The 144,179-nt window shown below is 44.4% G+C and overlaps 1 protein-coding gene across 7 annotated transcripts; it reads right to left on the minus strand.

Annotated features, from left to right (window-relative positions):
- Nucleotides 1-25,895: 25,895 nt before the first annotated feature.
- Nucleotides 25,896-55,889, minus strand: DUSP5 (dual specificity phosphatase 5). Of its 7 annotated transcripts, none has more exons than XM_034776476.1 (6): nucleotides 55,765-55,889; nucleotides 45,621-45,714; nucleotides 40,849-42,092; nucleotides 35,665-35,807; nucleotides 31,565-31,784; nucleotides 25,896-27,538 (listed from the first exon to the last, which is right to left on the minus strand). In XM_034776476.1, the coding sequence occupies exons 3-6, from the start codon at nucleotides 41,240-41,242 to the stop codon at nucleotides 27,138-27,140; spliced, it is 1,158 nt and encodes a 385-aa protein (XP_034632367.1). In that variant the 5' UTR covers nucleotides 41,243-42,092; nucleotides 45,621-45,714; nucleotides 55,765-55,889; the 3' UTR covers nucleotides 25,896-27,137. The 7 variants fall into 7 exon arrangements, with proteins under 7 accessions (XP_034632367.1, XP_034632365.1, XP_034632362.1 ...); XM_034776474.1 differs by having other exon boundaries at nucleotides 40,849-43,296; XM_034776471.1 differs by having other exon boundaries at nucleotides 40,849-43,425.
- Nucleotides 55,890-144,179: the final 88,290 nt, after the last annotated feature.

Below are 144,179 nucleotides of genomic sequence, written 5' to 3' on the forward strand. Positions count from 1 at the left end.
ATAGGGGACACTGTGGGGTGGGGGAGTGGCAGGGGAATGGCTGTATGGGAGGGCTCTCACAGGGAGCACTAAGGGGTGGCAGTGGCAATAATAAACAGGCAGTAGCACTCCTGGGTATTCTATCCTGTTAGAAGTAAACTGAACGTTTGACAAAAATGGGGCACATTAAAGGCACTTGGTGGCACCTTAAAGACTAACAGATTTATTTGGGCATAAGCTTTCGTGAGTAAAAACCTCACTTCTTCGGATGCATAGAGTGAAAGTCTACATGTCTGTTAGTCTTTAAGGTGCCACCAGACTCCTTGTTGTTTTTGTAGATACAGACTAACACGGCTACCCCCTGATAATTAAAGGCACTTGACTGCCTCAGTTACTACCAAAACCCAGTAGTGAACTGAAGAATGTGACTAGAGTGTTAAGATTGGTTCCTGTGAGCAAATGGTATGGGTTGGTAAAAGTTTGTCATGTCTATGAAGCTTCAATGAAGTTTCACTGAATGGAAAAAACAAACAACATTTATGCTGAAACTCATTTTTTGTTTATCTAAGGATTGCATACTGCTGCCCAGGTCTCTGGTATCTGAGCACCATCCATGTAAATTCAGTAGCAATAGCCAAGTCCATAGCGAACATCAGGGAGTTTCTGCCACTTCTCCTTTGCTATGTAAACTTTGCACGCAGCTGCAGTAAAATGTATTAAAAAAATTGATTACCCACTGTTGAAAACTACGCTTGTTTCATTACAGTGGGTACAAAATGAGCCCAAGTGGCACATGTGGCTGTAGAAGGACAGAGGCAACTCACATTTGATACGGTGGAAGAGTAAGTACTAGGTGTGCTTGGATTGAACAGAAGTCTGCAAATACACACTGTAAAGTGTCTATAACTTGTCTAGGGAACAGGATGCAAGATAGCTTAAAGAATGTTGCTGAGGTGTTCAGTGGAATATTTACAAGCCACTGTACCTCCACCAGGTTCATAGGAACCTTCCAGTCAGTGGTGGCAGGTTTGTATAATTTTTGGTGGTGCCCAGAATGGGTCCAAGCCCCATGCCTCCACCCCCCACCTTGTAAGCGGATATATTTTTTAAAATAATGTAAAAAATGGACTGGAAACAGTAAGTATTTAACAGTTTCCCTATATTGCGCAATATCACTATTGTAAGAAAAATTTATTTGACTAAGAATATCAACTTTATTAATACTCTTTTGAATATGGAAACAACCAAGCACTCTTGGATCAATAACCCTCAAAAGCAAAAAGCTCTGATTAATTCTCTGTTGTACTCTAACCACGTAAATTGTAATAGCCAAGACTGATGAAAACTCCTTTTCTTATCTTTTAGATTTTCCGCATCTTTCTTTTGTATAGTTTCAGGTTGCAAGCTGGGTGTCGAACTCAGACTGTCACCTAATGAATTATGCTTTTGTTCTTTTTCTCTGGGTAACTTTATTAAGAATTTATCCATTGTTGATTATTATTACATAAAATTAATGGGGTGGGGCTGAGGGGTTTGGAATGTGGGAAGAGGCTCAGGGTAGGGCAGAGGGTTGGGGGGGCGGGGGTGAGGGCTGCAGGGTGGGGCCAGGGATGAGGGATTCACGGTGCAGGAGGGGGATTAGGACTGGGACAGAGGGTTGGGGTGCAGAGGGGTGAGAGCTCTGGCTGGGGGTGTGGGCGGGGATGAGGGGTAAGACATTTCTTTCCTCTCCCAGGCTGGAGAGCAGGCAGAACTGGATTATTGACATGGCTGTGCAGAGCATTACTATTGGGGATGTACACTGTTGTTGTTTTAACTATTAAACAAATATTTCAGCCTAGTAACCAAGATGAAAGGAATCTAAGAGGGTAAATCTTCATTAATGTGCACAGACAGGTAAATGCGAAACTCTATTATTGGGGACATGGCTAGCCTGAAAGCCATATATTGTAAACAAGTATTTCTGTACCTATTTATGACTCTCTCACAGTCTGTGCATCTTTTATCTTGGAAATGAAAATCAGTTACGGTGCTTCCAAGTTCTCAGTGCTGTAACGTTTGGGTTGCGAATACTTGATGGAAATTTGTCCTTGCTGTAAAACCAGTGTTTTCAATGGAATTTAAAAGAATAACGGGGGGGCACATTTTTCTGTGGGTCTTAAGGGTTTTTTTACATAACTAATTTTTAGATAAAGTGGAGTTGTCGCCTTACTAAGGGCTTGTCCACAGTGGGGTTTCACACTGAGAAACTGTGCCAGCACAAGTCATGGTTAACTGGGCATGGATTGTCTACACTAGGGGCTTGCACAAATGCAGCTATGTTGGTGTAAAATAACACATTGCAGACAAGGCCTACAAGTCAGACAGTCTAGCACCAACAGCAATACACCCCTCAGAACCACTTATAAAGAACAAAGGAAAGAAATGCCAACTCCTAAGCAAAGAATGGGGCAGGGGATGAGGAGTTCACTGTGCAGGAGGGGGCTCAGGGCTGGGGCAGTGGGTTGGGGTGTGGGGGCAAGGGCTTTGGGGTGAGGGCTGGGGGATAAGGGGTTCACAGTGCAGGAGGGGGCTCAGGGCTGGGGCAGAAGGTTGGGTTGAGGGCTCTGGCTGGGGATGCAGGCTTTGGGGTGGGGCTGGGCCAGGGATGAGGAGTTCAAACTTTGGGGTGCAGCAGGCAAGCTGCCCCGGGGCTGGGGCCAGAGAGGAGGACTCCCCCCAGCCCTCTCCCCGCTGGCAGCAGCGAGCTCCAGGGGAGAGACACCCCCCCCTTCCTGTCCCTCCCCCAGGCATGACACTCACCCAAGCCCCAGGCTGCTGCTCAGGAGGTCCAGACAAGATAAGCCCCCTTGGAGTTGCCTGCCACGCCACCTTGCCTCCTCCCTCCACAAGCGCAGCAGTCAGCCTGCCACCGGCACCACTCCCTTAGCTGGCAGCAGCCAGCAAGTGAGTACAGCACACAGCTGCAGGGGGCAGCCATCCAGGGCACAGGTGAGGCAGGGCTGCTAGGGGGAGGCACATGGGAGCAGCAGGCGGGAGCAGGGGACACTCCCGGGGAGGCGTGCGGGGACAGCAGGTGGAAGACCCAGCCCCGAACAGGTGGAGTCGGAGCCCTGAATTTGCTGGAGCACGGGCATCATGGGCCCATACAACTCGCCACCTCAGCTTCCAGTCCTTTATAACATTCAGTTTCTGGGGTTAAGGCTCCAACCTATCCTGTCTGATTTAATGTCTCTTGAAAGTGATGCAACACCTCACAAACTGACATTTGTTTCCTGCAAGTTTAAACACTTTAAAAGGCTTTAGAATCCTTTCCACTCCTACTAGATGTTCCTCCTGTGTTTTATGGAAATAAATGAATACATAAGTTCATGAGGATGTCTTCATTTCTCTGAACTTGGGCTAGACCATTTACTACCCTCTGAAACATCCCTGGTGCATTCATGCGTCTGAAAAGCTCAGTACTGTGTTGTCTTCTCCTCCGTCCTCTCATTCACAGAGACCAATAGCTCAAAGTCTGTCAAGTACTAGAGATTCCAGTCTCATCTGTAGGACCAGTAAATATCTTCTTAGGCAAAAGTGCTTTTGCCTTCTTGAAGATGTTGCCACCCACTGTAATACTTACAGAAATCAAAACATTTATTGGGACACTAAGTAAGAACGCCAGCAGATGCAGGCACGACTGAACTTCCTCCTAGGCCCCCTCAAGCAAGACATCATCAATGTCACAGTTTAATAGGCATTGTTATTAGGCAGCAGGTTTAAAACAAACTTAAGGAAGTACTTCACACAACACATTGTCAACCTGTAGAACTCATTGCCATGGGATGTTGAAGGCCAAAAGTATAACTGGGTTCAAAAAAGAATTAGATAAGTTCATGGGTGCTAGGTCCTTCAATGGCTATTAGCCAAGATAGTCAGGGACACAACTCCATGCTCTGTGTGTCCCTAAGCCTCCGATTGCCAGAAGCTGGGACTGGATGACAGGTGATGGATCACTTGATAATTGCCCTGTTCTTGTTCATTCCATCTGGCACCAACCAATATTGGAAGACAAGATATTGGGCTACATGGACCATTGGTCTGACCCAGTATGGCCATCCTTACGTTTAATAGGCAACTGCACCTGTATTCCTCCTCCTTGCTCCACCAGGGAACTCACTTAAAGGTTTACGGCTCCCAGCCATCACGTTTCTTCAGCAGAGACTCCCTCCAACCATTGTTTTTCCAGGCTGCATAGTTCCCTGCCTACACTGTGATATTCCCAGCAAGCCTGACTGCCTAAACAAGCCAGCATCTGCACTTTGCTTTCTCTCCAAAGGCTATGCACCATAACTATCCCCAGTTACAAGTTATACACAGCTCTTCCTAAGCAAGCACATAGATTCATAAGATGAAAGCATTATAGGGAAAACATTAAAAGAACCTACATGCATGCTACAACGCTTACCGGGGTTACCCCAGTTTCAGCCTTGGGCTCTGGTAGGTGTCCTTCAAAACCCATAGCTGAGTTTTCCCCATGGTTCCAAGTTCATTACTAGCTCAGATTCAGAACCAGAACAACCAGCTGGGCAGTTCATCCATTTCTTTATACAACTCAAGCCTTTGATCTCCAGTCTCTAGGAACAAGTACTCCCCAGGAAATCCATTTACCATGTATTATTCCAGAAGTCTATTATTGATGGTCACATTTTCAATATTTTAACCATGTTTTCAGACCCGAAGGAGAGCTGTGTGGCTCAAAAGCAGCTCGCTCTCTCACTGCAGAAGTTGGTCCAATAAAATGTCACACATTTTCAATATAGACCTTTGAACTTCCAGGCCTTCCTTGAACTTCCTGGCCCACAATAATACATAAACTTTGCCTTTAATACAATGTACCCCCAAAGATATTTAAACTTGATTCAATAAGGTTTTTCAAGGATATTGCAGGGAATTGCCATCTGGGTCACAATCATGATATCTAAACAGTAAGAGAAAGTTACAGCACCACCTACTGGTGGAGCTGCTATCTGCACTGATTACAATAATATATCACATTGACAGAGCTGTCATTGTTCCACCGAAGTTGTATGCCTCCAAGACCCAAGCCTAATCTTGCATACTTTATTTGTGCACCCAGATAGCTCTGAACTGAATGGAAATTTTGAGATCCTGATGGAAATTTTTACCTTTACTCTGTCACTATTGGCTTACGTGCTACTAAACACAAAATATTTTGTACCAGTATAACTGTGTTGGCGAGAAGCATGTTTTTTATCAAAATAATTATATGATTAAAACCCTTAGTGTGTATAGATGCCTTACAGCCGTATAGCATATTGCCACACAGAAATAAGCTGCTCCAGCATAACTGAATCCACACTAAGGCAGATGTACCACTTCAACCACTCAAGTAGCGTATAGTGTTTAGACAAGACTTTAGTATCGTAGGAAGCTATGAGGCCTGTACAGTGTATTCACATTTATTTTATACAAGGTAAGAATATGAGGAAAATATGACTGACTCCTTTTCCATCTCCTACAAAGGGTTCAGAATCATTTAGTGAAGAATTCTGAACACAGAAGAAAGTGGTAGATCTGTAAGTATCCTTCTTTGTTCCTATACTCTCTGTGCAGCTAGTTGGAAAATACTGTACAATTTTACACCAATAGCATAAAATACATTGAATTTATATAGAAGCTTTCATCCAAGGATCTCAAAGCATTTATTAAACACACACACACTCTCATTTACTCATCAGGCCTCTAACATCCCTGAAAGATAATTATCATCTCCATATTTCTATTGGAGAAACAGAGGCACAGGCGTTAAATGACTCACATTCATACAGTGTATCATTAACAGACTCAGGACTAGAACACAGGAGAACTGCATATATGTTGCTCTGACCATTAGTAACTACTGCTTATCTGAATTTCAGACCCTAATACAGTTGAAACTGGATATTACACTGAGAATTTCTAACAGCAGTACCTATAAAGAATGAGAAAAATCTATTAGAATTTTTTGAGTATCAACAAATGTGGACAGGAGTGATCCAATGGATAAAGTATAGTTGTATTTTCAAAAAGCCTTTAACAAGATCCCTCACCAAAGGCTCTTTAGCAAAATAAGCACTCAGGGGATAAAGGGGAAGGTCCTCTCATGGATTGGTAAATGGTTAAAAGGTAGGAAACAAAGGATAGGAACAAATGGTCAGTTTTCACAGTGGAGACAGGTAAATGGTGGGGTCCTGCAAGGATCTGTACTGGGACAAAAACATATTCATAAATGACGTGAAAAAGGGGGTAACCAGTAAGATGGCAAGATTTGCAGATGATACAAAATTACTCAAAATAGTTAAGTCCAAAGCAGACTACGAAGAGTTACAAAGGGATCTTACAAAATGGGATGACTGGGCAACAAAATGGCAGATGAAATTCAGTGTCGATAAGTGCATATTGGAAAATATAATGCCAACTATATATACAAAATGACGGGGTCTAAATGAGCTGTTACCACTCAAGAAAGAGAACTTGGCATCATCGTGCTTAGTTCTCTGAAAACATCAACTCAATGTGCATCAGCAATCAAAAAAAAGCTAACGAATTGTTAGAACCATTAGGAAAGGGATGGATAATAAGAGAAAATATAACGCCACTTTATAAATCTATAATATGCCCACACCTGGACTACTGTGTGCAGTTCTGGGCACCACATCTCAAAAAAAGATATATTAGAACTGGAAAAGGTTGAGACAAGTGCAACAAAACTGATTAGAGGTATGGAGCAGCTTCCAGGTATGGAGAAATTAAAAAGATTGGGACTGTTCATCTTGGAAGAGAGTTGACTGAAGGGGAATATGATAAAGATCCTTAATATAATGAAAAGATATGGAACAAACGACTAAGGACGTGTTATTTACTTCTCGTAACACAAGAGCCAGGAGTCACTCAATGAAATTAAAAGCAGTTTAAAACAAACACAAGAAAGTATTTCTTCACATAACACACAGGCAACCTGTGGAACTCATTGCCAGGCGACGTTGTGAAAGCCAAAAGCATAACTGGGTTCAACAAAGAATTAGATAAATTCATGGTGGAAAGGTCCATCAATGGCTATTAGCCAAGATAGTCAGGGATGCACATGCCAAATGTTCTGAGTTCCCCTATACCTCTGACTGCTAGAAGCTGGGACTGGACAACACAGGATGGATCACCCGACAAATTGCCCTATTCTGTTCATTCCCTCTGAAGCATGTGGCAACGGCCACCAGCATAAGACAGGAGGATACTGGGCTAGATGGACCATTTGTCTGACCTAGTATGACCATTCTTAAGTTCTTAAATGCTTGTAGTTGTAAGCAGTTTCCCTTCTAAAATAGGAATACAGTAATCATACGTTTTCAGAGACTAGTGTGTTAAATTTAGAAGTTTTGCAACTTCTGATTTGAGAATACTAGCACTAACTCCAAGAAATCGGACTATCTGGGCTAATTTGATCTTTGTAACAGCATTAACTATTCTGGGATTGTATCTACTTACCCCAAGTCTTAAGTGCGATACTCAAGTTGTTCCAATGCCATGGTGACAGAAGCAGGATAAGATCCTCTTTAAAACAGTCCTTTTGGCTTGTTTGGGTTCTTAAAACCAGAAGTCCCTTTTTAATGCAATAAGTTTAAAAATATTTACTACAGCAAGGCTAGGATCTGAATGGCTAAAGAGAAAGTCTAGAGGAGGCCCACCATAAGCAGATCAGATCTTTCCCAGAACTTTCTGATGTATTAGGATTCTTGTTAAACCAAATACAAAACAAAGTCTGACTGTAACCATAGTCACTTCATGCAGCTCAACAGGCTGTATATTCCAACAAACAATATAAAACCAGACAACACATACCACCAGCTGTTAGCTCTCCACAGCTCCTTTTCGAAACCTCCAGGCCAACAAATCCCCAATTTCCCCCATCAAAAACAATCCAGCTCCACCCTCACCTTCCACTGCCTTAAAGGGTTGAGTCCCAAGTTGTCACAGCTGCACGTGATTGATTCAGCTCAAGAAAGTACTCCCAGCTGAGACACTGAACAGCTCTTCCTGAATAACTCCATGTGTGGGCACTCTTATTCCAGAATAAGACTGTCCTGCTCTGCTCAATCTACATGTGTTAAATTGTAAATGTATGGAGATATCTTATCTCCTAGAACTGGAAGGGACCTTGAAAGCTCATTGAGTCCAGCCCCTGCCTTCACTAGCAGGACCAAGTACTGATTTTGCCCCAGATCCCTAAGTGCACCCCCAAGGATTGACCTTACAACCCTGGGTTTAGCAGGCCAATGCGCAAACTACTGAGCTATTCCTCCCCCCACATTTAAGTGAAACAGGAACGAGGCATTTTTATTCCAGAATAAGGGTGTCCACATGGAATTATTCAGGAAGAGCTGTTCCTGAACAGCTCCAAGTGTAGACAAGCCCTTAGCCCCCTGCTGTGATTTACCCTCCCACACAGCCCCCCAAAATTAAAACATGCTGCTGTCTGGATCAGTGAGATTTTCTGCTAGGAGCACTACTGGTGTGGGGACGAACAGGACTGGAACCTCCTCCCCAGAGCACTAACAATCCATATACCCATAGTGACACAATGGCTGCAGCTGTACTAGCAAGTTTCAGAACAGTAATCCAACAGCAGGTGTGTACGTGTAAAGATATTGTAAAACTAACCTTTGCATTGCCTTGATCCTGGGCAACTGCATGTCGGATCAGCACCCTTGACATAAATTAGAATAGTATAATCTATGCACGCTGCTAACACAACCCTAGAGGAACCGATACAGCAACTAAGCGCTGCTGGGGAGAGGGAAGCCCTGGCCATGCCCCCTTTCCTTCAGCCACACACATTATAGTACTTAAGCATCCCAGGAAGAGTTGGCTTAGGATCTGCTGCACCATCTCTATCCACCAGAGGATCCCCTACACAGGAGTGATCATCCATTAGCCGGTTAGGCTAGCTCTACATTCGTGGTCCTCCAGTTGTGCACTGAGAAGCAATGGAGAATATGATCTGGTAACTCCTAGGTGTTTTGAAAGACAGTCCAAGTGCACATTCTTAGAAAAGGATTTTTAATGTGTTGGGGGTTAAGACACTCAGAGCTGGAAGCAGTGACCTTCAATAGTTTGGATAACCAGATTGGTTGACTGAAGATGTTCAAGCATATTTGCTTTTGCTGGTGTTCTGAAATTGAAGCTCTGCATGTGAAGAGCATGCTTGGCTTTGCTGCAGCATTTGCTATTAATCCATCTTTGTTCAAGGCAATAACAGGAATGATGAGCATATTCTTGAGAAAAGCAGACCAGACAAGACTAGCCTGAGTCTATATCCACTCATTTATCTCCCAAAGAGCAGATGATCTACTCAACAAAGTGTTGTCAAATGCACAAAGTAAACAAACCGAAGAAAGAGAAAAAATAATTTTCTTCTCCACTTTTTCAATTACAGTAATTTTAGACATTATTTATAACAATAGTGGGGGGAGGGGGGATTTTCAGAAGGAAATGTCATTTTCAACTTGACAGTGCCCCTTCAAAACTTATAACTGTTATCAAAATTAAAGTATAGCAGAATCCCTATTGCTATCCTCTTTCTCATTAATAAAAATTTGTTCAAAACATAATTGGCTGGTTCCTGCCTCTCCTCGAATAATAGTCTGGTAAATTACTTCCTCTGATCAATGTCAACATCCCCAGTGCACCTAGCCATTTTAACTTCCCCTTAATAAAGTGTTCGTTAATGAATATCCATCAGAAGTACATTTTACCTATTCCTTTAAAAGAAATTGTCTATTGCAGTTTCTGCAGAAAATAGAACACATTGCACAATAAACAAAGAACGAACAATTACAGAAAGAGATGTTAGAAAACGACATACTCAGCACCTCTGCACTGCATGCTGCTAACACACTCAGATTACTACTAAAATCAATGACACTAAGAAGCAAAAATTAACTTTGCACAAGTTGCACTTGCGGAAGCACCTTTCATTTTCGGATTTCAAAGGGCTTTATGTACATTATCGAATTCAAATAGTCTCACAGCACCTCTCTGAGGTATGTGCTACAATAGTTTTTAATCCTCATTTTACAGAAGTGTGAACTGAACTACAGAGAGGTTAAGGGATTTTGCCTGAGGTCAGTGCCAGAGTCTTGGATCCCAACCCTCCCCCCCCCCCCCCCCCCCCCCCCGATCAACCCAATAGATCATACATAGAGCTGGTTGGGAGGTGACAAAGGTTGCAGACAATACAAAATTACTCAAGATAGTTAAGTCCAAAGCAGACTAGTGAAGAATTACAATGGGTTCTTACAAAACTGGGTGATGGCAGATGGCAGAAAACAAAATGGCAGATGAATTCAATGTTGATAAGTGCAAAGTAATGCACATTAGAAAACATAATCCCAACTATACATATAAAATGATGGGGTCTAAATTACCTGTTACCACTCAAGAAAGAGAACTTGGAGTCATGGTGAATCGTTCTCTGAAAACATCTGCTCAGTGTGGATCAGCAATCTAAAAAGCTAACTGTTAGGAAGCATTAGGAATGGGGTAGCTAATAAGACAGAAAATATCATAGTGCTGTTATATAAATCCATGGTATGCCCACACTTCTGGTCACCCCATCTCAAAACAAGATATATTAGAACTGGAAAAAGTAGAGAGAAGGGCAGCAAAATTGATTAGAGGCATGGAGCAGCTTCCATATATGGAGAGATTAAAAAAAACTGGGACTGTTCAAGTTGGAAAAGAGAAAACTGAGGGGGAATATGAGAGGTCCTTAAAATCATGAACGACATGGAGAAAGTGAATAGGGGAGTGTTATTTACCCCTTTACATAACACAAGAACCAGTGGGTCACCAGATGAAATTAATAGGCAGTGGATTTAAAACAACCATAAGGAAATACTTTGTCACACAATGCACTGTCAACCTGTGGAATTTATTGCCAGGGGCTGTTGTGAAGGCCAAAAACTGGGTTAAAAAAAAAAGAATTCGATAAGTTCATGGAGGATAGGTCCATGAATGGCTATTAGCCAAGATGGTCAAAGACAAAATCCCATGCTATAAAATTACCCTATTTGTAAAAGAGCGTGATGAGTGATAACTGAAGTAAGGGAGTGGTGAGTGTTTCAAACACCTGGGGAATATAATTTTTCTGCTCAGTGCATGGAGCTTTAGCTACACACCTCCCATTAAGATGAACTGGAGGTTTGTGACTACATTTTGTTTACAGAGCATGCTGGAAATATCCCCCCTCCCCATTGAAGTGTGATGTGTCACTTCTTTATTCTGTCGTGCCGCTGTTGCTGTAGGAGTACAGCAAAATGGCAGCTCATAATACACCACACTTTAATAAGTACCTACAAGCATATAATCAGCGCTTACTACATGTGGAGTTCACATCAATGCAGCTCTTTCAATATGTGCTGCAGTGCATACATCTTTTTTCATAACCCTATTTTCTAAGTGGCGGTTTTCTATAAATATATTAGAACTAACCATTAGCATTAGAAAGGGGACAAGAAGTAAGCATGGTGATTTAATTCATTCGGATTCCACAAGTGAAAAGCATACACTAGTTATCCCTTTGACCAATGAAGTTCAGTGCAAAGGAATATAATAGGATTTCTCTTTTCCTGTGTTTATTCTCTTCCCAGTTCTGGTTTTTATTGTCAAATTTTTGAGACACAGTAAATATCTTATAAAAACAGTGGATTTTGTGTGTGCGCGTATTTAGATAAAAAGTCATCAAAATTTAGTATTCATACATTTTAAACTACCTAAGATATTAAACTGTTATTTTAAAACATTGATTTTAAAAGTCAGAACTTAATAGTGTCACTGAACAATATAAAGGGTTAAGGCTACATTATTCAACTTTGTTAAAGCCGATCATATTTTTAAGGGAGTCTTTAGTCAATCTTGCTTTCTCTTTGTTCGTTAACAACAGATTAGTTTTAGAAATTCATCACCCCATGTAGGTACTTGATACAGAAAGAGTTAAGATTCTCAGTGCGCAATCCACCAACTCTGGCCAGCAAAGATCTGCAGTTCAACACTATTCAGAGAAAACTTAGCAAAATACATGCAAAATTTTAAGAGCACAATATTAGTCTCATTAAAATGATCAAATAGAAATATTCAATTTCCATAATTATAGAAAAGTCTCCCTTTTGAAGAGTGTTAACTATCTGAATACATTACCATAGTGAAGCTTTATTGACAGCACTGTTATGGGGCATCATTGCTGACCATTTATCATGCACGATGGGAAAAAAAGGTCAAAAAGTTTCCTCCAGGAGCTGCTGCTTCTAAAATGACAAACAGACCACTGAAGCACATTTTGCTGAAGCATACTTACAAAAATTGCCCTTAAGGTTGCTCTTAAACAATAGTCTGATATTCTCCCCAACCATGTTAAAAACCTGGTATACAAAGGTGTCTTCTCATTCTAACTGCTTCTTAATATCCATAGTGGGAATCGTACTTTCTGTTAATTTTTCATAGTATATAGTATACCATTATTCCTTTTTGTCCAGAGCATTTTGCCAAAATTTGGGGTGCTGGGGGTTGTTTTGGTTTGGAGGAGAAATTGATGGTGGAGACAGATATCTTTGATGCACTCCTGTTTATTTACAATAAATATGTTCATAGTCTTGTTTCCCTTAAGACAGGAGGAATCAAACAAGAGACAGTTTCTTTGCTCACAGTTCCAAGCCTCTTTTAGCCAGAACTTAGCCCAAAAAGTTCTCTCTCCGCTTTTCTTAGGGCCATGCTCCCACTGCTTGTTCAGGTTGTGTCTTTGGCTTTCTACTCCTTCTTTTTCGCTGTCTCTATGGTGTTTCTCAGGGTTTCTGTCTCTCATACACACCTCTATTAACACTACCCAGTAAAACCCCCTCCGCCCAGGTGTGTGCCTTGATTGTATCTTTGTTTTGGGTAGAGGCTCCTATTTGTTTCAGCTATCTGGTTCCATAAAGGAGCTTAACCGTTTCTTACATTGATCCTACATGAAAGGTGGTTGTTGCACCCCCTCCCCACCCCCAGTTTCAATGAGGTTTAGCCCAACCCATCACAGCATTTTTCTTCAGCTGACTGTTTAATGGCAGGGTACGTCTTCACATTTCTTTCCTGTGGCAGCCTCCCTTAGTAAAAAACTCAGAAAATGGTCTCACACAGCAATTTGTTTAGTGCTTTCCAGCACAGAAGCTCATGTGCCTATGAAAACTAGTGATAATGCTACTATTTTGCTCTCTTCCCTGCTGGGTGCATACATATGAGCTCATGTGTGTAGTTAAGTTAGTGCCCTAGACATCAGGAAGTCAAGTATATTTTGAAAAAAATGGAGATTATTGCGATGCAGACTTAAAACCACCATCCAGAAGTGGCAATAGGTCACACAACAGACAGGGTTGGTACTAATTTGAACATCCTCATGTGGTTTGCTGAGTTGCTACAAGTGCGAGCAATGCCTTCCCAGTTATTCCCCCTGGTTCGGGATTACCTGGGTTCCAATTCTGCTTACACCAGTATTTACTTCTAATGCTTTTTAAACAACATTTGTAATAGCATTTAGTATACTTTGGGAGGGGGCTGAAATAATAATAATTAATTACATATTAGGGAAATAGTTACTTTAAAAAATGATACATTGTATTGTCAATGTCCAAATGTTTTGAATGTTTATTATGGGGAAAGCAATTTTTCTGCTCATTGCCTTTCAACACAACCTCTTTATAAATAAAATATGGCTTGTGGGTGAATTAAAGGATTCCATGTGTCCCTAATTTTATGAGGCAAACCGTACACCAATAAGAAATTAAATACAGAGCTCAGGGATAATTCTGAACACATGGAATGGATTTCTACCAGCAGGTGGCGCAGGTGCGCTCTCACAGCATATTTCCCACACAACGTTGATGTTTAAATGACATTAGAAGGCCTGATGTTAGCTGGCAAAAACCAGAGGGGTTTCTGTAATTTTTCTAGACTTGTAAATTAAACACGGACAAAATGTTTGCAACTTTTGTGAAGGAGAAGCTATTGCTCCAAGTTTTGACCCAGAGAAATTTTTTTCCATGTAGAACTCTATAAAACAAACAAACAAAAGTGAAGGGCCTGATCCTGCTATGTTCTGACTAACCTCCCCTCCCTGCTCCCCGCCCCCCACTTTCCCCGACATAAGAGTTAGGGTGACCAGATGTCCCGATTTTATAGGGACAGTCCTGATTTTTGGGTCTTTTTCTTATATAGCCTCCTATTACCCTCTATCCCCGTGCCGATTTTTCACATTTGCTGTCTGGTCACCCTAATAAGAGTGCATTGAGTATACACAAGATCTTCAGCACCTCACTGGATCGGATCCAAATAGTATTAGCCCCTACACAGTGGTTCTCAACCTTTTCGGTCATCTCTAGCAGATGATCGGACTGAGGATTTATCTTCACTGCAAAGATGTTGAAATTATGCACCTTTTGCCTGGATCATAAGTCTGAAAATTTGGCCATCTTAAATTTCTCTGGCTTGTCCACCTAGGGGGGGAGGATAGCTCAGTGGTTTTAGCATTGGCCTACTAAACCCAGGGTTGTGACTTCAATCCTTGAGGGGGGCCATTTAGAGATTAGGGCAAAAATCTGTCTGGGGATTGGTCCTGCTTTGAGCAGAGGGTTGGAGTAGATGACCTCCTGAGGTCCCTTCCAAACCCTGACATTCTATGATTCCAAGATAACTTGCGTTCTAACTGAGAGGCTGCCCCTAACTTGAGGCTCACCCACACCTAAAACCTCTTAGCTCAAGTGCGATGGTGCTTTTTACTCAAGTTGCCTGGCCCAAGAAGGTTATAGGCTAAAACCTGAGTGGGCACCACTCATCAGCATCTGACATAACCATTCAGTATAGATACACTACTCTAATACCTTACCACAATTCCTCTTGTGTGCTAGACCAGAGAAACAAGCTTTCTCACAGTTCCCTGGGAAAGAATTCATAAAACAGCTCAGCTAAGTGCCCATGTGTTTTGTGTCACAGTCAGTGTGGACCCAGCAGCTCTACTGTTATTTCACAGCATGGCCAAGTGAACGCTGCTGTGGAGACATGCCCTCGGACTGCATCGGCACTAGCTATTTCCTTCCCTCCTCCCATTCATTGTGCCTACCGATGACAGAGCCTGAGCTGCGCCAACCCCCTCTTCTGCCATTTGCGAGACTTATGGCTCATGGGAGAGGCAGTGCGGTCCAGTGGCTAGGGAACAGGACTGGCACTCGGAAGACCTGGGTTGTATTCTCAGCTTGGCTGTGAGACCTGGGGCACGTCACCTCACTGATCTGTGCCTCTACAACAGATGGGTAACTGATGGGAGGCATGCAGCAGTGCATTGAGCTCTGCCCGGGGGCCTATTATTAAGAGAGACAGGAGGAGCCTAGAGCAACGTGCACAAAAGACTGATGTATCTATGCATTCACCAGTGAGCGGGAACCACTGCTCTAGCTCGCTTTCCTACACAGGCACCCCTGCCCCTGGCTACCGCATGGAACTTTCTGGGTATCCCAGTCATTGAGGCACATTGTGATCATGGAGTCTACAAGAAAAAAAAGTCCCTCGGGTGCATCCACTTTGGTGATTGCTGAGGGCAATGCAAGGCATTCCATGCTACTCCCATTTCCAGGGTGAAGTGCATCCTGGGACCCAGTTTAAGGGCCTGTCTATATTGGGGATATTTGTTCTAGGGTAGCTACATCAGTGCAAACCCCCATGCGGATGTGGTATAAAATTGGGCTAGCAAGGGCAGGGGCTAATCCTGGTTTCAAACCAGAGTGTGCTACAGTGGTATAAGCACTTTGTTGCACTGGTGCAGAGCCTCTGCCCGGGAGGGGGTTGTGCTTGTTTAACAGGAGTCTACCTGCATCAAAGCAAATACCTGCATTACTGACAGGTCCTAAATTTCTGGAGATTGGAGCTGTACATCTGCCATTAACTTGAGTGTACTCAGGGAGTGCCCCGGGAGTGGGAATGGGGATGAGCTGTTCCTTGTCAGAATAATAATGATGATACAGGAGCCTTATTTACTTACAGTTAAAACAACTGATTGGCTACTGTTTCTAAGATATTTAAGTTTTTACATTTTATGTCTATTTATACTGTGTAGATAGTAGAGTTTTAATCATAAATTGTAAACCTAGGTCTTTTCATGTGTTTATGGTTGCTTTACATGATACTATGTCACCTGTCCTGTTTATGTAATACTTTAAAAATCAGCAAAAGGGTTATATACATAAAATCGATTATGAAACAAAAGGCAAAAAACTATTATGTACATCGTTTAGTCCTATTCAGTGTCTACTCAGCGCTTCTTGGCTTGTCTCTTGTATTCATTAAATGGAGCATCTCTTGTCACTGTCCAGCAATAGTCTGCAAGCATTGATGGGCTCCATTTGCCCTGATAGCGTTTCTCCAATGTTGCAATGTCCTGGTGAAATCGCTCGCCGTGCTCGTCGCTCACTGCTCCGCAGTTCGGTGGAAAAAAATCTAGACGAGAGTGCAAAAAATGTATCTTTAGTGACATGTTGCAACCAAGGCTTTTGTATGCCTTGAGGAGGTTTTCCACCAACAACCTGTAGTTGTCTGCCTTGTTGTTTCCGAGAAAATTTATTGCCACTAACTGGAAGGCTTTCCATGCCGTCTTTTCCTTGCCACACAGTGCATGGTCAAATGCATCATCTCAAAGACGTTCACGAATCTGAGGACCAACAAAGACACCTTCCTTTATCTTAGCTTCACTTAACCTTGGAAATTTTCCACGGAGGTACTTGAAAGCAGCTTGTGTTTTGTCAATGGCCTTGACAAAGTTCTTCATTAGACCCAGCTTGATGTGTAAGGGTGGTAACAAAATCTTCCTTGATTCAACAAGTGGTGGATGCTGAACACTTTTCCTCCCAGGCTCCAATGACTGTCGGAGTGGACAATCTTTCTTGATGTAGTGTGAATCTCTTGCACGACTATCCTATTCACAGAGAAAACAGCAGTATTTTGTGTATCCAGTCTGCAGACCAAGCAAGAGAGCAACAACCTTCAAATCGCCACAAAGCTGCCACTGATGTTGGTCATAGTTTAGGCACCTCAAAAGTTGTTTCATGTTGTCATAGATTTCCTTCAAATGGACTGCATGACCAACTGGAATTGATGGCAAAACATTGCTATTATGCAGTAAAACAGCTTTAAGACTCGTCTTCGATGAATCAATGAACAGTCTCCACTCATCTGGATCGTGAATGATGTTGAGGGCTGCCATCACACCATCGATGTTGTTGCAGGCTACAAGATCACCTTCCATGAAGAAGAATGGGACAAGATCCTTTTGATGGTCACGGAACATGGAAACCTTTACATCACCTGCCAGGAGATTCCACTGCTGTAGTCTGGAGCCCAACAGCTCTGCCTTACTCTTGGGTAGTTCCAAATCCCTGACAAGGTCATTCAGTTTCACCTTGTGTTATGAGGTGTGGTTCAGAGGAGGAGGATGGGAGAAAATGTGGGTCCTGTGACATTGATGGTTCAGGACCAGAAGTTTCATCCTCTTCCTCTTCCTCGTCTGACTCAAGTGAGAATGATTCTGGTGCATCAGGAACCGGCAGTCCTTCTCCGTGGGGTACTGGGCGTATAGCTGATGGAATGTTTGGATAATGCACAGTCCACTTTTTCTTCTTTGACACACCTTTACCAACTGGAGGCACCATGCAGAAGTAACAATTGCTGGTATGATCTGTTGGCTCTCTCCAAATCATTGGCACTGCAAAAGGCATAGATTTCCTTTTCCTGTTCAACCACTGGCGAAGATTTGTTGCACAAGTGTTGCAGCATATGTGTGGAGCCCACCTTTTGTCCTGATCTCCAATTTTGCAGCCAAAATAACGGTGATAGGCTTTCTTAACCATAGTGGTTATACTGCGCTTTTGTGATGCAAAAGTCACTTCACCACAAACATAGCAGAAGTTATCTGCACTGTTCACACAAGTACGAGGCATCACTGCTCACTTTGGCTAAACAGAAATGTGTCCCTTTGCAAAATCAAACACTGACAAATAAGAGAGCACGACACTGTATGATTTCTAGAGCTGATATAGGGCAATTTGTTCAGCAGAGTGATGTAAGCTTCGTTATGATTGCATCATCCATGACTTCTAGGAATAACATGATGCGATTCATATCATGTATGACGCAATACCAGCTTCAGATTGCATCATTCATTGTTTTGCCTAAAAAGCAAGAACTGTCCAAACCCAGTCATAGATTTATTCATAGAGCCAGTCAAAGATGTATCTTAGTCATTTCTGGTTTAAATTGAGATCCCTTCCCTTTATAACTCACTTATCCTCCGCCATTCCCAAGTCAAGGGTCATATATACTGACCCAATAGCATATCTTGAAAACTAGAGCCAATCAACAATTTTAAGCATCATTTTCGTTCTCAGTGACCCAGAATTAGTAAAGTTTGACTCCATTTATTTCAGAAGCATTTTGGCTGCAGAGCAGTGTTACAAGTCTTCCCAATATAAAGGAGAGAACTGGTGAACATGAATGAAAATTTTACAGCTGCATGATCACCGCTTGCACTGAAACCGTGTCTGGGAAAAGACTCGTTTTCAGACACTGTGGAATGGTGGGTGAAGGCCTGTGGGAAATCCAGTAACTATCTGAGGGAAGGACAGGCACATTTCCAGGTACTGTAGGTGTCTCTTCTGGGCTGATGTCAGCTGCAAATCCACCAGCCAGTGGGCTGCTTAACCGAAGAGATATTTTGAAACCCCATCCCCCGTTCCTGGCTGCGCAGGGATATGCTCTAACAATGGGCTGTGGTGACACCTCAGCCTGTAAGGAAACCAGCATGCTGCCACAGAGAAGTGTCCGAAAATCCCTAGGAGAGTCATGTGTGGTACGCTGAGCTGTGGGATGAGGAGGAGGAGGAAAGTTTATGTGCATGAGCTCAACCAGTGCCATATAATTAAAGGGCAGAGTTTTGATTGTTTGTTTGTCTTCAGATGCCAGCTCATTTCTTACTGATTCAGCTAACAGGGCATTTGACTTCCACAGGAAGCTAAGAAACACAGAAAAGTCCCTTTTCCCATCCCAGTGCCCACTCATTGGCCCCTTGAAAGGAAGACTTTTGTATTAAGGTTAAATCTGAGGTCCCTCACCAGAAGCTCTTAAGCAAATAGCACTCAGGGATAAGAGGGAAGGTCCTCTCATGGATCAGTAACTGGTTAAAAGATAGGAAACCAAGGGTAGGAATAACTGGTCAGTTTTCACAGTGGAGAGAGGAAAATAGTGGGGTTCATCAAGGAGCTGCACTGGGTGGGACCACATATTCATAAATGATCTGGAAAAAGGGGGTAAACAGTGAGATTGCAAAATTTGCAGACGATACAAAATTATTCAAGCTGGTTAAGTCCAAAGCAGATTGCGAAGAGTTACAAAGGGATCTCACGAAACAGGGTAACTGGGCAAAGTAATGCAGATTGGAAAACATAATCTCAACTATCAGAGGGGTAGCCGTGTTAGTCTGAATCTGTAAAAAGCAACAGAGGGTCCTGTGGCACCTTTAAGACTAACAGAAGTATTGGGAGCATAAGCTTTCGTGGGTAAGAACCTCACTTATTCAGATGCAAGTGACTTGCATCTGAAGAAGTGATAATCTCAACTATACATATAAACCGATGGGGTCTAAATGAGCTGTTACCACTCAAGAAACAAATCCTGGAGTCATCCTGGATAGTCCTCCGAAAACATCTGCTCAATGTGCAGCAATGCCAAAAAAGTTAGCAGAAAGAGGCCAAGATGGGGAAAATATCTGAAGTGGAAGACTTGGCACCTTTCTACTAATGTCTGTAGACAGCTCTCACTTGGCCTGGTGACCCTTCCCCACACACCAGCAAGTCAGACGTTCAGGCAATGCAATGCAAGGTTACTCAAAAGCATTCAATTTCTCTCTTCCTTGCAGGTTTCCTGACACCTCCTCCTTCCCCCCCCCTCCTCGCCCCCCTGCCCCACACGCACACTTTCTCTCTCACGTGCATTTTTTTGAAGCACATCCTCACCAGCCGTCATGCTAAACGCCAGAAAAGCAAGTACTCTTCACAGCTGGGTTTAGTCATCAGAACTGTGAGAAGCCACTTCAAGCTCAACAGCACGCAGACTAATACGCTCTCCCATTTGAATTCCCCCCCTACAAGTGGCCCCCTGATCAATGCTCTGAAGCATATCCGCCTGCGTATGTCACGCTGGCAGCCAGAAAACCAGCTGCTGTTCACAGCTGGATTTAGGAAGCTGAACCATGTCCAGGCATTAGCACTCTGTAGCCCACAGACTTTTTACCACCCACCCAGGGCTTTGCATTGTCGACTTACTGGTAGAGTGGCTGGCATGCCCTGTAGTTTAGTAAACTGTTTTATAAAGTGCTGCCTGATGGTTTTGATTTGAAGTAAAACATATACTGGATACAAAATCAGTTGAACATTAACAATCTTATCTCTTATTGAACATATGGGTTCAGGGAGGACAGAACTTAATAAATACTAGCACTTTACACTTCTATAGAACCTTCTGTCTCAAAGTGCTTCGCAAACATTGATGTTTTTCTAAAAGATAGGCTCTTGTTCAAACAAGAATTAATTCAGGGAAGTCCTGTGGCCTGTGCTAGACAGAAGGTCAGACTAGATTATCACAGTGTTTCCTTCTGGCTTTATAATCTATGAATAAAGCTTCAAAGCTCTGCTCCGAAATAGGTGAGTGTCACTATTATGAGACGAGACACAGCGTCTGAATGAGATCCCCAAGCTTGGCCAGGGAATCAGTGGCAGAACCCGGAACTGCTCCCAGCTCACCTGACTCCTAGCCCTGTACATTAACCACAGAAACATCCTCCCTCTTCGTCAGTTGTTTGAGGGCACTGTGAACATTGCACAAGAGACCACAGGGCTTAGGATTCAAAGCGTCCCTAAAAGTAACAAGCACAAGTTTACTCCATGTTTGTTAGAAATCTACCACGCTTAAGCAACCATTTTTTAATTAAATCACTTCTTCAAGTAGTCACCTCCAGGCTCGCCTAGGCTACAGCTTTGGGTTATATTTTAAATCCAATGGATTGATTTCCAATTAGCTTGACTTAACTAACATGATTGCAAGTGCTAATGTAGACACTCAAAAAACATTGGGTCTTGGGTGTGGCTCTCTCTAGTCAGAGTTCTATAAAAATAAATAAATAGAAATACAGCACAACTCGGAATTCCAGTTACAGTCACCCACTTTTAAAGTAAAGCTATTCGGGGGATGGGGTGAGATTCTTTCGCCATATGCCTTACCCAGAGCCCAGTTAAATCAATGGAAAGATTCCCACTGCCCACAATGGGTTTTGGGTTAGGCCCTATCAGTGGAATCCAGTGTAGTCCAGTTTAAGGATTATTGCTGACTCGTTATCCAATCCCGTCAGCCTTGCACAGAAAGCTCAGAAACTGAGTGTCACTCGATGACAGACATAAACCACAAGTCATTCGTTTAACAAAAAGAATAGGTACACGGGGAAAAAACTACAATCCAGCTTTGCTTTGGGGACACGGAGCCCAGATCTGTAAACACCCACCCACGTGAGTAGCTTTTCTAATACGAGTAGCCCAGGGACGTCAAGGTTGGGAATGATGACCACGTAAAGTACTTTGCTGAAAAGTTCATTGAGGCAAATGGAAAGAGAAGTATATTTTAAGGGTGGGATTTTCACCTGCTCGGCATTAGCCTAACTCTTCTCCGACTCCCACTGAAGCCACTGGAAGAACTAATGATGTTCTGTCCAACTGGTATATTGAGACCACTGCCTATCATGCAATATTGTCTCATTGTTTCCATCTGCGCCTTCCTTTGTTGGTCTGTATCCACCTATTGTTTCTTGTCTTATACTTAGATTGAAAGCTCTTTGGGGCAGGGACCGTCTTTTTGTTCTGTTTATGCAGAATTTAGCACAATGGGATCCTGGTCCATGTTTCACTCTATGCATCCGAAGAAGTGAGGTTTTTACTCACGAAAGCTTATGCCCATATAAATCTGTTAGTCTTTAAGGTGCCACCAGACTCCTTGTTGTTTTTGTAGATACAGACTAACACGGCTACCCCCTGATACTTGGTCCATGATTAGAGCTCTTAATACAAATAATGAATAATAAAAAAAAACCTCCCACTGATTTCATTATGAGCTGTTAGGCCACTCCTGAGTGCTTCTGAAAACCCCACCTTAAAGGGATATTTTCCTGACACAAACCCTCATGAGAACAAAGTTAAACAAGAGCTGAACATTTAGGACATGAGCATAGAGGCTGTTTTGTTCTGTAGCCTTTATATTCGTTGCATGTACCTGTACACTTCGTGCATTAAGTATGCAGCCAGGGCAGAGAAATGCATCATAACTGGTAATGGAAAACTGAATTTATCTCATAATCCTTAATGCCTCATGAATGGCTGAGTACTTACACTTTTTAAGTTGAGATGGAATCGGAGTGAAATGGCCCCATCATTTATAATATGAATATGAAATAAAGTGGGACTTTACAACTGAAACTCAAGTACCAGCACTTCATTTGATTTACTTCGATGACTCAACCTATCTCATGATCTATTTTTCATATTCCTTATTTAGAGGACTTACTCATGTCTCAAAGACAGCCTGCAATGTGATAAAGCAAATGTCAGGGAAGTGTAATGTGTGGTGGTGGTGTAACACCTCCCCTGCCAAAAATCTTACTTCCACATTTATGAGGCTCTATAAATTCATTCTTACTTTCCCGCCCCCAAAGAATGAAAAGACTTTGTCTTTCCCTTCTCATTAGCACAGCCCCATGAAAAGCGGGTCAGACTCCTCCTGGGTGGCACTCCATTGCCTTTCACTGAGTTATGCCTAGTGTGAATTTGGTCCTTTGAATTTTTGGTGCCCTCAGTGTTATTTTTAACACACAAATTACAATATTGGCAGAGAACCACGTTCATTCAGTTTTTGTCTCCTGAAAATTGTCTCCAAGGGAAAGCAAGGAATTAAAAAATAAACAACTAAAGTAGGTCACTCTCAAGCTACAGCTTCACTGCAAAAAGAGTGGAATTATAATTAATTTGATGTAAAATTCCAGTGGAAACCAAGTGCAGGTCATTTTTAACCTTGATGTAGCTAGTCTAGTTTAACTCTAGACCCCTAATCTGGGGTTTACCTCAATGTAGCTAGTCAAGGTAAAAACTACATTGCCCTATCGCCATTAGATAACTCATTGTAAAAATACACCTGTTTTTTCAGTGAAAACAGCCTCAGTGGAGTAGCTTCTGCAATGAGAAGGCCCATAATCATATAAATAGGGGCGGTGGGGGAGAAATCTATTGCCGCTATCACCACAGAACAATATAGACCTTCCTTAAAACCAATTAATGAACATCAATGCGAGAGGTGCATGAACTTTCACCAACCTCTCTCCATAGTCAGACTTCTAACCCTTTTAAAAGGCCAGGGAGCTGCTAGAGTGTGACACGTGATAGCAAAACAAAACAAAAAAAAAAAAAAACCAACCTTATTGGCAAGTCGAACAACAGTTCTCAAATGCTTTTCAACACAGCTTGCAAGGTTCAAAGACCAGACTCAATGGGGGTGGGGGTAAGCATAGTGTTGCACTTGCTTACGCCAGGACTTGATTTGACTCACTGTTAACAGGGGCTAAATCCGGGCTTCTCAGAGGGATTAACACGTATACCTCCTGAGCTGTGACTGTTGGTTACTGGTACCACGTCACACTGGAAGTGAGGATTAATGGCTCTAGAAGATAACAGCTTATGTTTATAAAGGATCCTTCTCCCACCAGGCCACAAAATGCCTCATGCAACCCCTGCTGTGCCAAAGAGGAAAAGGAAGTCTGATAGTGCCATTTGGAGAGAGGCTGTGACTCAGAAGGGGTGAAAAGCTCCAGACAGATGGGACAGCATCTGTGAAATAGGGTAGTAGCTTTTGGCTGCGGAGAGTCAAGAGGATCAGCCTAGGCCTGAGGTTGCTGAGTGTGGGTGAACGGGGCGTGAATAGGATTTGGAGATGGATAGGAAGCCGGTGAAAGTGTCGGATGGTGGGCTAGAGGCAGGGAGTGAGGCAGTTGTCTGGGATCTCTGGGGGTTAGAAAGCTGTGTCTACAGCAGTGCAGCAGCTGTGGAAGAGTCAACCAGGGAATAGTATGGAAACCCACCGATTGATTATGGGGAGGGAGAGGAGTGGCAAACAGAGGAAGACAACAGCTGTGCTGTAGTTCTTGCATCTGCTGTAGAACAATACCGGACAGAACAATTTCTTGGCTTAGCTTTTTTCTGACAGCTTGTAGATGCATTTGCCATTAGTAGCTCAGATTGGACATCACGCTTTCACTGGGGGACATAAAATCATCTTTATGTGAGTCACTGGGGAGGAGGAGGTGAGGGAGGGGAAAGTGGCCTTTAGCAAAGTGCCTAATGCACAAAATACGTACTAGAGCCATACGTTGTTTTGACATAGGAGAAATACAAATGATGGATAATACTGCAGAGCTTGCGAGGGAGGCAGCCTGGCATATGGGAACCACGGGAATGGGAGGCGGGAGGCAAGGGCTCTATTCCCAGCTTTATCACGGACGCACACAGCGACCTCCAACCAATTTAACACTCTGGGCCTCGGTTTCCTCAACTCAAGGGAACAGTTCTGGCCCCTCTCTTGTAAAGCATTCAGACTGCCTCTGAGGAAAGCTGCCATAAAGCTTATGCTCAAATAAATGTGTTAGTCTCTAAGGTGCCACAAGTACTCCTGTTCTTTTTATAAAGGCAAAGAGTTATTACTAGTACTTACATTAAGGCCAGAGTCAGAGACACCAGCCAGTCAGGACAGAAGCAGCCAAAGGAGGGGAATGTGGCTATGAAGGGCCCCAAGTGGGGTCACCCCTTTCTCCAGCATCCCACTGGATCCTGAGACCTCCCCCACTCTCAGACCACTAGGACCCAGGTGGTGGCTCCCCACTACCCCCTGGAGCCAGCCAGAGACTCCAGCTAGAAGGAGCAGAAACAGCCAATGCAGGGATCTCTGGACATTCAGAGCTTTGACTTGACTTTTTCTGCCCTGAGCTGATTGGCTGTTTGTTCCAATCCTCCCCATCTCTTCACCTTAGCTTCTCGCCACACCCGCCTCGCCTACCCTCTTCTTCCCCTGCCCCTCACCCCCTTTCCTTTTAGTTTAGCCTCTCTTACAGAACCTCCAAACGCTGTGTGATGGCTCATCCATCTGTAGAGGAGCCACAAGGTTTCATCCAGATAACTTGGAGAGAACAGGGTGTAGTGCTGAGCCAGGAACATCACAAGGGCGACTTCATGGCAACTGCCACTTGCAGCTGGTTCCTGGACAAGAAATGGCTCAGACACTTTGACATGTCACATGAATTTCCAGGTTCCAAACATCACCCTCCCCCATAGTTTGTGGTGTATTACATGTCCCTTCCCCCACCCCTTTGTGCTCCATTCACAGAACTTACAGCTCCCAGGTAGAGGACCTGGGTCATTCAGTTCAAGATGTAAAAGGCTCATGGTTTTACTTTGGGAATCCCCAGGTCAGTCCCTGCTCACAAACAAAATGGCAGCTGTCACATAGAAGCACCCCCACAAACCACCTAGAAATAAGCCACCGGGTTTCCTGTGGTTCAGTCTTCTTAAAATAAATCAATCCTTCTGGGCTATCTGCAGAACGCCCCAATCGCTTTTACTCTCTCCTCTTTCAATATACCTGCCTTGGACTGCTTTCACTTCTCTCCATGGCACAAGCTTTTCATGAGCCTAATGGACTTGTTGCAAACAAAGCAAGCAGAATTTTTCAACAGTTTTTCTTTTATTTTACACTCCATGAAAACATTTCAGTTTTTCTTTCACATTCACAAGATCTTCAGGGAATTATTGCTATTTCCCATATAAAAAAACCAACAATAAAAAAAAAGTCAACGGACAAAGCAGCAGCACATACCGAACTCCCTGCAGACACAGAAACTCCACACAAAAGACAGTCAGTCCCCTCGTGAGAGACAATTTTACCAGAAGAAACATTAGGTGGGAGTGACGATACATATGACAGCAAGCCATGTAACACTGAACAAGACCACTTTTCTCCACATAGTACAAACCAGTAACACTTTGAAGGGGTCAGAGGATGAGGCTCAGACTTTTAGTCTAAATGCCACCAATTGCAGTTTCAATGGATGGAAGAGTAACTTTGAGGAGGGTTAGATAGATGTTCAAGTATTACAGGGCAGTTCTTAAATAACAGATGAGATCTAATAGCTCAGCAGGATAGCCTGATCACTTCATTTAAAGTCCCTGGTTCTCTGCGTTAGGTAAAAGCACATACAGTACAAAGGCAAATGCAGAAACACAGGAAACGCCACACCTAAATAGATCAATGGTCCATGTAATCAAATATCTTGTCACAGAAAGTGGCCAATGCCTGATGCTTCTGAGAAAGGTGAAAACCCCCTCTAATGCCCCTGATTCTGCAATAATAAAACCACAAAGGGAAGTTTCTTCCTAACCCCAGCTTCAGATCAGCTTAATCCCTGACGCATGAAACAAACAGCAAGGAAACAGGCAAAACGAATATTAGAGTGCTTGCCCTCCCTGTCATTTCAAGGATTGTGCTTTTCATTTGACTTGCTCTTTCCGGATACTGTTGTTTATTGCTTACACTTTAAACAAAGCTGTTCCTATCTCTTTGAAAAAGTGTAATTGAGAGACAGTTGTATGGGTCTGACCCTTTTACGTGGAAGGGGTTCCATTGTTCCATAGGGATCTGGAAGTACAGTAGTGGTTGCACTGATTAAAAACTTAGAAAAGCAGTGTTGTTTTGTTTGTTTTTAAAGAGGACATTAAATCTCTAGAAAGCCAGCCCCGCGTACATCACATTTGTTTGTAGTCAGTGTCCATATACACAAGTTACCACCAACTATGACTATTCTGTTTTGGAATAAATCAGTGAGGCCTTCTGTATTGCACGTTCATGAAATGTTCTTATTGGAATCACAGTTGGTAACAAAGGAACATATTTCTCATTTCCAATAGGGTTTAGCATGATGAAGATGCAGTAATAGGACTAAGTTTTAGCTGATGGACAGGAGAACGAATGGGCACAGAACTCAAGACTGAGGTAGGAAATGTGTAACATGAGCCTTCAAAGTTTTTGCTTAAAGTCAGTTCTTCTGCAAAAAAAGACACAGCCTCCCTTTTGCATGAGGCAACAGGGGGGCTAGGAGTGGAAGACAGGATCTCTGACTCATACTGTAGTAATTGGCCCATGAAACCAAAATTTGGTGAGATCAGACTCCTACGTTGTTTGATGTAATCAAATGCCTCCTCCAGGCGGAACTTTTTCGTTTTCATGAGATAAGCCATGCAGATAGTGGGGGAGCGTGAAATTCCGGCTTCACAGTGCACCAGGATTTTGCCTCCAGCTCGCCTCACGCAGTCTGGAAAGAAATAATTCATCACAGATATTAGTTCTCATTACGGACAGGAAGCAGGCTGCAGTAGACATTTCAAGTGACACTGAAAACAAAATGCATCATCTAGAAGAAGCCACATGTCCAGTCATCCAGGAGGAGGGCGAGTCCCCCTCTTCTTTGATATACAAACAATTCATAATCAAGCAGAGATGGATCTGAGTCAACATACAGATTGGGGTCTGCTTAAGAGTTGTCCCTTTGGTGCCAACTCTAATTTTAAGAAGTCGTTTTCCCTTCTCTTCTGCAAAAAAATTAAAACAAATTCTCTTTTCCTACAAAGAAAAGGTGGGAAGTATCAGCAATTCCACAGTAAGCAGAATGTTGTATTTGTTCAGCTTTGTGGGACAGAATTTGGTACCCAACAGGCATTTGTACAATGCTGCCCTTCCAGCTAGCTTAACATTTTCTTTGTTAGTGCTCAAAGTCATCACTGCATGGACCCAGTTCTGCTGTCCTAACCTGGACAAAGCTGCCATCATAGTCAGTAGGAGTTTCACTTGGGACAGGGCTGCAGAATTGAGTTTGATTGGGTAAGGTCACTTGGGCAACTAGTGTTTTTGGAAATGATGAACCTGAACCTCACTTTGGTTTTGAGAGACAACATTACATCTATCTGCCCTCATTTGACAGTTGTGTTGCAGAAATACCCCCAAAACACCAACCTACAAACCCTCTTAAATGGTCCCAAACTGGAAGATAGACAGTTATTGGGTTTTTCACTGGGCAAGTATCTCAACCCATCTTTGAAAGTCTCCTAGTGAGCTGTCGAGCACAGTGGGTGAAGATACATAATTGAGGGTTCATCTACATAGCAAAAATGACTGTTATAACACAAAACTAGAGGAGAAATACAGCACCGTAACAGAGCATGCACCTGTTTGCTGGCAGGGCAGAACTGCTGTAGAACATGGCTGGGTCACTGCTATGTAATAGCAAGTCTCTCACCACTGCCAAGATAGGCTCTTAGCCAGCATGAAATACCATCTCTGTGCTCTGCCCTGGATCTTTCTAGTACGCCCCCCCCCCCCCCCCCCCCCCCCCCCACACACACACTTACAGTTGTGTGGGGATCCCAAGCTTGATTCCTGTGGCTTCCACCACAACGTGCACAATAAATAGTATAAAGTCTCTAATTATAGCCCAGTTAAAGGATACTTGGACTTAAGTCAGGATATAAATGGCTTATGCAAACTACCATTTTCTACATCAGGAGGCACTGAGGTTACTCACACAACACAATTATTGTTGTGAGATTAAAGAAAAATATTTAAAATAAGCTCCTTCCATAAAAATCGAGTTTGAAAATAGAAATTCTCTGGTGAGGCTGGCTTGAGAAATATGTTCCCGAGTTTACTGAGGAATGGAACACGAGTGTGTGCTCTATACGTGGCCCTGAAACAACACAGAAACCTGAACACGTTATAGTTTTCCTTTCCCCTTTTGTTGTCTGGCAAAGGCCCAAATCCACAGCAGTTGGTTAAATTTAGTTGTGGTACAAAATAATCTATGTGCTTGAAGTGCCACAGGCATCTACAGCGCCCACCATGTTCGAAATAAAAGGGAAAACCAAAAGTTGAGCCATCCTCAAAGTGTTTGGAGAGTTCTAAGTGACTCAACTTCTACCAGAAGAGGGGGGAAAAAAAATAATTAAAAACTCCCTACTGATTGTGGTGCACTGGAGTTTCCCCTTAAAACATGTAAAAAAAACCCCATAAGTCATCAGAACCAGAAAGCAATTACAGGCTAGAAATGTATTTTACACCCTGCAATCTACCCCTGGCTTTCTAAGCGTCAGCTGAATCTGAATGACCGAACTAAACTACCAGCAACAGAGGCAGAAAGAAGAGACTTCATAATGAACGTCTGATTCCTCCCGGTTTTCCTTTCAAATGTTATTGATAGCCACCCTTTTATGATGATCAATAGCTCAAGTCTCCACCCAGGGTTACACCCATCTACTCTGGGTTTTACATTGTGCTTTCCTTTTGTAGTGCTCCACAGTTAATTGCCATGCCATTAACCCTATCTAGGTCTAGCCAGTATCCTGGTGCTGAGAGGGGAGGTCTGGATCTTTCAGAAGGCCTCCCAATTTTATGCAAGATAGAGTTACTCAAAAGCAAAAGTTAAGGGTGTGTCTACAGAGGGATAAAAAACCCTTAGCTGGCCTTGGGCAGCTGACTTGGGCTCTCAGTCAATGCTGAAAAAATGTGGCGTAGATGCTCCTCCCTCCCAGAGTCCCAGAGCTCAGGTCCCAGCCCAAGCCCAGAAGTCAACACAGCAATTTTTCCCCATGCAGTCCATGCCCGGTGAGCCCAAGTCAGCTGACCCAGGCCAACCGCAGGTGGCACATGGGTCTTTTATCCCTGTGTAAACATACCCTAAGTTACTAAGCACTTGTCTACATGTAAAATGCTACAGTGGCACAAGTGCACCAATGCAGCTGTAGCACGTCCGTGTAGACACTGCCTATGCCCTCCCATCAGCCTAGATAATTCCACCTCCCTGAAAGGCAGTAGCTAGGTCAATGGAAGAATTCTTCTGTCGACCTAGCGTTATCTGCACCAGGACTTAGGTCGACTTAATGCTGCCTCTCAGCATGTGGATTTCTCACCCCGCCCCCACTGAGATAGTTGATAGACCTAATTGTCTCATGTAGACTAGGCTTTAGTAATCAAAATGACTTAAAGGAGAAGCAAGGCCAAAATGGCTCTGCAATAATGGGGACATGCTGTGTTTGTACAGCGCCTGCCACAATGGGGTTCTGGTCCATGATTGTACTGCAGTAGTGCCTAGGAGTCCCAAACAAATAAATAAATACTGAGCTAACCCTGTATTCACTAGGAATCATGGGCCTTCTCCATAGGCCAAGAAAGCCAGTGGGAGTCTTTCCATTAACTTCAGTAGGCTTTGGACAAGGCCTAGGGTGACCAGACAGCAAGTGTAAAAAAACGGGACAGGGAGTGGGGGGTAATAGGAGGCTATATAAGAAAGAGATCCAAAAATCGGGACTGTCCGTATAAAATCAGGACATCTGGTCACCCTAACAAGGCCTGATGTGCAAAGGACACCCCCATACGAAAGCTAGAAGGAAGACTGTCGTCTTTGGAAACATTCCTTTATTGTGCTGAAATTACATGCGTGTTTGCTGCAGTCTTCCAGACACCTAAAGAAACCTCATTTAATTATCTCCAGCACCGTTCCATTGCCCCTGCCCTACGCATGCCTGTAGTCTGTGCAACTTGATCCCACTGAGTTGCCTTGTTGGGTCTTCTCCCGACAAACCTGAATGCAAGTCATATTTGTCCTCAAATTCTGCTCTCTACACAAATCTAGAAAAGAGACCCAGGGAGAAACTATGCTCCCAGTCCACATTTTCCTTATTTGCCTGCTTTAAATTCCGTCTAATTTTATACATGATTACAGTAAGCTTGGCCAATTGCAATGACATCTGGGTATCTGTGAAAATAATTTGTGCTTTCCCTTTCCTGGGAATGTGTGTAAATTAGTTGCTAGATTTAGCTAGAAGAGATCTTTTTTAAATGAATCTCATTTATAAGAAAAAATGGTTAAATGCAGTTTTCCCTTTCAAAAGTTAATTTGTATGCCAATTCCATATGGATTTTGTACATAGATCTAGATTTAGTATTTAAACAGCGATTTTCATATTCAGACAGATGTAGATCTAGTTTTTGGGTCTGTTGTCTAGTAGTTAGGACAAGAGAAGGTGATCAGATTGCTGGGTTTTATTCCTAACTTTACCACTGACTTATCAGGAAACCTTAAACAAAAGCCATAACTGCTCCATATGTCAATTTGCCCTTATGTGAAATCAGTATAACACTTGACCGCATCATGGGCCTCTCATGATTTGAGAAGCGCTTTGAGTTCCTTGGCTGAAAGATGCTATAGAAGTACAGAGTCTTCCAGATTTTTTAAAATTCAGTGACTCTTAAATATTTTTTAAAATTACAGTAGAATAGCTATACCTACCAATGAAATCTATGGCTTCCTGGAAGTGAGAGCTGATGTCTGCCATGTGACTGTCCTCCACTGGGATCCATTTATAACAATACTGCTCTTTAAAGGACTCTGAACTTTTCCGGGAGACATTGAGCAAGGCTGTGATGTGCAGGTTGGCTAGGAACTCACACTTGGAAGCATGGTAGGCACTGCCAAGGTAAAGGAAAGGCAGGATTTCAACTGGACCACCCTGGAAGATAAAGATAAAAATAAATGTTATTTTGATTTTTCCCTCCCCATCAAAGTGAGCTTTGTCTTAAGTGATGGCAGAATCATTGAACAGAGAAATTCAACAGAGCCTGTCTGGTGGTTTTAGATCCTGGCCAGTGAATCATTGTTAACAGCAGAGCCCACACAGAAAAAGGCTTTCATTTTCTTCTCTCCACATCTGTAAGGTCCGAAACCAGTTCCAGCCCACTCGCGCGCATGATGTTTCCTGCTCTCTTTAAAGTGCTTCCCCTTAGAACCCACCCAAAGTGCTTTCACACATGAAGCTAATTTCCCTGGAGATTGTGCGGAGACAAAAAGGTGCCATTTCAAAGCAGTGCACAAAAGGTGTGCCCAGAAAGCCAGCTAGTGCTTTGAATGCAGGGCTTGGAACCCACGCACACAAAGTATGTTAACAAAAAACCTCACGGAACCTAATTTGTAACCAAGAAAAACAAACACACACACACACACTAAACAAATCCCCCCCACGCAGACTTCCGAATGCCTAGATATGTGTGTGTGTTAATTGTATGGCTGCTTTGAAAGCAAATCTGAAAACATAAATGGATTGAAGAGTAAAGCACCTTTTTCACCCACACCTAAGAAAGACTTGCACAGTGACAGCTGGTGTCTGTTTGCAGAGCCTCCTCCGACCTTGGTGACAAAGCTTAGCTTAGCTGCCTCCATTTCCTGCCCGCCTAACAGCAGTAACATGGAGGCACAGAAGTCTGCCACGTCATATGCACCAAACACTCACTCCTGCTGCTCTGGGCCACCCACAGCTCTCTGCCACCAGAGATGTAATCTCTGTTCCTTCTTCCACGAAAGGAAGTAAAGACTAGATGTGGGGGAGGAGGGGGAGAAGGGGAACAAAACCCAAAACACAGCCTGACAGAGAAGCATTTCAAAGTGACTGAATTTGGCAGGTAACTTTCCCATGGCGCGCTCACTGCACAGCAACCAGGCTGAACGGCACAGCCTTCATTTGCACGATGCTGAATACCTGCCTTAGTCTGGCTACTAATGCGGTTATTCAGCACATGCTGGGAAAGCGGCTGGAATCCGAGTGCTTTCCCCTTTACAAGTCACCTAGAGACCCCCTCCAAAAGGGTGCCCTTTTAGTAAATGTTTTGTTCAGCAGGAAAAAGGAATGAACATTCTCAGCCTGCTCCGGACAAAACCGGCCTCCAGGTTCCAGAAACAGAACCCTACTGAACGCAATCATCTTGACCCCAGACTGAGAGCTGTAAACAGGAGTGTTCCCCTGGGTGTGTTTGTGGTTATGAGGATTTCCCCAGTGGAAATCCCACAAAGAGGAAGTACCTATCCTGCATGGCCTCATCACAGAGAAATTGATCTTCTAAACAATATACTATTCACAGAACCTAGTCCTCCCACTCTCACTCATAAGAGCACAAGAACGGCCATACTGGGTCAGACCAAAGGTCCATCTAGCCCAGTGTCCTGTCTTCCGACAGTGGCCAATGCCAGGTGCCCCAGAACAGGTAATCATCAAGCGATCCATCCCCTGTCACCCATTCCCAGCTTCTAGCACAGGGGTAAGCAACCTATGGCACGCATGCCAAAGGCTGCATGCGAGCTGATTTTCAGTGGCACTCACACTGCCCGGGTCCTGGCCAGCGGTCCGGGGGTCGGAGAGGCTCTGCATTTTAATTATAGATTTATAGAGAGAGACCTTCGAAAAATGTTAAAATGTATGACTGGCACATGAAACCTTAAATTAGCGTGAATAATGAAGACTCGGCACACCACTTCTGAAAGGTTGCCAACCCCTGTTCTAGCATATGAATAGCCCCAGTAATTTCAACTGGGCTACTTGGGGGCCTGATCCAACAAGATGCACGGCACCCACAGGACTCTTTGGTGGCTTGTTCCTGTTAAAATGAGTATGCATCTGTTGTAGATTGCAGGAGTGGTTCCTTGCATGTCATACAGGGCAGGAGCTCTCAACCTTTTCAGGCTACTGTACCCCTTTCAGGAGTCTGATTTGTCTTGCATACCCCCAAATTTCACCTCACTTAAAAACTGCTTGCTTACAAAATCAGACATAAAAATACAAAGAAGAAGTGTCACAGTACACTATTACTGAAACATTGCTTACTTTCTCATTTTTACCACAGAATTACAAAATAAATCAACTGGAACATAAATATTGTACTTATATTTCAGTTTATAGTATATAGGTCATAAACAAGTCATCGTCTGTATGAAATTTTAGTTTGTACTGACTTCACTAGTGCTTTTTATGTAGCCTGTTGTAAAACTAGGCAAATATCTAGATGAATTGAGGTACCCCCTGAAAGCCCTCTGTGTACCCGCAGGGGTACATGTACCCCTGGTCGAGAACCACTGATACAGGGAGGGCCGGCTCCAGGGTTTTTGCCGCCCCAAACGGCCACCGCCCCCCCCCCAAAAAACCAAACAAAAAAGCCGCGATCGCGATCTGCGGCACTTCGGCAGGAGGTCCTTTGCTCCGAGCTGGAGTGAGGGACCCACTGCCGAATTGCCGCCGAAGAGCCGGACGTGCCGCCCCTCTCTGGTGTGGCTGCCCCAAGCACCTGCTTGGTAAGCTGGTGCCTAGAGCCAGCCCTGGATACAGAGGAGTGAAAGGTGTTGGAGATCAAAGAAAGGTAGATAGATGCACAAGTCCTTAATGGCTGATAATACATGTGGCAGTTCTTTTCCTGCCCCTGCTTTAAGATTTAAGTCCCCTAAAGTGACATTTGCTGCTTAAGGATTTTGAAAAGGAAAGTGTCCTTTTGCTGACTGATGTACCTGCCAGTGTAATGAGAAAGTCAACAAAATAGAATATTTGTGCTAGTTATGTTGGTTTGTGGTTTTCCTTGTTTTGAAAACACTAGTACAAGGTACTACTGAGCAGTATTTGGAAGGGCTCTTTATTTGACATGTGGATTGCGATTCACACTACAATGGCTTTTTTACTAGTACCCAGGTCTGTTTGCATAGTAGTGGTATGCAGATAAGTCAGATCGATAGCAGATGCAGCTATCATTTGTGATCTACTTAGGGGCTTTAATTCAAGAGGCATCATGATTTCTTTGGCTGGCAGTACCTCCAGAAGAGTGGCCGCAGTTTCTCAGATCAAGATTTGGTTATTTCTCAATGGGGGGGGGGGGGGAGAAATCCGATTCATACAAATATTATTGTCCCAAGATACCACAAAGACTATCGTCTACATCTGTAATTATGGATTTTTTAAAAATAAGACAGATGGTATTTTGATTTTTTTTTCGTATTGCTTGGGATAAGTGAAAGCTCTTTCTGTGGGCTCAGTCCTGTACCAGGGAAGTTAATGGGAGCAGAAGCAGGCTGCTGTGAAATTATTATGTAACACACACTTTATATATATATTTTATATCATAAGTAGTTAGATTCTAAGGTAACTAGATTATAAATTTTTTTGGACTTTTTTTTGCATGCGATGAAGGCAACACGTTGCAAAGAGAACAGAGGATTCCCCTAGTGCCGTTCCCTTTAAGCCCCTAACAAATAACCTACAACTGATCTGAACCTCAGAAGTGCAGCAAATGCTATGTTCTCCTTACCCCCAGTTTCCCTTCCCCTACAGCATTTGTCAGATCATTTTGAATGTGTTTGCTCTGTTAAGTGGTATTTGTTGGCTCCAATCCTAGTCTCAAGCCTTCAGCACTTAAGACCCCAGGAAAACAGGAAAAACCACAGACCCATTCTTTGACAGCTTAATTGAAGCACCAGATGAAAATAACAGAGTGAATTGTCAATTATAACAGGAAGCCCTGGAAAATGTCTATGTGGGGGAGGGGACAGGGAGAATTATTCACAACTTCCCCTAAACACACCTGATCATAAGCCGGTTTGTGGTTGGTGCTCTGCTTCTCACAGTGGCTGTTGAGGTTTCTCTCCATTTCATTTCTCTCTGGGGAAATGGGTTTTACATCGACACAGCACTCAGGATATTGAGAGTAAAAGGTTTCATATCCCCCTAGGAAAAAACAGAGAGAGAAATATGAATTTTCAAGTTTCTGAAAATTTAGTTACATTAAGCTGGCTCAGAAGTTAAGCTTCCAATAAATCAGAATGCTGCGGAATAAATGACCAGTCCCATGCGGTGTTCAGTAACAAAGAAAGCTCCATTCAGTCAAAGTGTTTGTTTAAAAAGGCTTTGTGCTTTCAAAGAAAAACTGCGCTATAGCTAACAATTATTAACTTGCTAATAAGCTGATGGATGCAGATTAAAACCATTTGTGAATGTAAATCTGTTGGATCTGGCAAATATTAACTTCACGAGGACTCAACATTTAATGTGTTTTATAAATGATCAGAATTTCTAGCACTTGAGACAGAAAAGGAGATTGCTATATATAGTTTTCATCCTCTTTATGAGAATTATTACCTATGCATTGGAACAACATAAACAGTCTTGCATCTGAAGAAGTGAGGTTCTTACCCACGAAAGCTTATGCTCCCAATACTTCTGTTAGTCTCAAAGGTGCCACAGGACCCTCTGTTGCTTTTTACAGATTCAGACTAACACGGCTACCCCTCTGATACTAAACAACATAAATGAATTCCATATATTTGCATTTTTATAGGAGTATAAGCATATAGGAGGTATTTGCACTGTGATGATTAATTACACAATCATCAGGGATTGCGACTTAATGAAGACGTTTTGAATGAAATCGATCCATTAAATAACAGCCATAAAACTTAATGAAATCCTGTGATAGCCTTTGACAACTGGATAGCCCCACATGAGCTTTTCTGCACCATTTAGGTATAGTGTTATAGTCACTGCATTGCTAATGAAAAGGAATTAATCCTATTATTACATTGTAACTCAAAGTTTGTCATTAGCTAAACTGACATCTATTTCACCACCATGAATATTCTGCACATCACTTTCAAGTGTGAATGTGAACAACAGCTGGAACAGAAACCATTTAAAAGCCATTTTTGTACTTTATTAATTGCACCTTTTAGTGAGTTTCCAGTAAAAGAAAAAAGGAAGAATAAGTCTTAACAGTAAATTTAATAATCCTTAGGAGGGTGGCCCTTGAGTAAATAAGGCCCCTAGACCAAATACACTGCTACCCCGATATTACTGCTACCCCGGGTCGCGTTATATTGGGGTAGAGGTGTAAATGCAAGATATGCTTAGCTGAGTTGTAACTGTTTAATACTACTATGTGTGGAAGATATACTATGTCAGTGCAGGGTACCATATTAATGGAATTCCTCAAGAACAACGGAAGTGCTAAGGTTTTGAATGACTGCATAAGAAAGCTGGATGTATTCGCTACCCAAATAAAGATTTTAACCTGTGTCTCTAAGGTGCCACAAGTACTCCTGTTCTTTTTGCGGATACAGACTAACACGGCTGCTACTCTGAAATGTGTCTCAGACTTTATACTATGCAGTGTTTGAGAGGACATATGCTGAATGAAATTCATGCTGCTCTTAACACGGGTGCTGGAGTTGCAATATTTTTTCTATTTTCTTCAATGGGCTTTAGATCAGGCCCTAGAAGGATAGTAATTCCATCCATTCATAATTCAGAAGTATACCTTTCCACCTACTGCAAGACAGTGCAGCCCTTTGCCAGTGAGTATGCAGTGAAAGTCACTAGGTCAGGAGGCAAATAAATAAATAAAATACAGGGCTTTCAAGGGACTAATAAAACAATATCCAGGGCAAATAGTGTTGGCTCTTTAGGTAAGTATTAAAAGCCCTCAAACTCACCCACAACCATGCTTTGAAATTGCCTCTCAAACCCCCTGCCTCTCAAAAACACCAAAAACTCTGTCAAGGTTTTGATCAGTTTTCCTTGTCTTCCTGCTGGCCTTGCATAGGAAGAATCTATGTTATTTATAGATTTTAACCATTATATCTATTTATGACCCATATTGTTGTTTTCACTCTTGAATAAGCATAGAAATCCGCCCAAGAGAAATCTAGATCTGTTTTCAACAGACACAGATTTCTCATGGGCAGACTGTGTGTGCAGCAGGCAAATGGTTAATTGCAAGCCTTGGGGATCAAGATATTTGCAGACCATTCTTAAAATGAGTCATCTTCTCATCTGGTCCTCCATCTCTCTCTCCCCCCCCCCTTCCCCTCCCCACCCAACCTAACTTCCTTGAGGTCATTTCTGCAAATACTAGATTGCTCATCACATTGAAGCACAGTACAGATCTCTATTTTCATCAATAATTAGTGTAATTCTTGTTATATGAAGCTAGTACCACTACCCAGCAGTAAGTGGTTTATTGAAAACTTGAGTCCACCACACAGGAAGGTAAAAACGTTGTACCCTTCAATGACACACACACACCCCCCACACACACACAAACTGCACCTCCACACATGGAAGATCTGACACATTGAACACCTAGAGCTAACAAGTTAAGGGAAGCTTACAAAAAAAAAACAAAAAAAAAAAACACCCAAACAGGCAAGATGTACTCAGTACTAAAAGCAATTCTTTATAGAATCGTACAGGGCACTGATTAGCTGACAAGAGTTCTGACTCATCCCTCTATCTCACCATAACTCCCTGGGTCAGATCCCAATTAGCCACACTTTCCCTCTGTAGCCAGTGTCCCCTCTCTTCACACCACCCCCTTAAATGGTAAACAAGGATGACAGGGAGAAATGGTCTCTCCTATTGCTCTTCGTGTTTATGTCCTCACTCCACAGTCAGATGATTTTTTAACACAATTCGACCAAAGCCAGCAACAGCTTCCAGGAAAAAAAACCTTTCAACAAACAGGATGATCCATTTCCCGTACCTGGGATTAGGCAGCAATGTTAATGTTACAGAAAACAAAAATCAAACCATTCTGATGAATGATCTGAGAGTTTCAAAAGTGATTCTTATTTCCCTCTGGCATTTCAGAAGAGGGCATCTCCCGGAAACACAGTGACTTCTAGGGGTCTGTCTCCTTACTGAATCAGCCTAGCTGCCCACTGAGTCAGCCTGGCTTGTTTCAAACCACACCATTTCCTAAATGCTGCTCCATGTTTTACGTTCCTGTGTGGTGGACTCAAGCTTCCAGTGTGTTTACTGTAAATGAAACGGGGTGGGGGGGGGGGGGAAAAAGGGAAGAGAGTCTGTAGTTTTACTAATTAAGGGGAAAGTACTGCTACACGGAGTGGATATAAAACATTTTGCAATAAAACCCCTGCATTTCACTCTTCCTCAGATATATTACATATCCCACAAACAACTTCGAGGTGAGGGGCAGTGCATTACAAGGGAAAAGATAGTCTCATGGTTAAAACACAGGACTGAGAATCAGCAGATCTTGCTCTTTTTCCCAGCTTTCCCTGAGTGACCTTGGACAAGTCACTTAACACCCCTGTGAGGTAGAGGTTGAAAAGCTTAACTCGGCATTTGGAAAATGCTTTGAGCTCATCCAAGGGAAGAGGATATAATAGTGCTACGTATTCCCATCTCGGGTGATGGGGGGCCTTTCTTCAGCCTTGTACCATGGAATATATGCCCGCATCTCACGCAACTACACTCCCCTCTGTTGTGTTGTTCCTTATATGACGCACAAATTGCACTGAGACTATGTGAACAGAAGAACTTATCAAATTACCCTGTGGTCACTAAAAGATTACGCTTCATGCTTATCAATGGACATATTCTCAAGTTTGTAATTCACACCAATCACCTATGATTTACAACTTCTCTCCTCACTTACAAATGCTCTAGTTTCCCAGCATTGCTGCAGTCATTTGTTTGTTTATTGGGAGGGATGGAAGCCTTTTTCTTGGTTTTAAATTTCCACTTTATATTTTAAAATCCTTTCAGGAATAAAACCTTCTGTTATTTTCTGGAATAGAAAATTGCAGCTTGAGAGCTGCAAGACCACACGATAAAGTGTTACTGAAAACGTATGGGACAGGGCTTCTGTTTCTTTACATGGATTTCCCTCCTACATACTCCCCTTTACTAACAGCAATTGAGAAGAGCACAGGCAGACAGGATTTTAAAAAAAGGGAATGAAAAAGCAAGGCTAGAAGGACAAAAGAGTTACAAGGAGAAACGAAGGAGAAAGGTGAGCAGGGCGGACAGAAGAAAGGGCTGATTGCTCATTTTTATCGTTTTATGACCCATGCGTTACACAAAAGAAAAACAAAAGCCAGCAATGAAAATGCTATAAATAGTCATTGGGAGTACTGTATTGGTGACATCAGCCATTGGATTCTCACGCTGGTGAATTACTGCGGCCCCAGAGAACCCAGAGATGTCTTTATAGCACTGTTTTTCACAGATTACTTAGGTGTTCTCTGCTCCGCTGCACACGGGAACAGATTACTTGGATTTTCAATTACACGCAGGAGTTATGACAGGTCTGATTGAGAATTTCCACCATTTTAGAGGATTTCAGACACTCAGCAACACTGCCAAGCGAAATAATCCATTATTCCCTTATAGGTAATTTAAATCGTGCACACACTGCCCAGGTAACAGCAATGTTCAGGTTAGCAGCAGCCCAGCATACCTGTGTGACTCATTAACCCTGCAGATGGCTCTAATTCACATCCATGTTGAAGCCACCTGGTTCCATGGTCATGAACCACACACACACAGGCGCGCACTTTAGCTCTCATTCCTTAAAGGTGGGGTCAGCCACCCTAACATCCACCCCTTAACTCACGTCTAGTGGCCAAGGGACAGACAGGCCCGGGTCTACCAGGGGGTGATTTGCAGGGTGGGGAAAACAAATGAAATGAAACTTCGGCGTGTGTAAAATATGGCTCATGTCCCCAGCCCAGGGGCGTATGTTGCTCTGCGGGGACCGACGCTGTTACTTGGCTCCACTGGCTGGAGGCTTTTATCTGATTTTTGTCGATAGAGAAATAACTGAGTTGGGCTCCCGCTCCACTGCGCTCTCCTCCCTCCACTCCACTCCCTTGTTTTCTAGTCTACCCACCTCTCACTACCTTTCTAAGCCCCGATTTCTCCCCCCCCCCCCAAGTTTCCCGGCGCCCCTTCCCATCGCCCCCCTGACCTTTCAGGAAGCAGACCCTGGCTCCGGTCTCGGGCAGGCTGGACAGCAGCGCGTTGAGGACGATCTGCGCCGTGCTCTCCTTCTTCAGCTTCTGCCAGTGCCCGGTGCCTTGATCCAGGACGATCACCGCCGCCAGGCGCGCCGCGGCCGCCCCTTCCCCCGGCAGCAGCAGCCGGGTCCGGGCCGCCTCGTCCGGCACCACGAAGTTGAGGGGCACGGGGCCGCCGCGGGCCCGGCGCATCACGACCGAATTGAGGTTGACATTGAGCGCGCCCCGGAGGCGGGAGGCCGAGTAGGACAGGTAGGGTCTGCAGTCCAGCACCAGGCTGCGGGAAGGCTCCTTCCGCAGGAGCTTCCGGAGCTGGCGGCAGTCGAGGGCCGTCACCTTCTTCATCGCAGTCTCCGGCCGCAGCTCCTCTCCTCGAGCGTCGCCAGCGGCGGATCAGGCTGCACTGAACGGGGGTCTCGCTTTTGCGTGGCTTAAATTGAGGATGGGAAGGAAGCGGGGGGGGGTCCCCTCTGCTGTAGGGGCCGGGGGCTTAAACGGGCGAGCTTGAGCGGTTACAGCGGGTCCCCTAATCCCCCCGCCTGCCGCTGCGGCGCGCCCCGCTCCGCCGTTGCATTTCCACCGAAGCAGCAGGGGATTCCGTTCGCCGGGGAGGAAATTTATCTGAATGGAACGCCGGCTCCTGACGGCACTGCCCATATAAGGAGCGTGACGTCACCAGCGTTCTAAATATGGGCAACCCCCGCCCCCTCCGCGCTGGGGCCGCGGCCACTAAGGTGGGGTGAGGGAGGGAAGCGAGCCCCTCCCCACACACACACCCACGTGAGCAGCGCCTGGGGGGAGGAAGAGGGGAAGGCAGAGGCGCTGTTTGGTAAAGAGTTAGTCAGACCCGAACAGAGGAAGTTGAAGAACGCCTCAAAAATTCTCCAGTCATCAGCCTTCTTCAGCTCACTCACTCACTCATCACCGCGGGCCCCGTTGCCTTAGTAATGAAAGCAAGGAAGCGTGATGGGGGAGGAGGAAGAGGAAGGCCAGAGGTTGCTCACCTTTCTTAGAATCTGGCCCACAGGGAAGGCGGAGGCTTCAAAGGGCTGCAGCTACCTCATGGGGTTGGTTTTCAAACCTTAGCTCGTCTTCTGATTCAAGAGGCAAACAGGGATGTCAATCGACAGGAAACACAGGCAAGGCCATGTCCACAGTGCGGACGGGCCCTGGTTACAGCCATCAGTGCAGAGCCCTAAAGCAGAGGCAAAACTGCTAGAATTTGCACTTGCACTTTACCCCAAGTTCTAGTACATTACCCCAGTGAGAAGAGCAGATTTGTCTGCCTGCCTTGCTTTTAGCCAGATCCCCAGTGTAGACAAGGCCTAAAATACAGCACAGTCTGGCAAAACACAGGGTAACAGTCAAGGAGAATTAGGAGAGGTTTGCAATGGTAATTGGTTTTAAAGAGGGAGGAGATGGTGTGGGGGTGGGTACAACATGTGGGAATATGTCCTGAAATACATTAACCTCACCCCTCTTTTGCTTGTTACTCTTACTTATAGCTTATATCGCATCTAAATTCTAGATTATAAACTCTTCAAGGCAGGGGACCTATTTTACGCTCTGCAAATTACTTAGTATGCTTGTGGACGCTGTAAGAATCATTATGTACTTAGATCATACCCTCTGAGAGAGTATGGGTGTGGGGAGTATCTAGCACGGTGGTTCTCAACCTATTTAGGCCCACAATGTGTTATGTGGGCCGCATTCAATGCTACTTGTACGGCCCCGAGGATGTCGCATGGGCCGCAGCTGGGGGCTGACTGGGCCGCAGGTTGAGAACCACTGACTAGCACCTAATTGGGACCTCTAGACACTACCCCAATACAAATAATAAATACCACTTAGGGCATCTGGTGTGACATTTTTTTCATTGTACATATGTTTTGTAAGATGACCAAATGGACACTGGCAATACCTGAAAGGTAGGCACAACCGATACACGAAAACATCAGCTCAGAGCCAAACTACAGCAGCCACTAAAGATCCTACTGACACTAATTCAAAACATTATGTATATATGTCATTATTTAGCTGATGCCTCAAAAGTGTTCCAGGCAGCTCCCAGAACATACTGAAGATGCTGTCCCTAACCCAAATTGCTTACAATTTAAATAGATAATAAATGATAATCTACCTTAATTTTTTCAAATACTACAAATATACCAAAGTACATGATTCATCCTAACACACCAAATAAGTAAAGAGGATTATGATAAAGGGACAGGAGGGGAAGCGATATATCTATCTCCAGGGGGTCTGTATTAGTCATATACCTCTGAAAAGTCAGCCGAAATGGATTTGAATTTTTCAGGCATCCCCCTTCTGCGGAATGCCAGTTGTTTGTTAGCTGTGAGGTCAGCCACATCACCAAGCCGCATATCAATCGTTCAAAGCTGCACATTGAAACAACACTGTCTTGTTACCAGGTAGCCTCCAGGTATCAGGAATGTATTCAGAATGAAGCTTAAGGGGGAAGGCTCCAATATTCAATTGGTCCTTTGACCTACGTCATACCAGAAGTTCTTGATATGTAGAGAAGATAGATTTTACAAAGTAGACAGACAACGTGCAAAGAAAATGTTTGAGGTGGCATTAGGTACATGCTATTATTATTTTTTATAGTACCCCTTTCCCCTGCCTCTTGTAATCTCTCCACATGCCCCAGATTTCTCCATCCACCCCGACATCCCCCCAAACAGCCAGTCTCATAATGAGACAAAACAGCCAATCAGATGGTACCAATGATGATGAAAGTCTCTGATGGGTGGGTAGAGCCTATATGCCCCTGCTACCTCTAGCAGCTTGAATGTAGGCATGCTTTGTATTCCCATAGCACCTTCTACCCTGCAGTCTCAAAGAACAGCCTCACCCCCACCCCTGAGGGGTAGGTAACTAGTATCACCATTTTGCAAGTGGGGAATCTAACAGAGAGGTGAAGTCTCAGGCACAGGAAGTCTAAGACTCAGCGTGATCAGAACCCACATTTCCTGCCTCCCAGGCCTGGGCTTTAGCCATGGATCACTCTTCCTCCCCCTCAGGGAATCTCAGCTGTAGAGAGTGGATCTTGGAAAGACTTCCCCTTTAACATTTACTCCCCCTGATTGAACCAGTCAGTGGGTGTGAAGCTGGGAAATTTCGGAGACCAGGCAAGAGAACTCACCCTCTCCAACTAATCCTTCCTTATTCACCTCCACAGAACACAATGGAAGAGGAAAAGAAGGACTTCCCCTGCCCAAGAAGGGGGGAAACCAGTCACAGGACATCTTCTCTACTTTCAGGATGGAACCACAAGAGAAAAGTGAGGGGGACAGGAGGGAGCATGACTGCCCCATTCCCCAGCCCATCCCATCCCAGCCATCTGACAAAGCCCATGGTTACAGTGTTAAATGACTGAGACTCTTTCCTATAACACCCCTCTCACATTTAGGAATATGTCAGCAATACAGGACCTGATCCTGTAACTTATTGCGTGCATGGGGTTAGTCACGTAAGGGCTGCAGAACTGGACCCCGGCTGTTTTCAGTTTGGTTTGAGGCATTGGTGTGGTTCCTTTATTTTGCGATTAGCAGGTGCTCAAAGTGAGAAGAGAGAAGCGGGTTGGATTCTTGTAAAGGGAAGTGGTTGAGCAAGCCAAAAACCACCCTGGTTTAGGTAGGAAACTCCCCTCCCCCATTCTGCCTCCCTCTTGTACCTTCCATCATTACCTCCTGCTGCTGTATTGTCTCTCCCCTCCTCCCCCTTGTTAATCTCTCTGGCTATTTCTTCCATTGTTCTGGGCTTTTTTATCAGCCCTCTCAGAGCAACTGGTCTCTTTCCTTTTATTTTGGACTATTTCCTTTAAATTATTTTATTCTTTCCCCCACAATCCAAGACTCTTTGTTTCTGCTTGTTCTTGGGAAACAATGAGAAACTTTTCCTTTGTATGTCAGACGCGCTGGCACTTGGCTCCTGCTAGAGAAAAGGGTCAGAACAAAGCTTAACTGTAAATACAGGTAAGAGCTCCCACATGTGCAGTATCCAGGGTACACTATTCAAGAATAAAATGCTGCCTCTTAAAAGACCCAGCGTGCCTTTATTAAGAATATAATTAAAAAACCGCTTTAAAAAGGCTTAGTCAAATAAATAAACATTGCTCCTTTGAGCGCTACCTATTTTAAAGGGAAGAGATACGTGCTCAGCCAGGTTTCCATGACCACCTGTTGTGTTTATTAGTATAATCATAGCGCATAAAGGCCCTATTGTGTTAGGTGCTGTACGTGCCCCTTGAAAGAGAATCTTTGCCTCAAAGAGCTTACAGTCTACATAGATGATACTGACAAAGGATGAGAGAAAGGAAGTGCTGTTAGCTGCATTTGAGAGATGGGGAACTGAAGCACAGAGAGTTTAAGTGACTCGTCTGTGGTTACACATGGAAATCTATGAGAGCTGGGTGCTGGACCAGTGCATTAACCGCAAAATAATCCTTCCCAAAGCAAAGTCCTTAAGCTGGCCCCAGTTCGTGAAGCTAAATTTCAAATGTGAGAGAGACTCAAAATGAGGGACAAAACCACCGAGCAGATAGCTTGACATTTCTTTAAAGGCATATGAAGTTTTCCATAATCTTCCTTTCTAAATTCAAAATTGCTGATGTCAAACACAGAGCAGCAAGCAGTGAGATAGCAGGTTTGTGTCAGTGATGCTGGTAAACTGAGGTCTAGAAATGAAGGTAAATACATACCTGGGATTGAGGGATGGTTGGAAGACAACAAAAACAAGATTGGAGAGTTAAGGACCCAGAGATTTGACAACTCTAATTCTCAGTGTTCATAATCCTAATAAAACAGCAAATAATGAATTAATAATCCCTGCATTATAATCTATCTCAGTCTGAATATAGTAACATTGTCAAGATCTGATTTTTTTTTATTGCTATATGCAATCAAAGATATATGCTCTGCATTCCATTACAATCTCTCACCTTGCTTAATGGCACCACCAGTGTGATTCATTGTTGAATCTGACCCTCTTTTCAGAAAGGTGTTGCTAATTTGAAGACTAGTAATTGCAAATGCATTTCTGATAAACTGAGTTAGTTGATCTTTGAGTGCCACATATGTAGATTCCAGCAAATCCGCTACCGTAAAAGGAATTATGCAAAACTGGATCCCACAAATTGTAAAATTAGGCCCAACTAGTTGACGGAATTGGGGTTTTATTGAAGAATGAGTGTACCAGACTAACACGGCTGCTACTCTGAAACCTGTACCAGACTTGGAATCTATTCCCAGCTCTGCCATTGACGTGCTTGTTGACCTTGAGCAAGTCATAACCATTCTGTGCCTCAGTTTCCCCACCCATTAATGGAGATAACACTCACTTTTCACAATCTGAGGATTGAAAATCTGAGATCTGAGGATTGAAAATGTTTCTGATAACACAGATAGGGCTTGATTTTTCAGAGGTGGTGAGCACCTGCAGCTTCCACTGAGTCTAGTTTGATGAGCCAGTGGTTTTATGCACCATAGGCCTGATTGTCATCTTACTTTTACTCACATAACTCCATTGAGAGCTGTGGAGTAACTCCTGATTTACACCCGTAGGAATGGAGAATCAGGCCACCTGCTCTTCTCTCTATTACACCTGCTGGTAATTACTTCCACCTTTAAAGTGGCTTTAAATTGAGAACAAATTTTATAATCAATCATTCCAAATATATTTAACAGTCAGACTAACTCCTGGGCCAGGGGCTCTCATACTTCACAGAGCATGAACCCTCATCATTCATGTTAATGGAGTATCTTCTGAACATCTCCCCTGCCAATCATGAGTGCATATCTCACCTGTCTTCCTATTTCTGATCCCATAACATCCCCGGTGCAACTACAGCAATTGCGTAGGTGGAGAAGTATTTGTATATTTTAGCTGTCTTCATTGTGGTATAAAACCCTTTTGTTTTTTTCATTGACTTTTCAAATCCTATCTATTCTTTTCCTCTCTCTGCCCCTACTCCACAGCACATGTTTCTCTGCCACTTGTTCCCAATCCCTTCCCTTTCTCCTGGCTGTATTTCCCAGTAGCTTAGTCCTCCTCTTCCCCCAGCTCCCCGTCTCCCTTACTCACCCGCCTGGTCTGCTTTATTCATACTTCCCTGGACATACAGCCTGGCCATCTCTTTTTAGTCTTCCATGAACATTTGTCCACAGTCCCCGTGAGTAGTCTTTGCTTCCTCTCTATAGTATAGGGAGTTGGCATATGACATTATTATAGTTTTACATGTTCTGTTTGACTGACCCCATAGGCAATTAGATCTTGGAGAAATGATAGTATGGTGCAAGTTAGTGGGGGATTGGGTTTTTTTTTGTTGTGCTTTCTTTTAAGCAGAAATTAAGCAGACACTAAAGCTGCTTCTCTGTGCCTTGGTCTCTGACTCAATTGCTTCATCAGTGCCAAGCTGTTGTCTACAGAATATAATCATGCAAGTGTAAAAGCATTTCGTTCCAAATAATCTCAAACACACATTTCTCATGAAGGGAAAGAAACTTATAACAGAGTAGAAAATAATTTACATTCCTTAGCTTTCCTCATTTCTCCAAGGCTCCCACCTACTTAACCCCAGGTAAACTTTGTATCAGCTTATGACATCCGGTGAAAGTACACTACAGCTTATTAAAATGTAAAGCCATTGCTCCCAGGGAAAACACTGAAAGCTATTTTATGGATTAGCCAGTGGGCAGGATGAGGCTTGTACTTCGTATCTTTTTAATAATATAGCCTGTTAGAACATCTTTATAGAATAAAAGTCATCCCCCCTGTGCAGTTATATTTTTGCACTTTGTGCTCTAACTGCTGTGTGGTGCTAAGAAGTTTTGCATTCCACTCCAGAAGTGGCTACATTTCATTGATGGGTGAGTAATCAGAGTTTATGTAAAGCACTTAGAGATCCTTTAGACGAATGTGAATGTGCAAAGATAATAAAAGTAACTTACAATTTAAAAGAGGATGAAGGGTAATTTAAAATTTGAAGGGTAACTTCTTAGGCATGTGTTTCGTTCACATATGTACTGTGGGAATAGAGGCCACGACTAAGGGCTTGTCTATACAGAAATGTTTGACCAGTTATACTGGTGTAGTTAAATCAATATAGTTATACTAGAATAACTCCCCATGTGAACACTCTGACTCCAGCATAAAACTAACTTTTTTTCAGTTTAGGTTACACACCTTTCCCAAGCAACATAAGTGAATTAAAAAAAATAAATAAATAGGCACTCCTATACCAGAATAAGAGTCTCCATGGCTAGGTCTACACTACCCGCCTGAATCGGCGGGTAGAAATCGACCTCTTGGGGAATCGATTTATCGTGTCCCGTCGGGACGCGACAATCGATCCCCGAATCGACGCTCTTACTCCACCAGCGGAGGTGGTAGTAAGCGCCGTCGACAGAAAGCCGCAGAAGTCGATTTTGCCGCCGTTCTCACAGCGGGGTAAGTTGGCTGCGATACGTCGAATTCAGCTACGCTATTCACGTAGCTGAATTTGCGTATCTTAAATCGACTCCCCCCTGTAGTGTAGATGTACCTCATGAGCGGAGTTATACTGGTATAACTATACTGGTTTAAGTTCACACTATCTGCAGCATGTATTGGTATAACTCTTCTCCGGTAGACAAACCCTTAAAAACCCACTTCTCTATTTCCCTAACTTCAAGTATGTCGTATGCAACTTCTCTGCCTATAATTGAGGGTTTGGGAGGGGAAGGGAAATAAGGTGTTCCAAACTTAACAGGGATTTCCAGATTTATTAAGAAATTTGCAGTCATAAAAAAAACCCGCTTGAGTTTCTCAAATTCCATCTGGGAAATACCCCAGCCTATGTAACAATGCTGAAGTGCAACCACAAGTTCTACAGAAAAGGAATAGTGTGTAGCCCTGGGCAAATATTCATAATGAACAATTAATTTAGCTTTTGCTTTCTGGTTCCATGTTATCTGCAAACACATGAAATTCCTATAAATCTGGCATCTTATATAGCAGCAGTGTCTAGAGAAGGCAGCTAGACTTGCTCCTCCTCCTCATTCTAAACTGCTTTCATCACAGGCCTTGAGGTCCTGTAGAACCAGAAACATATTTTACACAAATATTTCAGCCTAGGGATTGTTTGCAAATTATGGGCATCTACTGTCACTATTATTCATCGTTTGTGAGCGGGGAGGGAAATCACATGGTATCGTTTCTGCTCCCCGATTGGATGTCTGAAGGTTATAAGCGTGTCTGGGGACGAAAGCTTCTGGCACAAATAGCAAGTGCTGGTGTCAATGCACCAGTCCCATCAGTGGCCTGAGAATATGGGCACTAGGCTGTTGGGATACTAAGACCACTGCCTGTCATGCTGACAAGTATTGTCTCGTTTCCTTTGCGCGTGCACGCACACACACACACACACACTCACCCCCCTCAGGGTCTGTCCATCTCCATCTGCTGTCTCTTGTCTTATACTTTGATCATAATCTCTTTGGGGCAGGGACTATCTTTTTGTTCCGTGTTTGTACAGCATCTAGCACAATGGGATCCTGGCACAGGACTGGGACTTCTAAATGCTACGCTAATACCAATAATATTCGTGCAATGAATGGCCATTCTCCCAACGTTTGTTGGAACAAAAATCTATTCACAAGGAAAAGGGAACCAAAAAGGCAGTGGGAACACAGCTTAACCAGGAAGCGATTCAGCATTTGCCAAAATGTTTATTAAAGATTTCCCCTATTAGTCCCTCTTCTCTAACACTGCCTCACTTGAATATATCATCCTCCAAGCACAGCAAGTTGGTATTGTAGTTAACATGCTACATAGCTTGTAAATCACAGCTGATTTTAGATGTTCAGTTTGCACTTCACACAAGGGCATTTGTATGCTCTTTGCACCACAGGCATTTCCAAATGATATGCTCTATCTGACCCTGCCTTAGAGCCGGATGCAGGGTGGGAGCTAGAAACACAGTCTGGGATGTGGGGGTGAAGAGATACTCTGTAGTCCACCATTCCCAAGGCGCTACTCAGAAGTGTGTGTCACAAATGTGCCTATTTCCTTTCCTGCAGCCCACGGGATTCTCGCAGAAGCCACCATAAGAACCACAGCCCTAACAGAGACCAGTACCAGGAATATTTTAAAGGAGCAGCAACCTTGATAGGCTCAACCTAACAGCCTCCTTTCAGAACAGCCTTACCTTCTTTTGAAGATCACACAAAGTCTGCCCCCCGCCACACACACACCACTTCTTCACCACTTGGGTCTTCAGCAATGCTGTGTGTGGATTACTAAACAACCAACTGATGTTCCCCCACACACACACTGAAGTTTCTGAAATCCTTACAGTACATCCACTGGCAAGAAAAAAAAAAATGTCCTTTTGAACTGATCTGGACACGCCAACTGGAACCTCAGAAACTGTAGATGTCAAAAAGTGGCTTTGGCTTTTGAAAACATCAGCTGAGGAAGGTCTATGCGCGAGAACTTTGGCATTGCACAACCCCACACAGCTTGTGTCCACAAATCACAGTTGTTGTGAGCTGATTTTCACATTTATTTTATTTATTAACAAAATCAAACTGGCTACCTACACACTGCACAAAGCCTGCCTATCAAAAATATACCTGTAATACTGTTCTAGCCCATTCTCCCTTCCCCTTGCTGTGTTTAGTATTGCACTTAGCTTGTAAATGTTTGGACAAGGGATTGTCTCCTCTATATGTTTACAATACCTACACACTATCGCTCTCGCCTGTCTGGGGCTTCTAGGTGCTATCGTAACACAAATACATAATTATAGCTGCTAGAGTGGTGCACTGGTAGCCACCGAGCATTACCAGTAGATCACAGATTTCTCACCATGAAACAACTTTACTTAGCGTAACTCATCTGAAAACAAGTTTCCTTTGAAGGCAGTGAGTAGTGTACAGCAAATGGAGTTTTCTGTCATTTCCCTCTTTCCATTTCCTTCTTTTAGTGGAAGAAGGGGATGAAAAGATCCAATGCAAAAACACACTGATAACGGACAGTGACCCATAGAATTATGGCTAGACATGCAGAATAATCATAAATGTTACATGATTTATTGACCACTCCTCCTTGTCATAAGCTAGGCACAAAGCTTTTGTATTTGCATTTCCCCCCCGCATTTACTGATTCTATATATGAAGAGGAGAGAAACACACATCTTGCAGGGATACTGCATAGGAAATACCTGTATATTTTAGGATCTAAAGAAACTGACATTGTCCCAGAGCAGTTCCCAAATTTGGGTTCAGTATTTGCTTCAATCCTTACCGATTGGCAAACTGTATTTAGGCAGAGTAAATCTGAAGTGGTTAAAAACAGGTCTGGTAAACATGGTTCTGTAGTCACCCACAGCTGGAGCCAGGTGAGCTAAATCTTCCCCCATAACCAGGCCTTAAATTCAACCAGAGCTTTCCAGCACGGAGACCTGGCAGGCCCGGTGGGGCTGAAACCCTGAGCCCTGAATGGGGGTGTGGGGATAAATGGGGGACTCCAGGAAATACTGTGAGAATTAAAGCCTTGGCCATAACAGATTATACACCAGGTTTTGCTCAGGGCATAGCGACAATATCTTTGGGATAGGAAAGAAACTCCAGTCCAAGATTTCACTCTGATTGACATTAGGTTATCCTAATGGATTATGCAAAGGGAAGAGACTGAGGAAGTGCTACATCTGTCTGATGATAAAGCAGACTCACTTAGCTTACATCCTACCTAGACAAATCAGCCTATTATTATCCCCCAGGGCAAATGCTTCTTGAAGCAAACAGTTGGGGTTCCCAAGCAAGAGCTAGAGAGTTCTGCAGACACTTGGTGCTTAAAGTGGTCTCGGCAGCCTGCAGCCCATCTGCACTCGCTTTCTCAACATTGCTAACACCTAGGGCTTGTCTAATCGAGGACAATAGGTGCATTTAAAAGGGCAGAGAGAGCAAGATGTATTTTAACATGTTAGTTGGTTATCTGGTAGCCTAAGCTCCCCACTAGGGTTCACCTTGACCAGTTCACATGTTAAAATGCAATTTACTCTGTCTACACTGAAGTGTTAAACGATGGTAGTTAAAACATATTAGCTGCTGTGTTTTAAGAATACACTTTTTACCCTAATCTAGACAGTGCCCAAGCTCTGATACTAGGAAAGTGCTCAGCATCCCATCCCATCTCCTAGAACTGGAAGGGACCTTGAAAGGTCATTGAGTCCAGCCCCCTGCCTTCACTAGCAGGACCAAGTACTGATTTTACCCCAGATCCCCAAGTGGCCCCCTCAAGGATTGAACTCACAACCCTGGGTTTAGCAGGCCAATGCTCAAACCACTGAGCTATCCCTCCCCCCTATGCACCTGGCAGGATTGGTTCTTAACAATACAGCATGGTACTTCCCAACAGAAAGCCCAGTCACATGATACAGGGTCAGACAAAGAAACCAACTTTACCTTCTGAAAAGGGTAGGAAAATCAAGAAGAGGCCTCAGGCAAGTAGACCCTACTCCCGCATGCTGGTGCCCTACGGAGTTCAGTGCAATCAGGCTGTTTTAAAGGAGTATATTAGCTGCAAATGTGTCTTTCTGGCTCCATCAGGATGGAAGTGCCTTGGGACAGGGTGAAATGGGAGGTCTATCGACCTCTGCTCTGGCCCTCTTGGTTCCCTTTAATCAGCACTATCACAACTCTGGCCGTGCCAAACAAACGAAGTGAGCTAGAGAGAGACACATTTTATATTGATTTGACATTTAAATGAAAACCATCGTGCTTTTCAAATGGACCCCATACTAAACAACAGTGAAGGTGAAGTCAGACATCTTTAAAAGCTATCTGTGGCTTCCCGCTTTTGAAACTGGAAATCTACTATATCTGCTCTCAAGCCTCGTCTCAAGAAATCTCCAGGCCCATCAGACTTCATAAACTAACACCTGGTATCCAGCCTCCCAATTCCTGAGCAAGGTAATGAAGAAAGTGGGCAAACACCTATGCAAAGAAGTGCCCTATAGAGGCAGAGAAGGATGCCCATAACTGTACACATGGACCTGTCTGCAGCATTCAATAGTACTGATCAGAGCATGGTGCTATCCTCTCAGACGTGTTACTGGATCAATGAAAAACACTGAACTGGTGCCAGTGGATGGATGGATGGATGGCCCTAGAGAGTGCTGATGGGCAATTTGTTCTTCCACCTCCAGACATCAGCACCTGGCTGGAGCTAAACCAGAGCAAAAGCAGAGGTGAGTGGGAAGCGGGAAAATGGTTAGCTACTACCATCATCTCTTCCATTAAAGATTGTGAGGCGCTAAGATATTACTGTGATGGAGACCATGTAAGTATCTTCGATAGAGTCTCAAAATAGCTACAGCTGTGAAAAATACCTTCCTCCAACTATGACTGGCTAGAAAACTGCCTCATCCTATCAGGCTGATCCATGCATTAGCAACCATACTACAATGCACTATATCAAGGCATGAGCACAAAGACCTCCAGAACAGCTTAAATTAGACCGGAATGCATCAGTCATAATTTTTCCACAACAGGCAACTTTATCCATTTATTCAGCTTCCGTTCTTTGCCTGAGTCTTGGGCTAGAAATTCACTGCCTGAATAGAAGACAGTTATCCAGTCCAGTGACTATCGATAGCATGTTTAGAATACATGCTTATTGCCTTGTGCTTTAGCTGTCAGTATATATCAAATCAGTTTGGACACACTATGAGAAGCTGTGCTACAGTACACAGAGCCCTGTCACGCTGAATGCCATGTGGAGACCTATCAAGGGAGGCAGGATGCAGTCTGACATGCTGAGCCCAACGCAGAAAGAAGTGGATGCACATCCAGAAATAAATCCTTATTCTAGTGGACACTAGTTTACTAAAGGCAAGTACCTTACTGCAAATAATTCATTCACTCACTCACTGATGGATGGGCGGCGTGTGCATCCATTCAGCATTTATTTGGGCACGATGAAAGTGGTTATCATGAGATTTGAATCAGACCCATGGGATTATGAGATGCATTTTATTGCAGTGGCACATAATTCTATCCTGTTAATTCTTTACCTGAGCACAGTTCAATGGGAAACAAAGCCCATTAGCAAACAGAGATTAGGTGTTGATATTTGCTTGCTGTTCAATGGAATGGCTCCAGCAGCATGCAAAGAAGCAGCCACAGCGACATCTGCATAGGGGCGGTCTCCTGTTTCTCAGGTTAGGCATCACCATAGCTACAGTGCTTAGGGTGTGAAAAATTCACACCCCTGAGTGCCAGAGTTAAACCAACCTAACTCCTGCTGTAGATGCATCTCGGTCGACAAAAGAATTCTTCCTTCGACCTAGCTTCCACCGCTTCGGGAGGTGATGGAAAAGCCCCTTCCTTCGTTGTAGGAAGTATCTACATTACGCTATTACAACGGCATAGCTGCAGTGTTGTTGCTGTGCTGGAGCAGAGCCCATAGTGTAGACATGCCCTCAGCCTTGTTTCTTCTCTTCCATGCAGGGTATAGCAGAGTTCAAGTAAAGCAGAAGGATGCTAGTTTTGTTTCCAGTTACAGTAATCTTCTAACTCCATGATGATTAATTGCAAAACTGTTTTACCGGAACCCAAACATAACAAGGCATCTGTACAAGGTATTGGGCTTAATACAGGAATAAGAGGACAAAATTATACCCTAGGTGTCTATTAACATGATTTTAAAACACTGATGCAACATGGCTTGGTCATATCCACATATGTCCGCCAAGCCATGCTGTAAACTAGCTCTGTTTGAATTGGGAATAAACGGTGTTTAAAACACTAACAAATGGTCTTTTGACCATTGTGAACCAGACAAGAACAAGACAGGGCTTGTCCCCACCAGAGCAATGTACATTCTAGTGTGCACTAGCGTGTTGCGTACGAACTGGCCCATATGGACACTGCTGAGTGCACTAAAAGTTCCCTAGTGTGAGTTAATATAGTACTGTTTGAAATGGGACTACATTTGTATGCACTAGGGAACTTTTAGTGCATGCCAATAAGGTCCATGTGCACTACTTGTATAACGTGCTAGTGCACAATGGAATTTCACACTTCTAATGTTCACTAACACACTGTGCAGACAAGCCCTAAGCAGCATATCCTTGGACCTGCGAGCTGAGGTGTTCTCAGGGGGAAGTCGTTCTTTTTAACAGCTCAAGCTGTATAACAGTGCACCAGGGCTATTGCCACCCCAGAGTTCCAATCACAAGCGAATGCTGTATTTTTAAGACAAAAATCACACCATTCAAATAACTGAGCATGTGATAGACGTGCAATAAAGAGTGTTGCAGTAATTGGCTTTTACATTGCAGCCATAGATCTCAACGTTCTTTACAAAGAAAGGCTGGGACCATATGTCCCCATTTTTCAGATGGGGAAACTGAGCCCCAGAAAATGGAAGTGCCTTGCCCAAGGTTACCCATCATGTCCAATGGCTGAGCTGGGATCTCCCCCGCCCCTGATTCCCAGGCCAGTGCCCTAATCTAAACCTAATCCTGTGCAGCTGTTTAAGGTACTCGCTTTTTTCTGTCAGACAGCTGGGCTTTCTTGTCTTTATATCAAAATTGACATGTGTTAGCAGCAGTGCAAGTAGGGTGGTCCAGGCCGGTATGCCGTACCAGCAAGATATTTATAGCTGGTACAGTGTACCGGAAAGACACAGGACAGGAGAAGCAGAATGTAGGGCCACTGGGCGGCCCCATGCTGGCAGCTCCTCCAGCGCAGCTGGAGCGCCCCCAATCCCACCCTACAGCCCAGTCCTCCAGCGGGGCTGCTGCTGTACAGAGGGAAGACACTCTATGTGAAAGGGCTGAGGGCAGACCCACGACTTACCTGTGCCAGGCGGTAACTGTGTTCCCTTCAGTCTGTTGTATTTGTACATACACAGGCCCTTAGAATCTCAGCACTAGACCACCAGTCACAGGTGCTGCACGGGCAGGAGGACCCAGGCTTAGTAGAGAGCTGCGTGGGGAAGCATACAAGGTACTTACTTACGTCATGCCTAGCTGTAGTTATTTAACAGCTGGCTAGTCTTAAAAACAACACCTAGAAGTACAGTTTAACACCTGTGGTTCCAAGAGACTCTAGGATGCTGAAAGCATCCCCATTCTTCCGGCTTTCAGACTGCCTTGACCGTGCAATTTCTTAAACCTCGTCTTATCTCCCTTGAATCTGATGTAAAGGCTTTGTAGAGAGTGAGCCACAAGAAGCCATTTTCTGTCTAACGGCAGAGATAAAATCTGGGCCAAGGAGGAAGTTTGCTGTTTTGTTCTGTAGAGAGACTCAGGGATTCTTCAAATATGGGGAGGGATAGCACAGTGGTTAGAGCATTGGCCTGCTAAACCCAGGGTTGTGAGTTCAAGTAAAAATCTGTCTGGGGATTAGTCCTCCCTTGAGCAGCAGGTTGGACTAGATGACCTCCTGAGGTCCCTTCCAACCCTGATATTCTATGAATTAAACCGTTTTTCATCAAAAAACGTCAATCCATTGAAACCAAAACTTTTCACAGGAACACATCAGGGGAAGGTTTCTCATGTCCAGGGGAGGAATTTTGGGTCAAAGAGTGTGCACACCCCAGAACAAGTTATATGGTTCAGGCCCACCCTATGATGTGGGAGAGCCAGTCTTAAGTCCAGAGGCAGGCAGACAGAACAGGGATTTGAGAGCCCGGGTTATTCAGGGTGTCTTGTTCTCTCTCTTGTTTTCCACAAAAGGTTTCTAGTTCATCTGATGAAGAACGGGAGAATTTCTGAAATGGTTGGAAGTTTTCATGGGATGGGAAAACTGTTTCACACCTGGCTCTATTGTAAATGTTTTAGAGGATCTAGTTCTTGTGAAAGGCCCTGGGTTGACAGCCCTGGAGTGAAATCCTCTCTACATGGAACACGTACAGCATAAGCAGCAATAGCTCACAGTTTCCAGTCTAAACAAGAGAGAACACTGCTAGAGCTAAGAAGTTAGTTCCGTCTTCAGGTTTATTCTGCCCTTTGCCTCTCTGTTGAGACTGCCAATAAGGTTGTTCATTATAGTAACATTTTTTGTAACATGAAGATCGGCCCATTGGGATCTGGACTAAGACCCACCAAACTCATTTCACATGGGCCACCAAGAAGCCACCAGGCCGTGATTTTCAATCACTATCAACCTGAGCTGGATCCATCTTCCATTTCCAGTCCAGCTCCCTTTGCTAGTTTATATTGGTGTCCGTGTCAGGGTCTGAGTTAAAATTATTCAGCAATCCTTTCCTTACTGGTGAGAAACCCTTAGACCATTCTTATATCAAAAGCAAAACCAATCACTGTGTGAAGCCAATCATATATGGGGAAAAGAATTTTATGCTTACATTTCAGATGGATACTTTCCGCCTTTAAATGACTACATTTCCGTGGTCAGGCATACATTGACATACTGGACTAATTTGCCTTGATTAACACCCTCTGCAAAAGACTCAAAGTTACTAGGGCTAAATTAAGGCAGACTTCAGCACACTATGTGGGTAAATCACAGAGATCTTTTGGGATGAAAAAAAGATTGTTCCTGTTTATAGACTTTAAAATCTGGTGAAGAGCTTGGCTGGGTTATATTGCAAGTCACCTTGCGATCTAGACTGATGGGAAAAGCACTACCCACATTGAACCGGTCATCAACGAAAGTACACAACACCAGCACAACGCCCATTGCACTATGTGCAGCGCGTACAAACACAGCAACTAATTGGCTTCTCCAATCAGAAGCCAACCTTTGACTTCTCCCAGCCATGCGCCAATGTGAGGGAAACTCAGTTCTGAGACACAACAATGTGTGGTCTCCTCATGCCAGGGGCTTTGATCAGATTTCCTTATTTAGCAAAACTATGACTGATGCTTTGAATTCACGTAGGCAAATACAAGAAGAATTTGAATGATGGGATTGCAGCCATAGTGGCCAGCCAGGTCTTAATACCGAGAACGTCTCATGAATGACCCCCGCTCCCATTCCCATTTGCACAGAGCAGCTCCCCCACCGTTTGCAATCACATCACATCCCTGTAACAGCTACAGCAACTGCTTAGAATGTAAAAATTATTAGGAAAATACTCCCTGTATTTTAGCACCTTTTACTGCAATTTAATTGCTGGAAACAAGGGAGAGTCATCCCCATGAGCCCAGTCAACTTCCCATGGATCCCACCACACACAAGGTAGGGTCCATGCACCATGCTTTGAGAACCACAGAACCAGAATATTTCAAATGGCAAGAGAGTAATGCCCCAACAAAATAAGAAAAATGTAGCACGATCATGAACCTGATCGTCCATTCCTTGCCCAGTAAAAATTCCCATTGCCTTCCGTGGAAGGTTTGGGCAGGCAAGATCAGGCCCACAGCAGGCGATGGTATCAATTTTTCATGGCCACGGGCTTGGGAAGAGGTGCATAATTGAGGCAGAGTGTCGTCCCTCCCCCCCCGACTGTATTCCGTACCACCACATAGTGCCACAAGGCCTCCTCGTTCTTTTTGCTGATACAGACTAACACAGCTACCACTCGGAAAATAGTCTAGATGGTTACCGTTCGCTATTAGTCCCAAGTAGGGCTGAAATCCTGCCAGCAAATTCTTGGTGAAGGGTCCCTGGCTTTGGATTTCCTTTTGCCATCCTGCAGGAACCATGTTTTGTGACTTTCAAACCAAGCTGCAAGGCTCATCTATACTACGTTCCCATTATTTGGGCAGTAAGCTGGGGGTGTGGGAAAGGGAAATTAGTCAGCACGGAGGATTAATCGGGCTCGGTGCCAGCCACCAGCAGCGCTTTTGTCATTTTTAATTGCGTGATGCACCCACATGTCAAACTGCTGGTGCCGTGATTTCATTATATACACATACGCGCGTATACCACATAGATATCTTGGCCCTGATTTGCAGAGGTGCTGAGTGCCTGCAGCAGAGCTGACTTAGGCTGGAACTGAAAGTGATCAGCATCTTAAACTATACCTGTTCTTATCATACAGATCTATACGTAGGCAGCGCTACAGTCATTAGGTCACTTTCTTACCCCAAGATTCTATTTTTGTTACAAATAGAACCTTTAGATTAAGTGGTTAATGACAGTGGTGTTTGATGTACACAAATACACTGATAGAAGACACACAGGGACACAGCAAGAAACAAATCCTGCTCCCTTAATCACATTCGTAGTCACACTGAAATCAGTGGGACTGTTTAGACAAACAGTCTTTGGCTCTGTGTCTGTGTATATTTATAATGCCCACATTCCTACACACACAGTAATATGCCATACATCATTAGTTTAGTTTTCAGTGAGTAGGCCTTTAACCCCCTTCATCTTCATTCTTCAACAGGAAATGCAGGACTGCTTTCACAGCCTGGATTTTGCTCCTGTTTCCAGCAATGAAAGCTATGGTAACCAAGTCTGTGCTGAGCTAGACAAGACATTCTCAGGTGACCAGTCTAATCCATGTGACATCATGAAGGTGTAGTAGGAGGAAGCTCTGCATGTTGTTTACCTACTTGGTTCTCAGTCATAGTGCAAACTGCTCTAGAGCAAACAAGTGTTTTAAACATTTGCCTCTCAACATCAAAGACATGAAGGAAGAAAATAACTTGATTGGATTTCCCTACAGTCAACAGGAACCCTTACCTCTCAGCTGCCTCCCTTTATATGTTAATCCAGCCCTCATTTTCTATCCCAGTCACCCTGCAGCCTCTTGGATCAGATAAAAGCCACACCATTTGCTGCAGTAATTAATTATCCATAGCCCCAAGAAACTAAAAATACAAAGGAGCCCCATTTTCCTTTTCAGCCATCATTTCTGCATGGAGAGTCAAGTCCAGGGTAATCCTTCACTTTGGTCTTTCTCCCATATCTGTGTTTCCATTAATGTCAATTTCCCCCCGCCCCCCACTTATCTTTGATAAATTTAGACAGACAATTATAAGTGACAGATTGCTTTTAAGACTGGTTGTGTGGAACACCTTTGCAATCCCATCATGGACTCTCTAAGCTCTGCAATCTGAGGAGGTTCTTTATTGGGGTGGGGTGGGGTGACCCCATAGTCTAGCATTCTATGGCAGGTGCAGAGAACCCTCCAATGAGGGGCTGAGTCAGACTGGCTGCCCAGGCAGATTATCAGATGGCATTTGGGTTCAAAGGAATGACTTTGGGGCAATGCAGTAGTGAGGTCGGGCTGGTGCTTCCCCTTAGCTGACCAGCAGTCTATCAGCCAGGTAATTTAAAGCAACACTCTGGCTCCAGTGTAGTATTTTTGCTGGAGGGGGACAGGCTCCAAGCTATGTCTTAAGGCCGTAGAGCAGTAGGAACGCCCAGAGACAGTACTGGTCCATCAGGGATGGAACAAGGTGGAAATGGCATGGATCAGAGAAGGGAGTTGTAGAGCATAGCAGATGTTGCTCTCCTCCCCACAGTTATATACAGAGCTGGGGGTTTTTTTGGCCCCATCTCAGCTAGGTGAAATTTCTCAAGAGCACGTCTGTCTGCCATCTACAGAACCAGCTACCTGCTGCTGGATTGGGTCACTCTGTGTATGTGTTTTAAAGCTACCCACCCTAACACAGAACAAAGAACAAGTATTCAGTTCATTAGGAGGTGTGAATAAGGTCTGACCCAGCACCTTACCGATAGAGCAGAATGCAGAGGAACCAAGTCCAGGTTGTGATCTTGAGCTCTCATTCCCAGGCAAAAGAGGTGTGGGAGGGAGAGATCTCAGGCGCTTGCATTGCTCTCTGCAATATTTGGTTTGGCAGAGCAAGAGGCATTCTTGACTGCCCCCTTCAGAATCTATGTCCTTGGCCTGAAGGACAGTTGGCCAGATATGGGGTTAGGAGCAATGGAAAAACAAATCCTTGGAACTTGCGGAACTCGGTATGTAAACAAAAGTTTGGAATAAGAGTGAAACTACTGGCTGCCTTTCAAACTCTGCATCTAAAGTGAATAACAAAACAAGCCAACAAGCTACTGTGAATACTTGGTTTCTAGGCAGTTGTGTGTACAAACTAATAGAGTATTGAGAGCCACTCCAGGAGAGATTGATGCTAATTTAGGTCAGGGCTGTGGAAACTCCGCAGGGTTCAGTTAATGAAAGGCTTTGTGGTTTGAACCCTACAGTTCGCTTTGCAGCAAGTGGAAGTGAATTAACACTTGCTGATTTCAGTTTGACAAATGAGAACCTCCCAGGGGATACCCCACACGGAGTACCCTTCCTCAGTAAGGGATGTGTCTATACAGGTAGGGCCACCTTCCTCCCAACAGACCCTGTTCCAAAGAAATCTAGGCTAAGAAGGTGTGTCCCCGAGGCCCGATGATTGACGGGCCGAGAGCCCAACGTCGGAATAGACTTGAGGCACCCATGTAATAGGGGGCCTGCCTTTGGGCTGCCTGCACCCCTTGATTGGTGGAATTGTCTCTCGGATGTTACGAGCCACTCAGAGAACAGCGTTCGCCGGAACATCTTGTGGCATACTCGCGACATGTCTGAAAAGCATAAGACGCCGTCTGCGGATAATGGCCCCAGCAGTCTGTAGACCGGAGCGACCATAAACATCTGCTTTACAAATGAAGTCCTTCCACTCTATGCCCAATATACAACGTTGGCATTTTATGTGGAAAGCCTCCAGCTTTGCCCACTCTGAGTGGCGCAGGCCCAATGTTTCGCAACCGTACAGCAGTACAGCCTGGGTTACGGGAGGCTTAGCCTCCCCTGGCCTATAATATCCGCTGCCCATGCAGCCCAGTTTCCCTCAGGTTGCAGCCGGGAGGAGTATGCATCACCTCACTGCCAGAATGCCCGCTGACCACAGGCTAAGAAACGTCAAGGGCCTGGTTCCCTCCTTTTGGCAGCTAAATGTGCTGCTGTCAGCTACAGGCCCCCGCAATGCAAACCATGAGAAAAATGACCTAACAGATTTTCTTGACTCTCTTCCTCTCATTTCTGCCTGCCAGTTTCCTGGGGTTTCTGTACTTTCTCAGAATTGTGGGGGAGAAAAGAAAACAGGCAAGGTACTAGGGCTACGCGGCCTTTCCAGATCAGATCATTTGTGTATCTGATGGTTTCATTTATTCAGGCCCTGGAAGCTCTGTGACCCTTTTGTGTGGAGGCCCAGCGTGAGTTTTGTGCCATGAAGGCAATGGGGAGAGATGGGGGGTTATAGCATCGAACTGGAACTATAGGAAGCTCTGAGACTTCAGCTCAACATTTCAGGGGTAAGGCCCCAAATGAACCACACCTGCCATGTGCTCTATTCCATGTTGTAGGCTATAAAGCCGGGCGTGTGAGCTGAAGAGAGAGAACTAGGAACGTTAGCGGGCACTACTAACGTTAGAGGGTACAAAACACATCCCAATTCAGGGCAATGCTTGTTGCATTAACCCTAATCGCACTTAGCTCTCCTTTCCCCAAATTGCCACTCACTCACTCCAGGGCTTTTTGGTGCTGGTGGCAGATTTGGCAGGTCACAGTAGGTGACAGTCGTCTCTCTATTCTCTCTTGCTTTGATTACATTTCTCTTTACTGAACTAGCACAGCGGGGTGGGTCCCCTTTAATAACATTTGCCTCTTTTATAGCATTTTTCATCAGTAGATCTCAAAATTCTGTGTACCAAGGAAGTCACTATCATTCCCCTTTTACAGATGGGGAAACTGAGACACAGAGAGGTGACGTGCCCAGGCCACCCAGCAGGCCAGTGGCAGAGCCGGAAATGGAACCCAGGTCTCCTGAATGTCTGTTAATACTCTATTGACCTGGTGTAAGTGGGCAAACCTCCACTGACATCAATAAATTGCAAGCACTTACACCAGGTCTGAATGTTGCCCAATGGCTATCATTGGCAATGGATATAGATAGACTAGTGCCTGATAAACAAGAGTTTTAAAAATCTTTAAAGCTTCTTAAACGGCAACAATATTCAGAAGGGGAGCTTTATTCTCCATCATGCCCTATAGAGTCTGCATTTATAGTACAGTACGTCTACACGGCAAGCGGAGTGATTGCAGCACAGGTAGACACAGTGTTTGCTGTAAATCTACCTCATATGTGTAACAATAGCATTGAAGATGTGGTGGCATAGCCTTTGGCACAAGCTATCAAACCAGAGTACATACCCAAGGTTCCCGGAGATGCTGGTTCTAGCCCGTGCCACCATGTCTACACTGCTATTGTTTATTATTATTAAAGCTAGCATGGGTGTATGGTTCCCCATGTTGCAATCACACCTTCACCTGCAGTGTAGACATACCCTTAGAGGGCAAATGCAGTGATATATCTCACTACTAAGTGCCTGTCTAGTTACAGCCTACCCCCACACAGTTCTAGGATCTTCTGATCTACCGTCCAGCAAACAGAAAAACTGTTCTCTTACATGTAAAGCTATAGAGAATATAGAATGATAATTCCTAGTCCTGCTTGAGTGAAGGGGACTAGACTAGAAGACCTCTCGGGGTCTCTTCCAGTCCTACAATTCTATCACCAGAACCTGATGATCCAGCATTTTGGTTTAGCCCATTATATGGACAAGGGCAAATGCCCCTTAATCCGCACTCCCTAAAAATCCTCAGATGGAAGGTCCAGCCAGTCAGTCTCTCGCTCTGTCTTCCCACTTCTCCCCCCTCGCCCAGCTGCTCCCTAGGCATGTTTCATGCTTCTCACCCCTCCAGGATCAGACTAGTCTCTTCCACGGGAGGGGATGCACATCTTCCTTCAAAGAGAGAGCAGCTGCCAAGCGTCCACGTGAGCCCAAACCATTCTGTCAGAAGCTCCTCTAATCTCAGCCCACCTCAGCTGGTGGCCAGCAGCCAACTGCCATTACCAAATCCTAGCGAGATCTTTCAGCAAAGCCAGTGCAGCGTCACCACTTCTGGGGCTTAAAAACAAAACAAAAAAACCCCTATGTCGCATGGCCAGTCTAACAGCAGTTGGCTGATCTGATTTCGGTGTCTGCTAAGACACAGCATGCTATTTATCATAATCCGCTTACTGCACAAGGACAGTGTTAACTAGGCTTTGCTGGACTAAAGCCTGCCAACTAATTCATAACACCTAACCGATCAGTACAAAGTGCTGATTCCTTGTTTTGTTTAAAAATATTTTATCTGGCATTAAAAGAGGGAACACAAGGAGCAAGGAAAGGGAGAAGGATGGATACTTAAAGTGGTAACGACCTGTGACTGGTACAAACAGTTTCATAATAATATGGTACAAGAAGTAAAAGGACTTGCTGCCCAAGTACCGACGCATTAACACAGCGTAGAGTCCTAACAGAACTGAACACAAAGACCATGTCCGACAAATGCATCCTCTGGAGTTCATGACCCTTTCTAAATACACCAGCAATACCAGCATTCTGCTTAGTTTCAGTTGCAAAACTCTGATCAAATTGCAATTCATGGGCAAAACACATCATTAAACTGGAGTTTAGGCTGTAAATACAGATCAATTACTTAAAGGGAGGAAAATCTTAACACAACATTGTTGTTTAAAAAAAATTTCTCTGAGTGGACTCATTCCAGATCTTACAGGTGTAAATGAAAATGGAACTTCACCCATACTTTCAAGCAAGAAAAAGCAAAAAAAAAAAAGTATCCATTGAACTGGAAAATATGGAATCCTTTAGCGTCTTTCTATAAGTAAGCACAGATTTAAGTCATGAATGACCCCACTCTCACAGGGCTGTAGAGCATTACACACAAAGTAAGTTTTAGCTTTTACAGATTCTTTTAGAGCCTCTGTCATGCACGGTATATTTGCTTTAAACAGTGGAGATGTTCTCTGTGAAGACTGTCTGTACATAGTACAAGGTCCTTTCAGCCATTCCTCATAGAAATTCTCAGATCATTTGGGACAAAACATCTGTCTGGGATGGTCTAGGTATATTTAATCCTGCATCAGCATAGGCAGACAGACTAGATGACCTTTTGAGTCCCTTCCGGCCCTACGTTTCTATGATTCTGTGATATCACTGGCCAAGATAACAGTTAAGCCATTCCTAAATCCTCCCAGGACGCTTGAAGTATTCACCCCGAAAAACATAATCCAATTTAGTTTCTCTTCACACAACTCTGACCACGGTTATTATCCTCCATTCCTGCCTTGCACATTCTGCTTAATGACCAATAGGTAATGAGAAAAAAATTATGATTGTGTTTATTTGAAGCCCAGCTCTTCATGACACATGGCTTCTCAGGTCTTATGTATGCAAGGAGAAAAAAAAAAGTTACTAGGTTAAAATATTCCAGCCAACTGTTGTGCAGCTCCTGTACAAAACCTTGTGTGTGTAACCCACACACCTCCTGGGTGTGATGTTCTGTCCCATCTAGTGGCACCGAGACCACTTCCTGAGGGATTAATGAGTCTGTTCTATAGTCTTAACTAACAGCTATATGGCTTGAGGCTCATACATTTAGCTCTAAAGGTTCCGGGTTTGATCCTGCCTGTTAACGACTGGGGTCTGTCAGTCAGTGTTACGTGTGCATATACAGTCACCCTGATGGTCATTCCAGGTCTGACCATTTGTCCCCAGTGTTGTGTTCTGTTCCGTTCTTCTCATTAAGGTTTAGAGACCTTGTATGTAAGCTATTTCAGGTTGCTGGCTCTTGTGATTTTATTTCAAGTCTTCCGATATTTAGTTTTCCTTCAAGCCTCCACTCCTGGAGTCATGTGAAAATATCAGTTTTCACCTACATACCCTCATGATTGTGGAGGGACGCTTGAAAAGGTGACCCCCCAACCCCACCCCAAAAGGCTCAAACGTTGGAAGAAAACAAAAAGAACCTCAACATTTATTTATTTTTAACTCATTATCTTTAAAAACTTTGGGCTTGCAATACTGAAATTATTTCACACCAACATTACATAACAAACCACCACCACCAGAACTGGGTGTTGGCTGCCTGCCGCTCCCTCCAGGCTGGTGCCCCACCTTCCACAACTGAGGATGACCTTTGATCTCTGCAGCTACACCCCAATCCTTATGTAACAATGGCAGCTGTTACACACACTGTGGATAGGAAGCGCCAAGCCCTGTAGCTGCACTGGTTCAGCCAGGCCTCCTAACCGCATTCGACAAAGGAGTGTCTTGTGGGTGAAAGCTACTCCACACAGCACCAGCGACTCAGCGGGCGCTACAGAACAGCCCCGCAGGAATCCCAGGATGCAGTGATACAACCCCGGTTGCAAGGCATTATGTATGTGGATGCCCCGAAACAGTTCTCTCAAGAACAGTGCCCCAGGGAGGCACAAAGCTCAAGGACAAGCAAGACTGTTCCATGCAGCCAATGTCCCATATCTATCCCTCTAGGTTCTTCTATCGGCAGCCATTGCCTGTGATAGACCAGGGGATGATAGCAATGGTGAGTGGGAAGGTCATAACCTAGGGTAAGCGGAGGAATGGTGGGGAACTTTCCTGGCTTCTGCACTATCCCGGTGAAGTGGGCTAGCAAAAGGATCCGAGTCCTCGCTCCCACTTCCTTTACCCAGAGGCCTCCCTGCCCTCGAGGACTCCCCTTCCACTCTCCTGTCTGGCAGAGTCCTCGTAACCCCAACAAGGCTGGGCCCAGGATTCCTGGGGGGGCTTGACCCCTAACCCTGCTGTGGTCACCTGGGACAGGGGCGAGGGTGTCCCCACTCCGGGGTACTCTCTCTGCACTGAGCACCTCCCTGACCCACTGATCATTTCATACCTTTTAAAGCAAATACAAGTTGTTTAATTACAATTAATTTAAAAAAAGAATAAGGACAAATGGGAAAGGTTAAAGGAAAACACATCACCCGCTCTGTGGCTGGGAACACCACAAACAGTGTCTCTGGAACGTCAGGGCACTTCACAGTCTGTTCCTTGTAGGTCCCAGGTCTCCTTCTCGGGCCCTGGCTGTGCTGCAGGGATGCTGCGGGTTCGACACTTGCAATGGTGGTGGCCACACACCTCCGGGCTTTGGGTGGTGGGACCCTTCTTCCCAGCTTCAGCCCCCGTCAGGTTAAGATCACCCTCCCAATCTGGCCTGCAAGGACCCTTGGCTGGGGGTGTCTTTCTGCGCTGGGCCCTTTGCCCAAGGTCTCCCTTGGCTGGCCCCAGTTGCTCACCACACCTGGCTCTGTGGCTGCAGCCCTGCTCCCAGCACAGGATCTGCTCTCCCTGGGCTGTGTCTCTGGCTCTGCTCCCAACTCTAACCTGCTCCCTGAGCTGCTTTTCTGGCCCCTCTGGATCTGGCCCGGCTCTGCTCCCCAGCTCAGCTCGGGCCCCTGCTCTCTCCTTAGCTCGGCCCCTCTCTGTCTGACCCAGGCCATTCCAGCTCACACAGAGGACCGGATCCCCCTGGCCTCCTGACTCCCTGATTAGCTGCCCGCCCTGTCAATCAGGCTCAGAGGCTGAGGCTGACCTGGAGCATTGGCCTCTCCCCAATCTCTTAGTGCTGGGAGCAGCCAACCAAAACGCCCCCACTGAATGTTAGCAAGGGGGCAAGAGTCCCCTTACACAAGCGTTAACGCTGTTATTACACCGACTCTATTCCGCTAGATTGGCGAGTTGCAAATTCCAGGCTCGGCTGTTTGGAAAGAATTCCCAGATGGGGCTTCCTCAGGGATACAGCATTTGTCACTCGCTTACCACCCCCGCGTGGGTACTGTGTGACGGTCTCGGGGGGATAAAATTCGTGTACAGCTGACTCCCCGTTTACCCTATCTCTGGGCTCGCCGAGGAGGAATTTTTGCAGAGATGATGCCGCCAGTGGCTTCCCACTGGACGCTGCTCTGCTGAGGCTGGGAACAACAGTGGAGAGGAGGCGGCGGGGGGGGGAGGTGCTGGGTTACAGAGGCAGAATGTAAGATGAGAACCCAGAGTGGTTTTCTTCTCCCACCCACTCTCGCTGCAGTAAATGAAGCACAAGGGCAGGTCTGCAGACACTGATCACTCATCGCGCAAACACCAGACCCATGAGACTCCTCCACAACACCCACATCAAGGACTTTCTCAAAGGAAGTCAGTCCATATGTGAGGCCCTTTAAAACACTCTCTCGCGCTTGCTCTCTGCCGCCCCCATAGTCTGGTAATTCTCCCACAAAGCCCTGGCTATCATTTGATTGACCGGGCAGCTTGTCAGCAGTGGGACCTAAAGGAGGACAAGACTGATACCTAGAGGTGCCAGCTCAGAACTAATTTACAACAGCAGTCAAGATTATATTGGTTCTGACTCAAAACAGGGCACGCAAAACCCATCAACTGGACTGAAGAGTCTTTTGCTGCTCAGGGCAGCAAAACACTGGAAGCCACGCAGCAGGGTCTGAATGAAGCATCAAACTGGGAGCCATGAAATCCCAGGTTCTAATTCTGGCTCCATCACTAACCAACCGGGTGACCTTGGGCAAGTCACCTCACAGCTCTGTGCCTCAGTTTCCCCATGTGTACTATGCTTACCTAGCTCACAAGGGTGTTGTGAAGAGTCATTAGTGAAACCAAGGACCACTATTAATAATAATATCTGTATTGTTGTAGCATCTAGTCTCGGGCAAAGATGCCATAGTGGTAGGCGCTGTGCAAATGCAGACCCAAAAGACTGTCCCCACCCTAAAAAAATTACAATCTTAGTAACAATCGAAGGTTGTTAGAGGGGATCACTTTTCAAGGATGAAGGAATTAATGGCAGCTAGTGCCATTTTGGGAACAGCGTTCATTTCCCTAGGGTATCCAAACCATTCATGTCACCTCTGGCCTCAGACAGACCTCAAGTAGTGTCTAAACTGGGGAGGATAACCACAACAATGCAGCCTGCGATAACGTTGTTTCCACTCCTATGCACAGGAAGCCCTGGGCTGAGCAGAAGAGTTGGGTGAGCCATCTCTGTTTCATTGACGGAGGCTGTTGATGCAGGCAGGCTTCTCAGTGGCGGAGCTGAGGAAGGTGTTCCTCCTACAGCACATAAGCAGTGACAGATGTAGGTCTGTGAGAACCCAGATACAAAGATTTGTACTACTCATTTCAGCTCTTTCTGACGTATTCTCAACTGTGTTAGTAGAGCACAGGATTGTTCTGTAACTAACAATAACCTTCGGGCAACCAGTATTTTAGCCTCTGTGTAAGTGGCCTAAGCTGCTACGTGACTGCTATTAAAAATAAAACAGATGCAGCAGTAAGCTAGACTCTAAAAGCTTTTATGTCATCCATAATGCTACCCGGAGTTGTTACTCGCTATTGTATAACTGCAAACTACAAGTAAAGAGATACTAGAGACGGCCTCGCTCATTTTTGAAAGAGCTTCTGTGTCTCTTCGTCACATCCAAAAGTATTAAAACCTAAGGCCTGGCCTTCTCTTAAAAATTAGGTGGACACAGCTACGTTTCTCGTAGGAGTGAAAAATTCACACTCTTGAGCACCGTAGGTAAGCCAACCCAATCCCTGAAGTAGATGGGGCTAGGGCGATGGAAGAATTCTTCTGTGGAGCTAGCCACCACTGCTTGGGGAAGCGGATTAGGTACAGCTATGGAAAAATCTCTTCTGTAGGAAGCGTCTACCCTAAAGCGCTACAGCAGCACAGCTGTTGTAGTAGAGTGTAGTGTACATATGGCCTAAGCAGGGAGATTTTCAAAGGTGCCTAAGGGATCTAGGAACGCCTGTGGGTGTTGTGCTTCTAATTCCCTTGGGCACCTTTGAAAATCTCCCCCTCGATTCTTTTTTTAAAAATCTGATTTGCTGGTCATCTTTCATGCTGTTTGTTTACAGTCTTGGCATTTCACTCAGCTTGGACAGGGGCACAAGGCTGGTCAGTTTCACTTGCTGGTTCTCATACACAAACAGAGTGCTGTGGCACTGGGTGTTTCCAGCACTGCAGGGGTACACTGAAATAAATAAATATGTAATTTCATTGGATTCTTTTAAAGAAAAGCAGTGATTCATGAGAACAATTCTCTGATTCTATTAATAATGTTTGCATGGTCTAGCAGATAGCGCTCAGGACTAACAGCTAGTGTACAGAGTTATGTTCACAGCTCTGCTACTGACCTGCAGTGCTATCTTGAGTAAGTCATTCTACCTTTCTGAGCCTCAGCTTCCCCGCTCACCCTTTGTCTGTCTTAGCTGTTAAGACGAAGTTCTTCTGGCCAGGGACTGTTTCACACTATGTACCTGGGCAGTGCCCAGCACAGGGAGTCTGCAATCTTGATTGGGGCCCTCTAGATTCTATCTAGCTAAACAAACACAAAATTTGGTTTTGTAAGAGTCCTTTCTCCCATCCAACCTTTAAAATAAAATCTCCACTTTAGAGCAAAAAAATCAGCCCGACCCCTTTGACATTTCATGCATCATTTTACTACTACTTGTTTAAAAGCTGTGTGATTTACGTGATGAGCAATATCATGAAAAGGGCACATATACACAGCTGAATAGGTAGGTGAGTTGTTATTAAAATCAGAATGATGGGGTTTCAGAATAATTTAGAACTGGCTTATTGCAAGAGTGTGTAACACCCCTTCTTTTGCCTGAATATATATTTTAAGAGCGGATGCGTGGAACATTTTTCAGAGAAAATCCTGCTCATTGATATCAACTTGAGCCCTTTGCTTTTCTCCGGGGTGAGGGTGGGGATCCTGTTGCCCCAACAATATAACATAAGGAAGTGCCTGAGGCAGAAATGGAAGCTGTTTTTATATAAGGAAGTATCCGAGCTAGAACCTTTTTATGCAGGGTGGGGACCACGGGCTATTTATTATAGGGAGGCAACTGAGGTGGGCTACTGGTTTGTTACAGACACCCTGGAGCAAACATAAAATAGGCAAGCTTCAGAGGGGGGCGGACTCAGGATATAGCAGGCTTAGAATCATAGAAGATTAGGGTGGGAAGAGACCTCAGGAGGTCATCTGAACCCCCTGCTCAAAGCAGGACCAATCCCCAACTAAATCATCCCAGCCTGGGCTTTGTCTTGACCTGTTAGGGTAATAGCGAGGTGTTTATCGCATTGAGAAGAGGATGGGGATGCATAAGAATCCTCCCTCTTACTACACCGATGAGACCGTCTCCTATTTAGTTCTATAGTCGCTTAGGATAAAGATTGTCTGCAAGATGCTGCACTAAGGCCACGTCTACACTTACAGCGGCAATAGCTCAGTGGTTTGAGCATTGGCCTGCTAAACCTAAGGTTGTGAGTTCAATCCTTAAGGGGCCCACTTAGGGAGGGGGAAACAGTACTTGGTCCTGCTAGTGAAGGCAGGGGGCTGGACTTGATGACCTTTCAGGGTCCCTTTCAGCTCTATGAGATAGGGGTGTGTGTGTATATATATATATAAAAAATACAGCTGTGTCACTATAAGAGTGCTTGTGTAGCTGCATTATGCCAAGAGGAGAGAGCTGTTCACACCCCTGTGCGACAAAAGTTTTTCCAACGTACGTGCTAGTTTAGATGTGGCCTAAATAAGAGCCCAATCTTGCAAACCCTTGCTGGGTGACTCCAATGGGACTACTTACCTGAGTAAGGTCTGCTCATATGAATAAGGGTTTGCAGGATAAGTCCTTAAAGTTTTATTCAGCGCATGCATGTGATTGGTAGGTTCACAATGCCTCCCACACCTTCACAATGAAGAAGGGACCAATACACTCAGGAAAATATTTAGGACGGCATTTTCAGGAGGCTCTCAGTACTGGCCTAACTCTTCAACGGGAGCTGAATTAGGTCAATGCCGAACACCTTTGAAAATCCCACCCATCGTTAATTTACATTTATGATATTGGCTCATCCTGAGTCATGACATAATCCTGCCCAGTAGCCCACATGTTGTACACAGGATACAGTGCCACTGCAATCAAAGAGAGAATCCTGGGGATGTTTACTGCAACCAGACAGCGTATAATAGCTGTGGCCAGTCTTACTGGCTACATTGGCCACATAATTTAATACTTTCATGCTGACAATATAAGAGCAGCAGGAAGTAAAAACAAACAAACCCCGTTTCCAAACAAAGTCACAGATTTTGCATTTCTGCCCTGAAAACTAACAAGGAAAATCTCTTTGGATAATATTTAGCACTTGCTGACAATACTCAGGGCCAGATTTTTAGAGTTATTTAGGCACTAAAAGATGCAGAATGATCCTTAGGGAGATTTTCAAAAGCACCTAGACACCTAACATTTTATAGTGCCTTTTATAGATGAGGAAACTGAGGCACAGAAGTTAAATAACTCATCAGTGGAAAAGCTTGGGCAAAATTTTCAGAAATTTCAAAAGCACCAAAGTGTCTTTGTATCAATGTTCTTTTTTCAGAGTAAACTTGGGCACTTAGGAGCTTAATTCTAATTCAACTTTAAGAGGCCTTTGGTTCCTAAATCACTTGGATGCTTTTGAAAGTGTTACCCCAGATGTTTCTTGGGTGGAGGATCTTGTGGCTGAAGAGGAGAAATGGCAAGCAGAAGATTTGGGTTCTAATCTCACCTCTTCTGCAGAATTTTTGTGCGAACTTCAGCAAGTCATGTAAGCCCTCTATGCCTTAATATTAACCTCACCGGGGAATATATTTCCCTACTTCACAGGTATATCATGAAGATGAATTTAGACTATTTGCCAAGTGCATTGAGCTCCTCAGATGAAAGGGACTATAAAAAGAGAACAGTGATATTTTTACATATTGCTGATCTCTCTTTTTTAGCACTTATAATTCAGCTTCTCTCTACATCACATGATGATAAATATGAGAACATGACCTAGCTAATTTTCCTGTCCCGAAGGGTTTATGCAGAGGAGTCCCATTTCTATCAATATGAGCTGCAGATGCAGGAGGGTATTCTACGGTGCATCCGAAGAAGTGAGGTTTTTACTCACGAAAGCTTATGCCCAAATAAATCTGTTAGTCTTTAAGGTGCCACCAGACTCCTTGTTGTTTTTCTACGGTGTCTCTGTAAGAGAAGGTTGCAGTGAGAGACAGAACGCATGCATAGGCTATTCTTAGCAGACAGCAGCTTGTCATGTAAGACTATTTCATATCCTTTTATTTAAACAGCTAATTATGTTAAGGTTTGAATACATGTTGGCCGGAGACAGTTGGGGCAGATTAAAAACTACATGCTCCATCTTCTGCACGTCAATGGATCTTGCAGAAAAATCCTACCAGCTAATTACTAGTGTGTACACAGAACTGCTAGGTTTGTTAGCCACATTATTACACTGTAGTACCTGGTGGGGTAAGGAGAGGAGGAGGAGTGTGTTGGTCACAGCTGCAAATCAGCTAACCAGAATGAAACTGGGAATCTTTGGGACAACGCTAAAGCACAGTTTTCCACTCAAAGTTTGATGTATTATTGTAATGAATGTTGCATCCTGCCACAGGAAGGTGGAAAAATAACAGGAAGGATTCCAAGAAGAGGGGAGTCTTGTAGCAACAAGAGTTAGAGAAATAAAGGTTTTGCCAGCGCAGTGGCTTGCCCGGAAAATAGTTATGGGATCATCCTCTGTAATGTAATTTGCATGCGCTGCAGAGCGGTCAGAGGAGGGAGTTAATTGGCTCCTGTTAGATATGATGTTACAGGTGCAAGATCTGGAACCCCACACATAATTGCTGCACACATCTAGATTTCATCATTTTCAAGGTTATTTTTAAAAGAAGGGAAAAGGGCAGGTGTAATTGGCCCTTCTGCTGACAACTTCAGCAGATAGGCCAAGGGTCAAATGGGCCATGAAGAGTGAGCTCCTCTTTCAGCTCCAGCGGCGCTCTCTCCAGGTCAGGATCTAATAGCAGGGCAGTGTGGAGAAAGCTTGGGCAGCTGCTGTTGCTACTCACGCTGTATCTGCTTGCAGCCAGGCAGAGTTGTTCAGCGCTCAGCAGTGATAATCTGGACTAGACAGAACTATTTAGAAGGAGAAAATGATCGGATTGCCAGCAGTCACATGATAGCCACCTAATAAACAGGACTGTGAGCCCATCGGTACAACCTTCCATCTGTGGATGTCAGAATCCTTTGCAGGCATTCACAAAGCAAGCTTCCCAATATCCATCTGTGACAAGTAAAAATTCAGATAGTGAAACCAAGTCACAGAGGCAGGGTCCATCTTTTTGCCCTGTGGTTTGTACAGGGTACAGGTCCATGACTGGGGCTCCTTGGCATTATTGCAATACCAATACATTAGGTGTTAGACCAGAGGTGGGCAAACTGGCCCACAGGCCTTATCTGGCCCGTGGGACCCTCGTGCCCAGCCTCTCAGCTCCTGGCCTGGGAGGCTAGCCCCCGGCCCCTCCCCTGCTGTTCCCCCTCCCCCACAGCCTCAGCTCGCCGCGCCGCCAGCGCAATGCTCCGGGTGGCAGGGCTGCAAGCTCTTGCCGGGCAGTGCAGCTGCAGAGCCCGGCCTGACCCGGTGCTCTGAGCTGCGCGGTGGCATAGCTGGCTCCAGCCGGGCGGCTGCCTGTCCCGGTGCTCTGAGCTGCGCGGTGGCCTGGCTGGCTCCAGCCGGGCGGCTGCCTGACCCGGTGCTCTGCGCTGCGCGGTGGCCTGGCTGGCTCCAGCCGGGCGGCTGCCTGACCCGGTGCTCTGGGCAGCACAGCTGTAGCGCCGCCAGCCACCGGTGCTCCAGGCAGCGCAGTAAGGGGGCAGGGAGGGTTGGATAGAGGGCAGGGGAGTTCGGGGTGGTGGTCAGGGGCAGGGGTGTGGATAGGGGTTGGGGCGGTCAGAGGGAGGGTAGCAGGAGGGTTGAAGGGGGGCAGTCAGGGGCAGGGAGTGGAGGCGGTCAGGGGACAGGGATGGGTGGATGGGCCAAGGGTCCCGGGGGGGGCCGACAGGGAACAGATGTTTGATCAATGTAAATAATGCCTAATCCTCATACAACTACTTGAATAAAGACTATAATTAAGAGGTGAAGATTCAAATTCTTCCACTTGTCAGTTTCAAAGACATTTGTTGTAGCAAAGGCTTGTTCCTTACTGGAAAAGAAAGGACTTAGCCGTAATTAACATATTCCCCAGAAGAGGCTAACTGATTCTACCCTTGTGCAAAAACGCAGACTGACACAAGGTGCAGTGTTTTAATTACATCTAGTTTAGCTTTGCCTATTTATTCCCCGACATCCTGACATATGTCAATCAAATATATTCCCAGGAGCTCTATACAACACAGGTGCATAAAACTCTTCTGGATGATATATTTCGGGATAGAAGTCTCAAATGCTGTCTTCAGTGGACAACAAATGCACCTCCTGTTTGGAGCAGAGAGAGAGAGGGAATGAGTGGAAAGTAAAAATAGTTTGCTATATTCTCCCAAGAATTAGAGTTGGGATCCAACTGTGTTTTGAGCACAAATGTTGGGAGTCCTAAATAGAGCTTCTTACATTAGGACAAGCTCAGCCCGAGACCTGAACAAGCCTATTTCTTCCATTAATAAGTTAAATACATCAAAGCTCTCTAGGCTTAGTGAAGCCAGAGGAGAATTTCATTAAAGTGACTTGCTGTTGCTTTCAAAGATGCCCACTTCCTGCTTCAACTGGGTAGGAAAGAGGGCTGGGGGACATGAGCCAAACTGATCTTCATTCCTCCTTCCACTCTGCCCATTCTGAGATACAGGCTAGGAACGATTTCAACATTAAAACCATCTTTTCTCATTGCTCACCGTGTCTATGTACAGCACCATGCACAATGGCAGCCACAACTGAGCTTCTCGAGGTCCCTTGCAGGCCTATGATTAATCCAGCACTCGCACAACAGAGCAAGAGTGGCCAGCCTCTGGGATACAGGACAGGAGCACGAGGCAGGTTGTACAGCTGCCAGACAAGTGGCTCTGAACCATGGAGATAAACACAGTCTCCAGTTTTGTTAAGGCAGCGCCTTTCCTCAGCACACAGGTACAGTGTGAACAAATTCAAGAGCAAATTCCTGCTTCCATTTCCACAGTGAAGTGGGAGCCTCTCCAATCAGCAGTAGCAGGCATATAGTCGATGACTTTAACTAAGCTCTTAGGCACAGAGGTTTAAGGAGCCTTTTGTTTTCCCTTTAAACAACAGAGGAGAGCTTGCTCAGTTTCACTTGGCAGCTTTGGCCAAGAATTAAAACGTCCACAGCCCTAAATCTTCCTGCTAAATTTCTGTTCCAGGGCACCTAGGGAGGCAGACAAGCTCAAAGGGGGTGTGCAGGAGATGAAGTTTTCAAAGACAAATCCAGGATACACTATTGCAGGTAGGTAGAAGATCGGGAAAGTGAATGGGGAGGGTTTTGACACACTGAAAAGAGGGTGAAAGAACACCACCTCCTCTTCCCTCTGCTCCATAGCACGGCAACAAGCACCTTTGCAGCAGGTTCGGAAGTTGGGAACACAGTTTTTTTGTAAACCCATCCAGGAAGCTAGGATGGCACTCACACGCCTGGAGATTCCTAGCTTTCTGGGCCATCTGATTACACATGGGTGGGGAGACTCAGCCAGCCTGCTGTCTATTTGATGGGCAGTGCAAGGGGTTACTGAACAGAGACAAACCAGCAGAGATACTGGAACCAGCTCTGAAAACAGACACGAGGCCCCATTGATTATACAGGCTCCCTCACGTTCCCATCCAGCCACCTTGACTCTCTAATGAAACAAACCCCTAGGATAACCTAGAATAGGTCCATATCTCCCCGTCTTTCCTTGAATGGGTCAGCCAAACACCCTGAGCGCTCCCACTAATTCAGAGGGGGCTTGTCATCCATTAATATCAACCCACTTCGGTCTCACTGCTCAGAATAGCCAGAGAGGCAACGTGACTGCCAAAGGTCATGCAGCGAGTCAGTAGCTGGGCTGGGAGACCTGTTCCCTATGCACTATTGAAAACCTGTGCTGTTGTGATGTCTGCCATCTTGGCCAGCTCTGGAGACTGAGAACTGAAAGCACAAGTCCCTACAGCTTGAGCTAAAGAGCCAGGCGCTGTAGCTAGTGGCAGTAGCAGCTTTGCATGCCATGTAGGTCAGGGTACATGAAGCACTCACTGACCTGTGGGTTACGCTGTCTCCACTGTTTATATAACCCAAGGCAAGCTCCTATGCTAATGCACCATTGAGGCGCAGAATGTAAATGAACCAGGGTATTTAGAGTTAAGGGTGCACATATCAGCCCACATATACCATTGGCCCACTCCTTCCAGCCACACATGCAACCCAACTATGGCCAGATTAACCTTAACTCTGCTCTCTTCCTCTATACTCTCACCCATCTTGCTCAAAGGAGCTGGAGAGGGCAGCACTGGGCTGCCAGACCAACCTTTTCTCTGCCCTCTTATATATGTTCCTATGATGGTCACCCACTATAGTTGCACAGGGCACTCGTCCCTAACAAGCCATCAGCTCACACAGGCTCAGCTAATTCATAAATCCACTTCACACACGTCAGTATGATCAATGAAAGTGCAAATTAAAATTAAGTATAACTAATAAGATTATTGAAAGTTCATTGCCTTTTTTTCTAAATGACAAACAAACAAACAAACAAAAACCCCAACACAACTTCCCTTTTTAAAATGGGATTGTAAGTATAATTCTATTAGGAGGAGCCCTGAGCAGAAGATAGAATAGCTCTGTCAGTATCAAATGATCCTACCTTGGCTGCCATTCATCAGTCAATCAAATGGACACCAGTGGGCATCTAAACAGCTCTGAGACATCCGGAGACATGATGTCAAGGGATTGATGGTGGACTGACGATGGGCAAGTGTGCTGGAAAAAGAGCATCAGCATCATACTTTGCCTTTTAGGTATCTTCCTTCCTTTTTCTTGTTTTAATATGCTTTGACATTTAAAACAAGTTTTCAACTTGTCATATGGTTTTTTCCTCCCTTTTAAATTATGCATTTAAAAAAATTAAGAACATAAGAACAGCCATATTGGGTCAGACCAAAGGTCCATCTTCCGACAGTGCCCAATGCCAGGTGCTCCAGGGGCAATGAACAGAACAGGTAATCATCAAGTGATTCATCCCCTGTCGCCCATTCCCAGCTTCTAGCAAACAGAGGCTAGGGACGCCATCCCTGCCTATCCTGGCTAATACCCATTGATGGACCTATCCTCCATGAAGTTATCTAATTCTTTTTTGAATTCTGTTATAGTCTTGGCCTTCACAACATCCCCTGGCAAGGAGTTCCACAGGTTGATTGTGCATCATGTGAAAAAATACTTCCTTGTGTTTGTTTTAAACCTGCTGCCTATTAATTTCTTGTGTTATGAGGAGTAGTAAATAACACTTCCTTATTTACTTTTTCCACACCGGTCGTGATTTTATAGACCTCTATCAAATTCAGCTCCGCTCTACGGAAATAAAAGTAATTCATCCACCACACTAGGATAAATCAGAAACAAATCTTTGGGAGCCAGACCTCACTATCAGTTCAGTTTATCCTCAGGGCTTTGTCACTGGCTACAATGAGAGCAGGTTTGTCCTTTAGTCCTTGCCTACCATGCCAGTTTCCTTGGAATTTCCCATTGTTGAACAAGCCTCATTGTAACTCCACCAGTGGCACCACTAGTGTAGACAGGGCATGTCTCAGTGACGTGGCGGTAAAGTCACCAATGGTCGGTCTGTGCCGGCATTCCCACCGTTGTCAGTCCTAGTGTAATGGTGAGAGGCATTCAGAATAAGGTCACAGACATTGTCCATTTTTAAAAGCCTCTATGAGATGGGTCCCAAATGTTTAGGGATCATGGATGTAAATCCAGCCCCAACAGCCTTAAGCCTTAAGGTCACATAAGTCCAGGAGGCCCTACAGGAGCTGTTTTGCTACAGGGGGGAATAGTCATGCTGGAAGGGGTATCAATGGCATGATGGTGCAGAGCTTATGCCAGAGCTGGTGATTGAATATGTGTTCACACACATCATCCAAACTGTGCTTATTTGAACTCTAAACCAGGGCAGTCCCTGTTCCAGGGGAAAAGCTTGTACTTGGCTAAAAGCCACGTTGCTTTACTAGGTTTTTAAAGAGCTTCCTCCTTGCAATGCTGACTTCTTGCCAAATGAAAATTATTTCTGGATTGCAATTGTCAGAACTAAAAGAATTCGTCTCCAGCCTATCTGTGCTTCAGAAACGCATTAGCATGGATTAAGGCAGCGCTCCTGTAAGCAACAGCTTGGAGGGCTTGGAGGAGACCAGCAGTTGCACAGACATCAGAAATTTACATTGAAATAGTCATCAAGCAGCATTCTTGTTTTTCAAGAGCAGAGGAAGTAATTTCATTGTCCAGCAAAGCAACATCCAACGAAAGTGAACGTTATATTACATACATCTGCATGATGGAGTGAAGGTCAGAGGGGTCCACCCTCTGGCGAGCTCCTTCAGGAAGGGACTGAAAATAGTATTTTACATTTCTAGTATGGGTTTCATTCCGAAGGATCCCAAAGCACTTTGCAAACTTTGGGACAAATTCTGAACAAAGCGCACATAGATCATACCTACGCTGGAGAACTGAACGACTGGGCATTGAACCAGTAGGACTGCACCAGTGCGAGTAACAGTTGTGCAGTGTGTCTTCACTAGCCATGCTGTTTCACTTACAGTTTTGTCCTACATCCACACATGTACGGCATTACACCATTGCGGTCATGTTGCCCTCAAGGTACTTATCCCACAAGTCCCTGAAGAAGGGGGTTGTGGGAATTTCAAAAGGCCTTCTGGAAAAAGAGGTCAAATTCCCACAATATCCTGTGGAAATACACATAATTCCCTGGGAAACTCCCATAATTCCTGTAGGAAATCACCAAAACGGATACCATTTCTTCTTCTTCCTTTTGTCAAAATGGAAGTCATGATAAATGGCTCACTCCTTGCTCATCAAAAAAGGTGTTTGCTAAAGCTTTTGAAAAGCAGTCACAAGCATTGAAAGGAGGCTGAAGGGAGGAAGTGGAGGTTGTTCTGGCAGCACTGATGGTGAGCCAGAAACACAAACCAGCAGTTGATGGAGTTTCCATTTCAGGAAGCAACACACTGTCTAGACTGGACACTGACGGTCGGAAATATAACTGAATATGTAGACCCACCACAGTATGGCAGATGATTTTTTATTACACCCTATCACAAGATTAAACACAAGAACTAGGGGTCACCAAATGAAATTAATAGGCAGCAGGTTTAAAACAAATAAAAGGAAGTATTTTTTCACACAACACACAGTCAACCTGTAGAACTCCTTGCCAGAGGATGTTGTGAAGGCAAGATCATAACAAGGTTCAAAAAAGAACTAGATAAGTTCATGGAGGATAGGTCCATCAATGACTATTACCCAGGATGGGCAGGGATGGTGTCCCTAGCCTCTGTTTGCCAGAAGCTGGGAATGGGAGACAGGGGATGGATCACTTGATGATTCCCTGTTCTGTTCATTCCCTCTGGGGCACCTGGCACTGGCCACTGTCGGAAGACAGGATACTGGGCTAGATGGACCTTTGGTCTGACCCAGTAGTGCCATTCTTATGTTATAAGATATGTTGGGGTTTCTGCTATTAAAAGAATGCAAACAAACCCCAAAACCATAAGAGGACAGTCAAGACAACCTTCATCTCAATCTTCTGGAATTTTCTTGCCAGTTTGATTTCCAGGAATAGATTTGAAATGGAACTTCTAGAAGTCAGCTGCAATTATGCCGATAACAAGCCGCTGCTTTTTGGACTTTCACACAAGTTCTGCTTGAAAAGCTGCCAACTGACTTAAAACCCTACCATGGAGACATTCCTGCTGCTCTGAACATGATGTGCAGGACTAATAAAGCCTGGGTTCCGTGTATTCAGATGACTCCATGGCTGCTCTAACATATGAAGAGTGACATGGTTAGCAAACATTGCTTGATTTGCACCTCAGGGAGAAGACTGGAAGCTATACTACTCTGTTCAGGCCCAGATCACATAGAAAGGGTCAAGCTATGGTCCAGTCAGATCTCTCAAAAAGCATTCATGAGAATGAATCACAGCTCCAATGGCATAATGATCACCAATGAGCTCTGGGGGCAGGGTTGAGCAAAAGTGAGCACTGGTAACTTGAATCTTTTTCTCAGCCAAAGTGGGGAAGGGCCAGCAGACAAATTCTGCTGCCCATACTTCAGTAGGAGAGCGTCGCGTGTTTTCAGCAGGAAAGTTGTGCATGTGTCAGGGACTATCCTTTAAATCTATTCATTCAGATTCCCATCCCAAACTCCCCAGGATGGTATGTGAGCCCCTTTGACATACTGGAAGCTGAGAAGTCGGACTATGATGACTTTGTGATGAGAAAGTGCTGATCTCTTTCTGGGATCTGAGATCTATTAGACTGTGGAACAGTCGCTCAAGGGAAGCGATAGAAGCCCTTTTGCTCGTAACATTTCAAACCAGCTAAACAAAAGCAATGGAGAATATGCTGAAGGGAACAACCCTCCACTAGCCAAGCGGAGGATGGATTAGGTGACCTCAGACTTTTTTTTTTTAGAACTAATTTTCCGCGACTAGTACTGGAGGAGACCTATCAGGTCACCCACTATTTCCTCCTCGTCAGCTGCCCAACAGCCTCAGTGACAGCGATAAAAGAACGATGCTCAACGCAGCCTAGCGTTAAGGCAATACTTAGTCCAGATGTAGGCAACTGTGTTTTGTTTCCACTGAGGCCAGAGGCAGCCTAGTCCGTGCTTTAAAATCACTGGGTCAGAACTCAAATCAAAAGAGGCTCTGCCCCTCTGTTTTTATTTAGTGGAGGTGTAACTGCTCAGCATCAAAATGGATCTATAGAAAACTGCTGCAAAGATACAACCTCATCATGGATATTAGTCAATATTGGGACTAGCACTACAATTGCAAGATTTCGCATGGATTCAGTCATCTGTCATCTCTCTCTCCACCTCCTCCAAGCCTGCACATCAAGGCTAGCACCCGAATTCTCCCATCCCTAAAATAATCCACCTCCTTTTCTTCTTTCAGTGGACAATTAAGCAATTCTTAATGCAGGCTAAAAAAAAATACTCCGCCGTGCCCTCAATAAAAACAGAGCAAAGCACGTCCTGCTCTTGAGTCCTGCCTGCATTATTTTTAAGCCAGTGTGCAAATGGATGCCGTTCCCATCAGCCAGGGCATGCATGAGCGTCTGTTAGAGGAGACTTTGCATTTCAAAAGGCAGCCAACATGTCATGTGCTACCGCTGTTGCCGTAGCAATGTCCATGCTTAGTGAATACTGTGGCATTAAGTCACATGTTGAACAAACAAAAAAAAACTAAAGCACAAGTTAGACCGGCTGTGAGCAGCCTTTTCTTGGGAGGTGGAATTTATTTAATTTTTTTTCTTTGCCATGTTTTTGTGACAAGGCCTAGTCCCCCACCCCAAAAAAAACTTTTCTGCCTCCCTCTATTTCAGACTGTACCTGACTTGGGGGCAGAGTGAAAGTGACTCAGTTAGACACAGAAGAACAGGGCTTCTATAAATACCAGATCTGCTGATTTGACTACCTCCTCTTGCTTGTAAATTTATGGCACTACACAGGCAATTAACGAGCAGCAATTTTTTAAAATCACCCTCTATGCAAACAGCGGCGGCTCCAGGCACCAGCGCACAAGCACGTGCCTGGGGCGGCAAGCCGCGGGGGGCGCCCTGCCAGTCCCTATGAGGGCAGCAGTCAGGCAGCCTTCGGCGGCTTGCCTGAAGGAGGTCCGCCAGTCCCGCCGAATCCGCGGGATCGGGGACCTCCCGCAGGTGCGCTGCCGAGACAGCCTGCCTGTCGTGCTTGGGGCAGCAAAAAAGCTAGAGCCGCCCCTGTATGCAAAGGTGGTTTCTATTTAACAACTGAGGTTCGACCTGTTATCTTTGCAAACATCAGGTCAGCGGATGGACAGGTTATTGGGGGGAGGGATAGCTCAGTGGTTTGAGCATTAGCCTGCTAAACCCAGGGTTGTGCGTTCAATCCTTGATGGGGCCACTTAGGGATCTGGGGCAAAATCAGTACTTGGTCCTGCTAGAAAAAGCAGGGGGCTGGACTTGATGACCTTTCAAGGGCCCTTCCAGTTCTAGGAGATAGGTATATCTCCACAGATTATCATTTAATGAAGAAAGGTTATTGCAGCCTATCATATACATTTCTACAGGTGTTAGAGATAAACACATTCACCCACTGAAAGCGGAGAAGACAGTGAATGTTCACCTCTGTTGTGTCTGATACTAGCCTAATGCACAGCCCTTTTGTCCATCTATCCATGCTAACAGCAGGAATAGTGCATATAGGGGACATTTGCCTGGAGCTGCAGGTGTGCATGCATATAACCATAGACCAGACAAAAGGCACCAATGGGAGGGGGAAAGCCATGACCGGGGCACTGGGAGGACAGGCCCTGTATGAGGAAGGGTGGGGGATACTGACACAGGAGAAGCAAGAGAAGGCATCAGGAGGGAGGATATAGATGGGACTGATGAGGGTATCACGAAGGATGATGCTAGTGGCAGGGGATGGTGCAGGGTGTCAAGGATTAAGGAAGCAAACATCCAGCAAGCAGGACTGGAGCGGACATCTCTCCTGCTGCCTCTGCCTACACACAAAAGCGAGGAGGTAGCCGTGCACGTGTCTGATCTGGTTGTGCTCCAGGGATTCTGCCCAGAGAGTCACACGGCCAATCTCTAACAAAGGCGAATCCCAATCTTGCAACGCTGGCGCCGAATAGCAAACCCTCTGCCTGAAGAGCGAATCCTGTCTCACACACGGCAGTTTCCCTCTCCTTGGTTCACAACACAAACTGCTCAGCTTCTGCTTTGTGTAGGGTTGGAAGCATCCTAAGCCATCAAGGGTAGGATCTTTTTTTTGGCTGAGTGATTCTGGCTCACCCCATAGCCGTGCAGGGCTGTTACGGCAGGAAAGAGGCTCATGCATGAAGCAGAGTCAGGGACAGAGGACACGTGCTCCCTCTTTTTTTGGGGCATCAGCTTGCTTGTAAATCAGCCAGCCCTTGCCCTTTGGCTGTTCAGTCCCCTCCCTCCATCCGCTCACGTTAAATACACACCCAGCTGCCCTGTCTCGTGTCTATAACAGAACACACGAGTTCTCAACAACCAGATATTAGTCAAGAGGAACACAGGCGTCCTGTTGTAGTTTATTTCCTATGGAAAACCTAAGATCTAAAGAGCATCAAAGGCTAACTTCATAAACAAGATCCCCTCTGCCAACAAAAAATCCCATGATCTCTGTGCCCGATTGTTTAGACCTTCTGGTAAGACGAAAGGAAGCTAAAAGCCCAGGTTATATTCAGTTGTACAGGAGCACTGGAAATTGCGGCCAAAGCTTTCAAAGTTAGACACCCAGAAAGAGTGGACCAATGGACTGGCAGCTCCTATTGACTCCCCACTGAAGTGGGGGGTGTTCAGTACATCTGAAAGTCACATCGCTTTTATTTAGGGGTTCAGTATGGAGCTTTAAATCTTTTAAGACAGATTTTCCAAAGCAATCTCAGCACGCAGCAGCTCCCACTTTGGCACTGAAGTAAACGGTCAGATTTTCAGATGAGCTCAGCTCCCATCTAGACACAAAGCACCCAAACTTTCCAAAGCCAGCAACCCAAAAAAATCTGGGCCCCTAAATTTCAGTATTTTGGCCCATGTACTTTTGTTCTCTGCCTACTGTTGGCTTCTTCTCTGCATTCCTCCCCTGGAACTTGGGGATAATGTCTTCACTTGCTAGAACTCCAAGTCACTTGCTCTCCTTAAGTCTTTCTGTAAATTTAGAATGTGAAATTCAGACCCAGACTTGAATGTAATAAGCCCCTAAAGTATGGAGGGCTGTCCAGAATCAGGGTTTTAATTCCACCTATTACAGAGCTGGGGAAACCAACTGTGAAACCCAGGAATCCAGATCGGGCTTCCCAAAACCACAAAGAGCTTGATATTGGTTCAAGGCCCATCTCTCCTTAGTGGCTCTCATTGCAAAGTGGAGCTAGTCAAATATGTTTTGATAAAACAGGTTTCTGGCAGAAAATGCAGTTTCGGCAAAATCAAAACACTTCACAGAATTGAATTAATTGATTTTGATGACATTTGAAAAAGTCATAATGAGTTTGGATTTTCTCATCTCATTTTGATTACATCAAAACTTTTCATTTCAATATGGTAAAAAGTTCGTTTCAATTTTCTTTGCTCAATTAATTTAATTTCAACTTTTCAATGATATTACTATATTGATTGGTATAGTTCTCTATTATAACATGTATTTCATATTTTATATTCTATTCTACTGTTTCAACATTATGGAAATACGGTTCAATAGTTCCAAACTGAAATTGTTCCGAACTTTGGTTTTGCTGGAAATGTCAAAATTTTGGATTCCTGTTACGATTTGGACCGCAAGGAAATTTCAAAATGTTGGAATTCCCCAGGGAATGGAAATGACAGTTTCTGACCAGCTCTGCTATTAAGTGGCCTATCAGTGGTGACCACGTGATGAAGCCCTGGCAAGATAGCCACATATAGCTAATAGGAGGGCACAATTTCTTGTAGACTAAGTTCCCATTCAGCCTGGCTGGAAATTGAGCACAATTAAAAGCTTAAAAGATTCATTAAAGCAGGAATCCCAGCTAAGAACCTCATATTGAATTCGGTCACTCTGATTGAATGACTAGTTACAGATTTTATTCAGAGACCCCGTGCGTCATTAACTGGCAATCCGTATGGATTTTGTTACCTTGCTGGAGGCAGCATGGAATATTCCTCTGCAGTGCTAAGTCATTGTGTTCTATGCTCCTGGGATTACTTGATATTCTTCTCTGTCAGAGCACAATATGGATTCATCCTCTACTCCTTTCAGCAAAGTGATCTGCCGCAGCTGAGCTGCCGCGTCATTTGCAACGCGAAGCACTTAGCATTCAGGGGATGTGCTTAGCAACAGTCTGTCAGCCTCAGCTGCTTTCACTGACATCTCCCGTCTGATCTCATTTTAGAGTATTACCTCATTCTTGCCTTCTGTTGCCTGGTCTCCACTAAAAACTTAGATTGCCATGAAAAAAAAAAAATCATATGCTGAACACCGTAGCTATGCCGACCTAACCCCGGGTGTAGAATGCGTCCATCGACTTAGCTACTGCTCAAGGAGGTGGAATTCCTACAGTAATGGAAAAAAATCTTCGGATATTGTGGGATGAGTCTATGCTGCGGAGTGGCAGTGGCAAAGCTACAGCATCCCCGTAGCCTTGTAACGTAGACAAGCCCTGAGTATCAGAGGAGTCTGTCTGCAATTCCCACTGAAAAGTAACTTAGGAAAGTAGCTAATCATCAGGTCGGCACCACCAGGGAACTGCCTAACTTCTAGGGTTAAAAGGTTGGAATCTAGTGTGGATCAAGAGTGGCCACCCTCTTCTCCTAGTTCCCAGTTTGCACTGTCTTTCCCTGTTACTTTTACCTAGCGCTAAGCGAATAACAGAGTTTTTCAGTTCAGGGGCAAAACCAGAAAAAATCAGGTTCAACTGCAATCTAAACACATTTTTGGAATTTTTTCATCAAACTGAAAAAATTAAAAAGCAACCAACCAACCAACAAAAAACCTCGAAACAAAACCTTCCCCCCCCCACTCCCCCCACAAGTTTTTCATTTTGATTTGGAAACTTCCGGTGTTTTTCACTTAAAAAAAAGAAGGCCAAATTTGAAACTGAAATGCCAGTTTGAACAGAAAAGTCAAAGTGAAAGGTTTCCAAATGGCCAAACCAAAACATTTAGACTTTCGATTTTTTCCCCTGCAACCAAAACTATTAATCAAATTTTACCTGAATTTGACAAAATTTGGCCCCCAAAATGCAGTTTGCCATGAAAAAACAATTCATTGAAAAGCTTCACCTAGCTCTGCTTTTACCTATAGACAGTTCCCCACCCTCATTCGCTCCCTTTGAAAACTTCGGGCCTATGCACTAGTTCTTACACAGGACTACATGCAGGATAAGTCTGAACTCCACAGGCCTCGTGTTTCTTCTCGTCCCCTCTTCTCTTGTATAGCACCGTCCTTCACACAATCATGCTGCCTTTGGAGCAAGAGCTTTCTGCTCTGCAGCTCCTGCCATCTGGAACAGCCTCACTGCATCGCTCTGCTTAGCTATCTCTTGTGTCTCTCCTTTTCCTATTGGCCTCCTAGTGTTATTCAGCTTTGCTCTGTTTTACCCTTTCATATGGTGGGAACAGAGTTGCCCCAGTGCTAAGAATTTTTAATGCTAAAATAAGATTGCAGATGCTCTGAAGTTTGCTTTAGGGGGACAAACTGCAACTCTGGAGATAGTTTAAAATAATTTTTGGAACTGACTTAATTCTCCCAAAGTCTACCCCTGCCCTGTTTTTAGATGCTGAGGATTTTTGATCTAAGTTCTGTACTCTTTCAGATTACAGATTGCCCCATCTTTGCCTTCAAGAGGTGGACGAACAATCTGTGTACTCTTTATTTGCATAGTACGAGACCCACCACTTCATTATAGGTAGACTGGGTTTTTCTATTACTTATTTATTGTCCGTACCTTTTCATCAACGTAATCAACTACTCAAACAGAGAGAGACAGATATTACCTAGTAAGAAAATCTGACTAGGATTCATTATTCTAAGTTTGCTTTTTGGTTTTCTGCTTTGAAGACGGCCCATGTTTTTGAACCGTATTTGAATGAATCATCAAATCTTCATTTACGTAAGGCATGTTCAGTTAGGATTCCAAACCATGAAAACTGCTGTCTTTAAAGGTAGATATGGAAAAGTTTCTTCACATCTTTGTTTTTCCCCATGTAAATCTGGAGCACTGGAAGATCTACCTCATTATCTTTTGGATTGTAGAATTTTCCAGCTTCTGAGAGCATGTTGGATTTTACCTCTTTTGTATAAAAAAAAAATCTTTATCACCATTTCAGAAGAACGTTTGTTGTATTTTATCAATCCCTGGTAGTAAGCAAATCAGTGGCAATTTTTGACCTGTTAGCATTGTGTCGACGAAGAGAGTTTTTAATAAGCTCTGATTGATATTTTCATGTATTATATGGATGTTAGTGTTGTTTTTGATTGTGCATGTTTTCTTTTTGAAGTCACAAAAGACATATGTCATATGTGATCTAATATAGTTGATTTTATTTATCTGTGCAAATCGCCCCATTTAACACTGGAGTTTGGGGGGATATGGTTTGATGCATAAAACAGTACCTTTGTGTTGCATTATATGAAATCAGGTGCCTTCAACTATCAATGTTACTCAAATGGGGAACCAAGATAAGGCAACAGCTGCCAAATGAGTCAATCACCCAGAATTTGTTTTTGGGGTATGGTGGTAAGAGACAGAAGAATATTACCCAACTCTTATACCGCACTTTTCATCAATAGAAGTCAAAGCCCAACTGAGGCACAAGGAAGTGAAGTGACTTGCCCAAGGTCACCCAGCAGGCCAGTGGCAAAGGCAGAAATAGAACCTAATTCTCCCCCCCCCCCCCGATCCCAGTCCAGTGATCTACCCATTAGGCCACACTGCTCTCCTTCCACTGTCATGCTCTCCAGTTACTGGGGGCTTTCAAAAAGAGACCTAAGCCAGAAACTCAACCTGCCTCCCTCATGCCAGTGCAGAATATTAGACCACCAGTCTAGCTTGGCAAATATTCATTTGGCTCCCCGCAAGACCCCGGCCTCCAATAGACTTAAGAGCCCTGGGATTTGTTCAGCTCTTGTATAGATCATCCCCAATAATGAAATAATCAGAAAACTACATCTTCCTAAAGGGTTTTAAATCACGGATTCATAAAAACGGCACAGAAGGGGAATTCTGAAAAAGTCAGGAGCTAGCGCATGAAGCTGTTATGTCATTTGACTAGATTACAACCTTTCTGGCAAACATGCTTTAGACTTTGGTGGTGCCAGCACCTACCAGTAATAGAGCCATGAGGATACACACTGATTTTCCTTCATACCCCCACATCCTTCCTTCTCTTGGAATCCTTTCTTCCTTCTCTGTAAAGATCCCCAACCATTGCCTTGGAAGCTGTACTGTACTCAGAAATTTGGCAATTGGTTCAGGAGAACGCCTAAGGAGAGATGGCACCAAAACTGTTAAGAACAAATGGGGTTTGAATGCATTGAACCTATTACAAAGGGACTTTTATGGATCACAGTCATTGCTTGGCCTCGTCCAAACACATCCCTCCCGCATCACTGTGTGCCCGTTACATTTCTGAGTTGTAAGTGTGCCACGTCTCAGGAATGCTTTGCTTGCAATTCCCAGTCAGACACATTCTTCTCCTGAGGCTTGGGGAGTGTCTGAGGTACAGATTAGACAATCTGGGTAGGAGACTTCTTATGTCATCATTTCCCTACTCTGGAGGTCAGGAATTCCTACCGGACAGGATGCATTCATTTGGGAGACTGGGAACACACACACACTAATGTAAGACTGTTACAATAACAAGCTAATGAGTAGGTTGTTGGTTTCATCTTAAAATTAGAACTAAATAGGACGCACTGTGCTCCTCCTATGCTGGAAGATTACTCGCGAAGGTTGTGAACTTATTTACATATTATATAAAGCAGAGCCATTTGGCTTGACCTTATTATATAGTTAATAAGGCCATCTAGGGGAAAAATCATAACCAAACTATCATACTAGTGGTAATTCTCCTTTCTGATCCACATGTCAGATCTTGCTTCTCAGTTTTTGTCTATATGAGAGACATTTGGCATACTAACCATGATGTAATCTCCCTGCTACACATGTACAGAACTCCTAGAAGTTTATATAGAAAAACAACAGAACAAAGGAGCCAAGAATCTGCACCCAGATCACCCTTCCTGATATACATTCTCAGATCGATTCTTGGCAGGATGATCCAGGTTAGGAAACCTGGGTTCCATCCCTGCTCTGCCACAGACTTCCTGTGTGACTTTGGGCAAGTCACTTAGGGGAACTGAGGCACAGAGACTATCCGTTCAATGGAGATAATACTTACCTACCTCACAGGGGGATTGTGAGGATACGTACACTAAAGACTGACGCTCTTGGGTACTATGCTAATGCAGAGCCTTATCAGTACCTTACAAAGAGGGGGTTAAAGATCTGCTGTTAGGAAGATGAATTATGAAAAGCTAAAATAAATCAACATAAGTGATGGGCCAGAGCTGTAAGTTTGAATCCAAAGCCAAACTTTCTTAAAATACAGATGTCTTAAGATTTGTGTTTGTGTAAGGTCCATTATAAAAATAAGGACCAACTATGAAATTCAGCTCCACATTTTCCCAAAGCCTGAGATGGGGTAGAGGTAAATCAGAGGTTTTGGCTCATTCCATTATGGCAGTGAAGTTCACATCTGAACTCACACCAAGTCCAAGGGACTATAGATTTTAAAGCTAGAAGGGGCAATTAGATCATCCAGTCTAACTAACTGAACAATTCAGGCCATAGAATTTCACCCAATTAGCCCCATATTGCAACAATAACCTGTGGCATCCAGTCTTTACTGAAGACATCAAGGGATGGAAAATCTACCCCTTCGTTTGGAAGTTTGTTCCAATAGTGAATCACTCTCACTGCTCAGTGGGTGTTTGAGTCAAGCCTCTCTTGTCAATAACTCTGTCATAGAAGGTGGTGGCAATTGCCTCTACTTTCAAGAGAGGATCATGGGAACCATATCCCTACTCACAGATCAGATCAGAGCTGGAAAAAGCTCTGTTGTATCGATCCCAGGGAGAAAGTGGGTGAAGGGAAAGGAGAGTATTAGAATGGAGATCTGTCAAGCAGACCTGCCAAAACAATTTTACCCATATTAAATCCCTGAATACAATACCAGGCAGTGCAGTTGAAAGCAGCTGGATTGGTTTATTGGCACATTGTGAATAGTCAGTTTCTTTGATCTGAAAAGCTTTGAAAATGAAAGCTTGTACGTCATCAGGAAAGCGAAGGGCAGGAGACCGTGTGCTGCTTCTGTTTCCTTTTCCTAGCCAGCATTGCTTACCATGTAATGTCAATGGACAGTTAGGAGGATAAGGGCTACATAGGAGCTCTGTATTATGGGTGATGATGAGAGGACTGAAAGTGACGTTTCTGGCTTGAAACATAATTCCAACTGATCTTTTGTTTTCTGTGATACCAGAAACGTATATTGCACCCAGTTTATAGTTAAAGTAGAAGAGCAACTGGTATAGCCTTGAAAATGTATGGCTTCTTCCAATCTAGCCCAGGTTGGTAGCTATCATATTACCATCTCACAGGGATTTGGTGAGCTACATGGGAAAGGCTAGTAGTGGGTCTCAGCTCTTCTCCCAAACACACAAGGGTCCACATCGCAAAAACCACTACTAATTGACCTCTTTATTGTCAGTCTCAACACAGCAGCCGATGATGGCACAGGTCAGACAAACTCAACTCCCTCTCATGCTCCTCTGTGTCAGGGCTGAGATATATTGGCAAGAGACAATATGTAGGGAGGCTGGCACTGCTGTCTCTCTTCTGTGGATGGAGAGAACTTCACTGAATCCAGCACTGAATTGGTATGGTCAAAAAAAATCTACGGTAACTAGGTGCCTGTGAAAAACCCTGCTTGGCCATTGCTGTGAGTGGGAGTTCTGCACATGGAGCAGCTGGTATCTGTGCCCTTTCCCATTTACATAAGGGAAGCTCTGAATGTTCTGATTTGCCTGCTGCAGTTCTATTTTCCACAAATCCCCTGCAGCCCAGCCAGTCTGTCAGAGCCATTGCGTGTCCTGATGGTCTCATTGTGTTCTTTTCAAGCAGGGGAGCCAAAAGCGTGCAGAGCCTGCCACTTGTGCCTTTATTATTACATCATTGCTGAACTTCAGCAGATCGTCTGTACCATGCACGGACCAGAAGCAAGTCACAGGTGTGCCGGTTACCCAAGGTATCCTGTGATAAGCATCACTGGACATTCCAGTTTGCTGTAGATGCTGACGGACATTTGGGTTCTGCAGAAACCTAAACAAAGTTGAAATCAGCAGTTTAGCCATAAACCCAATCAAGCCACAGGATCTTGTTACTTGTGTTTAGACGTTCAATGGCTTTTTTCCATGCCACAGGGATCCATTTTACCAATAACTCAGTATTTGTCATTTCATTTCCAACACAAAAACTGAAATTCCATGCGAAGACTGGACGGTGAGTTATTTTGACCCCGTACATAATCCTTAATTCATTAAAAAAAGAAATAGGAGAATGTAAACACAAATCTTAGGACCCCAGTTGCCCACCCACCGTTGTCAAGGTGATATATCGGTGTCAAATGTCTGATTTTCATGTTTGTTTTCTCTCTTGCTGTAATAGTTTGTATTTTAAATTCTAGGATTTGGTTTCTCAAGGGTGACTAGAGTGGCGTGGGAGAGCCTAGCATGTCCATGTCAGCCCCCTATGTCTGGCTCTTTTACGTCAGCCCCCTATGTTTGGCTGTTTTAAATCCTTCACCCTCTGTGCTGTAGCCATCATTCATAGTTTAAGACACCTCTCAAGACTTACTTCCCTATCTATTACTATAATATCACTCCTTGGCTGACTAAAAAAAGACATTGCTTGGTAACTTCCAGTCATAGATTTCAGGACCACAAGAAACCATTATGGTCAGGTAATCTGACGTTCTGCACAACACAGACCAGTAAATTTCATCTAGTAATTCTTGTTTCAAGTCCACAACTTCTGATTGGGCTAGAGCGATCCAATGCTTTTAATCTAAGATCTTCACATTTAAATCTCCCAAGACTATTAACCTCATTTCACAGGTAGGTAAAGTAAGGCACAGAGAGGATGAAGAACTCTCCCAAAGTCATTATAAACTAAAGGCATTATGACACCAGTCCCTGGTCTCCTCTGCTCCAACCACTAGACAACACTCCCTTTTATCTGGTGACTGAATGCTGCATTCACATCATTCCTTGCACCTATCACACAGTTACCAGACCAGCCTCTGAAATGCAAAACAAGAGTCCGATGAGAGGCAACATTCATTTGCACAACTCATGTAAAAACACCCACAAATGTCAAAACAGAACCGCATTGATGTTGTGTAGCAACGTGGCCCTGTTCACAAGGGCCTTTGCTCAGACAAACTTCCATTAACTCAAGTCCAATGGGTCCTGTCTGGACATTTGTGGCATTTTTTTCCTCAGTGGAGACCTCAGGATTAAGCAAACTATTTTCATACTGTCTGCGTTCCAAGAAGATCTTCATTGAACCAATTATTACCCAGGTGTCTTGATGAGAAATTGTGTCCTGGAACAACCACACAACTCGAAACCAAAAGAAAACTACTTGAAAGTCATCTAAAAGACTGGTGTGTGCAGACAGACTTCCTAGCAACCCCTTCAGGACAGCAATCCCTCTCCGGAGGATTAGACTAAACCATTTACTCAGCTATACCAGACTGTCACGTGCGACAGTATTTAGCTAATCCTCACCTCAGGAGATAAACACCTTATGTGATGGGAAGTCAGGTAAATTAGCTGTGTAATAAAGCCTGCCCCAAGACAACACTTGCCAGTGCCTTATGAACTCCTACTATGCCCAAACCTGCAGTCTTTATGCAAGCAAAGCGATTGAATTGCATGAAAACAGGCTGCAGCATAAGATTGCAAAAGATGCTCTGCTAAGGAATGCCTAACCCTAACTCTCCCATTTTGAATGGATCAGTTTGAAATAACGGTCCAATTGTGCTGTCACTGCTTGGAAAGTGGCATACTAAGGCTTAAGTTTTCAAAATTGTCTAGAGGATTTAGACACCCATTTTCCATACATTTTAACAGCAATTAAGCACCCAGTTCCATCAGGCTGGTTTGAAAAGCTCAGCCTTCATTGTACTCTTTCCAAAACTTTTTCAGTTTTGCAGAGGAGGGTTTGCGGTTATGTCAGAAATTAGGATAGAACTGCTTAGCAATCTTGCAACTATGGCGCTAGCTACAGGCTCCAATGCAAACAGAGACGATTTTGGAGCTATTCATAAACCTCCATTATGCTACGAGTTTAACTCATTAAATTAAGAGTGATTGATCGTATCTAAATCTTTAATACTGTGGATTGTGAAATGCACACAGTGATAATATGCAAAGCCTGCTACTGGTTCTTCATGTCACTGCTGAATTCTGCCAACAGGATGGGATTTGGGGGTGTTACTGAATTCTCTTTATACAACATGAAGATGTTATGTTAGTGAAGGAAATATGGACTGGTCATCTAAGGCCCACACTGGCAATTTCCCAGGGGTAAGATTTGCAGATCATGGAGCTGATTGAAAGCATACTCACAGGTGTAGAGGTCACAGGTCTGCTGAGGTTACAGGTCTCTCAATGCAAAGAAGGCATTCCAGAGGCCATTCAGATTCAAGATGGAACATTATATGCTGGATTCCATCCTCTCCACACATATTAAAGCGGAGGCCCATAGTTCAGGCTGAAGCTCACTTTGGCCACCCCTCATTTGTTCAGCTTGTGTATTTCAGTTTGAAAGATACGCTGAGGTTTACGGGAAATCTTAGCCTCTGTCCCTGAAGAGCTCACGATCTATCCGCTGGTGCACATGGCAGAGACTAGAACATTGCAGGCAGCACCGCAACACAAATAATAACCATCTTAATTCTAGCCAGGGAGCGGTGGGTGATCCAGATGGTCAGCTTTTTCTAAGCGGAACATTAAAAGAGTCTCATAAAATAAAAAGTGCTGGGTAAGTCCATTCACTCGCTGAAAATGTAAATGCCAGATTATTTGTATTCCTTAAAATATCTCTCGTTAACGTAATGAGGCCAGTGGCAGCAACCTGAAGTCAGCATCTTAAGAAGATTCTGACAATTCAGCAGCAACCTTATCCCTCCAAGGAATCTGAAAACTGAAGCAGTGTTGAAAACACAAACATCAACATGCTCCGAGAACACATCTGATGTTTTCGGCATCTCCAGTACGTCTTCTTGAGATTCCAGGGATACCACTGCTTTAGCTGGGTATTCTAACCCAGGGGACATAATGAGCTGGTAGACCGTTAGCTGAACTGTACCCCTACTGACTTCCGAAAATAATTACAGGGGGCACAAGTCAGCAGAACAGAACATTACATGGAGAATTCATTAAAAATCATCAGCGGCTGCACCCGAATGAAAAGTCTCGTCCCCCTGCAGTGCAGTTTATTATAAAGAGCCTGGATCAGCTCACGGAATGGAAAAGTTCATTTTAAACTTTGCAACTCAGGATCTTTGGGACTATACATGGGAAATGTGCGGGATTAAAAAACAAGGTGGTGAGGCAATAGGGACACTCAGATAATGGACGGAATAGAAACTAGTGCTGCATAGATGCTTAGATTTTGAGAGACAGAAGAGTCCACAGTGATCATCTAGTCTGCCCTCCTGTATCCCACAGGCCATAGAATTTCACCCAGTGATTCTGGGATGTTGCCCAATGACTTGTGGGTGTACTGGAGCATATCCAGCATGAGCCCAGCCTGAATTAGCACTGCCCAGAAGGCTGATGGCTAGTATGGAGGTTCAAGTTTATATAGGTCCTGAATCAAACTCTTTGGAGTTCAAAACCGTTTACTTTTTAAAAACAATTCTTTTCTAGGGTTGAGCCCAAGCCACAAAGTTCAGATCTGATGCAAACGTCCTCAACCATTTTGGGTGTTCAGATCTAAAGGATTGCTTTAACCCACGATGGTTCTTGGGGGCCAGATGCAAAAGAGCATATCCAAAGTTTCCCAAGTTTCAAGGCTATTTGGAGCTGAGATTTTTGTATGAGTCCATCTCTACTGTTTACCTTTTAACTTTTCACTCACTCCTGGACTTTCTGGTTCTAGCCAGAACCAGAGGTAAAAGTGATTTTTCTTGAGGCATTTCCAGCCTGGCAAGGTGCTCAGATGCTCCAGTGACAGGGCAAAATACCATAAGTGCTACAATGTTACAGTACTTTCAAAATGAGAAATTACTCATAGACTCATAGACTCATAGACTTTAAGGTCAGAAGGGACCATTATGATCATCTGGTCTGACCCCCTGCATGCTGCAGGCCACAAAACCGTCCCTACCCCTTCCCTGGACTCTGCTGTTGAAGTCCCCAATCCTGTTTTAGGTGGCTTCAATCGGCAGAAACCCTCCTGCTAGAGATCCCTGCCCCATGCTGCGGAGGAAGGCGAAAAACCTCCAGAGGCTCAGCCAATCTGCCCTGGAGGAAAATTCCTTCCCGACCCCAAATATGGCGATCAGTAAGACCCCGAGCATATAGGCAAGAGTCTCCAGCCTGACCCCTGTCAGCCATTGTACAATTTACCTACCATTGCTTGGTTTTCCTCGACTACTATGTTTTACCATTAAACCATTCCCTCCATAAATTTATCTAACTTAATCTTAAAACCAGACAGGTCCGTCGCCCCCACCGTTTCCCTCGGAAGGCCGTTCCAATATTTCACCCCTCTGACGGTCAGAAACCTTCGTCTAATTTCAAGCCTGAACTTCCCCACGGCCAGTTTATATCCATTCGTTCTCGTATCCACATTAGTACTTAGCTGGAATAATTCTTCTCCCTCCCTCGTATTAATCCCTCTAATATATTTAAAGATAGCAATCATATTCCCCCTTAGCCTTCGCTTTGTCAGACTAAACAACCCAAGCTCCTCTAGTCTCTTTTCATACGACAGGTTTTCCATTCCTCTGATCATCCTAGTGGCCCTTCTCTGCACCCGTTCCAGTTTGAAATTAAGTTCATCATGTCTGACTTCCAAGGCCAGCAGCATGTAGACCCGGATACATCACTGCATAGCCAGCAATTCTCCTTTCAGCCAGCAATTCCCAGAGAGAGGCTAAGCATAACATGAAAGTTATACAAGTGGTTTGAAATGGGAAAAGGGGGGGGGGGAGTTTTCCCTCTGTTCAGCTGAATGCAATGACTTTATTAGGCAATTCGTCGCCATTATATCAAAGGGCAATCGTTGCAATTCCCGAGCCAGCACAGGTCTCAGCATACCTTGACCGTGGCCCATCCGGCTATCGTTAGAACAGACAAGTTACTCTCATCTTTCACCTCTTAAGCACAGTAAGATCTTGACAGGGCTGTTGGCACATAAAGCTTTTGTCCTTTCTGTTTCCCTCCCCGTATAATGAGCCATCTATTAAGGAGGCAGGCAGGCAGGCACACATTCTACCTGGTAATTCTTTATGTAATTAAACGGTGGAACAATAGAGATCAAAAGAAGCTGAAGGTACTGGTGGAAATCCAAAGAAACAGGCAAATACCAAAACTACCATCCAGATTCAGCTTCAATTTCAGAGAAGCTCTACAAAGTCTGGCCTATTCAAATGACCTCAAGTTCTTGGGTCTGCAAACTTTGGCTGGAAATCCCGAAGGAACAAGGTTTCATGTGAGATTCTTGGTACTTTCTAGCTCTGGTCAGTTTGCCCAGCCAACTTTCCTTATGCCATGACAACGCTGCTTGCGCCAGCCAGCATCTGGACATGGACAGCAAAAATAAGACATTCAACAACATTTTCTGAACGTTATGAAAAGAAAGAGACTGAGCCAAGGGGCAATGTGTGTCTCTGGACCTGACCTGCTCCAAAGTTCAGGAGGCTTTGGATCAGAAGTCTTGCTTTGGCTCAATGCAGATATGGGGCCAGTCACGTTTGGACCCAAACTTGTTCAGAGTCCAGGCTCATTCAGATCTGGAGTTTAAGTTGGGGCCCATTTCTAAAGAAGAAAAGGTTATGACACGTTTTGGGCAAAGAATCCTGAATCTTTTATTCAAACGACTCACTCATCCCTGTCTTGAAAGTTATCTTTAAGAAGCTGAAATAGCCATGGGGCATAGACTTTTTCTTTGGGACTGACTTGTGACATGAAAAAAAGAAAAAAAAGAGTATTGTCTAATGAATTATTCCCCGAGCAGGGGAGTGTTTCACCTCTCTGATAAGAGCACAGACCTCAGGGGATAAATCATTGTCTCCAGGCAGGATCTCTTGCACAAAGCATTCAGATGTCACTGCACCCCTAACCTGACAATCACTGAAAAGCCCAACTAGAGAAAGGTGTAAGGGAAGAGAAAATGAGCATGTAAGAATAAATGGGGAAGAACACTGAAGTTATTTACTCCCCTTCCAGTAGAGGCCCCAATGACAGCAGGGCCCTATTGTACGAGATGCTGTACATTCACATGTTAAGAGACTGGCCTTGCCTGGAAGAACTTACAGTCTAAGGAGACAAGACAAACTGGGGGAGAAAGGGAATATCAATATACCTCCTTTATAAATGAGGAACTAAGAGATATTAAAAGTGACTTGGCCCAAGGTTCCCCAGAAACTCAGTGTCAGAGGCACAAATTGATCTCAGATCTCCTGAGTACTGGCCAATGCCTTAACCACCAGGTCCTCCTTCCTCTCCCTAGCCATGTCCGAGCTGCCAAAAGGTTCAGAGCTCAGGTTTGGTTGCACCAGCATAGCCAAAATTCTGACGCTCACTCAAACTATCCAAACCTGAGCTTGAAATTCTGCAAGGACAGGCTATGTAGTGAGTTTCTCCCTTGTCTTGGATTCAGGCTGTGCCACAAACCCCATGCAAATAGTTGCTGCTTTGGTACACGGTCATGGAGTTCTGCTGCAATAGCTCCCCTTCTGCTCCCAAAATAGATTCTACCAATTTGCCACAAACATCCACCTGTCAATATTGGACCAGATCCACCCCAAATACTGCCGTTTCTCCCCTGATTTATAGCTAGTGCTGGTGAAAAGTGCCAGGCTGAGTGTGACGGAAGCTAAATTCATGTTTATCCACATGATAGGACCCGCGTATGCAGCAAGAGTGCATTCCCACCTCACCCTGCCCTGCCAACATGCCTCAGCCATGATGTGAAGGGACCAGCTCCACAGGAGGGAGGCTCAGGCTTGGTAATTCATTCATTCCTCGGCATCTCTGATAAGCGTGCCAACAAAATGGTAATCAGTGCCAATTGAGGAGCGGGAGAGAGAAGAGAGGGGATACTTGTCCAACAGCATTTGAAGCGATCCCACGCTCATTTCACACAGGCCATGTCAACAGCCAGGTCATGATGACAGGTTTTGATTTCTGCCAAACTGGAGTAGATCTGAACTGGTGACTTCAAGGTGAAAGGCTCAACAGCCCATTACCAGCTTGCTGAACCACCGGCCACCTCCCCCAGTTATACATTGATTTTGGTCATAACAGCCGAATAGCACAAGATTTTAGACCAGATGCACTAAACTATGGAAAAAGTTGCATGTGATCATGTAACCATCATAATGCACAACGCACAAGAGGGTTGAATTAAGGCTGCACAGACAATCCTAATTCTGGCATTTCCTAATTTTTGAGAGCTTGATTTGGCGACCTTAATGTTCTTTTCACAGATTTTTTGGAGGCAATACACACAGTGCATACATATTCGGGACTACGTTTTCTGACCTCTAGCAGGATGTTTCTATAAATACCCTTTAAAATCCATTAGACCATTCGGTGAAGACATAAAATTAGGTCTGGCCCTGAAATTCCGCAGAAGTCTGATAATAAATCAGCATATATATTTTTTTTACACTAGCAGACAAACAGGTTTATCTTACTGTGCCTGCTGTAAATAGCTGCATGGCAGGGTAATTGCTGGGTTCCTTTGTAGAGAATGATTTGTTTGTTACCTGGTTAGATCAGCAGGTGTCACACCCTGTAGAGGCATCAGCCGAGGTTTTCTCGCAACCTTTAGAAAACGAAGCCAATAGCATTGCCGATGAGTCAGTTTCCAAGAACCAGATTCTGTTTTTAAAGTTAAAAGGATTTCCCTGTGTGTTCTGAAAAAGCCCAACCTGGGGCTGCGTGGACAGACAGCTCAGCTAGGCTGGCCATTTTATTCACTAATGATTTGTGCCTTGCTAGCACTCCGGGTACACAATTAATTGATTAATGTCCTCTATGACTTACTGTACTTGCAGTACAGGACATAACACTGTAGGCTGTCTGTACCAGAGAGATCATGTGTCTGAGCGTGTGAAACAAACAAAGCATGGCACACACACACACGACCCTGCTACTCTGCCTGCAAACTTCCCTTTGCATGTTACACAACACACCCTGGGTGTGTTCAGCAGCATGACAACTGTGTGTGCCTGGAACTTCTACAGGCTGGGATCCAGATCTTGTCACTAATTCCCAGTAAGGGAGAGGCTGGGGGTGCTGATGTGGAGGCAAAGAGCTTATCTCCTGGGAAAGAGATGGCTTCTCTTTTGCACATCTCTCAGTGGCCCCTGGCTGCACAGAGTGGCGTGGATGGATTACAAAGGGAGTCTCTGTATCACAGCACACAGACGTGGCAATGCAGAGCTTTTGAGACTGGAGGATAAAGGGAAAAAATAGGGGTGGTGCTTAAGTAAATGCAAGACTGACCGACTCACCCACCCACCAATCAATAAAGACAAAAGGAACATCACATGGATGGCTCTGCCTGTGTGCTCTACCCTTTCCCCCTACCCTGTGTCTCAGGTGCCTATTTAGATTGAAAGCTCTTTTGGACAGACACCATCCACTACTCTGTGTCTGTACAGAGCTGGTCCCAAGGCACTGCGGTAATGAACAGCGTGTGTTTGTAATGCAAAATGTGTGTATATTGAAGATCCCATCTCATTCACAAAATACAGAGTAAAATCCTGGCTCCAATGACGTCTATGGCCGACTCCCCATGACTTCACGTGAGACAAGATTTCACCGTTAGAACCAAACAAACATTTCTGTTTCCAATGTGTGAGATGCATCAGTTCCCATTTCACTTACCCCCAAACCTCTGTGCTTCAGATTTAATGATTCCCCTGCTATCATCAGTGGTGAAACCAATGCTTACAACACAGCAGGAAGCATTTCCCTGAACTTTCCTGATGTATTTTCAGATGCTTATGATGTACCTCCCAAATGCACTTGAGGCATGGACTGTGCCGTCAACAGAGGCAGGTGAAAAACAGAACCTTGAACTCAGGACTTGGAAGGCAAATGAAGTGATGAGATACTTGCGACCCAGGGACCCCCTGGTGCCATCAAGCAGAGAGGGTGCATAGGATTTTACAGGGATCACCTGGGTTGGAAAAGTGCATACTAGTTCCCCAAAGGGTGGCATGCGAGGTCTGTACCAATAGCCACATCCCACTGGTACTCATAATCGTTGTGAAATTTATGTACAGATAATATTGGAGGAGTTATGTATCTATACTGAATATTATGTTCTTATGGTCTTGGAGCTAAGGCTGGTGACCAGGAGTTGCCATACCTCAAATGTTCCTTTCAGGCTGTAGATAACAGTCACCTCTCTCTCTGTCTGGCCATTTTGGATTGTATACCACGGCTCCAGGTCCAGCACTCAGGGGTTTAAGGAGCCTTGGGCTGCCTGTGTGTGAGTTGGGGGGTTGACCACGGCACCTCCTTGACCATGGTGCTCTGGTCGGTCGCCCACATCACCCACCCATAAGACTGGCCCTGGAGAAAACAAGATGTTCTACACGGAAGAGATGGAACAAATCCTACTTCCCTATTTGTTATTTTTAAGGAAGGTCCAAGTTGCTGATCCATCCCTTCAAAGGATAGCCAGTTGGGTCCAATCTCACCAGGCACTCAACATTTCAACTGCCATTGGAAATCAGGAGCACTCAGCACCTATCTATCTTAGGGCCTTGTAGAGCCCTCATTACCGTAGTACCTCAAAACTCATATGGGAACGACTATTATTCGCAATGTAGTGAGGGGGAACTGAGACACAAAGCCTCAAGGGAAGTTTGTGGCAAACATGGGAATTGAACTGGGATCTCTTAAGTTCTAGGCTAGTACCCTAACCATGGCACAAGCCTTCCCTGACCTCACAGCCCTCCCTGGCCTCCCTAGCTAACAGCCTCAGCCAAAGCCCACTTTAAATCAAGGGATCTCTTTCCATTGACTTCAGTGGACTTTGGATCAGGCCCTAGGTGCTCAATTTCCCAGCAACTCTCCCATGCCAGTAGCCATAAAGAGTAGAAATAAAACATTTGTTTACTTTGGCAACCATAGAGCTGCTATATCTGCCTAAAAATAGGTGTATTTTCTTATCAGCTGCATGACTCACCCATCCCAGTAAAGACCTGAATTCAGAAACTGGGCTCGGTGCACAACAGGAAAGGATGATTTTAAATCAAATGATAGCAAATTGCACCACACCATTTCCCTGGGCCAATTTTTTTTTTTTATTTAAGGCTCATTAAATCATTGGTTTAACCCAGGTCAGCGCTGCTTCTTGTATATTTCTTTTCTGCATATTATGGCACCACATTCAACATGGGAGGAAAACACCACCAGTGTTAGACTCTAGAGGGACAGAGCAGACATAGGCGTCTGATACGATGAACAGCGCAGGCAATTACTATCCATCTAATATGCATAGTGCTTGGCTCGACCTAATTAGCACAAGTATTTGGATAGGTTTCTGCAGACATATTTCTCTTCTGATGTGGAAAAGTGCTCCCTTTCCACAGAACAGTTTTCAAAGCCAACAGTGCTTCTTCACATACCTACGGTCTCTTTCTGGAAGATAAAAAAAAAAGGCCTCAGAGGCTTGGCAGTTTTTTTCACGCCCCATTTTGTCATATTCAAAATTCAGGCCTCATCTTGCTTTGCGTTTCCTGGAAGACTCTATGGACAACTGGAAAACCAGCAAGAGGACGTCACAGATACCAAGCAAGTGAGCCCTGTCTGAGAAGGCAAGCGCGACGCTTCTTGGGGGTACACAGGGTAGTGAGGCAACTCGCCATCATCTGCTCTTAGTGTGAGGGAGGCTCATCTGTGCTTGCTGGGGGTCAGCTCCCCAACTCCTCCAGCCGTGGGCAACACAAGCACTCACTGGAGGCCTTGTGGTCCCCACTGATCCACTGGACGCTCTCAGTGTTCACTGATCTGCTGTTTGCAAAGAAACACTACGCCCCACCTTACCTGTTTCACCTCTGATCATCGTTCTGCTTAACTCTCAGCACTTAGATTAGAGAACTGCAGGCCAGGTTTATTTAATAAAGCACCGAGATTCAAGTAGTAGCAAGTAGAAGTATTGGAAACAAATGGTTACATATAAAATCATAAGACACATTCTAGAGCCTAGACTTAATTAACAAGATACTTCCATGTCTAACAAAGTCACCCAAAATCCATGCAGCATTTTACAGCCAAGCAGGCTATGACCTTTCTTTCATAAGATGTGTATGTGGGCAGGTTGCCTCCTAGGTGAAGGATCCAATGTGTTCTTTTTCCTTGCAAGATACACCAGAACAATCCTTTGTCTTTATCCATAAATAGGACACCCCTTGCTCTTGGTTTCTTCCTGTAGGTTACCTGTCTCGGAGATTTTGCAATCTCTCAATTCGTACCAGGCTCAGTATACAAAATAGACAGACATTGTGAGGTGTCCAATACACAAAAAGGTCAGACAGAGAGATAGGTGTCAGTTACCTCCTACTTGAAAGGGACATTTTTGAGGTATGGCACCTCCTGGTGATCTGCCTTAACTCCAAGACCGTAAGAACATAATTTTAATAGATACATAACTGCTTAAATATTATCCCACCATACATCTCTCAATGATTATGACAACCAGTTGGCAACTGGTTCTCAGAGACCTCACCTGCTACCCTATTAATAGATGAAAGAGTCAAACATCCCAACTGTTCAGTTCAGTGATGAAAGAGCTGCTAGGTTAAAAGTAGGTAGGAATAAAAGGCCAGATCCTCAGCATAGTGGTTGTAATATACACCACTGTACTGAAGTCAGTGGAGTTGTATTAATGTCCACCAGCTGAAGAGCTAACCAAAACCCCCTTTCAGTTTTATTTAAAAACAAAACAAAACAAAACACACACACTACCCCTGTTAAGGCCAGCAGACATCAGAAAGGCATGACCTCCAATTCCCCCCCCACACTCTTCAACTCACTTTTAAAGAGTGCACCAAAACTGCCAGACTCAACAGAAGGTCAATAAGTCATAATATACTTTGGTTAATTTTTAACCTCACTTGGCTGCACAACCTGCCAGCTTCATAAATAACACACACCCCTCGAGCATCCATGCCATGAATCAAGTGACAGACTCATGAGGCCTGTTTGTCCACTGCTTTGCACCTTTTATAGCAGTTTGCTAGCATCGTAGGCCCACTTTGCAGAGCTGTAGATTACCACGAGGCACATTGTAGTGGAGAATTAGGCCAAAGGAATTCAGAGAGGAGTGACAAAAACAGCCAGAGGGCTGAAGTGATTGACGTAGGAGGAAAGACAAAAAGAGTTTGATGTGTGTATCTTAGCACGGTGACGCTGAGCAGGGTCCTGGCAAGGGTACAGACCTACAGGAAGGGTGGTTGTGTCAAACAGGAAGAGGATTGATCTATCATAATAAAAGGGGGTATAGTTAGGAGTATTGGGATGAAGATTTAGGCTGAATAGCAGAAAAACCTTCCCAACCGTGAGCTCTATGCAGACTTCCAATAGGGAAGGGATGGAACGGAAGCCCCATCTTTTGCCACATTTAAAACTAGACTTGGCAAAACAGCAGGAAACGTACAACAGAGACCAGTCCTCTGCAGTCTGGGAGATAGACTAGATACCTAGATTCGCATTGGTGCAAAATGCAATAAAAGGTACAGGCCCTATAATTCTGTGACATGAGATCAGTCTAATTCTGATGGATGATAGGTGAGTACTGTGACACTCTATACTCCACATTCACCATAGTGATATGATTATGATACAGTTATATGTTTTGTACAAAGTATGTCTTGTGAGGTATTTTAAAAGTCAATCTGTTGAATATTAAATATCCTGTTAAGTTGTATGTGCTATCATTGTGTATGAAGTTTTGCTACGTGTGTGCCACTGAAACATGTTGTGAGGTTGGGAACACCCACAAGCAGCCTTTCAGGTACACCTCTATCCCGATATAACGCTGTCCTCGGGAGCCAAAAAATCTTACCGCGTTATAGGTGAAACCGCGTTATATCAAACTTGCTTTGATCCGCTGGAGTGCGCAGCCCCGCCCCCCCCGGAGCACTGCTTTACCGCGTTATATCCGAATTCGTGTTCTATTGGGTCGCGTTATATAGGGGTAGAGGTGTATAACAATAAAAAGGCCAATGTTGATGGCTCATTAAGGAGAATACAAACACTCACAAGGATTACCCCAGGAACTGTGTACAATGGAAACCTCTCAGAGATAGCACAGACGTAATGGAGACTGTTTGACTCATGTCACGGCAAAAGCTGGAAGAAGATATAAAAGGAGGAAGTGACATCATCACTTGGCCTCACTCCCCCTACAACACAGCACCTGAAAACACCTAAGGAACAAAGACTGAACTGAAGGGGAGTCCCAGGCGGGAAAGAAGGAAGCCTGCCTGTGTATGGAAGCTGGGTGGACTGTTTGTGCTATCTAACAGGGTGAGAACCTGTTTGATTCAAATCCTAACCAGTTTAGAGAATTTAGGTTGCGTTTTTGTTTTTAAATCTACTTTGATCTGTACGCTATTATGTATAATCTCTTAAAATCTATCTTTCTGTAGTTAATAAATTTGTTGTACATTTTTTACCTAAAACAGTGTGTTTTTCTAGAAGTCCTTGGGGAATCTGCTCAGGAACAAAAACTGGTAAATTGTCCTCTCCACACTGAGGGAGGGGTGGACTTATACTGATCATGCTTTTGACCAGGGCAAGATGGTACAGCTCAGGGGTCCTAGGCTGTGGAGCTGGGGGGTGAGCTAGCTAAAAATCTCTCTATTGTTAGTTTATGAGTGACTGAGGAGAAGCGTTCATGTAACTGCAGCTGGGTGTGTCCCTGACTGGGTAAAGGTTTGTGTGAGTGCAGGACCGGAAGCAGTCTGCAGCTTGCCACAGCAGCACAGTGGTGCTGAAAGGATGCCCAGACTGGTGAGACAGAGGGCTCAGCAGTACCCCAGTTCCAGGTTGCACCCCGGGGGGTCACAAATACAAAAGTGAGACTGAGGATCTCTCCATATAGAGGTTTGTTCACACTAGGGTAACCACACCCTCAACATCAACACACTGCACTGGTGTAAAATGGGGCTTGCGCTAACGTGATTACCCTGGTCAGTTGCACCAGTGCAATCCCTGTTTTGCTGATGCAGTGAGTCTACATTTGCTTCAATGTAGTTATTACATTGGTACAATAGCAGGTTGAGGGAATGATCCTCTCTCCCTCACACTGAAAAACTCTTATGAAAACGGAAATATTTTTCTTTGAAATTTCAACACCGAGGCCTCCACCCCACCACAAAATATTCAGTTTTCAGGTTTTATAGTCAACCTGTGGAACTCTTTGCCAGAGGATGTTGTGAAGGTCAAGACTATAACAGGGTTCAAAAAAGAACTAGATACATTCATGGAGGATGGTCCACCAATGGCTATTAGCCAGGATGGGCAGGGATGGTGTTCGTAGCCTCTGTTTGCCAGAAACTGGGAATGAGCGACAGGGAATGGATCACTTGATGATTACCTGTTCTGCTCATTCCCTCTGGGGCACGTGGCATTGGCCACTGTTGGAAGACAGGATACTGGGCTAGATGGACCTTTGGTCTTACCCAGTATGGCCGTTCTTATGTTTTTAACCAAAAAACGCCACACACACACAAAAACCCAGAAATTGTAAACAAAAATGGAATTTTCTCAACACAATTTCCGTTTAACTGAAAAGCAATCTTTCACCAAAGAACAGCTGTGAGAAAATATTTGACCAGTTGTACGAAATATCCTAAACTAGACAAGCCCCAAGTGTGAGAGCATGGCCTGGGAGCCTGGTGAGGAAGATAAACGAGCCAGGAAAATATGCTGAAAAGGCTGCTCCATCAAAAGCGTAGGTTGTGCCTGAGATTTCATCCAACGGGGGGAGAAAAAACCCAGGCACTTCTCCAACTTTACCGGCCACTCACATAGGTTAAAGCGACACTGGTGAATAGTTGAGGCTGAAAACATAGGTGTTTTTGTAACTAAACCTGTCGAAACATTCTCCAGCAACTGTGGAAATCTAAATAGCATGAGAACCAGAAAGTGAAGCTCACTAGAAAAAGAAAGTTTCACTGTTGACTGTGAGCGAAATGCAAAACACGATGAAACAGCATTCAGTGATGAAAGGTACCATATGCTCGATTTTAAAAATCATCTCTATTTTAATAAGTCTCAGATGTCAGTAGTAGCATGAGAAAAGAAACTACATCTGATTTTTGTTTTCAGAGCATCCCTTTAAAATAGGGAATAAATAAATCATAATTAAAAAAAAAAAAAAAACTACTGATCACTTTATCAAAGGCCTCCCATGCCCCCATTCATCCCCTGCTTTGAGGGATTAGACAGTCTTTAAGGCAGCCAGTAAAATGTGACATGTTAGTACAAATACAATTATTTCTTGCTTCCTGCTTCAGGACCAATTTAGGTAGCCAGGCTGCCTGGCTGAGGCTGATTTAAAAGGTCTGATTCACTCCAGATACCCTGCACAGTATATGAGAATCTGCTGCTAGCTACCATTACCATGATTGTCAAACTAAATAAAGCCTTTCTAAAACCCGAGAAAAAGGAGACTGCCTGCCTCCCCAGCACCGGGCAGTGAATGCTCCAGACTGGCTCCAGAGAATAGGAAGATGATTTGTTTGTTTACAGCCTAAAGGGAACGGAGGGCAGTAAATTAAGCTCTCAGCAACACATGTAATGAGTAATAACGGAGAGGGAATGTGGGAAAATATTCCCTGCAGCCCTAGTGAGACCACTCCTAGAATACTGCATGCAATGCTGGGCACCCTAATACCAGAAAGAAAGCTGGAGGGACGGGCAACAAAAACAATAGAGGAGCAGGAGGAGAAGGCAGAGACAGACTAGTGTGGAAAGATTAGAAATATGTGCAGCTTGGCCGGATAACTGTAGGCAAGGGAACATAACTGTCCACAAGTATTTGAAGGATGTGAACCCAGACTGGAGAATCAGACAATGAGACAGTTGTACGGGGGGGGGGGGAGGGGGCGGAGTTCACATTTATTGCCATCATAATGAGCTGTGACAGACGGGGGACTGGAGAGCTCAGGGTATAAGTAATGGGATCTAGAGCTTTTCATCTCTAAATTGCCAATTCTAATCCAGATCAAGTTGGTACTAACCCCGCACTTATTACCCGACAGCTGTTTGGTAGCCTATGTGGATGAATTGGCAGTCTGAGGTCCCAGCTCAGTGACCTGGTGTGCCTATATCAGAGCACAGCTACGGTTTAACACTAATGCTAACAAAAGACCCATATCAGCAGAGGTGCCCAGGACTGAATGGGCTACGGACACTCAACTCTCTTCGCAGCCCCAGTAATCGCCGGGAGTTCAAGGCAGCCTGTCAGGACAGCACGAGAGAAGATGCCCTAGTCCCTGCCCATGTTGTACCTACTGTCCTTTGTTCTAACCAAGGACCTGATCACAGAAAGGGATCCATCTATTGAGACATCTTGGGTACTATGGTGACAGGGGCCATATAACTATCTGAGCACCTACAATTTAATGCACTTATCCTAACAACACCCCAAGGAGGAAATTCAGTGCTATTATCCCCTTTTTACTGGGGAACTGATGCACAGAGAAGCTAAGTGACCTGCCCAAAGTCACTCAGGAAGTCTGTGGTGGAGCAGGATATTGAACCCAGCTCTCCCAAGTCCTAGGCTAGTGCCCTAATCACTGGACCATCCTTTCTCTCCACGGGAGCACCTCTGCCGGGTCAACAGGATTCCACACCAGCATGACCGGATCCCTTTGCAGGATCAGGCCTTTACATAGACTGTTTGGTGAGGCAGGCTGCACACATAAAGCACCACTGGAAACAGTAAATAAAACCGTACAATTTAACTTTGGAGAACTCTCTTCAATGAGGGGGAAAGACAGAGCCTTCCTGCACACAGACAATGTTTGTCCTGGGAGCATTGGGCGGTAAATTAACTAAATCACACATGAGGTCAAGGCTTGTCATTGCAATCTTTCGGAGTTCTTCGTCGCTGTGAGTAGGGTGGAATGGGAGGATCCAATCTTGTTTTGGATTTAGCAAAACTTCTAGAGGTTTGTGGGAGGGGGTTAAGAAAAGTTTTGGTCTATAGAGACAAGCTGAAGCAATGTTGAGGGCCCACTGGCATAGCTGGGGGCATTAGAAAGTGGCTGAACTAAACACCATGGGAGAAAGCATGATTTGCAAAAAGTTCCCTCCTGATCCCCATAATGGTCACCAACCTCTCCCAAGCCTCAGGGTGACTAACGACAACAAGAATGGTGGGTCTGAGAGAAACTGTAATTTTACAAGACGGTCAACGATGATTCATTACCACGTAAATTGATTTTCACTTCCCTCTCTCCCCTTGCTGAGTTTCCAGAAAATCAAAGGGAAACTCAGCGCAAACTACAGGTTTTCCATCAAAACCCTAAATCCCACGTTGGAGCTCATGGGGAATGAAGGGGTTTGCCAAGGTTCCAGCCATAGCCAAGACAGACCCAAGAGATGAAGTCCAGATCTAGATCTGGACGTCCTGACTAACGTGTGTGCTCAGCTCTGGGGTTTCAAACTCAGTCCACTATAAGAAACCCCAAAAGCTCACTACAAAATTTCTGGGGTGAGAAATTGGTGTCTGGTGTTTTGATTTGAACCTCTCTCTAGTCAAAGAGTCAGAAAACCTCAGCTTCATTTCATCTCAGAGCAATTTCATAGGTCACTTGGCTCTGCTCGTAAGCCCTTCAATTTGCCAAACTCCACACACTGCCATCCCATTTTTGCTTTAAAATGTTACAACCTATCAATTGGAAGCCTATTTCTTTTGCTCACCACATTCTCCATGGAAAAACAACAGCCTTCAGATCCGTCTAGAGTAGATTCTGCATTTAAGCCTATGTCTGTACCTGTCCAGTAGCCTCAAATACCCCACCAAGGTCAATTTGAGAATCACCTTTAGTTAATTTAAATGCTTCCATCAAGTTGTCATTGTGTGACATGCAGCGTCACTTCCTCACGAAACTTTTTAGAGAGTCTACTAAATTTGTCTTTTCCTGTTTCACTGGAGTAGGAAAATGAGAAGAAGAATCTGGGTCATGCTCGCGCGGCACACATTTGCGGCCGGCACATTCTGTTGAGTCAGAAAAAGGAACTGGCAGGACAGAGCCTGTTCTCCCAGTTCTGCAAGTTCTTCAATGGAAAAAAAGAGAGAAACCAAGTGATCACAATTGCAAAAAAAAAAAAAAAAAAAAAACCACATCCCACCACATTACAAACAGAAATAGTTGTCCTTGAAATGAAAAAAAATCCAGCTTTTTTGGCTGAAACACCTTTTTTCTTAGTAACAAATTCTGAAACAAATATAAACCCATGAGGTGAATTATACTTAGATGCTTAGCTTGCATATTTCCCAGAATACACTACTCAGGGCTGAAGGATTAGAGGGTTACTATCAAGTTAAAAATCATATGTACAAAGCCCTTTTCTCCCCATGCTCCTCCCTCCCCAATTTTCTTACCTGTATTACCAACAGAGGTGTGCAAAACAGGTGAAATTCAAAATGCTTAGAAAAAAATAGTTGTGTTTTTTTTCAATTTGGTTGCAAATTTTCCAAAATGATTCTTTTTTCAACGGGTCAAAAAGAAACCATGTTTCTAAATTTTACATTTCTTTCCAAACAAAATCAGTTTGCACTGAAAACGCATACAATATGCATAGTTTCCAATGTGAAACTTTCATGAAAACTATTTACAGTTTACAAAATTGCCCAAAACAAGAAAAATCATTAACTATTATTAGACCAAATTTTTAAAATAAAAGTTCCTCCCCATATATGTAATTTGTTGACATTTTGTATTTTCCTTCAACTTGGACAGTGAAAATAGATTAATAAGATTCATTTGCCCATTTTCATGGGGAAAGGCTCTAATGTCTGGGTTGCACATACACCTCTACCTCAATAGAACACTGTCCTCGGGAGCCAAAAAATCTTACTGCATTATAGGTGAAACCGTGCTATATTGAACTTGCTTTGATCCACTGGAGTGCGCAGCCCCGCCTCCCCTCCCCCCGGAGCACTGCTTTACCACGTTATATCCGAATTTGTGTTATATCGGGTTGCGTTATATCGAGGTAGCGGTGTATTTCAGGGGAATGCTAAAATCCAAACAAAAATGTGTTCAGTCATATTTTAAAAGCTTACGAAAATATTTTTAGTATTAGATTTTGTACAACTGTTTTTGAACAGAAAGCCTAAGACTAGAACCCAAAATATTAGGCAGTGTCCCTTTAAATAAAGAGCAAGTGTCCCTTTAAATAAAGAGCAAGAAGAGATCTGTTTAGATTGTTATACTAACATAAAACGTTTTAAAAAGGTGAGTGTATTGTAAACATTCACCAGTACATATGCATGACTAAAACAGTCTTTAACATATGCTGTGCAACAGAACTTTAGTTTGAAAGAAAACACCCAAGATCAAGTGGTAAATGTGGGGAAGAGACCCTTGTTTATAGTGGTTAATTTAGTAAGTACCAAGTTACATTTAGGCTGAGCAAGGCTGTGGTTGAATTGTGGTTGTTTTTGCTTTTGCAACAATGGCAAAAGCACCTCCCAGAACAAAAACAAAAACGTAACAGAGCTGAATAAAAATGACACATTATTTACAAAGTTGAACTTGAGAAAACACCACATTTGCCACTAACTTTACAACAACTGAACAAATAGTCACAGGGACAGAAAGTTATTTTTATATCTTGAGTTACTTTTGGAATGACACTGCATTTTATTACAAAAATACATCAATCAGTCACCAGGAGTAAAACAATCCTCTGGCCAGATCTGCAAAGTATATTTTGCAATGCATTTTATTTCCATCATGTTGGATGTGTTGAAGTTGCACTACATTACAAACATAGGCTACAGTAACTTTAAAGTTTACAATATTAAATAGTGAAAAAATGTACTAAGCATTGCTGGGTTTTTGCAAACCCAAACAGATCCTTTCAGTGAGAATGACCTTTATTTTAGGCTCATAAACACTGACAATTAGGAGCAAAAGGAAAATCTCCTGTAGTATGTATCAGAGGGTCCTGTGGCACCTTTAAGACTAACAGAAGTATTGGGAGCATAAGCTTTCGTGGGTAAGAACCTCACTTCTTCAGATGCAAGTAATGGAAATTCATCTGAAGAAGTGGGGTTCTTACCCACGAAAGCTTACGCTCCCAATACTTCTGTTAGTCTTAAAGGTGCCACAGGACCCTCTGTTGCTTTTTACAGATTCTGATTAACTTGGCTTTTCTTCTGATACTTGTAGTATGTATGTCTCCTCAGACAGTCTTCATTAAACTAAACATAAAATGGATTTCTAAATCGTTAGAGATTTAAAGGTTCAGTACACAGAAAACACGTTACATAGCTAAATACACCACAAATGTAAAATCACAGCCTATTCCTTCATATACCTACTATAGAAGTGATAGACTGCATAATGTAGAAACTGCAAGTGCAATATATTGCACTCTAGTATAAACTTGTTTGATTTTTTCATTTTCCTGATGTCTCATGTAACTACACATAGATTATTGGTGTCAATGTAATGCAGTGGGACGTAATCACCGATCGACATTTCATCTTTTACTGAACTGCTGTAACAGGCATTCCTAGCACTCAGGTAAGGAAATGGTGGATGAAGAACATTTCCATCTGCAGTTCTGAGCAGGGCATTCCAGGGCTGAAGTCTTAGTACAGCTCTAAACCTTGCCCCTTCTCAATGTTTCTTCCTGTCCTTTAGCTATGGAGCTTCCAGTCAGGACATCCTTAGTAAACAATTATTTCCTCACTTATGCAATCGAGAATCTAATGATTCACATGTACTAATTAAACCATTATTAAGGAGATTTCTAATTAATCCTTATTATCCTATAAACACAAACTAGAACAGTATTTAACACTCATGTCCATTCAAACCTTTGTTGCTAAGATCAACTTCCTTCTCTGTGTCACCACTTCCCATTTGTGTCTCTCCATTAGCTCCCCCTACAGCCCTGTATCAAGGTCAAGCTTCTCGTCAGCACCTCTATGGCCCTTCACAAGATAGCCATCATTACTTATTGGCTCATGTATCTTACATGTTCCTCTCCCTCCGCCAAGTACACCAAGCACCATCACCATATCATTCGCTTCTCCCAAAAGCACTTTTGCAGTTTCTCCCAAGCAACACCTCCTGCATCGAACACCATCCCTGATGTAGTGTCTGATCCTGCTCCCAGTGAAACCAATGGCAAAGCTCCCAAACCACCATTCAAACTATAATGCCACTGTGCTCCTCTAAATTTCTTCTCGAGAGACCCACGCCGACCATGCTGCATAAGGGAAACAGCCTTGGCTAGGCCAGAAACCAGTAGGGAATCTCTGATCTCTACTTACTGCTTATTCATATCTTTAAAAAAAGAAAGGACAATTCAAGCCTGCAACTGTGTGTTCCTATCCTGTTTCTTTCATCCACCGTCTCCCTTCATTCACTTGTTATACTAGCATGTTGCATCTTGTACTTGCACTTGCACTTGTACAGGTAGTTGTACTGGGGGGAGGGATAGCTCAGTGGTTTGAGCATTGGCCTGCTAAACCCAGGGTTGTGACCTCAATCCTTGAGGGGGCCACTTAGGAATCTGGGGCAAAATCAGTACTTGGTCCTGCTAGTGAAGGCAGGGGGCTGGATTCAAGGTCCTTTCCAGTTCTAGGAGATGGGATATCTCCATTAATTTAATTTATTTTATTTATTTTTAGACTGGACCCTCTTAGCCATAGGCTGACCAAATAGCAAGTGTCAAAAATCAGGACAGGGGTGGGTGGTAATAGGCACCTATATAGGAAAAAGCCCCAAATATCGGGACTGGCCCTATAAAATCAGGACATCTGGTCACCCTATTTAGCTACATGGACATTCTTTACCTCTGGGTTTGTGCAGTGCCCAGCAAATAGATGCTCCAACTAACTGGGGTCTCCATGTGATTTTGTAATACAAAAGGTATAGTACTAATAAACCATATATTTGTTAGGTACCACACACTTGAAGACTATATGCTACTGTAGGAAACTGTACTGTGGTATCATTCATGGCTATGCCAACCCCAGTGGTTTAATACTCAGAAGAGACCTCTAGGTTTGGAAGCTACTTTGTCTCTTCCACATTGCACAAGCTTAGTCTCTCCAACTCCACCTTCCAAAAACAACAGGAAGGAAATGAAAAATTACAGGGTTAATTTCTCTCTCTGGTGAACCTTTCAGCTGCTATTCCGTTTCCTTTTAGACCCCATCCTATTGGAGGCACACAAGGTGAAGGACAGGATTACACACTCGGCATATTTCCTGTACATAGTGGGTGGATGGAGCATGGCTTCCGTAGGAATAATGTCAAGGTAATCAGGAAATCCTGCAAAACCTGCACCAGGGAAGAAATAGCTATTGTTTATTATTATTACTATGGCTGAGGTGGGGTTCCCCTCCCACTCCCGACTATCCTTGCCTTTCGTTTTGTAGTCGGGAGCACAGAGCGGGAATCAAACCAAAGCCACAGATCTAAGTCTCTGGAACTTTGAGGGAGTTTTGAATGTGAACCTGGATTTGGGTCTGAATTTTGCAGCTGCCAATGTAACAAAAGCTTGGGATCTGAATACCTGCGAACTGGGAGTGAAGATCCAGATCTGGAACTAAATGTTGTACCTTTGGCCTGTCTCTTTAGTAAAGATTTCTCACATATTGCTAGGACCTTGAGTTACTATATTCTGTTTGGCTAGTACTTTCTACAGAGAGGAAGATTGGTTTGGCTGTCAAGGCATTAGCTGAAGGCTCAGGAGATCAAGGTTCAAATCTCAGCTCTGTCACAGACTTCCATGTGACCTTGGGCAAATCACATAATTTTTCTTTAAAATGGAAATACCAATCCACCCTTTGGTCTTGTCTACTTTGACTGCAAGCTCTGTGGGACGGGGGTTGTCTCGTACCATGGTAAGGTACATATGTACACAGCTGAGCCCCTGAGCACTAATTAATACAAATAATAGTAATCTATTTAATCACAGCTGTTTTCTTTAGTAATCCTCTCCGAGGCAGTGGGTGCTGAGAAGAGCAACCCTTCAGAAGAGCAACATAATTTTTTCCCTCAGGTGGAGAATTTCACAGTGCCTCATGCCTCTTGTTTGCCCTGCCAAACAGACATGTCTGAGAGTAACGTTTTTGCACACGTTAAAAACAAACAAACACACAACAACAGCCACATCAATATCCGGAGGGAACTGGAACTCTAATCAATGACAGAGTCCTGCTAAAGGTGTCTCAATGAAGCCTGCACATACAGACAGTCTACTAGGAAATTTCCTCCCCATATGTGGAACAAGCTGTTGCCATCTGCAAGAAATATTGACAATACTAAATGTTTAAGTGCTGCTGCTGGGCTGCACGCTTTAAAGGCCAGCCGCTAAGGCTCAACATGCACGACAACCTTCCATGGTTGCTTCTCAGAAGGGAGAAATTTCAGACTTCATTTGTGATTGTCACCAAATTCAGGTTAAAAAAAAAAACAGTCATGCCTCAGAGTCAGCAAACTGTTGCAGATGTTTAAATCATTGAAGTGATTGTGAAAGGATGGTAAGTTGAGATCACACTAGCTTGGGACCTATCAACACTGCCTTGTCTGTGGCATAGCAGGGAAAATAATAGTTTACAGCTGATGATGATTATTCACCTTAAAACAAACACTGTGTCTAAGCATGTGTCTACATGGAAAAATTTACCAGTATCATGATAGCTCTATAGTTATAAGGGTATAACTCCACATGTCGACACTCATATTCTAGAACAGAGTGTCCACACAGGAGTTATAGCAGTATAACTATAGTGGTTTAATTGTACCAGTACCTTTTGCCATGTTGACAAGCCCTAAGAAAAAAGCCTGCCTAGTTCATTGTAGGCACCAAGTTTAGGCCCACAGACAAAGAGAAACCAGCACACAGGCTGGGTGACCTTTCTACTGGAGTCAGTTTATAATCATAGGGCAGAGGGCTGCCAAAAGGCCATACTGCCATGGAGCTTTGGAAGAAGGAGGATGGTGGGCAAGGTGACTAAAGCCATGTCCACGCTACCACTTATGTCAGCAAAATTTATGTCACTCAGGAGTGTGAAAAAAACACCCCCAGGGCGACATAAGTTTTGCTGGCATAAGTGGCAGCGTGTCCAGTGCTATGTCAGTGGGAGAAGCTCTCCTACCGACCATAGATACCACTGCTCATGGAGGTGGTTTTATTATGTTGACGGGAGAGCTCTACCCCATTGGCATAGACATAGGCAGCAGATTTGTATAATTTGTGGTGGTGCCCAGAATGGGTCCAAGTCCCGCCCCCACCTAAGGCTCTGGGCTGGAGCAGGGGGTTGGGGTGCAGGAGGGGGTTTAGGGTGCTGGGTGCGGGAGGGGGTTTGGGTGCTGGCTCTCGGCCGAGACACAGTGTTGGGGTGCGGGAGGGGGTGTGGGGCCTGGGGTTTGTCCAGGGATGAGGAGTTTGGGGTTCAGCAGGCAGGCTGCCCCGGGGCGGGGGCAGGGGGCCAGAGAGGAGGACTCCCCCCAACCCTCTCCCCGCCAGCAGCACTTGTGCTGCGTGTTTTCCTCTGACAGCAATAGAAGTTTCAAAACAAAATGCTCTAACTCTCCCTCTTTGGCCTTCAGACTGTGGCGGTTAATGACCAATAGCACAGAAGCCTTGCTATCCATGCTGCCCTTGAGCCTGGGGGCTAAGGCACAGAATGGGGAGGATCTCTGGACATGGTCAGATCCAGTCTTCCAGGTATTCCTACACATCTGAGCCAAACACAAGCTTTGAAGCCTGGTCTTGTTTTGCAATCCTGTCCAGACCAGTGGAAGATGTGGGGAACCAAAAAATTTTCCAAACAATTTCTCCCCAGAGAGGAAGATATGGGCCATAGAAATTAATGATGCTGAGGATTTAAGTCCTCTAGTCCATGTCTTTTGGCCAGTACAGGATTGTTTCCTGCTATTGTGTATACCTCAGTGCTCTGCGCAATTCAGTTTTCAATGACTCAAGCAACAGGGTTTCAATCACTTCCCTTAAGATACCTTTCAACTGTCTAGCTCTCATCACAAGAGGTTTTCTTCCACGTTCACACTGAATTTTCTTTTGCTCTGTTTCCTGTTACCACTTCTCTCCTTTGGTTGGCACAGCCTTCAAATACTTACAACCCTCCACCATGAAAGTGACCATACCCAGCTACTGAAAAGCATTTTCAAAGTTAGTTCAATAAAAAAGTAGACATCTAGGACATGGGCATTTCTTTTTTCTACTGTCTCCTCAGTTCCAAGTATCTTGCAACAACATAGTGGGCTTCAATTGGGCCATTCAGAACTTCACTGACAGCAAGGAAAAAACACACTACCTCCAGCTCCTAGAGTGCTCCCTTGGGCTAACGGAGAATTTCCACTAGCTATTAGCCACACAGGGCCTCTGACACACAGCTAAGCAGTTCTGACTGTATCTAGTAGAAGGTAGTGGTGCATATACACAATAGCCAGTTCATTACAATATTAATAGATTCCTACTGCCTCCACAGTTCACTCCATGGACTTTCTGAAGGAGTTGTTTTCTCAACAGCAATAGGTGCCCAAGATGACGCCAAAAGCCACGATTCGGAATCTGTGCTCAGCGCTGTCTCCCCACTCAGGGCTTGGGAACATTGCATAGGTACAGGAACCAGCTCCCAACCGAGACCTTTTCAGCAGAGATGGACTGAATCAACAGAAGAGCCTAACAGCAGGTCTCAAACAGACCCATTCCAGGCCCCCCACCTCCCGGGTCAGAGGAGGAAGTGAATTCCAGAGTCTAGGGCCTTCATCTGGGAACACCCTACTGTTAGCATGAAAGCCCCATTGTATCTCAGCTGTTAGGGCAGAGCACGGACAGCGGTCGGGGTGTTATCTATACGTTTATGGAAACTTTCCTAAAGACAGCATTCAAAACTGCAGTGCTCTTCCCCTCAGTTAAATGGTGCATGTTTGCATTGTGGGGCAGGGACCTTGCTCATAAAAACACCTCACATACCAATGACAATTTAATAATAAATACCCTAAACCGCACTTTCTCTCCATTCAGAGAAGACAGCAGCCTCAGTGGAGTAAAGTTCTATCCGTTTTTGTTGCTGACTAATACAGAAGTAACAATAAAAGCAAAGCCAGTTCCTTATGTTGAAATTTGAGAGCGCCACTGGAGTTTTCCTTCTAAGGAGACCGGAATGGATCCCTTCTCAATGGCTGAGGCAGGAGCTTGTGTAAGCAATATTGTGGTTGAGCTAATTCCCTCATCTCGGCAGCTGGGGCTTGGTCCAATACAGAAAGTAATTGAGGGCTGGTCTACACTACGGAGTGAGGTTAGCTTAACTAGATCGTTCAAGGCCTTGAAATTTTTCACAGCCTGTGCAATGTAATTAAGCTGACTTAAGCCCTGGTGCAGACACCTCTAGGTAATGGAAGAATTCTTCTGTCGACCTAACTACTGCCTCTTGGAGAGGTGGATTTACTATGATGGTGGAAAATCCCTTTAGTCTCTGCAGCAAGTGTCTACACTAGAGCAATGCTGCTGCAGTTCTGCGTCTGTGCCACTGTAGCGTTTCTAGTGTAGACATACCCTGAGATAGCCTCTCTGGCTCTGCATGGGGCCTTGTTGGGAAATATGCCTTTTTCTAGATCACCCTGAAACCATGTCCCTTCCCTCAGTCCAGTTACATTTATATAGCAACACAAGTATGCTCCAGCACCATCTAGCTAACTCTCAAGGTAATGCACCTCAGCACACCTGACAGAGAAAGTCAAGCTCAGAAAAGCTCTCCACTAAAGCAGCACAAAACTGGCAATGCCTGTCCCAACGTACAGAAAACTCACCTGTCTTTGCTACAGACTCAAAACAGAACCCTAGTGTGTTGAGAGCTTTGTTAAAGGTTAAGGGCCTCATGAGCCACGCTAGGCTGTCTAATGGTTTTGGTGAGACAAGGTGGTTGAGGTAATATCTTTTATTGGTCCAACTTCTGTGGGGGAGAGAGAAAAGCTTTCAAAGCCACACAGAGCTCTTCTTCAGGTCTGGGAAAGGTATCCTGGGATTGACACGGCTACAACTATACTGCATACAATAATGGTTTGGGTGTCAGACTTAGTGAAGGGTGCAGTTTCTTATGCTACAAAAATATGTGAAACCCAGTGGTTTGAATTGGCTCTCACTTCAAGTTTTTAAGTTTCTTTTCATTTGAAACTAGCAATGAAAAGTGTGTGTTTGTGTATATGAAAACCCTGCAAAGATCAACGCCAAAAGGAAAATTCCTCAGAAGTGACACCAGGGTTATGTTCAGGTCTGTTCATCAGAATCGGAGATGGCCTCTTCCCTTTGGCATACTCCACAGTCAGAATACATTGAGTAAGCTTTCCAGGAAAACACATTTTAATAATAACCACAATGGAATGGCATGACCTCACATTTTCAGAAAATTCTGATCAGGATCTGAAATCTGCTAGAAGCACTATAATGGGCCAAACGTACATTTTGTGTATTATATATATTAATAAAGTTATGGATCCAGCTTGGCTGCATCTCTAAAAGACGTGTGGAAACAGCCATGAGTACTGGTACTCTGTACATTCTGTGCTAAAAGTCGTGCTGCTCACACCACACACAAAACTAAAAATGGGCATTGTGCCATCTCTGCACATAGGCAACCAGTACTGCTTATACTAAGGGCAGGTCTTCACTACGGAGGGGGGGGGTTGATTTAAGATACGCAAATTCAGCTACACGAATAGCGTAGCTGAATTTGATCTATCGGAGCCGACTTACCCCGCTGTGAGGACAGCGGCAAAATCGACCTCCGCGGCTCCCCATCGACGGCGCTTACTCCCACCTCCGCTGGTGGAGTAAGAGCGTCGATTTGGGGATCGATTGTCGCGTCCCGACGAGACGCGATAATTCGATCCCCGAGAGATCGATTTCTACCCGCCGATTCAGGCGGGTAGTGTAGACCTAGCCTAAGACATACCAGCATTCACTTATACCAAGACAGCCCAGCATAGATGTAGCTCATGGTGCCTGAGAATGGGTGAATACTCAGGCATGGAGATGCAACTAAAAATCTAAGACAGGGTGGTTTACTTTCTTGTGAAGGACCTGACTGAGCCAATTTCTCTTTATAGCACAAAATATACACTGGAAAAAAATGAAACCAATACATTTCAGCCAGCCGTGTCCCTCGAATGGGACAGTGACCCTGAATGAAGGCTACACAAAGTTTAGTGGAGGAAGTGGTGAGAGACTGAGTTATTTAGCATAAACAATGTCATCTGCATTCTTTGGGTACGTCTTCACTACCAGCCGGATAGGCGGGCAGTGATCAATCCAGCAGGGATTGATTTATCGCGTCTACTCTAGACGCAATAAATCGATCCCCAAGCGCTCTCCCGTCAACTCCTATACTCAGCTTGGCGAGAGGCGAAGGCAGAGTCGACGGGGGAGTGGTAGCAGTCGATTCACTGTAGTGAAAACACCGCGGTGAGTAGGTCCAAGTACGTCGACTTCAGCTACGTTATTCACATAGCTGAAGTTGCGTAACTTAGATCGATTCCCCCTCCCCCCAGTGTAGACCAGGCCTTAGCGTTACTGTTAGTCACTTCTATACAAGCACTATAGTCAGGGACGTCCCTAGGGGGGTGCAGGGCCTGGGGCGGAAGTGACGGATTTATCTCTTCCGGGACCGACCACGCCGGCCAATCGCACCGGCCCATGGGGCCCCCCAAAGTGCGAGGCCCAGAAGCGTCGCCCCGATTTGCCCTACCCAAGGGATGGCTCTGACTACAGTAAAGCTGAGCTGACACCAAGCTCAAAGCTTTCCAAAGTGACCTGATTTTGGGGTACTGGTTTTTGGACAGCCAGCTTTGGACACCTTGGGCCTGATGATTTTCAGATCTGCTGAGTTCCCAGTGACTTCCCCTGGAGCTGTGAGTGCTCCACTAATGAAAAACCAAACTGTAGGTGGCTCAAATTGTGGTCCTTCTTAAGGAGGGGCAGCTGAGAGGAAAGTCTGCTTACCTCCTCTAGCCTCTGAAAGCAGAGGAGCAAAAAATGCAAAAAAAAGGGAATTACATATGAAAAGTGCCTGGCTGTGAAGGCATAATGCTGACATCCTCCACCTACAGTACAAGTCATGGACGGGGCCCAAGCAACCTTCACTCATTGCTGTGCTAGCAACATAGCTCAAACCTGACTGAGGGACAACCACTAGCAAGGAGCATGGGTGAGCTATGGTTCATTCAATCTCCCAGCTGCAACTGCCGACAAGGGTTAGAGTGCTAAGAGTGATGGCTGTTTATTGTGATTTTGACACTTGTCTCCCAGGAACGTAGCTGAGGAGGACATTAGCTTATTCCACATACCACAGGGCATGATTAAGCCATCAGATGGTAATGAATTCCAATCCCGGCCTGCCACCAAAGAAATGATTTCTTAACTATGGCATGCAGGCAAGATTTTGCCACTGCTAAACCTCTCTGACCCCCAAGAAACAAAATAAAAATTAAACTCTCACCCATTGTACACATTGTGTCTATCCAGAAAAATCACTGGACTGATAGGAAGCAATAGCTTTAGATTGTTCACTTTGGGTCACCATCAGTTGCACACTTGAGATTTTTATATTTTGATAGATTATCAGAATTTTTTTTTTTAAACTGGCAGTTGACCCAAGTCAAAAATTTGGGATCTGGACTGACGCTTTCCCAAAAGTTGAAGGGTGTTTGGATCCGGCGGGTTTGGTTCAGGTCCACGTCTAGCTCTGACCCACTCTTACAAGGGACAGTTGACCAGCAGGTCCAATTCTTCAGGCTCATAACTTTGCCAATGGAGGGAACTTTGCCAAATGGGACTTTTTGGGGGAGGGACAGTTCAGTGGTTTGAGCATTGGCCTGCTAAACCCAGGGTTGTGAGTTCAATCCTGAGGGGGCCAGTTAGGGATCTGGAGTAAAATCAGTACTAGGTCCTGCTAGTGAAGGCAGGGGGCTGGACTCGATGACCTTTCAGGGTCCCTTCCAGTTCTATGAGATAGATATATCTCCTTTTTTTCTTTCCCCGTGCACTTGTTACATGGACTTTTGCTGATTCAGGTCTTCTGACTTCTTCAATTGGGAGGGCAAAGTGGCTGAATGGAGTATAATTAAGGTGAGATTTAAAATGCAGGTCTATATAAAATAGGAAAGGCTTTCTGTGTTACCTCTATCCTCAGTATAATTTATTCTATTTGAGGGGTTATCCTCGCATGATTAAAGATAATAATGAAACAACAAATTTTTAAACAGTGAGGGTGATTAATCATTGGAACAAATACCAAGGGAAATGGTGTATTCTCCACCTCTTGACACCTGGTCTTTAAGGAAAGTACGCTTAAGCTAAACAGAAGTTATTGGGCTCAATGCAAAGGCAACTGGGTGAAATTCTATGGTCTGCATTATACAGGAGGTCAGAAATGAACTAATGGCCCCTTTTGGCCTTAAAAATCTATGAATTTAAGAACATGTTTCAAGTTGACTGTAGCAGCAAGAAAATGTATTGTATTATAATATAATAAACAGGCTAGTGCAAAGGGCACCATTGCCCACTACAGCAAAGAATCCAAACTGATCAATTGCATATTATTGCCTTGATACTGTGAACACCTAAAGCAGATTTTCTGGTGGTTCAAGTGATAAAAGCCTGTGCTCTTGGAGCAGGAGGTCTGAGTTTCCATGAAGTTTTGAGTGGCCACAGTCTTCAACATAACAACCAGAAAAATCTTTGACAGCCATTAATTTGTCTCACTATTACAGGTCTCAAATGCTACACACTCATCATCCTATGGTAGCAACATGAGTGAAAAAGCTGCACGTGCTTGAACACTGGTGCACATATCAGTGAAATCTGTATTGCACATGCAGGTACTACAAAGGTAGCTATCTGCAAGTAACCGATCTTACAGCAAGAGAGCTGGGAATAGTTAGTTGGAATTTCAAAAAAGGTGGATGAATGAAGCTATGCCCGGATGGGCAGAAGGGCTGACGTTCAGATATGTTCTTTATTTTGCAGAGGGATAGTTGGCTGGCAGCAGCATTTTCCATATTGTAATATCACAGTGGCCTTAAATGCATGCTGCTTTCTGCACTGAATTTCTAATTCTGGCATCTCGCTCATTTCAGACAATTTTGGGCGGGTATGTAGCTACAATGACTAAAGCATTATTAGGGTTAGAAAGGTGAGCTTGCAGCTTCTTGTGCTACAGTGGAACAGGAGTATGTTCCTTGGCTCTTTAAGCAAATGGCACATTATTGCTCTATCATCACCATCCACCAATTACTGTGCTCAGTCCGCAGAGTCATCACGGAAAATGGAGAAATTTCGTTTGAGAGAGAGGGGGAATTACAGCAGAGGGAGGAAGCACAAGTCTGTGGTTTGTAACGGGCTTGAGAGAGAGAGATGCTCTGATGAGTCTGTTAATAGTTGTACATCCCTTATGTAATATTGCTGGCCAATAGCCAGTTCTCCCTCGTGTAATTGCTTTAGACCGTGTTTTCAGAAAATAAGAGAGGATTTGAATGTGCCTTTCACAGTGCTTAATTTGTAATGAATTAGGTGCTGGGGCTCAAGTCATTTTTTTTTACTTTCAAAACGGATGCAGCAAGCCCAGAGGTGCCGGGGCTATGAACTGCCAAGCCCCGCACAAATTAAGCACTGGCCTTGCATCTACCAAAAGGGGAGGAAAGATGAACTTCCAGTTAGAGAGGTGGTTCTAACTCCTGGCCATGCCACAGCCCTCAGGCAAGTCACTGTGCTTTAGTTTTACCCACTGTGAATGGAGATGATAATCTAACAACTGTGACACTAGGTTGATAAGCATCCTATAAAATACCTTAGCCCTTGTCTACACACAGAAGTTGTGCCACTTTAACCAGACCAGAACAAAGTGGTATAACCTCCCAGTATGGACATAGCTATACCTGTACTAGTATCTCTGTATGCTTATTCCCATATGGGAAGGAGAATAAGCTACACTATAAGAATCCACACCATCAGTTAAAAAAGCCACACCCCTAACCGACATCAGTATACTGGTACAAAAAGAAAAAAAAATAGGCTTAGTCAGATAACCAGCCACCTCACAGGGCGTTGTGTGGCTTAATTTGTGAATATTTAGCCTGCTCTACACTTAATTTTTTACTGAATGTGATTATCCAATTTGTATGCATGTATCATTTCTGTATCTAAAGTTAAGAATATGGACTATGTAACAATTACAACAGGGTGTGTATTGGGAACAGGGTCGGGTCTAACTTTTTTGCTGCCCCAAGCAGCAAAAAAAAGTGCCGCCCCGCCGAGCCCCCCCCCCCCCCCGCCCCCGCAACCCCCCCCCCCCCGCGCCGCGCCGCCGGAACCCCCCCCCCGCCGAGCGCCGCGCCGCCGGAGCACCCCCCGCTGAGCGCCGCGCTGCCCCCCGCCACCCCAAGATTGGCCGCCCCTTATCAGGTGCCGCCCCAAGCATGTGCTTGGTTGCCTGGTGCCTGGAGCCGGCCCTGATTGGGAAGACACCCACCAGACGACAGGCCATCACATTTCATGGGCTATCAGGAAGGAACAACAAAACCATGAAGATACTAATCTCTCTCCCTCCTGGGAGGCCTCTGGGGACATCACTGTGACACAATTAGGTCAGGTGGTCTTGACACCTGATACTAAACATTATCTGGTACTTCTTGTAACTTTCCACTGAAAGGGAAGGGGAGGGTCAAGTTTGGGAAACAAAGAATTCCCACTTTATGTAAACCTTACTTAAGGCTGGGGAAGAAGGCAAACAGGACTCCTCTTCTCCATGGCCCGTCTGCCCAGGAAGAAAGACAGCTAAAGCCATCTGAATGGAAGGTGGTGGGGGGAGGAGGTGGGGGTGAGTCCAGACTGAGACAGGAGTCCAGTCTGAACAGAAATATAACTGGAACTCTGAACCACAGAAACTTTGCACCCTGCCTAAAATAACATTTAGGGTAAAAAATTACATTTTGTAACCTGTTTTTTAGGTATATTGAGCTTAGCTTGCGTACTTTGGTTTATTTGCTAAGTAATCAGCTTTATTCGGTCTGTTATCTCTTATATTCACTTAAAATTAACCTTTTATAGTTAATAAACTTAGTTCTTGTTTATAACATAACCACATGTGTACAATTCATAATTGACGGGGGGGAGGGGAAAGGAAGAGTCTGTGCATACCTTCCTCCACATTGAGGGAGGAGGCGGATTTTATAATATATTTTTGGGTCTGCACCCCAAGGGAGGTGGACACCTGAGTGCTGGGGCAAGTCCCTTAAGCAGAGCCTTCCCAGAACTGATCTCAGTGTCTGTTTCATTCTTCAGTTTGGTGTGGCCCTGCCAGTGTGTGTGCTGGAGGAAGCTTAATAGCCTGGCTCAGCAAGACAGGTAAAAAGGGTGCCCAGGTTGGCATAGCAGGCAGGCTCAGTGGTATCTCAGCACATCAGGTGGCATCTTAAGGGGGGCAACCTGTCATACTTGCCCTATGGGCAAATGGTTTGGTTAATCTAGAACAGCCTCAGCTTCAGACCTAACCAGAACATATTTTGGAGCCGACATGGCCATCTGAGACATAACCCAAGTGACTTCCTGCCTTCTTAAGTGGATCCCACTAAGAACACTCACCTCCCAACCAGTGGTGCAAGTAAAAATCATTTATTGCCGGCACTGCACTCATGGGAGGGACACAAGGGGGGGGCACGTGACCTCCTACCGTGACCCTCCATGTGACTCGTCCCTGCCCCACCATCAGCCCGGGGCCCCCATGCTCTCCCCTCTGACACCCCCCTTTGTATATACAAACATCAACATGCTTAACTACTCACTTTCCCCCCAAATATGTAGTATTCAGTCTGTTTATATGGAATATGGGAGTTGGGTGAGGAGCCATTTCAGCATATGTATGACTTATTAAAAGACAAATTTTAAGTAGAACTGTATCCTAAACTGCTTTATGGTATCGTACCCAAACATTGTATTTCAATGGGGGATTCAACTTCCTTTATAGGAATAGACTCCTGAAACTCTTAGCAGACCACAAAAGTGGTCCATAGTCATGCAAATAGTCCCATTGTCTTCAATGGGATTGATCAAATGATTATGGGTTTACAGGATTAGGTTCCAAGTTTGCAAATTGTTCTGGATGAAACTGACAATGCCTGAGCTGTCAGATCAGAAGGAGCTTCATTCGAATAAAGGTGGGCAGATGTGTGATAAGTCTTAGCTCAATTGTTAAGAGGAGGAACATATTTTCAGCAAAGTTCTTGGCAGATTCCCGAGGCAGCTGGTTTAAGGCAGTCAGTGTCCGGCATTATAATCTTCATTTATAGTTCTCTCACCCACAAAGCTGGAAAATGAGGGCATTTGTTTTCTTTGTTTTGCTGCTCCAGTTCCAGTTAACAAAATGCATGTTAGACTAGTTTGGCTGCAAAGAAGAATTCTAGGTACACTGGGGACAACGCCTGATTCCTATAAGACTGCAGAATTGGGCTGACATCAGACTCCAAACATCCTCTAGTCAGTGCAAGCAGAGGCATTCCTCTAATGATTTGGACTTGATGTGATGCAGTATGGATGTCATGGATAGTTTAGATCAGTGGGGAGAAACAGAATCAAAAACACTGTTTAAACATCTTCCGTCCTCCCCACCCCTGCCCTCTTGAGGACTCCCAACCAACCTAACTGCACAATACATAAGCTAACAAACTTAAACAAAGCCTTTGATTAAGTTTGTTAGCATATGTATTGTGCTCTTAAAGCCATATAATGAATGAATGCCCTCCCTAGCCCCGTTCTGCTCCTTTAAGGAGCAGAGAGCAGCCCTCCCCTTTGGAGGGGGGAGCTAGCCCCAAGTCTTTCCGGTACCCCATACCCGCTAAAAGTTTCTTGCCGGTACTGCGTATTGGCTACTTGCACTCCTGCTCCCAACTGAATCCCTGTAACTAGCCACCTTTCAACTTCCCACTTACTTGATGGAAGTTGCTCACCAACATGTGGGAGTCTCCTCATCAAATGTTTTGTGCTCTGTAGCATGCAGTGTCAACGACGGCTTATCAAGCCCCAGAGCTACAGGATGACATTAGGAAGGAAAGTGCCCCCAGATTGCTTTAACCAAACAGAGATTGCCTCTGGAAATGCCCCTGAGCCTCCCACCGCTTCAATTCTGGATTCAAAACTTGTCGCAAAGTTCAGTCCCACTGCGAACATCTCCGATCTTGTTTTGTTCACCTCCATGTTCCCAATTCATCCTGAATTAGCTCTTAGGCCTCATCTACACTACTACTCTGACAGGCAAGGACTCAGTTACATGTGCTGCAACCAGGTCAGGGGACAAACGATTTCCATGTTGTTGAAAGTCAGTCCCTATAATCAGGTTGAAACAAAGGACAGCCCAAAACTTTAGGGTTTAGCCCAACTTAAGGCTGACAGTCCAACCTGCATTATAAAATGGAACCCTGTTGTAATCCAGTTCTCTCGCGGGGTTGTTTTTGCAGCGGAAAGACGGTCTTGTTGAGAGCAGATTTCTCTTTCCTGCCTTTAATCCTACCCCTCGTACACACACTTTTGGTGGGTGGCACATCTGGCTGTACATCTCATTGTTTGTCTGACTGAGAGTTGGCAGAGGTTGGTGGGTGATTTTCATGACAAAGAATCTTTTGTTTGGTGCCTCTCTACAGCTAGCAGATGAAAAGCAAAGACACGTCGTAATATACAATGGATGAACACAACAGAACTCTTCCCGGGGTTATTTTTGATGATTTTCAGTATTTAAAAAAAAAAAAAAAAAAACCCTATCTTTTTGTTAAAAGTTACTAATGCTAAATCCCAGGAATTTCTGTAGAACATTTTATTTACATTGGTCCTCCAGCTCGAACAGGATCTGAACTCAAAGGATGGAACAGTCTTGCCTGGATATATAGATATAGATATATTTTAACTGGATACCCAGTGTAGTCCTAAACTGCAGCATCCCCCCACCAGCCTGGCCTTCTAATCCTGCCCCCATGCTGCTTCCCAGCCCCATACTGCAAGGGGCGGGGGCACAGTGGTGTAGAGGAGCAGAAAGGCTGTTCCGGCTCCACACCAACACTGATTCCCCCTACACATGTACAGCACCTTCCATCCAAGGATCTCAAAATATGAATTGGCTCACACTCAAACCTCATGTCCAAACTCTGGGCAAGCTCAGGTCAGACCTGAACCTTACAGCTCAGCTCCATCTCTTAATAAATCAGACCTGAACACTGCTGTGCAATAGGGAAGGGCTATCCTCATTGTACAGAAGACTCACGTGAAGTGACTTGGCTGAAGTTACGTAGGAAGTTCTTGGGAGAGGCAGGGGTAGAATCTTGGTCTTTTGACTCTCAGGCCTGTCCTTTAACCAGCTGAATATACTAGCTTACATCCACTGAGGTATCATGGTGACGTAGATACTTAAATCCTGCAAAAACCTCACCGAGGGAGCTGTATCCCTGGAGCGCCTTCCAGCAGCCTGCTGGAGTTTAAGGGTAGGTTTTGTCTTTGTTCTTTTATGTCAGAAGTGCACAGACAGAAAGTGAGACCAAGACACCTGCATTTCCCATCCCTGCGCTACGGTCCCTGGAAGGTTCACATCCAAAACCAATTACTCACTGCAGGTGGTTTTCAAATATGTATCTGCAGATACTTAAGGTGCACGTTTCCTTTTTAAAAACTGCTTTTCTCTAGTGTTTGAAGAAATGCCTATTAACTAATTGGAAGAGAAAGGAAATCCACCAGGGAAAGCCAGGAGGGGGTATAAAATCTTTGCATAATTTTAATTGGGAAACATTTCTACACACATTAGAACTGGTTGAAGTAAAGCTAGATTCCAGGCTTAACTACAGGGCAGTGTCCACTGAGAGCTTCACATCTGTCAGTTACAGTTGCAATGCTGGCACATATAGCCCAAGGATCCTATACCGTTTTATCTGGGAGGCTGAGTCATGCTGCTCACACTCACTTCTTTTTGTTCCAATTTCGTTCACACAGCAGCCAGCATAACTCACTGAGGTACAAACCAATTCTAATGACGAAGACATCTTTACAATAGACATCCTTTGGGCAGAAAAGGGGCTTCCTGTCTTTTAAATCAAATGGTTCATGGAGGCCTCACAGTACCTCTACCACAGACTTTACATGTTCACTTGCCTCAACCTCTAGCTAAGATGCCCAGTGAGTTGCTATTACCACTAAAAATAAATGGACTCAATGTAGCTACAGAGTCCCCCAGAAATTCAGTGCTATACCTGGGGAAGAGATCCTTGTTAGAAGAAGACCGCATGGATCCTTGTATACAACTTATTTTAAAGGTGCTCAGTGTCCTTGCATCTGACACAAAAGTGATCAGGGGACTCAAATCATATAAGATCTGTACAGAAAATTCTGGACCAGGACCTCAATGTGCTAGGAGCTGTACACACTCTCTCTGTCCGAAACAGCTTAGCAAAATTCACACTTGTGCAGTCCACTTACAGGCACACTCTGCTGGTGCCACTTACCTTGGTAAGTTACAGTGCAACATGGCTACCTTAGGGGGTTCAACTCATGAAACTACACTAACTTATTCAGGTTAAAAATGAGTCCCCACATAGTCATCTCTTGGGACAAGCTGGTCTTTGAAGCATCAAAGACACCTGGCTGTCGGCCAGGGAAAAGGCTAACATCTCCTCCAGGCTGAGGCCTATAGAACAAAATCAAAATAGATTGTGCTACATGTGCCCTTTGAGGATAAATCCTTGGAAAAATGCCTGGGTCTGCTTCACTCAGCGAGCATTGATACTGACAAGAGTTCAGGGCTCACTAGTCAAGGTAATTTGTCTAACATTACCTGGTCTTACTTATCTAGGATAACCTTTCCTATTGGAGGAGGGTAACTGCAGGCTAAATCAATTGGTCCCTCTTAGGAAGAATAACTGTTATCCTCTAGCAAGTGCTTTGTCGTAATAAGGCACTTCCCTTTATGTTATTCTGTTCTTTTCTAAATAGATTCATAACACACTCATCACCATAGCATCTGAGGGGGAAAAAAGCATGTGTGCCCTTTTTACTACTACTTTATAATGTATCAGCGAAGCCTGTTTACATACATAAAATACTTAAAAGAAAGCTTGTTTATTTCATTAAAAATATCACATATTCCCAATTTCTGCTGAGAACCAGGAAGTTATGACATTACAAGAGACTGAAGCCCAATCAATGAGAAGGAATTTTTACCTAAATTGTTAAAAAAAAAAAAAAAAAAAACCCACACAGCACTCTTGGTTTTGCTAACACCTATTTAATTCAAATGACCAATTTACATTTGGGAGATAAGCTCTCTGTGGAAAACACTCCTGCCTCTTTCCTTCAAGGGCTGAAAAAGCCACCCCTCTATATCATCTGCCCTCCAAGGAAACCTCCAGGCAAAAAACACGACATCAAGACTTAGAATTTATAATGATAAAAGAATCTGAAAATACCTCCTGACTTCTCTTCAGCTATTGAGTACCACATGAGTCTGTTTTTGTCCTGACACAGCCTTCAGGTGTGGAATATGTGAATACAGAGTGCCTTCTGTCAGGGGCGGCTCCAGGCACCAGTGCACCAAGCACGTGCCTGAGGCGGCAAGCCGCGGGGGGCGGCCTGCCGGTCGCTGTGAGGGCAGCAGTTAGGTTGCCTTCGGCGGAATGCCTGCGGGAGTTCCGCCAGTCCCGTGGCTTCGGCAGCGGCTAGCCGCGGGACCAGTGAACCTCCCGCAGGTCTGCCGCCAAATCCGCGTTACCAGCGGACCTCCCTCAGGCGCGCCGCCGAAAGCCACCTGCCTGCCATGCTTGGGGCGGCAAAAAACATAGAGCCGCCCCTGCCTTCCGTGGGAGAGCAGCTTTAACAAGGAGCCATTAATTGGAATAGAATGGAAGAAAGTCTGAGGGATTGTGTGTCCACGGAAGCATATGGTTACCAATTTGCTGGACATATGTTGTATTCCCCACAGGGCACAGAAGGGTTTTTGGATTACAGGGTGTAAATCATTGGTTATCAACATAGAATTAAGGTCTATTCTACATGTGCAGGGTCTAAATATAGACTTTATTTCTCCAGGGAGATTTTTCCCTAACCACCTCTCAAAACACTAACCATGCTGTGCATTTCTTTCTCAAAGCAAGTGGAAATGCCTGTTGGGGAAGACTTTTGTTCAGTGCTGTGATACCACTTTTTTGGGGGTGGGGAGGGGCAAATTATTCATGACACTTTCATCCCACAATCTCCAGCAAAAGCCTTTCATCGCACGAGCCCATACACCACAGTGGCACCTAATTATTTATTTTTTCAGGCTCACAGTATGACAAGTTTAGGGAGCTCTGAATAATAGAACCATATGGCCGCATTGTTAGAAGGGGAAAAATAGGAGTCCATTCTACCAATAAGGAGGGGGGGGGGACGGGAAATGCATTCAGAAACTGATAGAAATAGAAAACAACTTGCCAAATATAGAGTGAGCAAAAAGCAGGAGCATGATTTTGAAAAAGAGAGAGAAAAAGATTTTCTTAGTGTTCTCAGGAGAAGAGTTTAAATTGTGTGTGTGTGTGTGTGTGTGTGTGTGTGTGTGTGTGTGAGAGAGAGAGAGAGAGAGACAAAAAGAAGCTCTTTTCCCACTCCATTTGGTTTTTGACGACTACACACACTCACCTGTGTGGGAGTTTCAAAGCTAAAAAACCCACTCAGCTGGAATCAAAGGCATCACAAGGTGACTAGGTCTGTAGCTGACCTTTCGAGAAGCCTCTACTGAACAACTGGACTGGGATGTGGTCACCACAATCTCCCCAGCATGGGGCAAGGTGAATGGCAATTGTGGGAAGTGCTCTTTATTCATTACCTTTTATTGAGTCTGCCTTCTTGATTGTGTCTATCCGAGAAACCTCAGGGACATTTCTTTCTGTTGTTCAATGCGATGCAATTTCCTCTCTCTTCCTGGAGAGTGCATTTTAATCAATCTATGATGGACCAATCAGCTTAATTGACCCAATGAGCTAATTTTAGATTTTCAATTTAAGTTTGTTTCAGGTGCACCATAAGAATGAGCAATATAAATGCTCACACTCGACCGGTCACATTTTTAAAGGGCCTCAGAGTCTCCTCTGTAATTGCACCTGCAATCCCTTGCATGCATAAGTAACTGCAGTGACAAACAATGGCTCTTAGCTATCTACCTATTCTGCAGACAGCACTGGGTGGCTAAAGTCTCCAGATAGCATTTGTTGTGACCGCAGTTGATTGCAGGTACAAAATTAGAACCTATTTCATAGAAATGGGCCCATAAAGTGAATGAATCAATCACTGATGATAGAGATGGAAAAAACCTACAGATTAGGCCATCTAGTCCATCATCCTGCCAATTCATAGATTCATAGATTCTAGGACTGGAAGGGACCTCGAGAGGTCATCGAGTCCAGTCCCCTGCCCGCATGGCAGAACCAAATACTGTCTAGACCATCCCTGATAGACATTTATCTAACCTACTCTTAAATATCTCCAGAGATGGAGATTCCACAACCTCCCTAGGCAATTTATTCCAGTGTTTAACCACCCTGACAGTTAGGAACTTTTTCCTAATGTCCAACCTAGACCTCCCTTAATGACGAATTAATTCCTTATAGTCTTACTTATATTAGGCCTTGTCTCTACTACCAGTTCTTCTAGCTGGTGTATTAAAAATTGATTTAGTTAAACCATTGCAAATCCCTGTGTGAACACACTGACATTGGTTTCCAACTGGCTTACACCAATTTAGCATAAACCAGTAAGGAATCAGTTTAAGATAAATGAATATAAATCAGGTATAAAGTGATTTGTTTGTCCACATACAGATTTGCACAGATTTAACTGAAATCCATTTAAAAGCCTCACCTCTCATTAAACCAGTAAGAGTTTTGTGCATAGATGAGCCTTTAATCTTTGCCCGTGAGTGAGTCCCTGTATTCTCCCAGTAATTTTGGCTATGTCATGACTAGGGAAAGGGGCTGAATTTAGGTTGGGCTTAGTTAACGTGTGTTAGCCAAGCCTCACCTAAACTTAACCACTTCCCAGTCAAGACAAAACCTTTAGTGTTCTTTAGAGCACCTTCCAATCAGTGGGTCCGAGCCTTCCCAAAAGTGGGGGGGGGGCAGGGGTCCCAGCCCCTTTTGTGGCCCTGCCCCTACCCACTTCTTTCCCCCCCCCCCCGAGGCCCTGCCCCCAGCCACTGGAGCCGGACCGGGAAGCCTGAGCTCCTCTACCTACCTTGGAGCTGCTGCCGGGCCACGGTAAGAACTGCCCAACCACAGCGCCTCCTCCTGCCCTGGGACAGGGGGTGGTGACATGGTCTGGGGCCTGCTCTCAGGCCCTCCCACCCTGAGCAGATGGAGGGTCCGCAGCTCCCCAAGCTCCAGCTGCTGGCCTGGCCGGGGGGAGGGGAGAAGAGAAGGGGCAGAGGCGAGGCCTCAGGGGGAAAAGTGGACGGGCCAGGCCCCTCCACTTCCAAAAAGTGGGAGAGGCCTGGACACCCCCTCCCCATTAAGAGCAGAAGAACGGCCATACCGGGTTAGACCAAAGCTCCATCCAGCCCAGTATCCTATCTGCTGACAGTGGCCAATGCCAGGTGCCCCAGAAGGAGTGAACCTAACAGGTAATGATCAAGTGATCTCTCTCCTGCCATCCATCTCCACGCTCTGACAGACACCATAGCTCAGTGGTTTGAGCATTGGCCTGCTAAACCCAGGGTTGTGAGTTCAATCCTTGAGGGGGCCACTTGGGAATCTGGGGCAAAATCAGTACTTGGTCCTGCTAGTGAAGGCAGGGGGCTGGACTCGATGACCTTTCAAGGTCCCTTCCAGTTCTAGGAGATGGGATATCTCCATTATTATTACCCATCCTGGCTAATAGCTATTACTGGACTTAGGTTTCCAGCACCCCACTTCCAAGCTATCATTATCTTTCAGAACATGAGCTCCCAGTGCACTGCTGTGGCCAAAAGGGCTAATACAATCCTCGGATGCATAAACAGGGGAATCTCAAGTGGGAGCAGAGAGGTTATTTTTCTCTGTATTCGGCACTGGTGCAACCGCTGTTGGAATACTGTGTCCAGTTCTGGCGCCCACTATTCAAGAACGATGTTGATAAATTGCAAAGGGTTCAAAGAAGAGCCACAAGAATGATTAAAGGATTAGAAAACATGCCTTATAGTAGGGGTGGCCAAACTGTGGCTCATGGGCCACATGCGGCTGTTTTACCATTAAAGTGCAGGTTGCAAACCCCCTCTCCCCCCCCACCATTCTCTGCCTACCAGACTGGGGACGGGGGAGGAAGGTCGGGACTTCTGCCTTGCAATGGGTTGGTGGGGTAGGAGCTTCTGTCCAATGTGGGGGAAGGTCTCGGGGCTTCAGCCCTGCGGGGTACACCTGCTGGGGGTTGGGGCTTCAGCAGGAGTGGGGCTGAAACCTGGAGCCCCGGCTCCCGGCAGATGTGCTCCAGCTCTTGAACTTCTGAAGATTGTTGTATGCAACTTGGAGGGCCAGGGAGTGTAGCCACCTCTGCCTTATAGTGATAGACTCAAGGAGCTTAACAAAGAGACGGTTAAGGGGTGCCTTGATTACAGTCTTTAGGTACCTACATGGGGAATAAATATTTAATAATGGGCTCTTCAGTCTACCATAAAAAGGTATAACCTGATTTAATGGCTGGAAGTTGAATCTACACAAATTCAGACTGGAAATGAGGCACACATTGTTAACAGTGAAAGTAATTAACCATTGGTGCAACTTACCAAGGGTTGTGGTGGATTCTCCATCACTGACCATTTTAAAAGCAAGACTGGATGTTTTTCTACAAGACCTGCTCTAAGAATTATTTGGGGAAGTTCTATGACCTGTGTTATACAGGGGTTAAACTAGATGATCACAATGGTCCCTCCTGGCCCTGGAATCTATGAATCTGTGTCCAGAATTGAACACACTATTGCAGGAGTTCACACCAGAGTTATTTGAAGTGGGCCTACTTTGTGATGGGATGTCATTTCTTATACAGAAAGATTGCATTGTTTTTTCTGTCATATTTCATTGCAATCTCATGTCTAATTTGCTCTCCAGTATCACCTCTAGATTTCTTTTAAAAATCATTACTTTCCAGATTTCTCCCCGCCACTTAGTGTGAGGTTTGGATTATTTCTCCCACAGTTTCAGAGACTTTTTCAAGCTGAGTCTCATTTTGTTATTTTCTGCTCATGTTTTTAAATCTCCTTAAGTCACTTTGTATTACTTTTGCCCATACTAATGTTCACAAACCTTCCTACTTTACAATCACCAGCTGCAATGTTATTCATCTTTTTGATCAAGTCTGACTAGGTATGTTTTTTGTATATGCACACTTATCCAAGCAAAGTGTAAGGACTCAGCACCCTGGAAGGTGGGAGAGTTCTACAGGAAATCCACATACACGCAAGAAGATGCATTTCTCTACTCCCATTAATGATCACGAGTGATAAATACGCAGAAAAGCCCTAGTGGAACACTGCACGTTACATACCACTCTCTATTTGCACACTGATTCACAAAGGATTTGGGTACACAGCAGTCATCAGATGTAACAGGAATTACTTGCCTAAATCCTTGACAAATCAACGGGAAGAGATTTCCTTGCCCAAAGCCACAAGAAAGGAACAGCATGCACTGCCAGCTTCCCTTGCTAATGTGCTTACAAATCTGATCTATTTCCGTTTCCTTGACTCATTTCATCCTTGGCCTCTCTACTGGCACTGCCAGCAAGGCACCAGTTCATGCCAACCATGATGGTGGCTTCTGCAGTAGAGACGTCTGGGAACTAGAAGGCGACTGAAAATTAAACATGCTCTACAAAAGCCAAGAATGGAAGAGATGAGAGCATCACCATGAGAGATTAAAATCGATAGTACAGAACGTAAGCACAGAAATACATCCGGATACTTGGCTTTACTTGGGCTTCCCTATAGCTGTTTGCTTGCAGTAGCCACGCTTTCTAAATAGTTGGTAGATGTTAGCTTGCCTGAAATTCGGTGGTCCAAATCTACTCCCCATGCACCAAATCTGAACAGCTATGCTTAGGGTGTGTCCACACCATCTTCTCTTCACTGCTATTTTTAGTTGTGCTAGCTAGATCAATGCTAGCATACGGCTACACATGCAGCAGTCACACCTCCAACGGCAGTGTTAGACATACCTTTAGTGAATGAAGGCTCTGTTGTACAGGAGCCATCCCTCCCACTTCTCTGCCCTGTGGGGGCAATAACAATGGATCCAATAAACTCTGCCCAGGCTCCCCATAGCCCCTACTAGACAGGGATGGTGGGTGAGCCCTAATGAAGTTGGGCTCTGTGGCATGCAGCAAGAGTGCAGACCCCTTAAGGCAAACTCCAGAAATTCCAACACTACCACCTTGCATCCTTGGGTTCTTCTGCAATTTGGCAATTTCATAGCCAAGGAATGGGGTGCAGGATTGGACTCTAGCTAGAAGCCACCAAGCAGCGGTGTATCTTTACTAATACCATCCAAAAGGACTTCAGTAAACCACTGTGGATTGTATAGTCCCTCTCTGCCTAAGGAGACCAAGGGTAATGGGTATGCAACAATGCCGTTATAATTCCTATCTTGTCAACTTATGTTACATCCTTTTGTACAGCATTACATTTTTGTGTCATCGCTGACACAGTCTAATATGGCATGAAGCAAAGAAAATATGATCGAAGACCTGCTTGAGAAATAGTTAATCAAATAAAATTGGGTTGGAAATCCTGCCACTTGATCTAATTTCTTTTCTTTTCTTTTCTTAAACACGTGATTTTCAGAAACCGGAGAAGGCTTTAAAAACAAATCATTTGAATGATACAGTGCAGTAATTGGAGAATCCAGTACACTGAATCTTTCACTAATCGTCTACTCGGGACAGTTTCTGGCATGACTTGATTAACAGAGCTGGGGGGCAGGATTGGGCAGGGGACACAGTTCCCACCCCCAGTACCTTCCATGGAAGTGGATTTACTGTATAAATATCTGCCCACAAATCAGTGGGGTGTCCTCACTGATGACTCAGGCTGTCTCTAACCTATAGAGACAAGCCTTCACTTCTCTTCCCACTGGTGTTGCCAGCAGTACTCCAATTGGAAAAGAAACTGCTAGCATGCACTTCTCTCCCCTGCAACAGGGTATCACAATCAGATAGGTCCAAGATTTTTCTCATCCCATCCCATAGATACATTTGGCCCCTCCCCTTCCTTTCAATACTTCTCACCTTACATATTCCTGCACCCTCTATTTATTGCTGTGAGCGATAGGCTGGAGCTGCACAGAGTTCAGGTCTGAATCTGAGCTTTCCAAAACTGCATGGAAGTTTGGATGTGGTTTTTTGGCTCCAGCTCTCACCCTTTTAGTTTGCCTGCATCTAAGATTATATAGTTGCAAAATTCTCCACTTCTCTCTGAGCCCCAAACCCTGGATGCTTTATACCCTCTGATGCAAATGAAGGGACTCTCCGTTGGTGATATAGATTAACTCTTAAGTAATTCCCTACATAAGTAAGTAAGTAAGTCTCTAAACAAAAGAATAAATGGACACAAATCTGACATCCGGAATCATAACATTCAAAAATCAGTAGGAGAACACTTCAACCTCTCTGGTCACTCAGTAACAGACTTAAAGGTGGCAATCTTGCAACAGAAAAGCTTCAAAAACAGACTCCAATGAGAAACTGCTGAACTTGAATTAATATGCAAACTAGATACCATCAATTTAGGCTTGAATAGAGACTGGGAATGGCTGAGCCATTACACACATTGAATCTATTTCCCCATGTTAAGTATCCTCACACCTTCTTGTCAAACTGTCTGAAATTGGCTATCTTGATTATCACTACAAAAGTTTTTTCTCTTAATTAATTAGCCTCTTAGAGTTGGTAGGGCAATTCCCACCTTTTCATATTCTCTGAATGTGTATATATATCTCCTTACTATATGTTCCATTGCATGCATCCGATTAAGTGAGTTTTAGCCCACGAAAGCTTATGCTCAAATAAATTTGTTAGTCTCTAAGGTGCCACAAGTACTCCTGTTCTTTTTGCGGATACAGACTAATACGGCTGCTACTCTGAAATCCCCTCCAGTTGTCTTTCTAGTCTTCTCATTGACTTACTGCTTTGTTTCTTTCAACCTTAAACTGCCATGAAATGCTTTCTAAACCATTAATCCCTAAGGAAGTTTTAACACAGAGAAAAAAAGATAAATAATTCCTGGCTATCACAACCATACACAAGTGTTCTATAACTAATAGAACATTCACAAACTATTAACTAAGGCTACATTTTGTGAAACTGAAGTGATTGACAGCACCATCGAATGATGCTGAAAGCTACTGAAAGCTGTAGATCACCGCCAAGTTTCCAGCACCTACACAATACGGTAAATCTGATAGACTGCAAATATCATGGATAAGAAACGCAACAGCTCCTTTTAACATATATTCATTTTTTATGTAACCAATTAATAAATGAAGGAAATAAAACCCCACCTAGAACTTACACATTCTTATGTCTTGCCTAGTATAAGATTTTCATAAAATTAGACATACAGACTAGGGTATGACCACCTAACCTATCTCCCACTTAAGTCAGTAGCAAAAATCCCATTGACTTCAATGGGAACAGGATTTGGCCCCAGTTATGAATGCCAAAGCAATACTACAAGGATCTATCAATCTTCCCTTCCATCTAATATCTAACTTACACTTTCTGATCAACTCAAGCTGTTTGAACAAGAACTCTCTTCTTCTTGCATCTGAAGAAGTGAGGTTCTTACCCACGAAAGCTTATGCTCCCAATACTTCTGTTAGTCTCAAAGGTGCCATAGGACCCTCTGTTGCTCTCTTCTTCTTGAATTTTAGCTTGATCAAGAAAAGACCTCCATGCACTCTCATGGTTTCCTGAATTGCATTTTACATCTCAGTTTTTCACCCAATACAATCGCGTTCTAATCCACTTTTCTACTACTGGTTCCTCATCCTCCTTCACTTATAAATTATTCTTTTTGACACTAACAGCCTGGGTGCCATCTGCTGTTCATATTGTTTGCCCATCCTCCTCAGTATTGAATCAGTGTGGAATCCATTGGCAATGTCTGTCCAGTAATTGTCACATTACCCCTTATGGTGTTGTACTGGGTTTCCCCGCCCAGGTTGGGGGATGTGGTTTGAGAAAGAGGCTGAGGGCATGGAAAGATTTTCCCTTTGCCCTTATGTTGGGTGGGCTCCTGCTTTCTGACCTCTAACTCTACACCCATCAGAACCGCCAGGGCCACTGATCCTGAATGAGATCCACCTTCTTTTGCGTGGGAATCCCATGGTTCTATAATTACCACATTTTCACATTAACAATTAATCTCACTCACTATCATTCTCAGCTGTCCTCAACATAGTTTTGGTACCCACATAGCTATACCTGTCTAAAAATGGATACAGAGCAGTACAACCCCCTACCGTGGCTGCAGTTACGCAGCTATAAAGGTGCTTATATTACAGGAAGAAGGTATACGGATATAAAAACTTTATACCCATTTGACTGCATCCATACTACACAGGTGGTGCTGCTTCAACTCAGGGGTATGTCTATACATACAGCGCTGCAGCACATCTGATGAAGACACGCTATGTTGATGGGAGAGAGCTTTCCCGTCGGCATAAAAATACCCACCTCCACATGTGGCAGAAGCTACACTGGTGGGAGAAGGTTGTGTCCATCTGCTGGAGGTAGGCCCTGAATCAGTTTAAACTCAGGCTATTTATCCAAAAGTCATTTCTTTGTCTGTTGGTCCCTGGAGAATCCAGCTGAAGCAGTATATATGAGCCTCTCCAAGTTGTGGTACCTCTCTGGAGGTGCTACAGCCTGAGGGAATTTGCCTAGTTACCCCTCATTGTTCTTTGCTCCTGGTGGGCTCTGGTCCCCCTCTCCTATGGAATTACATAACATCCCTGGCCCACAATGATACATATACTTAATAATAGTAAGATCTCTCAAAAATATTGCAGGAAATTGCCTTTCCTATAGACTTTTCAAATCCCACCATTTTATCCTGTACCATTCCTGTCAAAGGATGTGCTGAGCTGGAAAGTGCATTTTGGCTCTCTAGGAACTGGGCACCATCAACATAGAGGTGTTTGAAAATATCTACATGATTAGGTCAGGGCCGGCTCTAGGCACCAGCAAAACAAGCAGGTGCTTGGGGCGGCACATTTGCAGGGGGCGGCATTCGGGCCATCTTTTTATTTTTTACTCACTTCCTCCCCTCTCACAACCCCGCAGAAGCAGAGTGATGGAGCAGCTGGGGATCCAGCGTGGGAGCTGAAAACCCATGGGACCCTGGGAGATGTAGTTCCTTGCCTAGCTCCCTGCCTATAGAGCCAGCCCTGGAGCAGGGAAAGAACGACATTTCCCAGCAATCCCTTGGCAGCTATCAATAGAAAAGGGAGGGAGTGAGGTAGCTGAGCCATGCTGCAGCTTGCTGTGAGTCGAAAGGGGTGGCACTGTGAATGGGGAACAAGTGTGCCCAAGGAGTAGAAGGCTTTGCCCGCCCCCAGATATCCCCTTCAGAAGACTTCCCCAGACTGGATTAGGGATACTGGTGTGACCTCACCTTGCAGCCCCCAAAGAAGGAATTGGGTGGACTAAATGGACAGTGCCCCTCTCTATCTGAAGCCTAGCAAGGGAGGTATGTGATCCCACTAGAATTTAAAATGAAAAGTAAGGAGGGGAGGCTCTGGATCTGGGCAGCTTTAGATACAGTACCAGGCACGTAGGAGGATTTCCACTTCTGAGCCATGGAAGCAGAAATTGATTTTTCCTTTCCAGATATAGCTAATATTCAGAAAGGGAATCTAGCACCTGCCTTCCAGATTTGAACACCCTCAAAATTCAGGAGTGCTCAAGCTCAATTCAGGCAGCTGTTACTTCATTTCCCCCAAATCAAATATACTGATCCACTGTAACTTGCTGTAGAAAAAGTAGGATAAAATTGAGCAAGAAATGCTTCCCAGTGGTTAGTAGGACTGGAATTGCTGTTTTCAACAGCCATTGCCTTTTTTTTTTTTTTTTTTTTTTAGTTTTATTTGTTTAAAAGGAAGACAATGATATTGCATTGGCAAATTCCCCATAGAAAGAAAGAATGGAACAAAAGAATAATAAAGGCACCTCAACTTTACCTCATTTATGTAGGACAGTCTTATAATATGCATCCAGATATCCTCCAATCACACAAACTGAAAATTGTTCGACTTTACTGCAGTTCTGTAACCATATGGGAACCAATCCTGTCTGTGTTCTGTGCACATCCAAAATTCCTGCTGAATGACCCGCCCTGGGAGCGAGTTACCAGAGACCCAGGGCTGGGACAGCAGGAGGTGCAGGTTGGGGGGAGAGCCCAGGACTGGGGCGGCAAGGGGGTGGGGGGAAAGGAGGGAGCCCAGTGCTGGGGCAGCGGGGGGGGGGGGGGGGGAGAACCCTGGGCTGGGGCAGCAGGGGAGGGGGGGGGGGGGGGGGCCCAGGGCTGGGGTGGGGGGCAGCCAAAAATTTTTTTTGCTTGGGGCAGCAAAAAAACCTAGAGCCGGCCCTGGATTAGGTTGTCATCCTTGTGGCTTTATGATTTCAGGTGAACATTGTGTGAATGTCTGTGTTTGTTTGGTTTCTACCTGAAAACAGGCACAACTCTGAGGTTTTATCTGAAGGAACAATAATAAATCCTGATTCAAGTGCCTTTATCCTAAAGAGATCAGTGGATAATATGCAGCACTTGTTGCATGTGAAGTGGGTAGTTGGAGAATAGGATGCTACAATAGAAGTAGTATTTGTAGATGCATAAGAGAGACTAATCAAACCACTGGCAACAGCTATATAGGTGGCAGCATAAAGTGTTGTTCCTATTGTTATTCCTGCAGTGTCTTTATGGCCTCATATTGCTATTACCAGTGGTTCTACTACAGTCTGATTTGTACATCTACCAGTAATGCTGCTCCTATCACAGCATCCTGCTTCCTAACAACTATCTCATGTATTTGGGATCGAGGCATAACTTCTTGTTCAGATGAAATCACCAACGTTAGCTTTTGATTCTCTTTCTGATCTTGTACCACGCCTAGCACTAGAGAATCTAAGTATCTTCTGTAAGAAAACAAGCAAAACCCTGGAGCCCTACAATTTGTTAAATCTACAGGTTTTCTACAAGATGAGTCTAGGGTGTAGTGGAAGATCTTTGCAGGGAGGTCTCTGGTTAGGTAGAAATTGCTGACCCACTGTGTCATTTGGCACTGATCAGTGCTACATAGAGCTTAGTATCCCCTCTTAGCCGTAGCAAGATTAAGGTTGTGGCTGCCTACTCACATCTCACACTAGGCTTCTGTAGCCCCATGCTATTATGGAAGCTTCAGAGAAGAACCTGAGACACTAACAGCCTGTGGGAGCGTGGCAAGAGGCTTGATTGACATGCTGGGGCTAGATTGCCCCTTTCTGGGATTGCCCAGATGTGTGAATTGAGCTTGGACAAACAAGGTTTAGGTGAAGGGAATTTTACTGCAAGGAATCTACTTCCAGCAACAGTAGTAGATGCAACCCCTGTCAAAGGGAAAATACACAGAGAACTCAGAACACCCAGTGAGCCACAGAGTCAATGAAGAGGGCTCTTCCACTCTTGGGGACCAGGAATATTCCAAGTGGGTGCTACACTTGGATACCTTCTCTCTGTACCCTTCATGTCCACTAGCCTATCATGGGAACAAGAGTGGCACGCTCATGGGACAGAGGGGTCAGCTGGCCTCCTCAATTCCTTTAGCTTTGAGAAGGGTTTGTTTAAAAGAAAGAGAAGAGGTTACCCATAGAGAATTTCTTACCACGTTATAAACTCTAGTAGGCTCAAGGACAATAACATAGTGATTCAGTAGCACCTCCTTTCCGTCTGGTCGTGGGCGTGAGAACCTCAGTGGTTTTGCCTCACAGAGCTTTGTGCAAACATTTTATTGTGTTCTGATGTGGTGGTGGTGGAGGAGATGACAGTAGCAAGAGGGAGAAGCCTGTGCTGGTGGGCAGCTTCTTGAGCCTGCAGTCCTGTACTTATGAATGGTTCCTGCAAACAGCTACATTTAAGGCCACACAAGAGCAGGGGAGGGACAGTGGGTGGCTTTCAAGGAAACACCTTCTGTTTGACCTCCAGAAATAGCAGCATATTTGCAAAGCATGCGTGGTGGGAGAGGTTCCATGTGGTCCTTCAGGTTTCCCCCCACATTACTGTTGCCATTTGCCCCTTCCTGAACATAGCTGGGGCCCAGACTCCAGCACCAAGGAGCCCAGGCCAGGAAACACTGCATTACAGCTTGCTGCAGCTTTTTCTCTCTTCTGTAATACATCCTCTTCCTGCATTTTACCCGGGAATTTAGAGACGGGCATGGAGGTTATTCATGTGAGTGGGAGCAAGCAGAAATGAAGAAGGGAGCAGAAGGGGAGGAGGAGGTGAAAAAACTGCAGGAGCACAGCTTTTTCTGTGAGGGAATAAAAAGGAATTTGTGGTGAACAAAGCTGTCGTCCGTTATTTTTGTGCATTTTTTAAAGTTCACCTAATCAAGCTTTTGAAATGGCATGTTGTGTTTTTGGCTGTCAGCATCAACACACCATATGGAGAGGCCTCATTTTGATCTTTACAATATTGTGTGGATTTTATATTGATGTATTTTCATTACTGAAGCTGCTTTGGATTGTATGTTCTTTTCTTTCAACACAAAACAGGCAGTGATCTCAATTATTTTTTTTTAAAGTCTGGGAATCTGTAGGCCAATATCCTATCTCTGACAGTGGACAGCATCAGAGTCTTCAGAGGAAGGTGCAAGAAACACCATAGTGGCCAACTACAGAATAACTTGCAACAATTAGGAACAATTTACCTTTAGGGGCAAATTAATGGTTGGCTTGTCACTCTGAAGCATGAAGGCTCACCTATATCCCTTTTAGTCCTATCTAATGTAACCAAAGTTAATGAAAGGGACATCTCAGCCCTAATGGAAAGGTGCTAAAATGATAGCCATGGACACAGAAGCCTTCTCTTTAGTCACAAACTAGATACAATAAGGGCAGTGATAGAGCAAGTCTCCCAATGCTGACCTGTCAATATGCCTCAGCCCTGAACAGAGGCATCATCACAATGAAGGAGAT

Source organism: Trachemys scripta, chromosome 7 (genome assembly GCF_013100865.1).
Source record: "Trachemys scripta elegans isolate TJP31775 chromosome 7, CAS_Tse_1.0, whole genome shotgun sequence".
NCBI lineage: Eukaryota > Metazoa > Chordata > Testudines > Emydidae > Trachemys > Trachemys scripta.

Bases quoted from the DNA above. Each gene is read 5' to 3' on its own strand.
- DUSP5 (XM_034776476.1), bottom strand. From the start codon at position 41,242: ATGAAGAAGGTGACGGCCCTCGACTGCCGCCAGCTCCGGAAGCTCCTG. The intron at 31,785-35,664 runs GTGTGTTTAGGG...TTTATCTTCCAG, and splicing joins ACAAACCGGCTTATGATCAG to GGTGGTCCAGTTGAAATCCT. The intron at 27,539-31,564 runs GTAGGTATAGCT...ATTTCTTTCCAG, and splicing joins GGAAGCCATAGATTTCATTG to ACTGCGTGAGGCGAGCTGGA.